Genomic DNA, 119,250 nt, shown 5'->3' with positions numbered 1-119,250 from the left:
TCATGATCTTCCCGGTATCGTGCCTGTTAAACATCTCACATTTCGTCCCTAGTCGAGCAGAGGGAATCTGTTCCTACTGGGCAGCAGTGGTGGCCTCACTGAAAACGAGTCTGATTTCTGGGTCGACAGTGAGACGCTGTTGTCGTCCTCCTCTGGACTTCAGGGACACCTGACATAAGCGCCGGGCTTCCTGTGGATACTCCTTAGCTGCTGGCATGTGTGCTGCATTTGCGGCATCTGGTTGCAGTGCACCTCTACACACCTGACCCCAGGGGTACTGCAGAAGAGGGGCAGACCCAGATGGTTAGGGCCGTGCAGGCTGCGTGGGGATGGAGCGTGTGGTCAGCCCCTCCAGATGGCTGTTCTCTTGCTCTCTGTGCATCCCCTGCTCAGCCAGTCCCTGCTTCACTCCCGTGACCATCCAATCCTATGAATCATAGGGCTTAATCAGTAACTGCCTACATGCTTGCCCCCTGCCCCAGCTGCTGGTTTCCCAGGTAAGTGATGAGCCAACCTGACGTCAATTCCCCCTATAAATGGTAGCCTCCTTCTCCCCCAAGAAGCAGAGGTCGCCGCCATGTCCTGCCTGCCGTCTGCCGGATGCGGTGGACCCTTTGTTTTGGATGTGTAAGACCCCCTATCCCCTACCCAATAAGCCACTGATGCCTCTGTCACTGTCTCCCGGCTCTTTCCTCAGTCTCAAGGCCGGGCAATTACAAGGCTTGCAGGCCTGCAGGGTGCAGCCCAATAGATGTCTTTTTGTGGTTAGAATTGTAAATTATATGCAGAAAACCAGGCCTCCCTTGGGACCAAAGCACTCAGATGGCAGAAGTGTTGGTCTCTGATGGCCTATAGTTGGCTCCCTCTGCAGGAATTGCCCTTGGCTGAAGGAGGTTGTCTCACCCAAGTTTAGAGCCACTCCCCGGGAGCAGCTCATATCCAGTGCTGGTCAATGTGGGAGAAACAAAATCTTCATTCTCTTGCCTCAATTGAGACAACCCATCAGGGGCATTCCAGCTCTATAACTCCTGACTGGCTGAGGCTTCAGCAACTGCATCATAGCTCAAATTCTCCCTCTGCTCAATCCTGCTTCCCTGTCTGCTCACAGGCATTGTTCTGGAGAGCGCTCCTCACTAAACGTCCTGCATGAAAATCTCAGGGTCTCACTATGTGTTTCATGGGCAACACTATCTGTGATAGCAGGGTATAGGAAGGGGTCTGTAAAATGGGATTTTAGGAGTTGGGACACCCATTGGCCAGCTGGCAATGAGCCCCTGGAATGTTGTAGTCATGCCATTGTTACAACTTTTACCAGAGTTGAATTGGGATGTGATACTAGAGGCCAGGAATATACTGGCAGGGGCAATATATCAGATGTTGCTGATACAGCCAGATGGCAGGAAAAGTTAGGACCGGGCCCAGGACTTAACTAAGAAAAGCAGAGCTCCAAGAAAGATTGAGTTTTCAACCCTGACAGGTCTGCCACCCCAAGGTTAGGGTCCTGAGTGATGCATCTGAAATCTTGAATCCTCAGATCTCCCTCAACTCTCTGGACCTGCAGAAGTGACCTAATCCTCCCTGTTAAAAGCTAGCACTGCACTCCTTGCCTGAAGACAAGGCAGAGGCTTCTGCCTGGCAAGGAAACATGTGCCCCCTTGAGATGTATCCCCACCTCCCCTCCTGGCTACCAGACCTATAAATAGGATCAATTCACATCGTACACTACCCAGAGACGTGCTGGGCCTGCTGCAGGAGGAAAGGGACTATAGGCCAAAAGAGTAGCAAAGACTCGACCAATATATACAGGCTCTGGAGGATTATACATGGGACTTGATACTGAGGGTGCTGATGGGACAAAACCTATCAGACTTTCAATCAAGGAAGGAAAGAAGTGGTTTCCATTTGCATGGGATGGATCATTGTATACATTTATGGTTTTGCCCTAGGACGACATTAACTCTCTTACTATTTGTATATGTGACCTGGACCATCTGGACATTCCTCAGAACATCACATTGGTCCATTGTATCCATAAGATCATGTTAATTGGACTGGAAGAGCAAAAGTGACATTTGTTCTCTGGAGAATGGTAGAGAAACCCATCACAGGCCTACCATATTAGTGAAGTTTTTAGGAGTCCAGTGGTCTAGGGCAAATCTGTCCCACAACCTAGTTTTGTAAGTTTTAATTGGAACACAGTCATGCCCATTTCCTTATATATTGTCGTGGTGGCTTTTGTGCTACAATGGCAGAGTTGGGTAGTTATAACAGGCTGTTTGGCCCACAGAGCCTGAAATATTTACTCTGGCCCTATATAGAAAATGTTTTTGATCCCTAGTCTTGGGCATTCCAGGACATCCCTTCCAAAATAAAGGACACATTACTGCATTTCAAATTTTCTAGCACGAAGAAGAAAACACTGTGCCTAGCAGTCTCTCCAGGTTTCAGAGGCGTCATGTTCCACTGGGATATCCCAATGGGAATATTCACTCAACCCATTTACTGAGTGACAAAGAGGGCTTCCAGTTTAGTGTGGGCCCAGAGCAGTAAAAGGCTCTGCAACAGGTCCAGGCTGGGTACGAATAGTCCTGCTACTTGGGCCATATGAATCAGCAGAGCCTATGCTATTAGAGGTGTCTCTGATTGTGGAAGATATGGGATTTATGGTAAGTCCCAGTAGGAAAATTATAAGACAGACTCCTAGGATTCTAGAGAAAGTCTATACTATCTGTAGCAGAGAATTACTGACCATTTGAAAAATAGCTCCCAGTGTGTTATTGGGTTTTGGTAAAGACAAATGTCTGACTAAGGGGAAGCAAGGGATTCTGTGGTGGAGCTGGTTTCTATCAAACCTATCAAGTATTACCGTCTGGCGGCCTAGCAGGAATCCATTGTAAGATGGAGGTGATAGATCCAGGATTAGGCACAAGTAGGGCTACAGGACACAAGAAAGGCATATGGCCCCAATCTCCACGTCATACACCACGGCTTCAGCACCTCTCGTGGCTGTAAGAGCCACACTCTTCTTAGGACAGTGGTGATGGGAAATCCTTCTAACGAATAAAGCTTCAGGAAATGCCCCAAAGGGTCATCTACTTTGGGGGAAAAAAGTGGTTTTAGATAATATATATAAACTCATGGGCAGTGGCAAATGCCCTGATTGGTTGGTAAGGATTCTGAAAAGAGAAAGATTGGAAGGCTGGGGAGAAAAAAAGAGGCTTGTGAATGGATCTGTGTATATTAATCATGTTTTTAATTTTCTGTATTTTATGTTTTGACATCTTGGGGGCCTTAAAGACCCAGGGAGAGATTGCTCCTCCCACAGGTAGCTAGTACCTAAAGAGAGAAAACAACTTACTTGACAGCATGCCTCTCATATGCAAGTCAACCACCTCCTTATTGAACAATCAAACACCAAGCCAATACTTCCCCTGCCCTATGTCAACCCAAGGCCAGGAACCAGAGAGCTAGAGATAGCCCCTATGCCCCAAAAGCCTGCTGGAATTATTCAAACCAGACAACCTTAAACTATTTACTCTGCCCTGCCTGGTCTTTACAGCGGTTACCCCAACAAAACCTAGGCTTTCCCCGAGCTTCTGCTTCTGTCTCCTAACCAAAACCTTATGTTTCCATTGTGGCCCTGCATGGCATGGCTTGCCCCCTTTTCTCAGGAAATGTAGGTAATAAATTTTTTTAAGTTAAAACCTGGGCACAAGTCTCTGTGGGAGTGGTCATTAAATGTGAATATTTTTGTATTGCATAACATCTACCAAAAGGCATCAACCATGGAAGAGGCACTGGCCAATCAAGTAGACAGAATGACTTGGCCAGTTGATGTCAGTCGGCCTCTGTCATTGGCAATCCCAGTGCTGGCACAATGAGTTCATGAATAGAGTAGTCATGGTGGCAGGGACAGAGGCTATGCATGGACCCAAAAGCATGGAATCCTGCTTTCCATTACTGATCATAACTGTTGCTAACAAATCTCCAACTTTCTAGTGGTAGAGACCAATATCAAGTGAGATCTTTATGGCACAAATCCTTGAGAAGACTAATCAGCTACTTGGCAGCAAATTGAATACATAGATTCTTTTTACTCTGAAAGGATCAGTGACTCATCTTAACTAGAATTGATATATATTTTGGATATAAGTTTCCCTTTCCTGCCAGTGGGGACTCAGCCAGCAGCACTGTCCAAGGGCTTACACATTAATCTTGCATAACATTACTCAGACTAAGGGACCAAAATACCTATTTTAAAGGAGATGTGGCAGTTTGTAAATGACCATATGATCCACTTGTCCTAGCACATACTGCACCATCCAGAAGCTGCTGGCCTGATAGTGATGGAGTGGTTTTTTAAAGGCATAACTGGGGCTCCAGGTTCGGGATGATACTATGTGATGATGGGGTATCATTCCCCCAGGATGTAGTACATTCCCTAAACACTTGATTCTTATATGGTGCTATGTCTCCCAAAAGTAGAACACGTGGATCTGGTAAACAAAGTGTAAAACTAGAAATGGCCCCACTTACCATCATCCTAGTGACCCACTTGGGAAGTTTGTGCCTTCCCATCCTCTCAACTCCAGGCTCTGTTTGTGTAGAGGTCCTGTTCATAGAGAGGAGATACTTCCACCATGGGTTTAAAGTGAGAGTAGTTTAAAGCGAAAGCTACGGGGTTGTACAATAAGCAAATTTGACAATTCTCAAGAAAGGCAGCTGTTTCCAGCCCACTACACAGCCAAGAGAGAATCATAATCAGACTGAAACCACGGAACATTTATGAAGGGGAAATGACATTGTAAAATGTGACAATGCTGTGAGTTTTAATCGAATGGTGGAGAGAAGCAGTGACACATATAAATCAAATAATTGGATTCTTAGAAAATCAAAGACGTTGAATGTGAACTAAACTTCTAGTTGAACCTTTTATTTTACATGGGAGGCAGTTGAAGCAAGAGAGGTTAAGAGGCTTGTACAAGGTCTTATATAGATAAGTCGGCAGTGGATCCAGGACTAGAACCCAGGTCTCCTGACCCCTAGGTCCAGTGCTCCCTTCCTCTTCTGTGGATTCAGATCTCCAGTTTTCCCTTTTAACTATGTGTGAATTAGGCCAATGTTAACTTATTCTGCATTCTACATGCACACCATACAGAAGGCTGATGAATAGCCTACAGACATTCTGGTGGCTGGGAGAAGTCACGTTAGCATTAAAAATTCATTATAAAATCAGCCCAAATAGACAATTAGACAAACTGATGTCAACCTAATTGGCTCAAATTAATGCAGATCTACTGAGATTTTTAAAAATTTTATTAAAAAAATTTTTTTTGCTGTTTATTATTGACCCACACGTCTTTATTAAAATCACAAAGGTATCAGAGGTCTCCCTTTCCTTTGTCTCACAAAACCATTTTGAATGTCATTGAATGTTCATTTTGGATTAGGAAGAGGATGTATTTAGAATGCACCAAATGCCTCAAACTAACTTCCCTATGTCTTTGGGGACCAATAAAAGCTTATATACATTTTGCTGAACACATTTTCCTTAACTCAGCATAACAATTTTTCATGGCGCTTAAATTATGCAAGTTTTTTCCTTTTATGTGCCTTTATGAGGATAAAGCATCTAGAACCACCCAATATCCAAGGACCTAAGAAAGTAATTGTTTTATATTTCAGTAATCTTAGGGTGCACCAGATGAACAATACATTGGAGTTTAGCATGTGTTTGTTAATTCTGGGACTGGGCTGGGTTTAAAATGGAGTGAGATCATAGTAATAAAACCACACTTTAAAGCACTTGTCATGTAATACTAATGACTGTACAATGTACTCTCAATCAATCCTCCATCAACCTTATGAGATTGGTACTATGGAAGGATTGCTAGCTTCCCCCCAGTATCCATCCTCCTGTCCTTGTTTAGCTGAATACTTGGCTGCCTGAAAGAAAGACTAGATTTCCCAGCCTTCCTAGCAGCTAGGTATGGCCAAATTGACTAAGTTCTGGTTAAAGAGGTGCAAGTGGAAATGCTGTATGAAACTTCTCATAATAGGTATCTTTCTCTCCTCCACCTCCTTCTTGGCTAGAATACAATTGTGATACTGAAGCTTAAGCAGCCATCATGGACCACATAGGAAGCTATGTGTTGAGGATAGTAGAGCAAAATTCTAGAAGACTGGGACCCAACGATTATGGAGTAGCCATACCAACTCTTATCTGCTTACCTTGAGACCTCATATATACTGTAGAGAAATTCTGTCTTGTCTAAGTCACTGTTATTTGGGTTGTCAACTGAAACGAATCCTAACTGATACACTGAGGCTGTCTGTCCTGAGAGGTACTGTAAGTATAAAATACACAGTGGATTTTGAAGACCTGAAGTCTTCAAATTGCGTATGTGGCTCATGTTTATATTTTTATTGGACAGTGCCAGGCTAGTGCTGCTTTGCTCTCTGTATCTGCACTAGAGAATAGGTGAGGTACCTGAGGCTAAGAGGAGCCGTACAACTTACCCAAGTTCCCATGTCAAGTCAATGATGGGGCTGGATTCATGCTCAGAACTCTCTGGAGCAGCCCTAGTGCTTCCACCATTGTACCACAGTGCTTTTCAACTGGTGTCACTGGGTTCTGGCACAGCAGAGAGGATACTGGCCCGAACATTCTTTTTTTTTTTTAATAAATTTATTTATTTTTGGCTGTGTTGGGTCTTCATTGCTGCGTGCAGGGTTTCTCTAGTTGCCGCGAGTGAGGGCTACTCTTCTTTGCAGTGCGTGGGCTTCTCATTGCGGTGGCTTCTCGTTGCAGAGCATGGGCTCTAGCCACGTGGGCTCAGTAGTTGTGGCTCGCGGGCTCTAGAGCACAGGCTCAGTAGTTGTAGTGCACGGGGCTTAGTCGCTCCGCGGTATGTGGGATCTTCCCAGACCAGGGATCGAACCCGTGTCCCCTGCATTGGCAGGCGGATTCTCAACCACTGCACCACCAAACATTCTGAAGCCCCAAACATTCATTCTTAAAGGCAGGAACTGCTGGTTGTTTGAAGAGTGTTACTGAGTTTTCCTCAAAATACATTTATATTCTGATAAATTTTATAGTCTTATTTTCAAATTGTCTATTTCCCAGTATATAAAAATAGAGTATAATCCACTTTACTTATTCTGTGGAAGAAGGACATATTTTTTATTTGGAGATTGCCTGGCATCCTCAGCTTTTGTGATTTCTCCCTAAAGACAACTGTAAACAGGAACACCCGGTCCAACTAAGGTAAAGAGACATCAACCTAGCTACCTATTGTGGGTAGCCAAAAACTGCTCTTGCTTTACTCACGGGGTCCTCCATTATTCTGCCCCTCTGTTAGACTAGACACTATTTTCTTGAGGTTCACAAAGACACGGCAGCCACAGTCACCAAATAAGCCTGGATGTGATCATTTTAATCTCTTTCTCTCTGTATAGAACTGCCAGTACTGGCCAGAAATGGTACACAAAATACTTAATTGCCTACAGAGCTACAGCATGAAGCTAACAAGCTGCTCATTAATGCACCCATTGCATGTTCTCTCCTTCCTGTAGATTCTGTTCCTGGTTTAGAAGCAGAATTAACAAGTTTTTTTCTAAGAGGCACATCACTCCTATAGCAGTCAGGTATTTGAACATTTAACTTCATCTTGCAAATCATTACAGAAAACACTTAATGGCTCTCTGCCCAGACCTGACCCCTGCAGATCCCATTTGTAATGACCGTCAAAGACAGATGGTTCACCATCAGCAAGTACTTTTTGCATTCGGCTTCTAAATATGGGAGTGGTTGGGCAACTCTAGGTCGTTAGACTTTCAAATTAAATACCTTCAAAGATATATTTCACTAATGCAATAGAAGGACACTGTGTGCCTCTGACAGTGGATGCTAAGCTCAGAGGGACAAATTCCTGCTCACATAGGATATTTGTTGAGGACAAAATGAAGAGACTGCTACCAACTGGTCTCTTTTTCATTGTCATCCTATCCACTAGGTATCAAAAAATGATGCTTAAGCCTGCTGCACATTCCAATGCAATATGCCAGCATGTTTTCTTTTCAGCTAAATCTACATGCAATTTCTACTTCCTGAATTAACTTACTCTAAGGAGGCTCTTTGTGTGTGTTCTTTGTTTTAGATCAGAGTCCAGTTAGTGTAAAAGGGCGCAGCTGCTGGTTGCAAGATATTAGGGAAGTAAAGAGACTGTAATAAATTGGAGCTTTCGGCCTCACTTAGAAGAACACAGATGTAGTTGTAAAAACATACACATACTGCACTGGCCAAAGGAAAACACGTCAGCTTAGATTCTACTGAAAAGCAACCGGTTTGTGACCTTGCCTATAAATCAATTCATTAAATGTCCTTTGTAGAGTCTGGATCTGAGGTTCAAATGTGGGGAGGGGAGGTGGAGTGGCAATTACTTTTTAAAATCCCTCGTGATTCCAATATCCTGTCTGCGCCTCTGGTTGAGAATAATCAAATTCATCATTAAACAGTTCTCACATAAAATATATTGCCTTCAAGGCAAGCTCATTCCCACTTATACTTATGAATTGCTTCCTTATGTAGCATGCGTTTTTGCTGTTTGTTGCAGACCCAGATCACATTAATAGAAATCCAGTGTGATCTGAAAAGAAATCAGACATCTCTGGTTTTACAGCTGTCTGGAGACAAAGGCTGCCTACCTGCTGAATTTCAAGTACTTCCAGCCTCTCTCTATGGCCTATTTTGATCACACTGCTTTTCCCTGGATGGGGTGGGGGAAGGAGGGAGGGAGGAAAGCACCTTCAGATATTGCCAAGGCACTCAGTCCTGCCTGTCATAGGCCTTTATTCTGGGTATAAGAAAGGCAGACTATCTTTAATTTGCTAATTTTGCCTGAAAGCTGTCAACAGAGACTGAGGAATGATTTGATTATTTTTCAGTTTGCTTTTCAATTAAGATATTTTCCTGTCCTTTTTTTTTTTTTTTTTTTCTGACAAGCATTTATAGAGTAGTCCAGGTCTAATGATTAGTTGAGTTAGGTTGGGGGTAGTGAACAAGGCTTCCAACAGCTGTGAAAGGTAACTGTGATAAAAAATATCCAGAGACTGAAGGGAATGTGAGCCCAAGTTCAAATCTAGAGAAAAATACAATACATAGAGAAGATACATAGAGAAAAATACACACTTTCAGTGTCATTTTCCCCAGTGTTCAACAGCCGGCTGACAGTGTTAACAGGAAATTGTCCCCTAATACCCCTTTTCCTTTGTCTACAGAATAATGGGAGTTTTGAATTTTAGTTGGGCCCACCGGCTCTAAGAAACAAGCTTCTCTTGCAGCTTAGGTATGGGAATGTGACTGAATTTTGGATAGCAAAATATAAGAGGAAGTAATACTACTTCTTACTACAATTTCTTGGAAGTGTTCTTAAAGGAAGGAGGTATGTTCCTTTTCTCTTTTCTTCTCCCCACTAGTTGGAATTCAAGTGGTGATGGTGAGAGCTAAAGCAGCCATCTTGGGCTGTGAAATGATTCTGGGAATGAATAGCTGCATGATGGAGCAAAAAGATAGGAGGAACTTACTTCCCTAACATCATGGAGGGCCTTACCGTCCTTAGCCCCTCTATCTGGACATTTACATAAAGAAAAGCAAGCTTCTGTTTTGTTTACATTACCTGGTGGGGTAGTGAGGGAGGCAATTTTTTTTTATCATTCACAGCCAAATCTTTTCCAAACTAATACAGAAGGAATCAGGTAGACACACAGAAGCAGGGCTCGGACATTCCTCATGCTATCCTTTTGAAGTAGAGAGGGCTCAAACATCATCACTATTTCACTTGTGGGAAACTCCTTCAGAGAGGTTAGGTCCTTCCTTCCATCTTCTTTCTGTCTGATCTTCTGTCCCTTCTTTCCAACCCAGGTCTCCAGCAGGTGTAGTCCTCCTGTTTTGCCACTATCACACCTCACAGTACTTTACTATATTCTGCCTTTTGGTCTTATGTGTTTTGTAGACTGTGGAAAGTTGGGGATGGAGAATGTCTCTTTTGTAAATCCTTCTCCCACTTATGCAAAACAAAGCATTACTTAAGTTTCAGGGAATTCCCTGGCAGTCCAGTGGTTAGGATGCCGCACTTTCACTTTCACCGGGATCAATCCCTAGTTGGGGAAAAATGTGAATTAATTTGGAATACATTTCTGAACCCCACTCACTATACCATTTCCTCTGTTTCTTTTCACTCTCATCTTTTTAGACTTTCTTTTCTTGAGAGAAAATATCTCCACAGGGGACTGAATTATAACACTCTCTAAAATAAGGACTATTAACTTGAGGAGGGGAAAGAGGGAACTCTGGGGAGTCCATCAACTCTGCCAAGTTTTGTATGTGGGAATATGAGCTTTCATCTGGAGGGAGGGTCCAAAGCTTTCATCAGAATTTCAAAAAAACCCCACAACACCCCTTCCCCCACTGGCCTACAGCAAAAAAAAAAAAAAAAAAAAAAAAACTGGCTAAAATGACACCTAAACTTGGTTGTTGGATGGGGGTAAGGAATAAGGCCTAATAGACAATTCAGTTCATAACGAAGATAAATCTACATATAGATCTATATGTTTTCAATATCTAACGTTTATTTTTTAAAGAAGGCTTAACTTTCTCTCCATGGTTTCAAGGAGTTACCTTAATCCTTAAGCCCAACCAAAGAGGCAACCAAACTGAAAAGATCAAAAATAAATACACTGGGAATAAACTGAAGCAATGCTTTATTGTGACCACAAAGCACCAATTCAACAAGGCATTGACACACAGAGATTGAACAAATGTCTCTTTGAACAGAGATGTAGCAAGCCCACTTTTTCAAGTTCTTAAAAACAAGTACTCAAATTGGAAATCAAACAAAGCATCCGAGCAATTAAAAAAATATTACACCATCATGAAGGAATATATATATAAAAATATTCTGTACTAGTAACAAGGCTTTTCAATCTGTAACTCTTGGCAAATTTCTTCAGAAACAAATTATTATAAATACAAACCATAAAGTGAAAAAAAAATGCTTTCTTCAGAAACAAAGAACCAATTTTAAAGCAGATCTATGCAGAAAATACCATTACCCCCATGAAAGCTAGCTGAAGATGGATGGATGTCCCCAAAATACAACAGAATTTCTCTTTTCAGAGCTACAGTCTGCTCCTGAAGGGGCCATGATGCATGTCCGTTTCAAACAGCGCAGCATATCCCAGTGAAACCTTAATAAGGTCAAGTGGAGGACCCTCTACAAAAAAGGGTGTCGGCAATTCCATCCAAATAACACAAGCTCTAAGGAGCAGAGGAATTCAAGGGAGGCACAATCCCTTTCTCTTTCTCCCCCTCCCCAAGTTCTTGCTTTTGATCTTCCCACATCTGTAACTGAAAGATGCTCATACCATTCGATTCTTTTTTCAGGAATTTGGGAAAGCAAACTATGAAGAAAATCCTCTTTGTGGGGAGGGCTGTCTAATCTCATCAAAGATCATTCTATTTGACAAACTCCACAAGGTAAACCATCCTGTCCACATGTCCTCGCTCCTCCTGGCTGAGTTCAGGTCAGCCGATGGATTGCCTAGTCTATCCAATAGGATAACGTTTCATTTGATTGAGATTCTTTACATATACACATGTATGTATTCTGTTTACAAAGTTTCATCACATGAAACTAAATTATGTCATTATGTATTTTTTGAGGTCCAAGACCCCAATTTGACTATACTATGAAGAGTTGTTCTTTAAATGCTTTGTCTGCAGAGGTTTTACGTGATACTCATAGATTTTCAGAGCAGGCCCCAATTTTAACTGAAGTCCTGTCAACACATCATTTCTTGTCATCAGTAGCAGGGATTTTCCATCAATTTCCTATAATGGAAGCAGAGGGTAAAGCTCAAGGATAATGAAGAAAGAAAGCAAGGTCAAAGGAAGAAGTCGTATTGCTTGTCTCCACGCTAAAAACATTATTTTTTTAATAGTGCCAAAAATGGAATCTTCTACTTTTATCTTCCACCTTTTACATTTATTTTGGAGTTAAATATAATCTATAGCTGATCTTGTTTTCAAGATCACATCACAAATGTCACATCTTAAGAAACTGACAGCAAGCTTGGAGTATGTACCCTGAACGATCAAAGATGCTGCTTCTGAAAGGAATAATGACACTTTCCACTTGTAAAATCTGTTGAAGTTTACGCAGAATTTTTGTCTAATTCCAAAACAAACCCTATAAATTAGGACAGGCAGGGATTGCTATCTTAATTTTATAGGCAAACCAAGGATCAAGGCAAGAAGTTAGCCTGCCCGAGAAGTTAGGAAAGGGTGGCACAGAATTTGAACTCCCATCTGCCTATGGCCAAAGCCGATGTTCTTTTCATAACTCACTTCTGTTTCTCTTGACACTTAGAAGTAAATATGTGTTGTCTCGATGGACCAATGGGAACCAGAGCCTTGGGTTTTCTGAAACCTTTTCAATCTTAACAATGGACACTGGAAAAATGACTTACTCTCTGTGAACTTCTTTCCTGTCCTTTAAAAGGAGAACCATTCTGCCTCAACCTGAATATCAAGTCTCATGCTACCCCACTTCCTCTCAGTGGAGCCTCAAGATTCCAAAGAAGGTAGCGAGGGGCAGAGCTGTGCCCACCACAGATTCCCTCCCCTATTCTCCTCGCAGTCCACTCCCCACTCCTCTCAAGTCCCCAACCAGGTGGACTTCACTCCAGGTACCCTGGAGACTACAAACCTTTGGAATGAAATAAAAATAGGCTTCTCGTGAAAGGGATAAGGACCCCAAATATAGAAAGTCTACAGTTTGAAAACCTTTGGAAAGGATGCACTGAGAAGAATGCCGAATACCACCTTCTTTTTGTTATTGTTTGTTGTGGGGAGAATCTGAGCTGGTTCTTAGGAAACCTGGGTTCAAGAGATGGACCAGCTGCACATGCTCAGTAAGCCTCGACACAGCTGTTCATGATTTTACCCACCTCCCCACTGATGGACAGACAAGGAGGCACTGTGTGCAACTGCAGCTACATAAAATTGTGACTCCCTCCTACACTGTCCCCAAGAGGGCCATTCCTCCAGAGTCTCTCATGTATTTTGCCAGGCTGTGAGGAAGATGTGCTCTGAATGTCTGAGTATGTGGGAGGTACAGCACCGGGCCAGGGGCTGAAGAAACACCCACTTTGTGACCTTAGGCAAGTCCCTTCCTCCTCTGTCTCCTCGGTTGATAATATGGGATATTGGGTTTTGACGGGATTTCATGAGATACCACCCTTGCAAGTGCTCCCTGAGCTTTGTGTTACACAATCACACGTCAGTATTCCGGGACAGACTGCAGCCCTCATTTTACAATTATTTAAGGACAAAGGAATTGACTTTTCAATCCTAAAGTATCTTGTTCTATTTAGGCAGCTAGTAATCCCAAAGACTGTCCATCAGTAAAACCTGCAAGTATGAGAGTTGGAGAGGAGCCCTGACACCTGGAAACCACTGCAGCAGCTCTGAAGGCATTGTGAGGTCACAGGAATCTGAATCGCAGGTTACATCAAAGCTCATGCTCTATCTTACACACTGAGATGAATAGTGATTCACTCGGGCTGCTTCCAGAAACAGCAAAGCCCTTCCTGCTCTCCATCTTTCCTTTGCTGTTGTTTGCTCATATTTAACTTACCACATATTTTAAACGGGGGCCAGGAGGAGATGCCACTGCTTTCATTTATATACAAGAAAACTTCCTTGACTAACTGCAAATGAATTTTTTTTACATCTTTGTTGGCAAAAAGTCCTTCTACAACTCAGCATTTCTGTCAAAAGCCAAGTACGTCTGTGAAAAATGCTGAAATTTGGATTTTATTTAAGACAAAATGGAAAATCATGTTTCATGCTCCAATTTGATTTTCCTTTGTTTGGTAGCTACACTGCCGTTCACCTCAGATGAGGGTTGGTAAAAGAAAGCTCCATCTGGAATTCCTCATTTAAAAATTTTTGAAGTGAATATAATTCATATATACAACAAAACTCTCCTCTGAAACCATGACTATGGCAGCTCAGATGAATGGGAGTGGAGATGGCATAATGGAAATGGGAGCTTCCAGGTCAAACAAACTGCAGTCTGAACCCTGTCTCCACAACTTATTGTGTGGCTCTGGGTAAGGGACGTAACTTCCCTGAGCCTCAGTTTACAAACTTGTAAAATGGAAATAACCCCCTGAAGAATTTTGGAGGTTAAAAATGATGAGTTCATATCACGCACCTAGCACCGTGTCTGACATATAGGACGTTCTCAATGACTACTAAGTGGAAATGTGTAGGCTTTGAAAGAACTGGGATGTGTTCCAATTCCAAATCCATCTTCTGTTTCTTTTCTGGAAGTATGTCCCCTGCCTGAAAGCTACCCTTTGCCAGAGGGATGCAGGTATATTCTTGTTCAAGTTCAGAAAATTCACTGAGATTAAAAAAGTTCAAAGACTACATAAAAATGTGTCTCATAAAAATCACAAACATAGGAAAGTTCCTTGATTAAGAAAGCTAATCATTTGTTATGTTATTTCTAGAAAAGCTTGCAAGGCAAATGAAATCCAACTTTTGCCAGTCAGCATGGTATACTAGGATGCGCGTGAGACTGGAAATCGGGAGACAGAGGTTCTAACGCAGACTCCATCAGTAACTTTCCACAAGGAACCACTCCTCTAGAGGCTAGTCTGTGTATAAATGAAGGAGTTGGAGTGTGACCGGATCCAGTTAAACAAACAAATGAAAAAATCCCATGATTTTGCATTAACAATCCAAAATTCAAAACAAAAATATAATTCGCATCTTGGGATTTTGTTTACATTTCTGTGTTAAGGGATAATTGTTTGTTAGTTTCAGTGAAACTTTTTACATTGCTTCTGTCTTCTGTCTTCATGTTTGAATAACCAAGTACCTGCTGGGCAATAATACTCAAAATGCTTGCCTACTTAAGTTCCCGCAAGTACTCATGCATGGAAGTAAGGTTTAGAGATGACAGGTGTAAATTTCCAATGAGGCCAAGACCCTAGATCTAAAAATAAATGAGTAGAATCAGTAGATGTTATAGCTCAGGAGATAAGCATGTGTTTCAGAGTAAGACACTATGTTATTGCTTATTAGGCGGGGCCTGGGGCAAGTTACTTAATCTCTCTACACCTCATTTCCTTATCTATATGGGGGTGGGGGGGGAAGTAGCTACTGTATCTCACTGCTGAAAAGATCATTGAGATAACACATGAAGTAGAATTCCTTACTTCTACTGAGCAGTCGATAAATCCTAGCTATTTTTAAAAGTATATTTAAAAATCTTAACCCATTTACTTTTCACTCTTTCTCTGACAACTTTATACAATAGGTGACTCTTTCAATTAAGCTTAACTATGATCTGGTCCATTGCAAATGGGGAAAAAGAAGAGGTGGGGAGAGAAGAAGCAAAGAGAAAGAGGCTAGGAAGAGAAAAAGGGCCATCAAGAAAGAGGCAATGGATAATAACAAGGTAGGGCAGGGGAAAAAAAGGAAGAGGAGTCAGTGGGATTTATAATGGTAGGGCCCTGCAAATGTCTCAGAAGGCCATATCTGTGGTGGTCTCTACTGTCCCAGATAGAGTACAGGAGAAAAGAAGGCTCAATTTAGAATCAGAAGACTTGGGCTGGAAGCCAAACTCTGCTGCTTCCTAGTTCCTATGGAGCATCTGGCCCTTATTCCCTCCCTCTGTGAAATGAGAAATTTGTATTAAGCTGACCCCTGTCCATTCCAGTTCAACACACTCTCAGATTCCAATTCTGTCTTTGATAAGCATCAGCCTCACAGCAAAGTCTCCCCGTGGAAGAACACGGCAGCAACTCCTTACCAGTGACATGGAGGAATCTGATGAAACAGGCGTTCTTTTCCCACTTCAGTCTTCTGCCTCACATATTCTAGAACTTTCTTTATAACAACTTCCTTGCCATTCACTATCTGGCTACAAGTGGTGACCAGTTTGAAGTTTCCCATTCCACTGCTTATAAAAGGTATAAATGTCACAGAGGAAGGGGAATTTGGTCCAGAGCCCAGGGATACAAAAGTGGAAAATCCTGTGTCCAGTATGGGGGTCACATAAAAAAAGGAGGAGTGGAACCTCCTGGTCCTACCCACACAGCCACTGGGAAAACAGTCTCCTGAGAAGGGCTCTTTATCTTCAAAGACATTTTGAAAGCCACAGTGTGGCCTCTCAAACCACAGTTCCTCCTTCAAATCATCCTTGTCCCTGCCATCTCCTGTTTTCCCTTTTGATGCAATTCCTTCTGGACTTGTCATAGTTGTTGTGTTTCTCGGCATCAGACAAGACGGCATAGGCCTCTGCTACTTGATTGAACTTCTCCTTAGCTGCCTCCCGGTTTTCTGGGTTCTTGCCTGCGTGGACCCCAAGAGCTAACTGGTGATAAGCCTTCTTAATATCAGAGGAGGAAGCATTTTGTGGCATCCCCAGTACTTTGTAGTAATTCACCATGTTTCTTTAAAAGATTTTTCCTCACCAAGACACAGAGTTTATTTTCTGAAGAATTTCCAGGTAACTTTGGAAAGGAAGATGGCGGACTACTCAAGTCTACAGCAAGACCTTTTGAATCATATCACATGATTCTTGGGACAAAGGCTCTTCTGGGGGAGAAATTCCTATTTGGGGCTGGTATCCTCTACAATGTCCCCACCCCTTCCCTGACCTCTGCAGCTCATTGTGGGTGGAGTGACTATGAGCTCAACACTATCATCCAATGACTATCAGCTGATGCTGTGCTTGCCTTGCAATCCTATTGGTGGAAAATTTGGGGTGGATAATATACATCTTGGAGGACAGAAACTATCTGTGGGGCTCAAAAAGAAGTCTTTACCTCATTTGTTAAAGTAACAATTGGAAGCAACATGGGTCTTGCATTTATACAGACACAAAATCCATTTCTGCTCATTATGCAGGCTCATGCCTTCAGTAATGTAATGGGTATCTCCCTGTGGATATCTGCTGCGGGCACGAAATGGGTGATAAAGGGGCTCTATTCCAAAAAAATCACGCACACATTTCTGATGAAGGAAAGAAACTGAAACTCATGTCATCAAATGAGGAAACTAGGTTACAGAGAATTCTGCCTAGATAAGAAAGAAATAATAGATTGAAGGAATAGAATTAGAAGTGAAGGCTTCCCATGTATGGTCAGATAAGGCTTCTTCACTTCAATTGATCTCTTAAAGTTAGTCTTTTTAAAATTTATCTCTGGACTTAAAGATAGAACTAAGTAGCAGTGTCACATCAGCCAATGCTTTAAAGAATGGCTTTAAAGCTCAAGTGTAGCAAGGCTGCTCTTTTTCCAGGACACACAACTACACATTTCCCAGACTTCCTTGCAATTCGGTGTGGCCATGTGACCACATAGTGGCCAACGACATGTGAAGGGATGACGTGCACCTCTCTCCAGCCTGGCCCATAAAACCACCATGTGTGCTCCTTCTTGCACTTTATCCTTACACCAACTGGATGTCAGTGCCCAAGTGATCTTGAAAGCATACAGCTGAAGATGACAGATCTCCCATCAGCCTGGGACCTTGAATTACAGTGGAGCAGAACACCTCCACCAACAACCTTGGACTATTTATATTAAGCAACTTCTACTATAGTTAAGCCATTATATCTATTTTCATCTACTTGTGACAGCAGTTGATGTCTACTCTAATACACCAACCATTTCTACAACTTCACCTTCCTTATTAGAACCTAATTTTATAATGTCATCAACCAGAAAAGTCCCACCTCTGCCACGCTGGAAGTCCAATATCCTAGTCTATCTCTCACTCCTCCCTCCCATTATACCCACTTTTTCATTTCAACTCCTCTTTCTCCAGGGTAATAAGTCCCCTGCAGACTCCTCTTTTGTATCAAATCTGCACCCACTGGTTGGCCCTTGGAACCATTCTTTTACATGCGCTCTCGAATCACCCTCTTAGGCTATTAGCCCTCTACTGTGCCCATGCCATAAACACTCCAACCAGGAGCAGTCTAGCAATCAATCCAGCTTCTCTGATTCCTATACCTGGTGAAGTGGGAGAAAAAAATCAAGAAACCAAGAAGATGAACACTAAACATGTGCAGTGTACCAGTCTCGGCTGGGTCAGGAGAATATATCAACAGTTCTTTTATTTACTGTTGCTCAGTTCTCTCTCCCATTCCCCTAGGTGGCCATTCTTAACCTTCACTGCTCTCCTCTAGTTCCTTAGTAAACTTCTACCCATCCTGTCCACTCCAAGCAGAGGAGCTTGCCTCTTGGTTAGCAAAGAATATAGAAACTGTCAGGAACTCCCTGAATGTCCCTTAGGACAAGGGTCATCTCAGCTGTATCTGCACACATCCTTACCTATGCTCCCAGAGCACAGGAAGGACAGAGGAAGAGGTCCCTGTCTTGCTCAGAACTAATTCCCAATATATTTTTTTATATTGACCAAATTGAATCTTCATGTATATTACCTGACGTTACATTTTATTGCAGTAAAATATATATAACATAAAATAGGCCATTTTAACTATTTGTAAGTGTACAATTCAGTGGCATTAGTGATATTCACAATGTTGTACAATTATTGCCACTGTTTTTTAAACTCTTCCATCACCAAACAGAAACCCCATGAAGCAATAACTCCCTCCTCTCCACTAGCCCTTTATAACCTCTAATCTGCTTTGTGTCTCTATGAATTTGCCTATTTTAGATATCTCATATAAATGGGATCATATAATATTTGACTGGCTCATTTCACTGAGCATAATATTTTCAAGGTTCATCTATCTTGTAGCTTGTATCAGAACTTCATTCCTTCTTATGGCTGAATAACATTCCATTGCATATTAGGTACCACATTTTATTTATCCATTCATCTGTTCGTGGATACTTGGATTGTTTCCACCTTTTGGTTATTGTGAATAATGCTACAATGAACATTTGTGTACAAGTATCTGTTTGAGTCCCTCTTTTCAATTCTTTTGTGGGGAATTGCTGGGTCATATGGTAATTTTATGCTTAACCTTTTGAAGAACTGCCAAACAGTTTTCTATAGCGGCCACACTATTTTCTATCCCTACCAGCAATGTATGAGGGTTCAAATTTCTCCATGTCCTTGCCCCTCCACACTCTTTTGATCTCATCCCTTTCCTTGTCCTCAGGGATTTTGCTTCATTGAACTGTTCTCAATTTCATTCAATTTTAACTTGTCCAATTCTTCTGGCTACTTTCCTGCATGTAAATAAGTTTGAGCATCTCCTCTCTTAGAAAAGAGCTCTCACGTCTTCACGACCCTCCTACTGCTGGAGCTCCCTCCACTTGCCTCCCACTCACTCCTCAACTTGGAGGAAAGAGTCCTCCACCTTCCAGTCCACCCCCAGCTCCAGTGAAACTCCACTGTCATTGGCAGACCCCATTGGGCTTCACCTTTTTGAGGTATTTGACCTTGTTGATCATTTCACTTTTTTTGAAACTCTTCCTGTCATTGGTTTCTAGACAACCTTTCACACTGAGTATTTCTCAGATGCTTTTGCCAGTTCCCTTTCTTCTCCTAACAATTGAAACCTGGGTGCTCCCTAGGGTGCTGTCCTTGGCCTTTTTCTTTTCCCCTTTTAAATGCCTGTCTCATCCTCACCCCTTCCTATGACTGCTGATGACTCTCATGTCTCTCTTTCTAGGCCTCGCCCTTCCCATGGGCTGTCTTCTAGATATAGCCACTAGATGCCTACATGCTCTCAAACTGAACGTGCCCCAAACTGTACTCATTCCATCTCTCTTAAAACTGACCTCTCGGGGCTTCCCTGGTGGCACAGTGTTTGAGAATCTGCCTGCTAGTGCAGGGGACACAGGTTCGAGCCCTGGTCTGGGAGGATCCCACATGCCGCGGAGCAACTAGGCCCGTGAGCCACAACTACTGAGCCTGCGCGTCTGGAGCCTGTGCTCCACAACAAGAGGCTGCGACAGTTAGAGGCCCGCGCACCACAATGAAGAGTGGCCCCTGCTTGCCACAATTAGAGAAAGCCCTCGCACAGAAACGAAGACCCAACACAGCCATAAATAAATAAATAAATAAATAAATTTAAAAACAAACCAAAACAAAACTGACCTCTCACTAAAGTCCTGGTTAATGACACTTCTTTGCAACTAACAAATCCAGACATCTAGCAGTCATCACCCAAGCCTCCTCCCTCTCCCACACTGAGCAGTGAGCTCAGTCCTGGGGCTAAGGTAGAGAACTGAGACAGGACAAATCTTCACCCTCCATTGCCAATGATCCACTAAATTCTCTTGACCTTCTTCCCCAGATGGTCTTTCTAATCCATCTCTTCCTTTCCATCCCCAATGGAATGATTATATCAGTTTTCCTGCCTTCTGTCTCCTTGTCTTCCAAGCCACTCTCCACATTGTCACGAGACTGATCGTTCAGAAACACAAATCTCACCCTGGCACTCCTCACTCAATATCCTTCAGTGGTTTCCTAGTCCCTCTCACCCAAACAGACTATCTGTTATCCAGACCCCTGTTTATCTTTCAGTCTTATCCTTAGGCATTCCCTGCTCCACACCTCTTATGCCAAGGTACTGGGAGTTCTCAAGATAAATCATGTTTTTGCATGCCCCCATGCCTTTGTATCTAATCCCCCTTCTGCCCAGAATCTTCCGTGCTTCCTTCAAACAATTCTCATACCTACAATAGTTTCAGGTGGCCTTATTAAAGTAAAATAATACTTGTAATAATGATCATTATTTTACTTTAATAGTTTCGTTTATTTATTTTTGGCTGCATTGGGTCTTTGTTGGTGAGCACGGGCTTTTCTCTAGTTGCGGCGAGCAGGGGCTACTCTTCGTTGCGGTGCGCAGGCTTCTCACTGCAGTGGCTTCTCTTATTGTGCAGCACAGCCTCTAGGTGCATGGGCTCAGTAGTTGCGGCTTGCAGGCTCTAGAGCGCAGAGCTCAGTAGTTGTGGCACACAGGCTTAGTTGCTCCACCGCATGTGGGATCTTCCCGGACCAGGGCTTGAACCCGTGTCCCCTGAACTGGCAGGTGGACTCCTAACCACTGTGCTACCAGGGAAGTTCCAACTTTAATAGTTTTATATTTATTTTCATAAGTGTTAGAAAAAGCTGTAACAGCTATGGAAACAAATGAACAAGTGAATAAGCCAAAGAAGCACCACATACCTGGCTATCTTATAATGTATTATAACTTCTCATTTCACATGAATGATTTAAACAACAATTTGGGGGTTTGGTCTATAGAAATCTATTCTATTTCAATCAAAAAATTCAAAATGTTCTTTCCTTATCAGTTTTGCTTCCATTCTCTTTGCTGTTTTCTTATTGCTAGCATTACCCATTTGTTTTTTAACTCTTTTCTAAATTTTTGTGGGCTAAAAGGACACATCAGCAGAGTCTAAGTTGCCACTTCCCCTGTTCATTATGCCACAAAATCTTTTAAGCATTTCAGACTGTTAAGAAATATCAGGTGTCAAATCACCTCATATATTTCCAGTACTTGGTATTATAATATGCTGAAAAGGTAATAAAATTATGGTCAATTTGTGGGATTTTAACTGGTCTAATTCAGAGCTGGATTTATTTATTTATTTGTGTGTTTGTTTATTTATTTATTTTTGGCTGCATTGGGTCTTCCTTGCTGTGCGCAGGCTTTCTCTAGTTGCGGCGAGCAGGCTTCTCATTGTCAAGGTGGCTTCTCTTGTTGCGGAACATGGGCTCTAGGCGCGCAGGCTTCAGTAGCTGTAGCTGTGGCACGTGAGCTCAGTAGTTGTGGCTCGAGGGCTCTAGAGCACAGGCTCAGTAGTTGTGGCACACGGGCTTAGTTGCTCCATGGCACGTGGGATCTTCCCAGACCAGGGCTTGAACCTGTGTCCCCTGCATTGGCAGGCAGATTCTTAACCACTGCGCCACCAAGGAAGTCCCAGAGCTGGATTTACCATGAAGTTAATGAAGCTTAATTTTTGCCTTAGCAATTTTGTATCATGATTTTGTACTTTTATTCCAAAGGAAGGCTCTTAAAATTGTATGATTTTAATCTCCCTCTCTCCCCCAACCTCTGCAAACCTGGATTTGTCCCGGGTCTAATTAGAACTATCCATCTAGAGTCACTACAGTTGAAGTCCATCCAACTATAACTTAGGACCATGCTCGTGGTTACTCTGACTGGCCTTCCCACTTTACTACTCCATTTGAGGAGGTTAGTGTTACTTGGCAATTTGTAACAATAAAATATTTTATTTATAGTTACTAAGTCAGTGGCCTCAGAAACGTATCAAAAGTTAGCAATAAGCCATCTGAAAAGAAATGTCAGTCTTGGAATTTCAGGCAAACAGCTTAAACAACCAGTTGGACATTTCAGAGTAAAATACTGTTCTTATTCATGTGGTTTAGGGGAAGTGAGGCGATATGGAGTAAAATTAATTTGTCACCATGAGTTGCATATTATTTTGTCATGATACTCTGAGAAAAAAATTCTCAGTGATTCATATTGTTCTAGAAACAGATGCACTGATGTCGCTCACTTGTGAGTTTGAGGATCTGAACAATATGAATTAAGTGACCTTCATTGAATGGCCCCTCTCCATGTCCATCTTCTTCACATACATTCTGAGTGAATGAGTCAGATAGTGAAGAAATGAAGTGACTACCCTACAACGGGCACACTGTCTTTGCGACCTGCAGTTAGGGTCTTTCTCTAGTTGTGGTGAGTGGGGGCTACTCTTCATTGCGGTGCATGGACTTCTCATTGCAGTGGCTTCTCTTGTTGAGAAGCATGGGCTCTGGGTGTGTGGGCTTCAGTACTTGTGGTGCATGGGCTCAGTAGTTGTGGCATGTGGGCTCTAGAGTGCAGGCTCAGTAGCTGTGGCTCACGGGCTTAGTTGTTCTGCAGCATGTGGGATCTTCCTGGACCAGCGCTCAAACCCATGTCCCCTGCATTGGCAGGCAGATTCTTAACCACTACGCCACCAGGGAAGCCCCTGGGTCTTCCCTCCTGATAAGTCTTTTGGTTTGCACCTGTGGCTCACACAGAGGCTCAAAAGAGGTTGGCCAGAAGAAAACCTGATGGAGATAATTGCACTAGTGGGAAACTTAATGGAGATAATTGTTAGGTGTCAGTGTGCCTGCATAGACAAAAGGAGGTTATACAAAGATCCCCCAGTTAATTCAGCTGCCCCTCCATACCACAGGAACATGGGACACTCCTGCACTTTGGACAAACCTCGCTCAATGGCCTGACATCTTCCAAGGGAGCATGTTGCTAGAAATCCATCTCTGAGTCTGGTTGCTACAACAAGAGAATATCCAGTAATGTACTGTGAGATCATACCAAGAAGACAGACACTCTCCTGAAAGTTGGCACATGGGATGGTGGACATGTCCGATGTCAGTGTTAGTGTCTTAGTCAGCTTAGGCTGCTATAACAAGACACCATGGATTAGGTGGCTTAAACAACAGAAATTTATTACTCACAGTCTGGAGGCTGGAAGTCCAAGATCACAGTGCCAACATGTGGCTCTTGGTAGGGCCCTCTTCCTACCATGCAGATGGCTGCCCTTGTGCTATATCCTCACATGGCACAGAGGGAAAGAGAAGCTCTCTGGTCACTTCTTTTCAGGGCACTAATCCCGTCGTGAGGGTTCCAGCCTCATGACCTCATCTATCTCCCAAAGGCCCCAAACACCGTCACACTGGGAGTTAGGGCTTTAACTTTAACGTGAATTTTGGGGGGACACAAATATTACATCCATAACAGCCAAGAAATTAAGCTCTCACATCAACTGAGACATGCTACCCTTGGCAACTCTTTCTGAACCTGCCCTTTTCTAAGGTGGTTTAGGGGATGTTCACATCCCTGCCATGCTTCCATCAGATGGCAAGGCAAAGCCTCCCCTAAGGAGATTTCAGGATGTGACCATTCTTATTGTTTCTCAGCTGCTGTGACCTAGAAGATGTGCCTAAAAGGGTCATGTGTTTGGCCTGGGGGTGGCCTGCAGTCTTCCCATCTGGGATGATTGGTGAGTGACAGCTGACTGTTTGAGGTCCATTGCCGGGAAGATCCTTGGAGGTGAAAGACTGAAGGCCTCTGAATCATGAAATGGAAGAGGTAGGTTAACATAGTAGAGGATCTTGATCCTCAGTCCTCATGAAAATAATAGCAGCTGCTTGTCATATCAGCCTGAGCCTGGCCAGTGGTTCCCTCCTTGCCCTCTACCTCCTTTAATGAGAAGAGGAAAGACAAAGAGAATTTCAAAGCAGGAGGAAGATTTGGATCACTTCCAGAGAATAATTCAAGGCAGACTCTTTTCCCCGCCCAATTGCCTTTCCACAAGAATGAAGAACTTGAGCTTGTAGATGATGCTTGCAAAATTCCAGTCCCCTGGGAATTCATTTCTCAGGCTCCAGAGTTGGAGAAGCAAGATGGTGCTCCTTTCCTCCCTTGAAGGACTTCTGAATGAGATGCCTTGGGAAACTGTGTTCCCTTTTGCCTCCCACTGTCACTGGTGCCAGAGTGATGTCATCCTTGGGAGAAAGTACCTGCTCCTGGGCCGAGCTCAGAGCTGGTCGGTTCCATTCCAGAATCTGGAAGGCCCAAAGAACATCCCCACCCCCAATCTGGGACATCTGCCCCAGAGGAGTCTGAGCAAAAGCTCATTCTGAAAAATGCTTTTGGACAGCAGGGAATCTGGCCAAGAGACCTTTTATCTAAGTCCCTTCTTTTGTTAACCTTTCGCAATATTCTTTAAATTTAATTTTAGAAGTGAGTTAACTCAACTACAATGACACAACTGGACACTATATCATTAAACCAAAATAAAATATGTTCCAGCTGATCAGCCTTCCACTTTCCAACCTGAGCTACTTTCCCCCACAATTTTATTACAAAAATTTTCAAACATAAAGTCGTAAGAATATTATAGGGAACACCCATACTCCCACCACCTAGATTCTACAATGAACATTCTCCATACTTACTTTATCATATGTCTATCCAACTACTCATCCCTCTAGCCAACTATCAATCCATATTTTGATGCATTTCCAAGTAAGTTGCAAAATCAGTATACTTCTCCCCTGAATACTTCAGTTTGCATACCATTAATTGTTTTATTTTTTTACAGTTCTTTTCATTTTGAGGAAAAATTTATTGGCTGTGTAAGACACAAATCTGAATTGTTTGCATATACCTGTGCATATGTGGTCACCAATGCATATACCCATAACACAAACCCTTATCAAGACACAAAACGCTACCATCACTCAGAATGTTCCCTCATGCTCCTTCCCAGTCATTCCCCTCTCCCACCTATCCAGAGGCAACCACTGTCTGATTTTTCTCTACCACTAGTGCATTTTCCTGTTCTCATCGTTTAACTGAATGGAACTGCTGTGGTCTATTTGTGTCCCCCCAAAATTCATATGTTGAAACCTAACCCCCAATGGGTCTTAGGGATATTAGTAATGGTATTAAGAGGTGGGCCCTTTGGGATGTAATCAGATCACGAGGGCAGAGGCCTCGTGAATATTTGTGGCTTTATAAAAGGCAGCCCCAGAGACCTCTCTCATCCCTTCCTCCATGGGAGGACACAGCGAAATGACAGCTGTCTCGGAAGCGGGCCCTCACCAGATACCCAATCTGAGAGTGCCTTGATCTTAGACTCCCTACCTGCAAAATCATGAGAAATAAATGTTTGTTGTTTATAAGCCACACAGTTTATGGTATTTTTGTTATAGCAGCCTGTATGGACTAAGACAGAAGCCATTCAGAATAAGCTCTTTTATGTAAGGCTTCTTTCACTTAGCATAATGTTTTGAGACTCATCCAAACTATTGTATATATCAGTACTTCATTTTTCTTTATTCCACTGTATGAGTAGACCAGAGTTTGTATATTCACTCTCCTATTGATGGACACTTAGGCTTCCAGGTTTGGACTACTATGAATAAAGCTATTTGAACAATGTTGCACCAATCTTTGGTGGACATATGCTTTCATTTCCCTTGGGTAAATACTCAGGAATCAAGTTGTTGATCATGGGGTGGATGTATGAGTGTTTATTTTACACTCCCACCAACAACGTAGGAGAGTGCGGTTGCTCTACATCCTCACGAACATTTGCAATCAGTCTTTCTAATTTTAGCTATCCTGGTGGCTGTGAAGTGATTTAAACTGTTATTTTGGCAAATTTTCCAAATTAACAAAAGACACATATGCATAGGGATCAGGTTGAAGGAAATACTGATGGAAGGAAATCTAGAGATTGGAATCTATGATATTAGAAAAGTGCACTTACCCAAACCCAGCTTGAGAGAGTAAGAAATGGCTAAAGGGATGTGCAAGAAGCAGCCAAACACATTGCTCGCTTTATAATTCTCTCAATTATAGTACAACATTAGAGAAGTAAACGTAATGCTTAGGAGACTGCAGACTTCATTGACAGGGAGATGGGAACTCTGTGTTTTCCTACAGAGCTGGTCTGGTGTGGACCACGTGTACCCCGATTTGCTTCCTCATGGTCAAAGCCCTTTGAGCACCATCTCTACAAAGCTGGCCCAGCCTGGAAAATGGAATCGGGACTCACCCAGACAATTGGGAAGGACCCCCTGCTCCTCCTTCCCTCTCTCCAGTACCAACCCTGGACCTGAGCGAGGGAATTAACTTTTGGGGGCATCAACGTTGGGCCAGCACCTATCCTAGGCACTGTGCCTTCGCTGTCCTTTAATCCTCACGGCACCACCCTACCAAGTTAGGCATTGAGAGCCTCCTCTTACAGATGTGAAACCAAGACTCAGAGAGTCATAGTAACCTGTCTGGGGTCACATAGAGTTACAAGAACCAGGATCGGAGTCTATCTGAGTCTAGTGTCCTCTTTCCACTAGACTCTGCTCAGCACCCAGCAAGCAAACTGGAGGAGACTTGATTAACAGCTCAGGTGGTGCCAAGCCCAGGAGCAGACGAGGCTGCATGTCTCTCAGCCAGATTGGTCCCTCCTTTTTCTCTCTTTTCTGCTTTCTAGTGTGTTTGTGTGGAAGGTAGGGCTGTGCCGTCTTTCAGAAGATGCAGATGTTGAGGAGACTGAGCCCTCCTCTCTGCAGCTGCGACTGTGTCTCCTCTCCTCTCGGGGCTTGGGTTTTTCTCTTGCAGGAAGGAATCGGTAGCTTGTCACTCCTGTCCTGCCCTCCCCCACCCCCTCAGTTTCTCAGGGGCTGGGATGGTCGGGAGCCTCACTCAGCCTTCACCAGAGGGAGGTGATCATGTTCATCATGTGCTTCTCTAGACCGAGTTACCTGTTCCTGAAACGCACTAGCTTGCTCTTCGAATCCTGCGGTTCGGAAGTAATTGACGACATCCATCACGGCCCAGTCTGCAGGATCGGGTGGCCTCCCATTCTCCATGGAACTGCAAAATAACAATCAAGATGGCTGTCAGGGCAGAACACGCAAGCGTGTGCGGCTAGGCTCTCCACTCAGCCTCTCAGGGGCAGGCCTGGCCCAGCTCACTGCAACCAGAGGCCCAGATCCCAGTGTATCTGCCTCAGAACCAGAATCACTCATGCGTTTCTTGGGCTCAGAAGGTCACTGCTCTCACTGGCTCAGTCACTCCTTTCTCTATGAACCTTTAATATAAAGTATTTCCTCATGTATTGTTTTTTAATCCAGAGATATTAAGAGGGGTCCAGGGCTTCCCTGGTGGCGCAGTGGTTGAGAGTCCGCCTGCCAATGCAGGGGACGTGGGTTCGTGCCCCGGTCTGGGAGGATCCCGCACGCTGGGGAGCGGCTGGGCCCGTGAGCCATGGCCGCTGAGCCTGCGCATCTGGGGCCTGTGCTCTGCAACAGGAGAGGCCACAACGGTGAGAGGCTCACGTACTGCAAAAAAAAAAAAAAAAAAAAGAGTGGTCCAGTGATTTCTGGCGGCCCACAATATGGTATTCATACCCCTGAACTAAGAATACCAGACCTTTTACAATGTGGCCCCAACATGTCATCACTTTTCCCATCCCCAACCCCGCGCGTCCAGGGCTAAAGCCATTCCCCAACACACCATGCCCTTCACATGCTGTTCCAGCCACTGAATGCCCCCTCATTTTCCAACAAAATCCTACCCTTCCTACCAGTTCAAATGCCACCATCTCTGTAAGGCATTTTCTGGCTGCACCTGGGTGTTTGTTATAACATCCTCTGAGTTCAAGACCTCCATTCTAACTCCAACTGCAGCACTTTTCCCACTGGATTATACTCTGCTTATTAGACAGTCTCTAGGAGACTGTCTAATCTTTCTACAGAGATGTGGGCTGAAGAGGTACATTTGGACCTGGACCATTTCTCACTTTATTATCCCTTGTGTCAAGTACATAGTTAGGAATTCAATCAATGTTCAGACGACTAGATGTTGATCAAGCATTAGTTTGAGAGGGTCTCTGGGTAACCTCCTCAATGGATTTAGAGAGGAGGGGAGGAAAGGTGGAAGAGAGAAAGAGTGGCAAGGACCTGCAGTTACTGTGACTCTTATTTCTGTGTTTCAAGAGTATTTGTCTAGATTTCTCTATGCCTCATCCGCAGTGATTCTTCCAGAGTGTACATCCCATCACATTGTTCCCCTGCTTCCAATTCTTCAAAGACTTCTTCCCATTGCCCTTTGGATAAATTCCAAATAGTTTCACTTGGCTCAGGAGGTCCTTCAGGACAAAACCCCCTCCTAGCCCTCCAGCTGGGAATATACTGGTGAGTAAAACAGAAGGGTCATTACTCTTGTGAATACACAGCACTTTTGGGGTAGACACTGATCAGTAATCATACGACTAAATGTACAGCCACACAATGTAGCTGAAGGATAGGCACTCTGTTCTATGGCAGTTTGAGGGGCTAGGAGAGGCTTTCTTGCGGAAGTTTCTTTTGAGGTAAGGTCTAGAGAGCAGCCAAAGGTTAACCGTATAAAGAAGTCAGCTGAAGATTATTCCAGGCTCTGTAGCAGGACTATACAGCCCAGGGAGCCACGCTGGTGTTGGAGGCCACATCAAGGATTCTGGGTTTTTGTCTATGAGCAATGGGACTTGTGAAATGGTCTGATGTAATAGGTGTGACCTGATCTGACTCAAATTTCTAAAAAGAGGGTATTGGAGAGGAGCCAGAGGAGAAGAAGGGACCAAGCAAGAGATCATGGTGACTGAGACTATGGTGGAAAAGGAGAGAAGCACGTGGATTTCAAAAATATTTAACCAATAGAATCAGCATGACCTAGTGGTGGACTAGACATGAGAACAAAGGAGATCGAAGTGTCCTGGAACTGGATGGATGGTGGTAACTGCACTTAGACTGCATCCCCAGGTTTGGTTGGACACACTGAATGTGGGGTACCATCTATATCGAAGTTGAGATTTAATGTGGAACATGGGTCTGGAGCTCAAAGCAGATGGGGGGGCTAGAGGTACATAGCGGGGAGCCAGAAGCGTTTAGATGGCGTGTGAAACCTTGGGAGGGAACGAGAGGAGAACTGGGCCTAGAATCAAGCTTGGGAAGGTTCAACATTTAGTGCAAGTTGAAAAGATTCATGTTACTTTTAATGGAAATGAAATTGCCCAGACTTTGGGGATTCCTGAAAGTCTTCAAACATCCAAAAGTCAAGGGTTGACCTGTGCCTCTGCCTTGTTCCCAGGATAATGTTTTGCTCATAGAAGGAACTTAAAATATTTGATTAAAAAAACAAACTTCTCTCCTAGTTAAAGAAAAGGGAGTCACTAATCAATGGCACATGTGATCAACTACTTATCAACATAGCACTTAATTTAAAAACATTTAGAGCCAATGCTTGCTAGTTATAAGTATTTTCCCTTTTGGGCATAGAGATTGTGAATCTATAAATACTGTCCATGTACATACACACTCACGTACATGCTCACTCACACACGGCATGTGCCCCCCCCCGCCACCCTCCTACCATTTAACAGTCAATATACATGGGGAAAAACTATTTTTTACTCTAACATTGTTAAACATTAACATGTACTTTCAAATCAAGGCTAAATGTGTTTTTAAAAAATTATACACATGCTGGGATTTTCCATCCTCTCTTTAACATAAGCAATCATAAACTGACACAGGGGACTCTCTTTTAGGTACCATTTTCCTTCCCTCTCTTGCTTAAGTTGGGCTTGAAAAATGTTTGGAAAGGATTCATTGTTTTAACAAATCTTTCAAGTTTTCTAGTCAGCTCGCTTCTAGCAGTGAGCACAGCGCCCCATCAGATGCACTTTTAAGTGCCCCAGAAAACATCTGAACTCACTCTCCCTGTGGCTGACTTCAATTAGCTGCCTTTCTTCATAAAGAATTGTTATCTAATTATGATAAAAAAAAAAAAAAACTATGCTACATTGTAATTTTAGGATGGGAGGCTTTCCTGATTCTTATTCTGCTGGGATATGACATCATCACTTCCTCAGTTCTGAAATATTCTTGAGTACTAGCATTGCAGCAGAGAACAAAGGCTTTGCAAAACCGCTGGCAGCGTACCATGAAGAGCACCAGTAATGAGGAATGTCTCATACTTAGGGTGAGGGGATACACAGAAGAAGCCAGTGTTAGACCACTCACATCCTGAGAGGAGAAACTATCCGTCTCCATCTCTGCCTTCCTACAGCTCACAGCACAGGTTGGACTGGTGTGTACAGTTGATACATGGCAAAGATCTGTTACATTAACGTAATAACAACCAGAGAGCATTTAGAGTCTACAATGTGCTTTTCACGCATAATCTATTATCAGCCTCCCAGCTCCTTGTGAACTGGCTACTATAACCTGTTTTTAGGAAACTAAGGCTCAGAAAGGTTAAGAACTCATCCCAAATCACATAGTGTATAAAGCCAGGATTGGGTTCCACATATGCTTGCCTCCAAATCTATGCTTTTTTTCACTCCATACTCATTGATACAACAGATATTTACTAAAAGCCTACTGTCTTCTCAGTACTGTGCTAGAGGCAGTGTTACCAGGATAGGAATGCATATCCTTCAAGGAGCTGGCACTCTGGTGAGGGGAAGCAGCATACTCTAAGTATTAGAATTGGGGGGGGTGAACTGGTGCTATTGGGGATGCACGCACTGGAGGGCCCAGATAATTCTGCCTGACCAGGACACTTGAAGATTTTTAATGCAATTCTGAAAGGCATCAATTGCTTCAAACACACACTAAGTTCCTCCCTGAGAGGGGATGGCTTGCAGAAGCAGAAACATGCAGGCACACATTGTCACTTCTAGGTTATGTTAAAGAATGATGGATGATTTTGCTGGACCCGTCCAGTGGTTTCAGCAACAGTTTAAACAAGAAACCTGGAGATTATCCAAGGCCACATGATGGTGGGTGTTGGGGAGGCCAGAGTGCCAAAGCCAGATAAAACTATGAGGACATTTCAGAGGATGGATTTAAGCGTCACCTTTCCCCACTGGTAAAGTCAGTATGTCTCCTCAAGGACTGTTATTTGTGGCCAAACTGAGATGCTTTGTTCCCTTTTAAAGGGACCATTCTCTCCAAATCTTTTCTTATAACTCATACGTGTCAAATTCCAGGAGGAATTTAAATGGTGCTGTTTAAAACACCTCCCAGATGGTGGTTCCCACTGTGGCTGCTAATTTTGCACTGATGAAATGAGATGGCAGATATAAACGTTCCATTATCATTTGATACTTATTATTCATTATTGTCATAGCAAAATATTTCCTAGAATATAAGGTATAAAGATGATAAATTCATGAATATTTTTCCAAGCATGGAGGCTTTAAAAATATATATGTATGTTACCTTATTACAAAAAACTAGCAAGAAATGAAGGGCAGAATTTGTCTCCAATCCCATCACTTAATCAAATCAATGTTTCCATTTAACATAGTCACCTTTCAGTCCCTGTGCATATGGTTGGGTACATCATGTATGGATAAAAATTACATAATGTGTGAATAATTCACACTAGGAACTGATTATCCCTTAATTAAACAATCACCTCACTTTTAAAGAGAGCTAAAGAGACACAATCATGAGGACAGAAATGCAATAAATAACAAATTTGGCAGATACATGCAGATCGAGACCTTATGATAAACGTTTTCACGTTGGCACATGATAATTTTAAGTGCTGGTGGCAAAAGTCTCCATTTCCCCTTTATATATTAGTGGAGGCAGATGAAAAATAGTTGAAACCCTTTCTCAGAATTCAGCGTGTGTATATTTTATGGCATTTATGATATTATAGATTCTGAGGGTTGATCAGACCAAAAGGAAACTCTGGATAAATACAGCCCATATGTGATTTCAAAACCCCATTATACTTATTAATTGCATTTCTGCTTTAAAGTTCAGAGCAAAAGTTACCTCCTATTAGTTAATTATGGTGATATATTTATTTATCATGCTACTCTTATAAAGCTAATTCTCAATGTTACTTGTGTTTCCACTCAGAAATGCACTCTAACTTTGTACTTCCTTGATCTTTATAACTTATTTTCAAAATTAAATTAACCTGCTCTTTGCCCATATCTTAAATCAGCCTTTGGCTAAAAACAATGTAATTCTGATTGTAATAAATTAACATTGATCTCTCGGCCTATGACGTAGCTAAGAATGAAGAGACCAAATGAGCTTTAGTTTTATCTCCATTTTTTTCTCCCTCTCCCGTCATCCTAACAAGCAGGGATCTGGCTGAAAGACAGTTGGAGAAAGAGAAAGGATGATTCAAAGTTTCTTGACAGGACAGTTTTTCATTTTTTAATATCCAGCTAAATAAGAGTTGACTGCATTTAGCTGCAGCATACCCAAGCAACGAAAGTATTGAAAAAGCAAATAATTCTTCTGTATATTTCAAATTCTTTAGCTTGGCATTCAGGGATTTAATTCAAACATAACTTTCCAGGCTTCTTTCCAATTCCAGGTTTGTACTGAAATCCAACCAGTCAATATCCTGGACTTTCCCATATCCACAGCTTTGGTTATGCTACTCAAAGCCCTGTCTGTTCAACTGCCAAGGATTAGAACCCTACTCATTTTTAAAAGATACTGGTTAAATGTCTCCTTCCTAATAACCCCAATCAATCTTCCATTCCAATAATGAATTAATTTTAACATGCCCACAATGAGCCGGGTACTTGATAAGCCTTGGGAACTAATCTAGTGAAAAGGAAAATCTCAAGCCAACTGCATGATGGAGATGGTCATATGTGTTCCCTGCCTTCATTATTTGTAGTGAGGTGGATGGACCTAGAGTCTGTCATACAGAGTGAAGTAAGTCAGAAAGAGAAAAACAAATACCGTATGCTAACACATATATATGGAATTTAAGGAAAGAAAAAAAAAGTTCATGAAGAACCTAGGGGTAAGACGGGAATAAAGACACAGACCTACTAGAGAATGGACTTGAGGATATGGGGAGGGGGAAGGGTAAGCTGTGACAAAGTGAGACAGTGGCATGGACATATATACACTACCAAACGTAAAATAGATAGCTAGTGGGAAGCAGCCGCATAGCACAGGGAGATCAGCTCAGTGCTTTGTGACCACCTAGAGGGGTGGGATAGGGTGGGAGGGAGGGAGACACAAGAGGGAAGAGATATGGGAACATATGTATATGTGTAACTGATTCACTTTGTTATAAAGCAGAAACTAACACACCATTGTAAAGCAATTATACTCCAATAAAATGTTAAAAATAATAAAATAAAATGAAAAAAAAAAAGCAAGTAAAGAACAGAAGGACTAGCTAGATGGAGGAAGGAGGGCAGTATGAGCCAGGCTGTGCTAGGTGTATGGAGCCCTGAAACAGTAGCAACACCATGATCAGGTCCCAAGAACAGATGAGCCATCTTCCTGCATCATTTCTTTCCTCTGTAACAGGCATCTTGCCTCAGGCTCATGGCTTTCCTCTGAAATCACATGGCACTCTGTCCTTGGCATATCTCTGCTGCGAATGTCTTCTGAACACCCCACCCCATCTTTCTGAAAACAAATCTGCCTCTTTCCTCACCTGCTCTCAGCTTTCTAGTATAAAGACCTCTGAACTAGTGTAAATAAGGACACTCCTCTCAAGAGGACTCATGAATTTCTGTTTTTCATTTACTATCAGATGCAATTCATGCCCACATTCATAATAAACAAAAACATATGCACATTTCATATCCTGATCATTAATACTAAAGACAACTGCATACAGATTGCCAGAAGAACTTTCCTTCCCTGCTCTAAGCCATGGCACAATGGTCACCATTCCAAAGAACTTAGTGTGGCTTTAATGCTGAGACAAACTCAGGTTTCCTTCAATAGGGATATCAGTAACACACCAGAATCTATGTAGAAAACAGCAACCCTTCAGAACTTCTAATGTATAGAAGATACGTAATGCATGTTTGTGAATTCTGCTGGCATCAATTGGAACTCCTGTTGTTTTCACACTTAAAATATGATGATATGCTTAGCTGATTCTATAGTTTTACTCATTTTACTCTTTTGAAATGTACACTTCCTTAAGGCAGTTATTTACAATGGACAAAATTGTACAAGTCAAAAAAGTGAACAGACTCAATTCTTAACCCAAGTCATCATTTAATTTAATGGAATAACCAAACGTAACCAAACTTTTAGCATAAGACCAAATGATAAGACTGAAGTGTGTCCCCTCCACCCCCAAAATTCATATGTTGAAGCCCTAACCCTCAGTGTGATTCTATTTGGGACTAGGTCTTTTAGGACATAGAGCAATTAAGGTTAAATGAGGTCATAAGGGTGGGGTCCTAATCCAATAGGATCGGTAGCCTTATAAGATCTGCATGCATGCAGTGAGGCAAGGCCATGTGAAGACATAATGAGAAGGCAACCATCTATAAGCCAGGAAGAGAGCTCTCTCCAGGTAATGAATCAGCCAGCATCTTGATCTTGGGCTTCCCAGCCTCCAGAACTCTGAGAAATATGTTTATGATGTTTAAGCCACCCAGTCTATGGCATTTTGCTAGGGCAGTCGAGTAGACTAATACACCATATATCAGAATGAGCAGACAGCCATAAAATACTAAGGAATTAATTTTGGCTTCACTAAGAAAAATTAAAATGCACCAATTAAAAGCAGCACTATTGGGCTTCCCTGGTGGCGCAGTGGTTGAGAATCCACCTGCTGATGCAGGGGACACGGGTTCGTGGCCTGGTCCAGGAAGATCCCACATGCCGCGGAGCGGCTGGGCCCATGAGCCATGGCCGCTGAGCCTGAGCGTCCGGAGCCTGTGCTCCACAACGGGAGAGGCCACAGCAGTGAGAGGCCTGCGTACCGCAAAAAAAAAAAAAAAAAAAAAAAAAAAAGTATCACTATTCACTACCATATATTCTCTGTATTCAAGAATCCATACATATGGCACTCTGACTTATTCAATCAAACATATCTGCAGAAGGGTTATGACATCAGATCCTGATTAGAAAGGTCATTTTTCAGGTTTGAATTAGGGGCTCAGTTTACTCCCCTCCTTTCTTCTTCTTTTGTCTCCCTCTTTCTTTTCTTCCTCCTCACTTTCTTTTTTCCTCCCTTCCTCCCTCCCTCCCTTCTTTTCTTCCTAACAAACTATCTGTTAAGAAGTATTTGGTATTTAGCCACTTATACTGTCTTGGGAGTTCTATTTTTCCATGCTTTTACTATAGTGGTATCTTACATCATGATCACTCCCTGTTCCAGATTGCTGTTCCCTGGAAAGAACAGCATCCCAGGAACCATCACTCACTGTGTTCAGGTAGAATTGGGCAGTGTGATTGTGGGGTTTGGGAAAGGTGTATGAAACAGAACATTCAGGAACTACCTAGCAAGCTGGTTACAATTTCCTCGTGGCTTTCAAAGAACATACATCTAAGGACTGCTGATCATTTACTTGACAACACAAAAGGACAGAAATATGAGTAAATGAACAAAAGCTGAAGCCAGTGATCAGACACACAATTACTTCTAACAGTTTCCTCTTCCTCCTTCCCTAAGGAGCCTGGCAAGACTTCCAGGCAAATAAATAAATATCCTGTGAAGTTATTTATTTAACCCTAGATGTGACCACTTCCCTTAGAGTTAGACCCCTGGCTGATGTGTGGGTTGCTGTATGTGTAAACACTGTTGGATTCTTTTTTATGAGGTAGTAATAGTAGCCATTGTTATTTTTGTTATATAAGAATTCTCTTTGATAATTCTACAATGAAGTCAGAGTTTTGAAATTCTAGCAATACAAATAATAATTTCTAACTCTACCCTAACATTTTACTTCTATCATTCACCTCCTAATCCTCTAATTCACATGGGCAAAAATGACAACCTCTTTAAATTAATAATTATCTTAATACTTAATAGTTAACAGCCTTCAAGAGGGCTATTCCAAAAGTTAGTGTTAATGCATATATGGCCAATTAATTTATGACAAATGAGCCAAGAATATACAATGGGGAAAGGACAGTCTCTTCAATAAATGGTGCTGGAAAAACAAGAGAGCCACGTGTAAGAGAATGAAACTGGACCACCATCTTACACCATACACAAAAATTAACTCAAAGTGGATCAAAGATTTGAATGTAAGACCGTAAGACCTGAAACTATAAAACTTGTAGAAGAAAACATAAGTGGTAAGCTCTTTGACATCAGCTTGGCAATGATTGTTTTTTGGACCTGACTCCAAAAGCAAAGGCAACAAAAGCAAAATTAAACAAGTGGGACTGCATCAGACTAAAAATCTTCAGCACAGCAAAGGAAATCATCAACAAAATGAAAAGGCAAGATACTGAATAGGAGAAAATATTTGCAAATCCAAAATATATAAAGAATACATATAACTCAACAGCAAAAAATAAACAAATAAACAATCTAATTAAAAAATGGGCAGAGGATTTGAATATACATTTTTTCCAAAGATATGCAGATGGTCAACACATATATGAAAAGATGCTCTACACCATTAATCATCAGGGAAATACAAACCAAAACCACAAGGAGATATCACCTCATGCCCTTTAGAATGGCTATTATCAAAACAAACAAGAAATAACAAGTGTTGGCAACGATGTGGAGAAAAGGGAACACTTGTGCACTGTTGGTAGGAGTGTAAATTGGTGCAGTCAGTATGGAAAACAGTAGGGAGGTTCCTGAAAAAAATTAAAAGTAGAACTACCATACAATCCAGCAACTCCACTTCTGGGTATCTATCTGAAGGAAGAAACCACTAAATCAAAAAGATATATGGACCCCCCCCCCCACATTCATTACAGCATTATTTACAATAACCAAGACATGAAAGCAACCTGAGTGATCATCAATGGATAAATGGATAAAAAAATGTGGTATATATACACAATGGAATAGTATTCAGCCATAAAAAGGAAGGAAGTCTTTCCATTTTTGACAACATGAATGGACCTTGAGGGCATTATGCAGGGGAAATAAGTCAGAGAAAGACAAAAGTATATAATCTCACTTATATGTGGAATCTAAAAACAAAAAATAAAAAAAAACCATTTTAAACCCCAAATCATAAATACAGAGAACAAATTGGGGGTTGCCAGAGGTAGGGGTTGGGGGTACACAAAATGGGTGAAAGTGGTGAAAAGGTACAAACTTCCAGTTATAAAATAAAAGTCATCGGGGTGTGACATACAGCACAGTGACTATAATTAATAATACCGCATTGTATATTTGAAAGTTGTTAAAAATTCTCATCACAAGAAAAAAAATTTGTAACTCTATATGGTGATGGATGTTAACTACACTTATCGAGGTGAACGTTTCACAGTATACAGAAATAATGAATGATTATGTTGTACATCTGAAACTAATATGCTATATGTCAACTGTATCTCAATATTTAAAGTTTGTATTTTAATATTAAAGTGAATTTAAAACTTTCCAACGTTAATTACTAAGAAAAGTATCACTTGACTGATTTTAAAAGAAATGTTATTTCCAAAATTAAAAGAGTCTTTGCTTCATAATAAAATAACAAACTGAACACAAATGCAGAGGAAGATGGTGAGATACATGTGCAAGAAAAGGCATGGTTTTAATACGAAAGAGCTTCTTTTGAAAGTTGCTAAACTTTGTTGCTGTGAACTTTCTCTTGCAGTAGAGCTTCTCCACTGAGGGGTGAGGGGCATGGTGGTGGTGGGGAGATAAACCACTTGTTGTTGAGAAGCTGCTAACTTACTATTAGCATCTATTGTGTGGGAACATTGGTTCCTACTCCATCCTAGGAGAAAAGGGAAGAAGGGAAAAAAGACCAACTGATGAAAAAGGGAGTAAGATTAAGTGAATGGGAAAAAAAAATTCACATTGTATACTTGTAAGTTGTACAGATATGAACATACATGTGAAACACCTAGAATTTTTTTTTAGAATTTATTGAAAATTCTAACATGGATCTAACATGGCTAAACATAGATCAATGGTAAGAGTGTCATGTACCAAGGTTTTGATTAATCCAAAAATCTGTGTATCTGAAATCTACAAAAAGAGAACACTATGATCCCATTTGTTCAGTAAAGGTTTATGTGTACTTTATATACATTTACATATCGATACAGAGAGTATTTGTACAGAAACTGTCTAGAAGGACACATTCCAAACTATTAAGATGGCTCCCTCTTAGATATTTAGTTATTTTTAAACTTAATAAACACTATGAATCCACCAGGCAAAATAAAACCTATAATCTTGACAATAATTATATCTATCCCATGCCTGTGTCCCCCACCTGAGGTAATCATCCTCAACCTTATATTCATTTAACCTTTCTCCCTGTGCACATGTGCAAGAGCTTGTCTTGGCTATATACCTGTGCAGTATGGTAGCCTCTAATCACATGTGGCTGTTGAGCATTAAAAATTTGACTAAGAAACTGGGTTTTTAATTTTCTTTAATTAGTTTAAATTTAAAATTTGAACTGGTATAAAGTATGTTTCTGATAAACACAACTTCATTGTTTTGGTGTAACAACATTTCACTTTAACCACTGAATCACCCAGGATACTACTGTTGAATTGAAGTTCTATCAGATGCAAGTCTCCTCTCTAGTTTTACACATAACACATGGCAATCTAGTTGGTGTCCACACATTGACTCAGGTCAAATGATCTTTTCTATGCACCCATGTAATATTGTAATGTGTTTGATGCAGACAGCGCAAGTTATGAAAATCTTTTCATGTGCTGTACTGGTAATTAATAGCCTTACTATTTTAATTTTAATATAATTAAATATTTTTTAGTTAAAAATAAGTATGTATAAATTTTAAAATTTAAAAAGGAGGCATAGGAGAAGTCATGATGGCAGAATAGGAAGATGTAGAATTTGTCTCTCCTCACAAGTACATCAAGAGTACATCTGCAAATGGAACGATTCTCACAGAGCACCTGCTGATCATTAGCGGAAGACTTTGGACACCTGAAAGGACAAGAAAAATCCCCTCACAACTGGGTAGGACAAAAGAAGGAAAAACAGAAAAGAGGAATTGAAAAAGGGACCTACAACCCTGGGGCATTTGTGGGAAGTGGGAGGGGCACCCATCTGAGCAGGCTTGCCCTCCCCTCAAGCCAAGGTCTCCTTGACCTGCATAGGCTCCAGGGTCTTGAGCACCACCCATTCCAAAGCCTCCTTGGGAAACAGACCTGGGCACCCCTGCCTGAGACAGGAATCCACCAGTGCTGGTGGGGGCTGAGTGCTAAAGAGTGAGGTTAAGAGAGCAGATTCAGGGAGAGGACTGCTGTTGGCTGTGCAGATACAACAGAGGTGATGGGAGTAAGGGGCTCTGCAGCTGGGAATGCCCCTAGTGGAAGCGTGGTCTGCCTAGGAAATGAGGTGCCATCGTTGAGTGGCCCCTGCCTCCGTGTGCACTGGGAAGGACTCCACCAGAGCGAGCGTGCCCCAGTCTGTTGCAACTGCCTGCTGGTCTCTGCCGCCACAGGCACTTGGTGCATACCCCAGTTGTGGCTGCCACACCCCTCCCTGGCCTGAGTAAGTGTGCCCCAATCAGCCACTGCTTTTTCTCCCTCTCACCTGGGTGGGGAACAGACGCCTGAGGGTGGTGCACATGGAGAGGTGGGGCCAAAACAAAAGCTGAGCTCCAGGGGCAGTGTGACTACACAGGCCATGGATTAAACCTCTGTGATTGGCTTGGTAAATCCTGCGTATGGGAATATATGAATAGACAATGAGTGTTCCCACAACTGAGACCAGTCTAACTTTAGCAGCAGTGGACTCTGGGTGCAGGTACATGAAGTAGTTTGGTCAGGTGAGAGTCTGAGTGCCCCCACTGGGCCCACAGCAGGTCCAGAGACCTACCTAGACGTACTGGAGAGCCTCCTGGGGAGGCAGGGGTTGGCTGTGGCTCACTGTGGGAGCAAGGACACTGACAGAGGAGGCACCAGGAAAATATTCTTATTACTATTATTCCTTTTTAGTTTGCTTCATTTTGTTCAGTTGTTGGTGTTCTTGTTTTCATTATTTATTTTTATTTTCAATATTTTTTATTTTTCTATTTTTACTTTTATGTGTTTTTTTCCTGTTTTTGATTTTTTTTGGATCATTTTTATGTGTTGGTTTTATGTTTTCTTTGCCATTTTTAAAAATATTAGTTTGCTTTCAGTTTTTGTTTTGTTTTTCATTTTTTGTTTTCATTAGTGTAGTCCTTATTGATTGTTCTCATTTTTGAGTTATTTTGTTTGTCTGTTCTCTTGTTTTTTGTTTTCTATGTTTTGTTTTTGTTTTTTCTGTCTGCTTCTTTGTTTCTTTCCGGTTGTTTGGTTTTCTTCTTACCATTTGTCTTGGGCTTGGTTTGTCTGTTTTCTTCTTTGTGTGTGTGTGTGGGTTGTTGTTGCTGTTTGTTTGTTTTTGCTACTTGTCTTGGGGTTTTTTTGTCTGTTTTATTTTCCTTTCTTTTTTCTCTGGTTATGCTACGTAGTTTGCAGGCTCTTGGTTCCCCGGCCAGGGGTTGGACCTGGGCTTCCGGGGTTGGAGCACCGAGTCCAGGATGCTGGACCACCAGAGAATTCCAGAGCCCAGGGAATACTAATCACTGTGCACTCTCCTGGAGGTATCCATCTCCACACCAAGACCTGGCTCCACCCAACTGCCTGCAGGCTCCAGTGCTGGAAACCTCATGCCATACAAAAGAAAGGAACACAGCCCCACCCATCAGCAGACAGGATGCCTAAAGTCATACTATGCTCACAGACACCTCAAAACACACCACCTGATGTGGCCCTGCCCATCAGAGGGAAAAGACTCAGCTCCACCCACCAGAGCACAGGCACCAGTCCCTCCCACCAGGAAGCCTACACAAGCCCCTGGACCAAACTCACCCACCAGGGGGAAGACAAGAGAAACAATGGGAACTATGACACTGCCGCCTGCAAAAAGGAGACCATAAACATGGTAAATTCAACAAAACGAGACAACAGAGCAATATGTTGCAGAGGAAGGAGCAAGGTAAAAACCCACAAGACCAAATAAATGAAGAGGAAATAGGCAATCTACCTGAAAAAGAATTCAGAGTAATGATAGTAAAGATGATCCAAGATCTCAGAAATAGAATGGAGGCACGGATTGAGAAGATACAAGAAATGTTTAACAAAGACCTAGAAGAACTAAAGAACAAACAACCAGTGATGAACAACACAATAAGTGAAATGAAAAATACACTAGAAGGAATCAATACCAGAATAACTGAGGCAGAAGAATGGTTAAGTGAGCTGGAAGATAAAATGGTGGAAATAACTGCCAGGGAGCAGAATAAAGAAAAAAGAATGAAAATAATTGAGAACAGTCTCAGAGACCTCTGGGATAACATTAAACACATCAACATTTGAATTATAGGGGACCCAGAAAAAGAAGAGAAAGAGAAAGGGTCTGAGAAAATATTTGAAGAGATTATAGTTGAAAACTTCTCTAACATGGGGAAGAAAATAGTCACCAAAGTCCAGGAAGCACAGAGAGTCCCATACAGGATAAACCCAAGGAGAAACATGCCCAGACACATATTAATCAAACTAACAAAAACTATATACAAAGAAAAAATTTTAAAAGAAGCAGGGAAAACAACAAATAATATAAAAGGGAATCCTTGTAAGGTTATCAGCTGATGTTTCAGCAGAAACTCTGCAGGCCAGAAGGGAGTGTCAGGATACATTTAAATTGATGAAAGCGAAAAACCTACAACCAAGGTTACTCTACCCAGCAAGGATCTCATTGAGATTTGATGGAGAAATCAAAAGTTTTACAGACAAGCAAAAGCTAAGAGAATTCAAAACCACCAAACCAGCTTTAAAGCAAATGCTAAAGGAACTTCTCTAGGTGGGAAACACAAGAGAAGAAAAAGACCTACAAAAACAAACCCAAAACAATTAAGGAAATGCTAATAGGAACATACATATCGATAATTACCTTAAATGTAAATGGATTAAATGCTCCAACCAAAAGACATGGACTGGCTGAATGGATAAGAAAAGACCCATATATATGCTGTCTACAAGAGACCCACGTCAGACCTAGGGACACATACAGACTAAAAGTGAGGGGATGGAAAAAGATATTCCATGAAAATGGAAATCAAAAGAAAGCTGGAGTAGCAATACTCATATCAGACAAAACAGACTTTAAAATAAAGACTATTACAAGAGACAAAGAAGGACACTACATAATGATCAAGGGATCAATCCAAGAGAAGATGTAACAATTGTAAATATTTATGCACCCAACATAGGAGCACCTCAATACGTAAGGCAAATGCTAACAGCCATAAAGGGGGAAATCGACAGTAACACAATAATAGTGGGGTGCTTTAACACACCACTTACACCAATGGACAGATCATCCAGACAGAAAATTAATAAGGAAATGCAAGCCTTAAATGAGACATTAGACCAGATAGACTTAATTGATATGTTTAAGACATTCCATCTGAAAGCAGCAAAACACAATTTCTTCTCAGAATATTCTCCAGGAACATTCTCCAGGATAGATCACATCTTGGGTCACAAATCAAGCCTCAGTAAGGTTAAGAAAATTGAAATTGTATCAAGCATCTTTTCTGACCACAGTGCTATGAGATTAGAAATCAATTAAAGGAAAATAACTGTAAAAAACGCAAACACATGGAGGCTGAACACTATGCTACTAAATAACCAAGAGATCACTGGAGAAATCAAAGAGGAAATCAAAAAATACATACAAACAAATGACAATGAAAACATGACGACTGAAAACCTATGGAAGGCAGCAAAAGCAGTTCTAAGAGTCAAGTTTATAGCAATACAATCCTATCTCAAGAAACAAGAAAAATCTCAAATAAACAGCCTAAACTTACACCTAAAGCAACTAGAGAAAGAAGAACAAAAAAAAAAAAACCCCAAAGTTAGTAGAAGGAAAGAAATCATAAAGATCAGAGCAGAAATAAATGAAATAGAAATGAAGAAAACAATAGCAAAGATCAATGAAATTAAAAGCTGGTTCTGGTTCTGTGAGAAGATAAACAAAATCGATAAATCTTTAGCCAGACTCATCAAGAAGAAGAGGGAGAGGACTCAAATAAATAAAATTAGAAATGAAAAAGGACAGATTATAACTGATACTGCAGAAATACAAAGGATCATGAGAGACTACTACAAGCAACTGTAAGCCAATAAAATGGCAACCTGGAAGAAATGGACAAATTCTTAGAAAAGTACAACCTTCCAAGACAGAACCGGGAAGAAATAGAAAATATGAACAGACCAATCACAAGTAATAAAATTGAACTGTGATTAAAAATCTTCCAACAAACAAAAGTCCAGGACCAGATGGCTTCACAGGTGAATTTTATCAAACATTTAGAGAAGAGCTAACACCTATCCTTCTCAAACTCTTCCAAAATATTTCAGAGGGAGGAACACTCCCAAGCTCATTCTATGAGGTCACCATCACCCTGATACCAAAACCAGACAAAGACATCACAGAAAAAGAAAATTACAGGTCAATTATCATGGATGAACATAGATGCAAAATCCTCAACAAAATATTAGCAAACTGAAACCAACAACACATTAAAAGGATCATACACCATGATCTAGTGGGATTTATCCCAGGGATGCAAGGATTCTTCAATATATGCAATTTAAACAATGTGATACACCATATTAACAAATTGAAGAATAAAAACCATATGGTCATCTGAATAGATGTAGAGAAATCTTTTGACAAATTTAACACCCATTTATGATAAAAACTCTCCAGAAAGTGGGCATAGAAGGAACCTACCTCAACATAATAAAGGCCGTATATGACAAACCCACAGCCAACATCGTTCTCAATGGTGAAAAACTGAAACCATTTCCTCTAAGATCAGGAACAAAGCAAGGTTGCCCATTCTCACCACTATTATTCAACATAGTTTTCTAAGTTTTAGCCAGGACAATCAGAGAAGAAAAAGAAATAAAAGGAGTCCAAATCGGAAAAGAAGTAAATCTATCACTGTTTGCAGATGACATGATAATATACATAGAGAATCCTAAAGACGCTATCAGAAAACTACTAGAGCTGATCAATGAATTTAGTAAAGTTGTAGGATACAAAATAAATGCACATAAATCTCTTGCATTCTTATACATTAACTATGCAAGATCAGAAAGAGAAATGAAGGAAACAATCCCATTTACCATCACATTCAAAAGAACAAAAAACCTAGGAATAAACCTACCTAAGGAGGCAAAAGACCTATATGCTGAAAACTATAAGATATTGATGAAGGAAATCAAGGACGACACAAACAGATGGAGAGATATACCATGTTCTTGGATTGGAAGAATCAATATTGTGCCCTATCAAATTACCAATGACATTTTTCACAGAACTAGAACAAAAAATTTTACAATTTGTATCGAAACACAAAAGACTCCGAATGGCCAAAGCAGCCTTGAGAAAGAAAAATGAAGCTGGAGGAATCAGGCTCCCAGAGTTCAGACTATACTACAAAGCTACAGTAATCAAGATAGTATGGTACTGGCACAAAAACAGAAATATAGATCAAGGGATCAGGATGGAAAGACCAGAGATAAACCCACACACCTATGGTCACCTAATCTATGACAAAGGAGGCAAGAATATACAATGGAGAAAAGAGAGTCTCTTTAATAAGTGGTGATGGGAAAACTGGACAGCTATATGTAGAAGAATGGAATTAGAACACTCTTTAACACCATACACAAAAATAAACTCAGAATGGATTGAAGACCTAAATGTAAGGCCAGACACTATGAAACTCTGAGAGGAAAACATAGGCAGAACACTCTTTGACATAAATTGCAGCAAGACCATTTTTGACCCACCTCCTAGAGTAACGAAAACAAAAATAACAAATGGGTCTTAATGAAACTTAAAAGCTTTTGCACAGCCAAGGAAACCATAAACAAGACGAAAAGACAACCTTCAGATTGGGAGAAAATATTTGCAAATGAAGCAACTGACATAGGATTAATCTCCAAAATATACAAACAGCCCATGCAGCTCAATATCAAAAAAACAAACAACACAATGCAAAAATGGGTGAAGACTTAAATAGACATTTCTCCAAAGAAGACATACAGATGGCCAACAAACACATGAAAAGATGCTCAATATCACTAATTATTAGAGAAATGCAAATCAAAACTACAATGAGATATCATATCACACCAGTCAGAATGGCCATCATTAAAAAATCTACAAACAATAAATGGTGGAGAGGGTGTGGAGAAAAGGCAACAGTCTTACACTGTTGGTGGGAATGTAAATTGACAAAGCCACTATGGAGAACAGTATGGACATTCTTAAAAAACTAAAAATAGAACTACTATATGATCCAACAATCCCACTACTGGGCATATACCCAGAGAAAACCATAATTCAAAAAGACATATGCACCCAAATGTTCATTGCAGCACTATTTACAACAGCCAGGACATGGAAGCAACCTAAATGTCCATCAACAGAGAAACAGCTAAAGAAGATGTGGTACATATATAGAATGGAATATTACTCAGTCATACAAAGGAACGAAATTGTGTTATTTCCAGAGACCTGGGTGGACCTACAGACTGTCATTCAGAGTGAGGTCAGAAAGAGAAAAACAAATATAGTATATTCACACTTATATGTGGAATCTAGAAAAATGGTTTAGATGATCTTATTTGCAAAGCAGAAATAGAGACACAGTTGTAGAGAACGAGTGTATGGATACCAAGAGGGAAGGGGGTGGTGGGATGAATTGGCACACGGGGATTGACATATATACCCCAGTATGTATAAAATAGGTAACTAATGAGAACCTACTGTATAGCACAGGGAACTCTACTAAGTGCCTTGTGGTGACCTAAATGGCAAGGAAATCCAAAAACGAGGGGATATATATATACATATGGCTGATTCACTTTGCTGTACAGCAGAAACTGACACAGCAGTGTAAAGCAACTATAATCCAATAAAAATAAAATGAAATAAAATAATGAAAAGGAGGCATATTACTGATGCAGAATCAAAAGGAGATGCAGAAAGTAGCACTAGAACCAGAATAGTAAAGAAAAAGGAGCCTGGCTAAAAGTATGTCGGAAATTTCATGATGAACAGCAATTGCAATTTGTTGGAGCAGAGCAAAAGGAAAAAAGCTGTTTGTTGTTTAAAAAATGGACAATATTAAGAGACATTTTTAGCAAAGACATAGTGAATTTGGTAACTTGCTTCTCAACAGTCAAAAAGAATTGATGACATTAGTCACCTGTAATCAAAATTAAAGGTACAATGAAACATTTTGAAGTGATTTTAAACAGAATCTGAGCTGATTCTGTATCTGTATGATACTAATGTTCAGTCTTCTAAAGCAGATTCCTGAAAAGTGTCATGTATACCATTGTTAAATCATTCAGTAAATATTTGCAAATGCTATGGATCAATGCCAGACAATGGAATTCTTAAAAGAAATAGAACACAATACATTTAATATCTGTGTTCTTTGCCTGTACTTGTTGGTTAAGTCATGGAAGAAATATACAAAGATTTATTGTATTGTTAAGTCCAATTCAAGGTTTCATTAAAACAAAAAAATGCTTTCCAAATATTCAATAATTAAAGACAAAAAATACTTAAAGACAAAAAAATGGCAGAGTAATTTATATTTTCTCATTGATATCAGACTACATGTAAATGAGCTTAATTTGAAGCTCCTAAAAAAAAAGGAAATGCTGATTTGTAGCCTAGCTAACCTAGCTAAACAGGCACAAAATTTCGTGTTAAAATTGAAACTTTTCAGAGTACAATACAATGAAATTAATTTTACACACTTTCTAACATAAATCAATTTTAAGAAAAAGTTGAAGAATGATTTGCTGACATTGATAAATTTATAGTTGCTTATAAATTTATGCAATACCCTTTTGAATTTAATGTTAAAAATATGACTTAAGTATCAGTAAATTTATTTAACTTGGACAGAGATAGTTTTGAAACTAATGCTATTGCTTCAAAGTCAAATCAAATCTTCTAAAAAAAAGAAGAACCAGTTGTGTTAATGTACATGCATACATTAAGAGAAAATAATTTTTTGGTACGTGGTTAATTTATTGGGACTTTTAGGTATGTTTGGAATTATTAGGGTATGTGATTCTGCTTTTTCGATTGCAAATTTTATGAAATCTAATAGAGATCAAGCATTTCTAATAAAAATTTGGCATCCAAATTGAGACATACTCTAAGTATAAAATACATAGTGGATTTATAAAATTTAGCATGAAAAATGTAAACTATCTCATTCATAATATGCTATATTGATTACAGTTCAAAATGATAACATCTTGGGTATTTTCAGTCAAATATAAAATATACTAAAATTAATTTCATCTGTTTAAATATGACCACTAGAAAATTTTAAATTACATACATGTCTCAAATATCATTTCTACTGAGCAGCACTTGTATATATCCAGAAACAGAATGGCTGAGTTATAAAATATTTTATGGTTCTACACTTGAAAATAATGCCAAATTGTTTTCCAAAGTCTCTGGATTATCAGCATCAACATCACCAGAGAACATGTTAAAATGCAAATTCCCAGGCTGAATCAGAAACTCTGGAGATGTGGCCCAGCAATCTGTATTTCCAAGTGACAAACTCAAGTTTGAGAAATCACTGTCCTAGTACTTAGAACAGACTTTAAAATACTCTGTACTTAGAAGAAATATGCCATTTTGGAAAGGGAAGTCCTGTCTTTGTTATGGTCATATTTTTGAATGTTTGCAACATCTACAAATCTTGGAGACAAAAATAGGCTTCTATAGCCTCCTGGTAGTGAGAGCCATACCTCTGGTGAAAGTGACTGAAAGCCACCTTTAAACAACCTAGTCACCCTAGTGCAGAAGAAAGGACTCAGGCTTCAGAACCCGAATACCAGCACCAGCACTCCTTAGCTCTGAACTCTTAAAAGGTCTTTTACCTCCTGGAGCTTTGGTATTCTCCACTATAAAGTGGGAATTATAGCACATACCTCAAAATATGGTTGTGAGGATTAACAAGGCTCACACGAAATGCTAGACACAGAAAAGGGACACCATAAATAGTAGCCTTATAAAACTAAAGCTCTGATCAGAAGCATGTGGCCAGTGAATAAGAGCCATTACCCTAGGCTTCTTTGGAAATGACCCTTTGTGAAGTACATTCCCTAGTAAACAACTATATTTTCCATATCTGGAAAACAAAATGGAAGCAACTGTGAGCCCCAGTTTGGGTAGATCTCAGAAAGAGCCTTAAAACTCTATGTTTAGGAATTCTGTATTATAATCTAACTCTACCCTGCCCAACATGTTAGCCGATAGCCACTTGGCTATATAAATTAACTGCAACTTCTATTTCTGATCAAGATGGAGTAACGGGGCCCAGATTTACCCTTCTGCCTAAAACAACTAAAAAAATAGACAAGATGTATGAGAATGGCACTCAAGGCATTCACTGGACATAGGCAATAAAGAACAGTGACCCCTGAGGGATGGGAAACAAGCAAGGTAAGCCGTATCCACTTTCTGCCTGAAGAGAGATTTTAGGCTGTGCCCGGGAAAGAGTTCTAGAGAGGAGAGAGCTACACAGAGAGAACTCTGGAGAGGTGTAGAGACTTCCCGTCAAGCGCTCAGCAGAGTACTGATTATCACATACACATGAGGAAACAGGCTGGGGAAAGAACCACGAAAAAGAGAAACAATCCTTAGAGATCACACAGAGATGGGAATGGTGCCTGTTTCCATCTGCCAGAGAGGAAAATCTCATCATTCAGGAGCATTGGTTAGAGTACAAAGATGGGTCTTACTTCAATAAAAGGGGGAAAATACCCTTAAATACAGCTCTAGTCCTGCACAACAATGCTTAAAAGAATCAAATTGTTTGTTTCCAAGTAATTTAGGCACATCCCAGGACAAAGATCAGGAATATTTATAGGAATACAAAAATATCCAACACCTAACAAAGTAAAATTCACAATACCTGACTTATAATAAAAAATTACCAGGCATGCAAAGAAGCAGAAAAATATGACCCATAATGAAGAGAAAAGCCAATCAACTGAAGCTGACTGAGAAATGATAGAATTAGTAGACAAGGATGTTGAAACAATTATTATGAATATATTTCATATGTTCAGAAGCTAGAGGGAAGAACATGTTAAGTGAAGACATGGAAGATATAAAAAAAAGACCAAGTTGAACTTCTAGAGATGAAAACTACATCATCTGAAATGAAAAATGCATTGGGTGGGATTAACAAGAGATTATACATTTCAGAAGAAAAGATTAGTGAACTTGAAGGGGAGGCAATAGAAACTATCCAAAATGAAACACAGAAGAAAGACTGGAAAAAAATTAACAGGGCATCAGTGAATTGTGGGACAATATCAAACGATTAAATAAACCTATAACTGGAGTCCCCAAAGGAGAAGTGGAGGGGGACTAAAAAAAATTTGAAAAATAATGGTTGAAAACTTCTAAACTAAGTCCACAAATCCAAAACACAAAACAAACTTCAAACACAAGAAAGATGGAGAAAACTACACGGAGTCTCATAATCAAATTGCTCAAAAATAAACGATAAAGAGAAAATTTTAAAAGCAGACAGAAAAGAAAGACACATTTATACAGAAGAACAAAGACAAGAAAAAGAGTAAACGTTTTCTCTTAACATCAGGAACAAAATTAGGATGTCTAATCTCACCACTTCTATTCAGCTTTTTAGTGGAGGTCCTATTCAGTTCAATAAGGTAGGAAAAAGAAATGAAAGGCATCCACACTGGGAAGGAAAAAGTAAAACTGTCTTTACTCACAAAACATAACTGTCTATGTGAAATATCTGATAGAATCTATGAAAAAGCCACTAGAAGTAATAAATGAGTTTAGCAAGGTTGTAGGATACAAGGTCAATATAAAAAAAATCAATTGTATTTCTATATACTACAACAAACAACTGGAAATTTAAATTTAAAAAGCACTTCCATTAATAATAGCATAAAAATATGAAACATGTAGGGATATAGACAAAAGATGTGTAAGACCTGCACACTGAAAACTATAAAACATTGCTAAGAGAAATTAAAGAAGACCTAAGTTAACAGAGAAAAATGCTGTTAATGAGTTGGAAAACACGATATTGCTAAGATGTCAATTCTCCTTAAATTGATCTATAATTCAATGCAATGCCAATCAAATCACCAGCAGGCATCTTTCTGGTAGAAATTGACAAGCTGATTCTAAAATTTATATGGAAATTCAAAGGACTAGGAGTGCCAAAACTAGTTCCAAAAAGAACAAGTTGGATGGCTAATACTACCTGATTTCAAGGTATATTATAAAGCTATAGTTATCCAAACAGTGTTGTATTGGCATAAATATATACAAAAATATCATTTGAATAAACTAGAGTCCAGAAATAGATCTACACATATATGATCAATTATTTTTCAACAAAGTTGCACAGACTATTCAACAAATGGCACTGGAACAACTGGATATCCACAGGCAAAAAAAACAACCACTGTGACCACCACCAAAAGAAAGACTTTAATCCTTATCCCATACCATGCACAAAAATTAACTCAAAAATCATAGTCCCAAATCTAAGAAAACATAAGAGAAAATCTTTGTGACCTTGGGTGAGGCAAATATTTCTTAGATGTGACACCAAAAGCACTATCCATAAAATAAAAAATTGATAAACTGGACTTCATCAAAATTTAAAACTTCTGCTCTCTGAAAGGCACTGTAGAGAGAATGAAAAAAAAAAATCACACACCACAAGAAAATATTTTCAAATCATGTACATGATAAAGGATTTGTATCCAGAATATATAAAAACTCTACGCAATAATATATTAAAAAACCAGCCCAATAAGAAATGGACAAAAGATTTGAACAGTACTTAAGAAGTCTATGGATAAAATAAGCACATGAAAAAATGCTCAACATCATCGGTCATTAGGGAAATGAAAATTAAAACCACACCTAATGACATAAAGAGCAGTGATCACACCAAGTTCCTGAGCATATAGAACAACTGGAATGCTCACACTGCTGGCGGGAATGTAAAATGGGACAACTAGTTTGGAAAACAGTTTGGCAATTTCTCACAAAGTTTAACATACACCTACCACACAGCCCAGCCACTTCATTCCCAGAGATTTATCCAAGAGAAATGAGTATGTCCACACATAGACCTGTACACAAGTGACCAAAGTGGCTTTAATTGTAATCCCTAAAAAAAATGGAAACGATCCAAATGTCCATCAACAAGTGGGTGGAAAAACAGTGAACAAAGTATTGTATATCCATACAATAAAATACTACTCAGTAATAAAAAGCAACAAGCTATTGATACACACTATAACATGAATAAATCCCAAATTAATTATTCTGGGTGAAAGAAATCAGATCCATTCCCTCCTCCCAAAAAAGTACATTATGAATAATTCCACTTATATAAAAATCTAGAAATCTATAAACTAATCTACAGTGATAGCTTATCAGTGGTTGCCTGGGGATATGAGGGAAGGGAAGGGCAGGAAGGAGAAATTACAAAGGTTTATGAGGAACCTTTGTGGGTGATAGATATGTTTATCCTAATTTTGGTAATGGTTTCATGGCTGTATACAAATGTCAAAACTTATCAAATTTTATACTTTAAACACATGCAGTTTATTATATGTCAGTTATATTTCAATGAAGCTGTTAACTTTTTTTTTTTTTTTTTTTTTTTTTTTTTTTTGCGGTATACGGGCCTCTCACTGTTGTGGCCTCTCCCGTTGCGGAGCACAGGCTCCGGACGCGCAGGCTCAGCGGCCATGGCTCATGGGCCCAGCCGCTCTGCGGCATGTGGGATCTTCCTGGACCGGGGCACGAACCCGCGTCCCCTGCATCGGCAGGCGGACTCTCAACCACTGCGCCACCAGGGAAGCCCTGTTAACTTTTAAAGTTGATTTAAACTGAGTAAAATTAAAAGTTCAGTTCATCAGTTACACTAGTCACATTTCAAGTTTTTAATTGCCACATGGAGGTCATGGCTATCATTGTGGACAGTACAAGTGTAGGGCATTTTCATCACTGCTCAGAGCAGCTGATCTAACTAACACATTGAAAAAGCATCTGTTTCTTTCATTCCTCCTCCATCTACCTACCCCAAACTTCAAAACTGGAAATAAGCATGGCAGCATGGCACTGATATATAAATTACGGGAGAAGTTTTTTTTTTGTTTTTTTGTGCTTTTTTGTGGTACGCGGGCCTCTCATGTTGTGGCCTCTCCCGTTGCGGAGCACAGGCTCTGGATGCGCAGGCTCAGCGGCCATGGCTCACGGGCCCAGCCGCTCCGCGGCATGTGGGATCTTCCCGGACCGGGTTACGAACCCGTGTCCCCTGCATCAGCAGGCGGACTCTCAACCACTGCACCACCAGGGAAGCCCACGGGAGAAGTTTTAAAAGCAGATTTTATTAAGTTTAATGTAAGTTTAATGTAAAATACACCTTCTATTCATAAACATACATAGCACACTATTTCCTCACTTAGGTATCACAGCTTCTATGGATTACATTTAATTAGTTTCTTCCAAAGCTCAAGTTGAAGGCAATTTTAAACTGACATGGGAAAAATGAAACAGACAGCACTGTCTCGAAACATACTTTTACCTTGTAAGCAAAGTGGTTATAGCTAAAATATAACTCATAAAAGAGAATATACATTTTTTTCATATACTTACAGATATTTTATGAGTTACTCTGAAATACGTAGCGTGTTTCAGAATATGCTACATAATGCAACTAAATTTTCTTATTTAAAAGAATCAAGCATATAACTCACAATAAATATAAACACAAGTTTCAACTGTAAGAACAGATGTAAAAAGAGAAGACTATGGTATATATGGAAATGTTTCACATTCAAGTTCATAAAATTAGGACAGAGAAGTCGTTAAACTTAATATTCTTACTGACGCTTTTATCCTTCTCTCCCTATAGCTTTCAGTTTTGAGAGGGGTGATTTTATTAAAAAAGACTCAAACTCTCTTTTCTGTTTCCTCCTACCACCACCTCACCCCTCCGTGTAGCCTGTGGACTTGGGAGGCAGAGTCTATGTTTGCTCTGTGTTTTTGTTTCAGTATACAGAACTCAGGGCTGGAATCTTCAACCCGCCCTGTTCCAAAGGCTGATACAGTAAACCTTGATGCACAGTTTGATGTCTGAATCATCTCCGTCTTAGAAATGGATACAGAAAAAGGCAATTGGAGCTGGGGGGAGAGGGGAGGTTGGTGGCCAGTGTAGACCAATCAACCAAGACAACCCCCAAACAGTGTATTGTACTCGATAAGCAAGAAGTATAAAAATAGAACCCAAGTCCCTCTGTTGTTTGTAGAAGCAGAACTCACAAGCCAGTTTCACTTACTTTTTTACACCGACAGAGCCATTTTCCTTGTTTTCCATGTCAACAGATAGCATGCGGAAGCTGCAGGTTTCCTTTACTTCAGCAACTAATCAATAAGGGAGAAAAGCTTGTGTTTAATTCTTAGAAAGTGAGAGAAGAATATATATTCTGAATCGGAAACATAATGGCCCCTTTTACAGCCTCACACCAGTTCATGTATGTTTGCTTACATCTCTAGTTCCCTCAGCGACTGGAGAGACATGATTAAACCTAAAGAACTGGAGGAGACTATTGGGGTGTGCTTTCATCTGTACTGGCACTCCCTGCCTTGACAATAAGCATTTGCAAATGAAATTGAATCCTCGTTCAAAACAAGTGCTGTGTGAACTGGCACAGCTTCCTCCAGGTGCCAAGCTCTCACTTAAGACATTGTAACTTATAAATGAGTCAAAGTCGAGAAAAACAATCCCCCTTTTCCTCCCCTTCCCACCACGGGCTATGATTTCTTCTTTTCTTACTGTATTTGTTTTTCTGTCCACTCCCACTGCTCCTCTGTTTTTTCATTGCGATGCAAAAGAGCACTTAAAGCTTTCGTCAGCAAGTATTCCCCTACCTCACATATTCTCAATGAAAACCTCAAAAACCCGTCTGTGAGATGGCCACACTGTGGTAAATCTGGAAGCTCACAAAAATGTCAGATAGCCCTTAGCACAGAAAGGTGGTACTGGTGTGTGTGTGTGTGTGTGTGTGTGTGTAAGACAGGGTAGGCAACTCGTTAGATTTATATAAAAATCATCAAAACATTCAAGGAGATATAGTAGCATCCATCACTTTGTCTTTTTGTTTAGTAGGAAGAGGACTGAAAAAATAAAATCCCTCCACAATTAATATGCAATTAGCAAGATGAAAAATCTATGAACAAAACTGCTGGAAAAAAAAAAACTAGTTCTGAAACGTGCTTGTTCTTCTGCAGCTGAAGCCATAAATTAAATACATTTCCTCTCAAATCACTTTATACTTCGGCACTCCTTCCCCTAGGGATTACTCTGACATGACAAGTGCATCATTCATTTAGTATATTCACAAGATTTTATCACTGTTAGAGAAGTAGATGATTAACAAATAATACTGTTAAGTGTGGGATTATCTTCACTGCTGATACATACACACGCGCACGCACACACACACACACACACACACAAACTTCCAGTCGCTAAACCACTTAGATCATCCATAGAGAAATCCAACATTTAAGATACATATAGATATTAACATACATCCACACACCGTTACAGAGTAGACAGAAGATAGTGCAGCTTACTCCATGCCAAAAGAATGATTTCACTTCAGTTGGAAACTGTTACACATTCACCATTTTCTAAGCATCTCAGAAACAAAACAAAACAAAACACTCACAATGATACTCTGCAACACCACACTACATTGTCTTATTATTATTTTCTCTTTTTGTGGAAGAGTAAAAAGAAAACCTACCTAGAAGCAACTAAAACATGTCATTTTTTATAGGCTTATCAAGAACAGCCAAAGAAACCCCAATGTTTTCTTTCACAAAGTAGGCTGGCAAAGGAATTCAATAAGGAGGTACAATTTGACACAGTGAAATAAAACCAGGCTGGCTCTCAGCCAACATGACGTTAGGAATCACACACAAGCTGCACCAACTGCCTTCTGGTTCATGGCTGACTTTTTAAAGCTACAGTGTGCCTGTTCACTTTTGCTAACTACCTTCAGCACAATTAGTGGAAGTGAATGAATCATGAGTCTCCAAACTGCAGAATTCTCCCTGCACCTGTCTTGTTCAAAGAAAAACAAGCTATATCAAGAGCCTCTTATTTTCTCCCTCCCCTTCATTGTTTCTGCATGTATTTGCTGCTGTTCTGAGCATGAATGCCATGTGTCAAACTATTTCTTTTTCTTTCCTGTAGGAGAAAAGAGAAAATAAGAGAAAGCCTGGTGCTTAGGCGCTATACCCAGTGAACACCCAGAAGCTGCAGTCCTGTTACCCTTTCTTCCTAGTTGAGACTTGCCAACAAAGTTTCCAGGGCTGGCTTTTAAGTAATCTCTTTGTGAGAATAAGGAAAGCACTGCCTAGATGAAAATCCTTTTATTTCATTATGCAGGAAGTAACATATTTCAGAGAGGATGCAAAGTAGATGACCAGATCTCCTGAGAATGCCCACATTCTTTAATTTTGGCATTCATCCTACCAGATGAAGTCAGCAAAAAATTCAAAATAAAACAAACCTTATTCTACAAAACAAAAACAATTAGTCTGGGAGGTTTCATTTTAACTGTTTATCCCAGTTGCGTAAAAAGCATAATTCAACAGATTCAACACTTATTGTCTATGAGCACCTGGTACTATATTAGTTACATATGAAAAAGAAGATCTTGTGCCAGCCCCCAAATTCATAGTATCTTCCACCACCATCCTAGGTCCCAGTTCTGGTAAGTGGGAGATGGAGTAGCGGCTGGGCACGATCTTTTGATTAAGTTACCCCGGTCAACCTCACAGTTCTCTTGCTTGCTTGGCTGGGAACTAGTGCTCAAGGGAAACATTCCCATTCCACAAATGTGCCGTACATACACTAGAAACATAAATGGTTGTCAGTGAAATAAACACCAATCAATATTTGCACACTTTTAGGTCAAGATGTCAACAAAACCTCTCAAGGTAGGGCAGAGAATTACAGGTTCTCAAGAAGGATCCTAGAAAAAGTCATCTGCTGCTGTAATCGTGTGTAGACTTCAGGCAGAATTGAGGAGAAAGCTGCTGGTCTCCCTTTCCTTTAGTACTTTTTAAGGGTACTAGAAGATCAGCAACTATGATCCAAATTTGCAACCTGAATTTCAAAGTCAAGTTTTTCCCCTTACTTATTGCAGAAATTATATTAGAAATTTTCAACTTCTTGAAAGATAGTCGCTGAGAAAAATTTCAAGGGCTGTCTCTGCCCATCTTTGCCATTGCCCCCTTGAAAGAGCAAATAATAATAATTTAGGAAAGAATTCTAAATGTTCTTATATTTTTGAGTAACGTTTTCTAAGCACGGCTCAAACAGGTGGGGTTTTTTTGTTTGTTTTACCACCACTGATCAAAATGATGAACTCTTCTGGAGATAGAGCACTCTTTCACCAACAGATTCCATAATGCTTTTGGGTTTGATCTGAAATTTCTCAACTGTTCTACAACTAAATTCAAATGGAAGGGCGCTGGGCTGTGAGTCCTGAGGGCAAGGGATAGAGAACAGGGTGTCCTGACAGCACTGTCATGCCACTGCTCAGAAAAAAATGAGGTTCAGCACGCCACTCTTGAAAGGAAAGAGGCAAAGAAAATGTAGTTATGCTGACTCTTCCTTAGACACACTCACAGGAGAAAGGATTCTGTGAAGTTTCTCCAGGAATTTCTTCCTACATATAGAAACGGACATCCCTTCCTGTCTTGCCTGCTGTGATCAAAAGTTTGCCTGTTACACAAGGGTATGGGTTTCAGGAGGTGTTGTGAAAAATCAATCCCATTTTATACAAAATGAGCCACAAATTCTGACAACAGGAGGATTCACTCATCAGCTAGTTTCTAACTTTGGAATAAACTGACATTTGTGGGTATAAGTATATATACTAGTACTCAACCCCTTCCTCTTCACTCCCTCCACCAAACTGTTTGATATTAACCCTCTTCTCTGCTAATAAAAATTGTGTTTGTGTGTAGGGTGGTGTCTGGTTGTGTGTGGTGCATAGCATAAAGGCAATGTGTGTGATGAGTGTATGTGTACGCTGTGTAACATGTGAGTGTTTGTGGTGTGTGTAGTGTGTGGTATTTGTGTGTTGGCAGAATGTGTAGTGTGCACGGTGTTTGTGTGTATGTGTGTCTGTAGTGTGTAAGCGTAGAATGAGAGATACACATGCAAACCGACAAGATCTTCTGATCCAGGATATCATGGGATGTGCTAAAATAACTTCGGAGATCCTTGTGCTAGGATTCTGGAGCAGAACTTTCCTGGACACTTGGGAATGGGCTCAGATAGCAGGGGAGATGGGTCAGAAAGGACGGGAAACTGGCGCCTCGATCGGCTGCTTTTATTGATCCGCACTCATCCCCCAGAGACCCAGTGCCCTCCCCCAGGAACCTCCCGCCGGCCTTGTCTCCAGGAGTGGGCCCACAGGCGCATCCAGCCCGCGTCCCAGAGCGCAGACCTGGGTGCACAGGGCTGCAGAAGTAATCTCGAGAAGCCGCCCGAGGGCACGGCCGAGCTCAACGGGTCCCCAAGGGCATCTCAAGGAAAACTAAGGAGGGCCTGGAGAGGGGGCAGTGGGGGCAGAACAGAGGGCAGCAGAGGAAATGCCAGAGAGTCTCTTGGACCAGCCGGTCCCGTCCGATAGCCAAACGACTCGCTTGTGGCACTGGTGACAGAGGGGAAAGTTTCTGGCTAAGACTTTCCAGAAGAAACCGTTCGTCCTTGAGACTGGGGACTCCCCGGGGGAGCTCGTCTTTGGAAAGGCAGTAGGGGGGTGTGGCGCTCGCTGTGCGCCCAGCCGAGCCGTGCCACCTCCCGGTCCCATCCTGCGAGCTCTGCTCCGCAGCCCGCGGTGAGCCGCAGCTCTCCGCGGAGCCGGGCACGCTTCTGCCCCCAGTTCCACTCCAGGGTGACAGATTCCACGCTCGGGGGTGCAACAAGCTGTAGGAGCACCGGACACACAGCAGAGACGAGGGAGGGCAGGGCGGTTTTTATTGTGGCTTTCTTCGTTTCCTTCCATCCTGGAGAGGGGGGAAGACGGGCGCGTTCCCAGCTCGCTCGCAGCACGAGCGGATCACTTACCTCCCCGCATGGCCGGCGCCGGGAGGCTTTACCCCGCACAGAGCTCGCCGGCCGCCACGCGCCCAGCCCCAATGCAGCCGGCCGGGCGCGCTGGGCACGCCGGGACTTGTAGTCTCCGCGGGCGGGGTAGGGGTCCAAGGGCTGGGGCGGCTCGGAAGCCGAGAGGCCCGGAAGGGAAGGGACGAGGCCGGGGCTTTGAGAAGGTAAGGGAGGACATCTGCAAGAACTTAAAACCTCCTGGGAGCTGGAGGTGGGAAACACTCCTAGAGAGACTTTTAAATTGGGGGTCTTCAGGCTGGTACCATTTTTTCTTCCCGTCTGACTCGCACGTGGCAACTCTGATGAAGTTTTTAGCTGGGTTTTGGCAGTTATGACAAGTAGAGATTTCCCGGGCCAAGCCCATATTGTTTAGGGCCTTACTCTGCCTTCACCCCGAACGCACACGTGGCATTCTCTGCTTGGAACACCTATTCTGTGGCTTACTCAGTTGAAGCCCTGGGCATGCAAAGGGAGAGTGAATAATTGCACCTTACGTTTGTAGAGCACGCTGCAGTGTACAGAGCACTTTTTATGTACTTGGTTCATTATATTAGAACCACAGGATTTTAAAACCCAGGGATTTTACCAGAGTGATTTTGCTTGTCCCAGTGATTTCGGATGGGGAACTACCGGAATGTAGTTGGTAGGGCCAAAGACACTAGACATCTTGCAATGCCCAGGGCAGTCCTGCCCAGCAAAGAATTATCCCACATCCTGTGTGACTTGACTGTCCCACTGCTCATTCACGTGGATGAAAAACCTGTTTATATTTACCTGAGCCTAGAATCTGTTTTATATATAAACATAAACTTTTTCACACAGTGAAATGGCAATGCCATTCCTGGAATTTGAGTCACCAATACAGTCCATTTTGTGCTGCCCATTTCATGGTGACTCTACAGATTGGATGCAAGAGCCTGACTACTTCATTGCGTCTTTTAGTTTAGGGGTGCCTGAGCAGTTCCATGTTGAATCATATGTTTACTTTTTCCTTTATATTACAGTGAAGGCATTGCTTTGAATTGTTTAAAAATTACATATGTAGGTACCTTATGACTTTCCCTTCATAAAGGTAAAGAGTTTATTAACTCATAGTTGTTGTTCAAAGGGGCATTAGGTTTGACAAGGCTGTGGACCATTTATTCAGTCAACAAATATCTTTTGAGTGCCTACTACGTACTAGGCACCATTCTAGATACTTGAGATACATCAATAAATAAAACAGAAAAAGTTTACTGCACTTAGGGAACTTGCATTCTAATGTGAGTGTGGGAGAGGCAGGCAATAAATAGTAAATATAAACTAAATAAGTAAATTCTATATATTAGAAAGTGGCAAATGTTATGAAAAAATAAAGCAGATAAAAGAGATTGGGAATGCAGGAGAGTGCTAAATATAGTAAATTTTATTGAAATGGTGACATTCAAGGAAAAGAACGGGAGTTGGTAAGAGAGTGGCCTTGTGGATTTCTGAGGGAAGAACATTCTAGGGAGAGAGAAGAGTAAGGCATAGGCCACAAGGTGAGTATGTGCTTGGAGTTTTCAAGGAACAGCAAGGATGCCAGTGTGGCTGGTTTAGAGAGAGTTGGGGATGAGAAGCAGGATGACTGAGGATGACCGCTGGGTTGGAACAGGGGATGTAGGGCTTGGAGGACATTACAACAACTTTGCCTTTCATGATGAATTAAATGGGAAGCTACTGGAGAGTTTTGAGCAGAGCAATAACATTCTGGCATATTTTTGAAGGATTATTCTGGCTGATCTCTCTGGGATAGATCACAGATAGCAACGGTGGAAACCAAATAGGCCAGAAGCTATTGCAGTAATAGAGGCAAGAAATAATAGTGGGTTGAACCAGAGGGGTAGTGATGAAAAGTGATGTGGGAGAGGACTCATGAATTCCAGAGGGCACTGTGGGAGAGTTTCAGGGATTGGGGAAGCTGGAAGATGGAGACAGATTAGGGGATGTTCGGAGCCTTGTGGTAATGAGACTTCAGGTGGGACCTGGGAGTCTGGAACTTCTTGTGGTGATTGACATAGACAGAGATAAAGGGGATATTGTAATCAGTCCCAGAGGAGTCAAAATATAAAATGGCGGGAAGGCTGTGAGTATAGGGAGTAGGAATGAGTGTTGGGCTCCCTGACTCTGTGGATGGAGGCAAAAAGTTCTGAGAATCAGGTGGATTCTTGATCCATTTTGGTGGAATGTTGAAGGCCTGTGGAGGGGAGGACTCAGCCCTGGTGCAGTGCTCATTCCTGGGTCCTGCCAGGAGAGACACTGACTTATATTCATAGGGCATAGTCTCCTCCCCCTCTGCCCTTGATCTTTTTGATGGAGTTAACCCTTTTGATGGAGTTGAGGATTTGAGGGCAAGTTGGTAATTACTCTAAGCACAAAGCCTCGTAAACAATATTGATTCAGTAGAAATTGAATGTCTAGAAGAGGTGGATTTGTAATTGCAGAAATGGAGGATGCAGTAGAGAATTTTGGCAAAGATGGCCAGGAGGAATCTGGGCTCTTAATGTGAAGGGATGCTCTAGGCTTGGGGATAGGAGACAACTGTTTGTAGGATGAAGTGAAGAAGCCATTAGAGGCAGAAACATGGAAGTTCAGAGCAGAGGGGTTAATTGATGGACTGACATTCCAGAGAAGATGGAACTATGAGACGTTCATCCTTGGAAGGGAGGTGAGACAGTTCTTCCCATAAGAAAGGAAAGAAAGACAATGGAATTATTCAGGAGTATTCTAAAGAGGAGAAGGAACATTTTAAAATTTTATTTATTTATTATGAAAGCAAACTATGTGATAAAAATTAAAACAATCAGAAATTAATAATATAAAGTGAAAATTCCCAATAAATCCATTCCTAGAATAATTCCTATTAAATGTTTGGTATATATTGTGTACATTTTTTCTTCTGTGCATATGCTTTCGCTTTGTAAATGTTACATGGGTATCTAAAATATTTGTATTTTTTCTTTCCTGCTATTGATTGTAATATGTGCTATGTAACAGATGCTCAATAAATACTTATATAAAATATAAATTAAGTATTTACTGAGCATCTGTTATGTAGCATATATTACCATCAATCTTTTTGATCATGTTATTCACATTCTCAATATCCGTACGTACTTTTTTTCTTGATTTTTCAACAGTTTAAAAAAATTCACTGAAATCACCTAGCATTTTATTTTTTCTCTTATTTCTTGAAGTTTTGCTTTATGTTTTTAAGGTTATAGTATTTGGTACATGAAGATTCATACTAGCAGTAACTATTGTGAGCTGTATCCTTTGCCATTTTACAGTGACTCTCTTTGTCCCATTTAATCATTTTTTGGAATAGTTTATTTTATTCTACTTGAAATTATTTTAGTTAGGCATGTTTAATCTTATCTGTTATGTTTGGTTCCATTTTGAATCTTTATTGTTCCTTTGTTTTCTCTTTGCTTTATGAACTGTGTTTTCTTTGTTTTTGTTTTGTTTTGGTTTTATTTTTATCTTCCTCTGTGTATTAGTTATCTACTGCTGTGTAACAAGCTACCCCAAAACTTAGCAGCTTAAGACAACACATATTTTTTAGCTCATACTTTCTGTGGGTCAAGAATCTTGGCATGGCTTTAGCTGAGTCCCCTGCTTCAGGGTTTTCACTGCTCCAGTTTTCACAGATGTTGAACTGGGCTTCATTCTCAGCTGAAGGCTTGACTTGGGCTGGATCTGCTTTCAAGCTCACCCCTGTGGTTGTTGTCAGGATTTAGTTTCTTATGGGCTCCTGAGAGCCTCAGTTTCCTGCCCCTTGGACTTCTCCATAGGGCAATTCACAACATGGTAGCTGGCTTTATGAAAGAAGCATGCGAGAGGAGTCAGAGAAAGATTGTAAGCAAGACAGAAGTCACAGTCTTTAATAGCCTAATTTCAGAAGCACTTCTGAATGAATTCATCATTTTGCCACATTTTCTTTGTTACAGGCATGTCATTATGTTCAGCCTACACATAAGGGCATGGATACCAGGAAGTGGGGACCACTGGGAGCCCCTTCAGAAGGTCACCTACCACACTGGCAATTTGGAAGTTGTAAAGTGTATTAAATAGTATGCTTACATTTGTATTTCTCAATTTACCTTAGAAATGAAATGATGAAAGACAATGAAACTAATCTACTTAGACTGTCTTCTTTTCTCCCCGTTTTCTATTAGTTTGGAGAGCAAATATGATTCTTGTTTCAGTCTATTATCATCGAAATATTATTCTTTACATTATGTAATTTTTCTTTTAGGCATTATAACAATTAGATTTCATTTTTATGACATAGAATACTGGGTTATTTAAATATAATTTATGTATATTTATACATATATTAGATTCAAAGCTCATCACCAAACCTTTTGTACCCCATGACTTTCTCATTCATGAATTCATTATTGTTACTCATCTATTCATTGTCTTGAACTTTTTTCCTGATAAATTTTTCAGAAGTGCATAAATGTTACGTTTCTTGAGTTCTTGTATATTTGAGAATTTCTTTCTCTTACCATTACACATGGAAGGTGGTTAGACCAGGTATAGAACATTTTTTCCACTTCAATATTCATTAACCACTGTTCCATTTTCTTCTAGCATCTAACATTGCTTGGAATATGTCTAATTTCTTTGTTTTTGAAGATGACCTTTCTCCCTCTGCCTAGATGACTGTAGAATTTTTTTTTCAATCCTTGAAGTTCTAGAAAAAAGCTTTTATTAAATTTTCTTGGAAAATGATGAGCCCTTTCAAAGTGTAATTTTAAGATCTGCTTTATTTCAGAAAATTCTTCTATTATGTAAACTTTTACAGTTCCATTTACTCATTCACATCTTCAAAGACAACAGTCATTCATATGTCAGTTCTCCATTGTCTGTTGTTCGTATCTTTCGTCTTCTCTGTGATCACCTGTATTCTATTCACCTATATTCATGTTCTGCTAAATTCTATGTGATTTTTTTTCAATAGCTTGCCCTCCATGTTCAGTTTTCTTCAGTTTAAGTTCTACTCCTTGGTGCTTTTAGTGTGATTTTTCAGTGATTTATTTTCTTTTCCTTGTTTATTTCCTCTGCTTTTTAAAATTTCTTTTACCTTTTACTGTTGCATGGGTCCTGTGCTATTTTTATTTGGGATTTTTTTTTTTTTTTAATCTTTGAAGGAAGTCAGTGAGATCAAATTTATTGCTCAAGAATAAAGTGAGTCATTTTCTTGCCTCCCTCTCCCTGTTTACCTGTGTACTTTTTGAATCATCCACTTAAAATATAAACTGGAATATAGAATGTTCCAGTTATAGATGGCTCATAATCTTCAATCAGTCATTCAGTGATGGATCAGCTGGAACAATAGGAAAATCTGCAGTGAATGACAAGGAGAGAGAAAGAAAGAAAGAGAGAGGCAGAGGGAGAGAAAGGGAGATTTACTTCTTTTTTTTCTACCTATTACGTACATTTTTTAACAAAGTATTCAAGTGACTGGTAATAATATCAATACAAGAAGCAATTTTAAAAAATTATTTAACATCCAAATGAAAATAAAATATCAACACCAAAGGAGAAATAAAAATACACATATGTAGCTGCAGCATCCTCAAAGTTATTAATATCAAGTTATGGCTGAAGTTTTAAGCTTCCTGAAGTTATTAATATTGTTATGGCTGAAGTTTCAAGCTTCCTGGTAACCAAAGCAAGAAAAAATTCCACATAATTAGATATATGATTCCCACTGACTCTAAAAGAAAACCTGCAAGTTAGTCAAAGGGAAAATTTTTATAACACTGAGTTCTGAAAAAAAAAAAAATCAAATGGGGCAGGGTTCTTAATGCATTTGATTAGTAAATACAATTGTGGCACTCTTTTAAGCTATTTCTTATAGCATTGCCTAATGAAAAGTAAAAACCTGGCATCCAAAATAGTCCAGAGAAGGCAAATTCCTGTGGTTCTAAGACAGTGTGATTCAAGCCTCTTTGGAAGGTAAAATGTTTTCTTTGGAGGAATAAATACTGTTATCGGGCTGAATTGTGTCCCTGCAAAAGGTATGTTGAAGTCCTAACCTCCAACACCTTAGAACGTGACATATTTGGAAATAAAGTAATTGCAGGTGTAATTTGTTAAGATGAGGTCCTCCTGGAGTAGGAGGAGGGCCCTAGTCCTATAAGACTGGTGTCCTTGTAAGAAGTAAGACATAGAGAGGGAGAGGCTATGTGAAGACACAGAGACATACAGAGGGAAGAGGCGGGTGAAGATGGGAGTTGTGCTGCCTCAAGCCAAGGAACATCTGAGGCTACAAGAAGCTGGAAGAGGCAAGAAAGGAACCTCCACCAGAGGGTACTTGACTCTGCCAACACTTGATATATGAAAGAATACATTTCTCTTGTTTTAATAAAGTTTGTGGTACTTTATTAAGTCAGCCTTAAGAAACTAATACAGATAAACTGCATTTCTTTCAACAATTTTTAAAATTTATTTAATTTATTTCATTGAAGTATAGTTGATTTACAATGTTGTGTCAATTTCTGCTGTACAGCAAAGTGATTCAGTTATACTTATATATACTCTTTTTCATATTCTTTTCCATTATGGTTTATTATAGGATATTGAATATAGTTCCCTGTGCTATACAGTAGGACCTTGTTGTTTATCCATCCTATATGTAATAGTTTGCATCTGCTAATCCCAACTCCCAATCCATCCCTCCCCACACTCCCACCCTTGGCAACCACAAATCTGTTCTTTATATCTGTGAATCTGTTTCTGTTTCATAGATAAGTTCATTCAACAATGTTTTATAAATATTTGTTCTCTCAATCAAGATTTGATATGTGATGTTGTATGGTCAGGCCACCCGAGATGGCTGTTCTCTTGCTCTGTGTACATCCCCTACTCAACCGGTTCCTGCTTCACCTACACCCTACTGCCAAGACTGACCTTCCCTCTCAATCATAGGGCCTAATCAGTAAACGCCTGTGTACTTGCTCCCGGCCCCAGCTGGCAATTGTTCTAATCTTTAGATCAGAACTATCTCCACTTTGATAGTCTATCAAAGGAGCGGTGAGGGGTGTGTTTCTCTGCTGGTTTCCCTGGTAACCAGTGACCCAACCTGATGTCAGTTCCCCCTATAACTGGTAACTTCCCTCCCCCTGCCACTTTAGACATGTATGATCCCCTATCCATAAAACCACTGATGTCTCTGACTCCAGGCTCTTTCTTTGGTCTTGAGGCTGGGCAAGTACAGGACTTGCAGGCCTGCAGGGTGCAGCGCAACAGTTGGACAGTAGAAGGTTAGATAAGGGACTAATGTAGTTTTTATGTGCTGATACTGAGGATGGATCCATATACTTTACAGGAAAAACCTGTAAATACTAGTAAGCTAAACACTCCTTGTGAACATTGCCATACCTAAGATTCACACCTGTATCGCTGGCCATCACACCGGTAGGAAGTGCCAAGAGTATACTTGAGAACAAGTCCAGGATTTTTGTTTTTGTTTTTAACAGTGTGAGATCTGTTTTTCCGCATGAAATGAATGAACATTGCTGATATTATTTCGTCTAGAAAGTTTACAAAAGAGGTGATACCTGTCTCTGACTGCAAGAATTGGACTGACACATGATAAACCATAAATCAGTTAGAAAATGCAGGTTAATTTTAGTATAGTTGATAAGCCAGGATTTATAACAATGAGTAGATAGCAGTTCTGCTGTCTGTTGAAACTACCCACAATCATGGAAACTCATCATTGGAATACAGGATACCTGCCCTGACATTCTCTATAGTGGGAAGGACATATATACAGATTTTCCAAAAATTGTCTTCCTTCCTTCCTCTCTTTATTTCTTCCCATCCAGAGATGTTTATTCCCAGGCAGATGGTATTAAGCAACAAAAGTTTGTACAATCTCATCTCCTTAACCAAAGATCAAACTTTTGGACTTTCTCCAAAACACAGCAGTTGTCTAGAGATATGAAAAGGAGGAGGTAGGTCTCTGAGAGAAATAGTCATAGATCCCTGAATCTAGGGCTAACTGGAGACAGACTCAGCAACAGGAGAAAGACCTGAACAGCAGACATAGGATGATATTGGTTTACCTACAATAATGGATGTTGTATAGTGAGAGCTGGGCCCATAGTGATAACTGAACCCAGAACCAGACATCTAGGGGCAGGGAAGGATCCAGTGGTAATGTAAGTTTGTTATATCCTAAGGCATAAGCAATTAGAAATAATAAAAATATTAAGTTAAAATATATAGAGGACTTCTCTTACTCTGAAGCACTTAACTTGAGTGATAAAATATATCATCGTTTAAATGCATGGATAAATGTAAAAATAAATGAGTGTGTTTAATATGGAAATGGCATTGCAGATAAGTGTAATTGGCATTGCGACAATTGGTTACCCACGTGGGTGGAAAATATGATACACTTGGATCTTTGCCTTACATCATATCAAAAAACATCTACTTCAGGCAGATGAAAGACATCAAGATGAAAGGAAAAACCTTAAAATTTTTGACCGAAAATATAGGAGACTTTATGCCAACAGGATAAGAAAGAATTTTCTTAAAAAAGACACAAAAATGTAATTTATAAAGAAAAATATTGAAGAAATTTGAGCACAATAAAATTAGAAACTTTGGTACATCAGAACATACCACAAATACTTGTAGCACATTTAACTGACAAAATACTAATATCCAGAAGAAGAAAGACTCTACAAATTTCAAGAAAAAAAAGCTCACAACCAAATGGATAAACAGGCATTTCACAGAAGAGGAAACCCATATGGCCAAAAAAAAATTCAATCTCAATATTAGGAAAATAGAAATTCAAACCCTGAGAAGCAGTTTTACACCCAACAGATTGGCAAAATATTAATAGTTTGAGGAGATGTGTTGTGAGGTGTGGGACAATCAGAACTCTTATTTTTCTGGAGTGTAAATTAGTGTGATTATTTTGGAAGATAATTTGACATTATCATGTAAAGTTGAAGATCCATATACTCTGTTACTCAGCAATTCCACACCTAGGTTTATACTGTGGTAGACAGAATAATACCCTCTACCCCAGGATGTCTGTCCACATCCTAATCCCAAGAACCTGTGAATATGTTAGGTTACATGGCAAAGGAGAATTAAGTTTGCAGATACAATTAAGGTTGCCAAATCAGTTAATCTTAAAATAAGGAGATTATCCAGGTGGGCCCAATTATCACAAGGAACCTTAACAGTGGAAGATGGAGGCAGGAGAGTCAAAACTAGAGAGATGACACCTAAGAAAGACTTGACCAGCCACTCTTGGCTTTGAAGATTGAAGGGGCAACAAGCCAAGGAATGTGGGCAGTCTCTAGAGGCTAGAAAAGTCTAGAGCTTCCAGAAAGGAATGCAGCTCTGCCGACACCTCGATTTTATCCCAGTGAGACCCATTTCAGATTTCTGACATCCAGATCATTAAGGTAATAAATTTCTGTTGTTCTAAGCCACTGAACATCTAAATTTGAGGTAATTTGTTACAACAGCAATAGGAAACTAATACAAGACTAGCTTAGTCGTTCAGGCTGCTATAACAAAATACCATAAATTGGGTAGCTTATAAACAATGTACATTTATTTCTCACAGTTCTGGAGACTGGAAGTCCAGGATCAATATGCTGGCAGAGTTGGTGTTGGTAAGGGCTCATTCCTGGTTCTTTTCATTATGTCCTCACATGGCAGAGGGACAGGCCCTCTCTGAAACCTCCTTATAAGTACCCTAATCCATTTCAAGAGGGTTCCACCCTCATGACCTAATCATCTCCCAAAGGTCCTACCTCCGAAATAGCATTACTTTGGGGGTTAGGACATACGAATTTGGAGGACCATAGCAGGCACATAGGGATTCTCAGTGCAGTGCTCCAGAATAGTGATTTCACTGGGTTTGTCATGATGCTTTGTAACATACATATTACATATATTATTTTGTAAGCACTGAATAGTTCATATATTAAGAAATAGACGGGAGTAGAAAGAAAAAAAAAACAAACCCTAAGTATGACAATGTAGATTTGTCCTGTGGTGCTTGAAATAATTAACTGAGCTGTGTGAAGCATTACAATTTACTTGGTGCTCGAGTGAGTATTAAAAATGCTATTTTTACATAAAATGAGTAACTGGGAGTTACTGTCACGCATGTGGCTTAACCGACAGCTAATCTGTGTCCATAGGGTCAGAGCCAAGAAGTCAATGAAGGTGACTGTCTCATGGAGAGTGACTTGGAGGCCAAAGAGCCTGCCTCGCACCACCTCCACCCCTAACTACTGGTCAACACTAAGTGCAACTAAGTGCAACACAGAGTGCTTGCTCTGTCCAGCACTGTTCTAACCACGTACAATCCTCACAGCTGCTGTTTGAGGCAGGCACTATTATTATTCCTGTTTTACAGATGGGCAAAACGAGATCCACAAATACCTTGCTCAAGATCTCACAGCTAGGAAGTGGCAGAGACTTGTTTCAAACACAGTTTGCGTCCAGAGCCTATACTCTTATCCATCACTCGATACTGCATCTCAATTGTTCCCCAAATTTATTGTCGATAAGATTTACACTGAGGCACTAAATTAAAATGCCAGTTCTTATGACATTGTAGCTCTGAAATAGGTGTCTCTAAATGAGCCCTGGATTTTACATTGTCAGCTGGCACTTAAGCATTTGCCACTAGTTCGACTTCTGTCCAATTTACCCCTTCCACAAATACGATCATACTTCTGTACTAAAAACTCTTCCATGTCTCTCCCCAGCATCAAGACTCTCTTAGCTTCTTAGTTCAACCCTCTTAGCTTAGCACACGGCCCTTGGTGCTTTGGCCCCTGACCGTCCTCTTTGGGTCACAGCCACCCCCTTAATCCTTTCTTTACTTCCATGGACCTTCTTCCAAAACTGTGCATAATGGCATTTCACGCCTCCGTGTCTTAGTACATGCTGCTTTCCCTGCCCAGAAACACTCTGCCTACCTCTTTACCTAGCTAACTCCTACCCATCCATCAAAATTCTGAAACTTCACTTTACAGCTTTGCCCAATATTGATTTAGAAACCTCCCCTCTGCTCTCTGAAATATCATATAAATATATCGTGGTGCAAAATAGCACTACATTGTCAACTTCAGTGTACTCAGATGTCTCCTCCTTTAACAGTCTGTAATAATAGTAATAAATGCCACTTACGGAGCAGTTGTAGGCAATTTACATATTATTTCTAATTCCCCATCCAGCTCTATCTTCAGCTGCATTTTAAGGTTGAGGACACTGAGGCTTAGAGAGTGAGTTCATGGTCAGACCATTGTAGTGGCAGTACCACACTCACATCTGGTCCCACAATGTCTTTGACTCTTTCTCCCCAGTACCTGGCATTGGTGCTGACACCTTCCCGGTTAGATGAATGTAGATAGATGGTTGGCCTGGGTTTCCACAGATCCAGGTTTACAAGAAAGACAAACAAAGCCAAATTTGAAGCAGAGTGTGAAGGCTCTTGCTTGGGTTCTGCCTCTGCCTCTACCTAGCTGCTAAGATAGGAGAGTTCCCGAATGCTGAGCATGTCCAGTATGGCAAGCAAGCGTTCTCTGGCTGGGAGAGAACTCAGCACTAGAGGCTGCAGATCAATGGGGAGGGCAGAAAGAGTCTTAACCCAGAGGCAGAGTGCCCACTGGCACAAGTTTGCTTTGTGGAAGAACTATATTGTCATGCAGTCTTTATCTTAGTTCCTCAGATGGGACAGAGCGATTTGCTATCTCTGTGCACAGCTGTGACCAGAGATTGCTGTGGGCTTGGTCTCAGGGCCGGTGCCTGCATACTGCCTGCCTTTTGGTTTGTGTCCAAGGCTGCTGTTTTCTGAAAATAGAAGCTGATACTGCCTCTGACTCAGTCCCTTTCACCTCGTGCTCTTTCTGGTACATTTGTCCTAAAAGTATTGACCCGTCTCTGATTCCTTGCTACCTGCCAGGTTTGCAAAATTTGCGAGTTAGTACTGAGAGATTTACACTTTCTTTTATTAATTCCTGGAAGCTGGTGTCTTGTGAATCAGAGGAAACATATATCTTTTTTATGTTACCTCTCTAATAATATACAAGGTCATGGGGCCTCCTTTCTGCTGAGTCCTTTGAATAAGGTAACAGGTTTTTTTTAAAGCCACTCTCTTGGGGTCTGCCCCACCTCCGTTAGTGGGGAGTGAGGTTCTGCCTCTGGATTAGCCTTCTTAACTTGCTCTGACTTGCTGACCCCCTCTTAACTCCCTCTCCAAGGCTCCTCTCCACCCTCACTCCTTTAATGTCTTCTCCATGTGACTGGAAGTGGAAATGCTCAAGTTTTCAGCACCTGCACAGGCTCGCTCTGTGATCTAGCCAGTGGGCCCCCCTCTCCATTCTGTACGTCTACAGAGAAGCCCCGGGTAGGTTTCTGCTTCCCTATCCGCCACCCCCACCACCTTCCTCCCCAACAAACTGTGAGACTGAAGCAGAGATGACTGCTTTCAGCTCTTTTTGTATTTTCATCAACTGGTTAGACTCTGCACATTTAATTCCCTATGATGCAAACTCTTTTAGCTGTATGTAACTAAGTCTGTCTATTTCTCCCTGACACTTTCAGTCTTACATCATCCCAGATCTACCATCTACTGGTTGGGTAACCTTGAGCCCATTACTTTGCCTTTCTAAACTGCAGCTCTGTCCTGTACATGGACGCCCTTGGGCTTGCTCTCCTCAGCCTCTCCCTGTGGCCCCCAGACTCATGCCAGGAGTGGAAGATGGAAGTCCAGGAAGCAATGATTCCCACTGCTCTGATGCAGGTCCCTGCAGATGCAGAGGGCGGTACTCCTCCTGGGCGACAAACATGACCACATCCTTGGAGGCCACCTGAAGGCAGCATCTTGGAGTCCATCTTCTTTTACCTGGGCCTGGTCTTAGGGAGCCGATGCTGAGCTTTCATTTAATTGGATGCACTTTTGAGGGTAGGGAAAGAGCTACCCAGACTGTAAATCATTGATCAAGTGTCTCTCTCAACAACGAGCAGCTCAGGAACTCCCCCACCCCATTTCTGGGACTGAGGCTGCTCTTCCTTCCAGAAATTCTCAGAGTTATGCATCATTATTTCAAACTTATGCTTCAGAAACCCTAACACACTGGTGCCCCCAGGTGGGGTTTTCTTAAACATTCCTGGGCCCTACCACTGAGACTGAATCAGTAGATCTGGGGAAAGGCCCAGGAATCTATACATTTTAAAGCAACACACCTGATTTTACAATCAAACAGATTTGGGAAGGACAAACATATAACTCTTCCTGCATAATTTTCGTTGTTTAACTTTACCTTTCCAAAGGATGGCAGCTGGGTGAGTGTCGGCTTCTTTCCTGCAGCATAAATCACCAGCCCTCCCCAGGTATGCTTAACAGACAAGTGTGTCCAAGTCCCTCCCCAACTTTTACCAAAGTCAGTTATTTTTATTCCTAAGAGAGGTCTACGATGGAATGTTCTTCTTAAGTAGGGGGAGATCTAGGTTTTGTTGGTCCCGAAGATTATACAATTTGCAGAATCCTTCTTTAAGGAAAGGAAGATCAAAGTACGAATACAAAATTAAAGACAGAGCCTTGGAAGAGACCTATGCACGTGAAAAGCCCAAAAGCTTAAACTTCATCACCTACATAGCAGTTCTGCCTCTGAACTGCTTTCTCTTTCTGGAGCAAATCAAAAGAACACTGTTGCTCAAATTGTCTACACCTTCCATATGTATTAGATGACCTGTATTTATGGAAATGAAAAGGAGGAAAAAAAAGAACCCCACAGAAATAGATCGTTTTGGCCTAGAAGAGTCTGGAGCTGAGTTTTTAACCACAACATAGCGACCTACGCTTGGTTGGTGAGTTTACTTATTATTCCCTATATTCCCTGAAGTTGGAGAAAGAGCCACATGGTTCCTTACCACCCACCTCCCATTACTTTCTGACCACATCTCCTACTACTTTCCTCCTTGCTTCTCCTCTTCAACTACACTGGTCATCCCGGAGCAGACCGGGCTCAGTCTCGCCTTTGGGCCTCTGCATTGGGGGTCCTCTTTCTGAAATGGTGTCTCCATGTTACAGGGAAAGACACATGGGCTCAGAAAAGCTCAATGCTTTGACCAAGTGATTAAAACCCATGAAAACATGCATAATGTTTTCCCAACAGTCTTATTTTTTTTTAAATTGAAGTATAGTTGATTTACAATATTATATTAGTTTCAGGTATACAACTTAATGATTCAATATTTTTATAGATTATACTCCATTTAAAGTTATTATAAAATATTGGCTATATTCCCTTTGCTGTACAATGTATCCTTATAGCTTATTTATTTTATACATAGTAGTTTGTACCATTTAATCCCTACCCCTGTCTTGCCCCTCCCCACTTCCGTCTCCCCACTGGTAACCACCAGTTTGTTCTCTATATCTGTGAATCTGTTTCTATTTTGTTATATTCATTTGTTTGTTTCTTTTTTTAGATTCCACATATGAGTGATAACACAGAGTATTTGTCTTTCTCTTTCTGACTTATTTCACTAAGCACAATACCCTGTAGGTCTATCCATATTGTTGCAAATGGCAACAAGTTGTTGCAAATGGCAGAATTTCATTCTTTTATATGGCTGAGTAATATTCCATTGTCACATTCTATATATGTCACACATCTTCTTTATCCATTCATCTGTTGATAGCTTGCTTCCATATCTTTGCTGTTGCAATAATGCTGCTATGAACATTGGGGCGCATGTATTATATATTGAAATTATAATATTTTGAATATATTTGATATATAAAATATATTATTAAAAATAATTTCACAAGTTTCTTTTCACTTTTTTCATGTGGCTAAGAGAAAACTTAAAATGACATATGTAGCTCACATTTCTGGCTTGAATTATATTTATAATTTATATCAGACAGCACTAGTCTACATTATCTGGTCCCTCCCTAAAACCTTTCCTCATCTTGTCTTCTGCTCACTCCAGTTCTTGCTCACTGCAATCCAGCTACACTGGCTTCCTTGCTAGTCTTCGAACATAGAAACATACCATGCACCCTCCTGCCTCAGGGCCTTTGTACTTGCTGTTTTTACTCCTAGAAAGCTTTCCCTCCAATTATTTGGAGGATTTGTTCTTTAACTTTCTCTGGACTTTATTCAAACTTCACCTTTCCAATGAAGCTTTCTCTGACCACCCTGCTGAAATTAAATTCCTCATCCACCTCCACTCCTGTATTCACTGAGCCCCTTCCCTAATTTATTTTCTTCTGTAGAATCCATGCGGGTGGGGAATCTTGTTTAAAGCTGTGATCCTAGCATCGAGAACTATGCTTGGAACATAGTAGGTGCTCAACAAATATTTGTTAAATGAAATACTGAATGAATTTTAATCAACCACTTAATTATACAGGTGAAGAAACTGAGAATAAGTGGCTTTTTCAGGGTCTCACGGAGAGTTAAGGGCAGAGTAGAGACACTCTCTGTATATCAAATGCTAATGACCAGAAATGCAGATGCCACCACCCAGATCTCAGCCCTTTACTTAACGTTTGTGTTACTCCATTGGACTCTGCCCACAATTTCATGCCTCTTTTAGGACTCGCACTTAAGAAGAAAAGAATCTACTCCAGAAATATATTCTATCTCAGTCATTACACCCAGGAGATATCCTCTGACATTCTTTTGCTCCAAGGATAAGAGATTTTTGAGATTTTTTTTCTAGACAGGAATTGTATTTCTATCTGGATCTATGAAAACCAGTGACATTTTACCAGGAAAAAAAAAATTGCTTGAAGGAAGTCAATACCTTTGATTATATAGTTGGTCCTCTGTATCTGCAGATGAGGAACCTGTGGATTCAGAGGGCAACTATACTGCACCATTTTATATAAGGGACCTGAGCATCTGAGGATTTTGGTATCTGTGAGGGTCCTGCAACCAATCCCCCACAGATACTGAGGGGCGACTGTATAGTGAAATATTCAAGTTGTAACCTGAAGAGTTTAGACTAGTTCATTTATTTGACTAACCAACACATATTTAGTGATATGTGCCAGGCATTATTTTAGGTCCTGGGGACAGTTAAATGTGACAGGATCTTCAAGGAGTTAACAGTCTACTGTGTATGGGGCAGGGGGGCGGAGGGCAGGATAAATAAAGAAATACAGGATGTGTTAGTTTTCTATAGCTGCTGTAACAAATGACCACAAATTTAGAGGCTTAAAATAATACACATTTGTTCTCTTACTCTTCTGGAGATCAGAAATCCAAAATGGATCTTATTTGGCTAAACTCAGGTGCCAGGAGGCCACATCCTTCTGGAAGCTCTAGAGAAGTATCTGTCTTCTTGCCTTTTTTAGGTTTTAGTGGCTGACGTCTTCCTGGCTTGTGGCCCCTTCCGCCATCTTCAAAGCCCATCAGTGTCTGCTTCCATGGTCACATCATCTTTTCTCCTCACTCTGACCCCTCTTGGGTCCCTCTTATATGGGTCTCTATGATGATCTCCAGGTAACCCAGGAAATCCAGATAGTCCAGGAAAACTCCCCATCTCAAGATCCTTAACTTAATCACATATGCAAAGTCCCTCTTGCCATATAAGGTAACATTTATAGGTGCTGGCGATTAGGACGTTGACATCATGGGGGGACCATTATTCAGTCCACCACAGAGGACAATGTGACAAGGGTCACAGTGGAGTTAAGTACCAGATGCTGTGTAAACACAAATGACAGTACAGACAGGGTGTGGAAGAGGAGCGGGACAGCTTTATAGAGTGAGTGACTTTTTAGCTGAGGCTTGCATGGTGGCAATGGATGGATGGTATATATCATGTATAAAGGAATGTACAAGAGAAAGGAGGTTTAAATGAAGGTGATTTTTGTATTATCTATTGCTGAATAAAAAATTACTCTGAAACTTAGCAGCTTACAATAGTAAGTATCTGAGATCTCACATAGTTTCTGAGAGTCATGAATCTGGGAGAGTCTTAATTGGATGGTCCTGCCTTATGGTGTGTCATGAGGTTGATCTCAAGTGTTGGCTGGGACTGTGGTCATCTGAAGGGGCTGGAGAAGCAGTCTCCAAGCTCACTCACGTGACTGTCAGCAGGAGGTTTCATTTCCTCACCATGGCCTCTCTATAGCATTACTCACATGACATGGCAGCTGGCTTTCCATAGGGCAAGTAATCCAAGAGAAAGACAGTCCAAGATAGAAGCCTTTGTCATTATAACCTAATCTCAGGAGTGATTAGGTTATTATCATTCTGCCATTCTGTTGGTCACCCAGACCAACTCTGGTACAAAGTGGGAGAAGACTACACAAGGTCATGAACACCAGGAGGTGGGGATCATTGGGGACCATCTTGGAGTCTGGACCCTACAATATTCTTGAGATTATAAGAGTTTCTCATTGTTGGAATGTTCGACAATCATGAAAGATTGGCAGGGATGAGGTTGGCGTGGGAAGGGAGGGTTAGAGCGTGGAGGACCTGTACCCTTGGCCAGGAGTTTGCAGATAATCCTTTTATTGGTAGGGAGTTATTGCAGGGGCTTAGTCAGAGAAGTGACACCAATCAAATTGCTTTTTAGAATGATCATGTGTGTGGTAAGGATGTATGGAGGGTGGAGCAGAGAGCAAAGAGATTAGAGAGGAGGAGTGGCTAAGAGGTTATTGCAGTAGTGCAGGAGAGAGGGGATGAGGCTTCGAATAAGGCAGTGATGATATGGAAGGTCTGAGAATGATGGATTCAGGGCATATTCAGGAGGTGAAAGATTAGGGAGGCAGAGGGTTGGGGAAGGTCTCAGGGTGACTCTCAGGCTGCTGGTTTGCAGGATGCATAGGTAACATTAAAATACTACAGAAAGAAGGACATGGTTGACATGACAGTCAAAAAGAGTTAAGATACCTAAATTTAAATACATTGAATCTGAGCTGCCTGTGGGACATACAGGTATAAAGACAACTGATGGGTAGTTAGAGCAGAATAAACTTAATTTAGACTAACTACAGCAAGGCCTTTTAGGCATTTTTCAAGAGAAACTGTATTCTGGCTAGAGGAGAGCTCTTCTCACTCTGTGTTGGTATGTCCTAACCTAAACTGCAGGTCATTTTCTCAATGCCATCCTCTTATTGTCATTATCCTTGTAACTACCGTTTTTTGAATGCCTGCTATATACCACACTCCGTGCTATGCACCTTGTGTTCTTTATTTCATCTTCACACTAACCCAGGGAGAAACATAATGTTATTATTTCCTTTTAATAGATGAGGAAACTGAAGTAAGTACTACTATTATCCCATTTTTCAGATGAGAAATCAGGCTTCGCTAGTGTAAATAACATCACTCGAAGTTATATAATGAGTACGTGATGGACACAGGTCCCAAATGGAGATCTTTTGACTGCAGACCCTGTGCCTTTAATTGAACAGTCACCTACAGTGTGCTTTCTAGAGTCAGAGGCACTTTCCAGCAGGGCTGGGGTTCAGCGGAGTGATGATTTACCACCTGCTGTACAAGAGACAACAAGTAAGAAATGCAGGGGCAAGGTCAGAAATTCACATACGCAGTGGTGTGGAGAAAAGGTCAAACACCCTCTTCCTGTTAAATATGAAGAGACTTTGGCCTATTGGCAATGTTTGCTAGCTCTTTCCTAGGATTCTCTTCCAGTTTTTTGCTATATCTCAAAAAAATGTGAGGAATTACTTTCATTCACTTAAAAAAAAATGTTCATTTTCTTGCCACAGGAAAGTACAGTGTCCTATGTTAGCCAGATGGCCTTTGGAGCCTAAGATTGATGCAGAGGGAGTTTCACCACAGCACATTTTTCATTAGAAAAGAGAAAGGGGAGTGGGTGTATGAAGGATGTTAGACAGATTATGTCTTTTCCTTAAAGAGGGTTCCCATAACAGCAGATAAATTGGTCTGGAAATAGCTTCCAAGCTATTTCTTTATGTAAAACTTAAAAAAAGAAAGAAAGAAAAAAAGGTTCCATATCTAAGGTTGTACTGTGGAATTTAGGAGGCGATAAAGGGACTGGCGGTCATGCCCAGCTTAGTAAATGGCTCCTAGACTAATCCCTGTCGTAGAGAAGAGCCGACCTCTGGACCTGCTTCCTGCAGATCAGAGTGTGAGAGCACAAGGTCCCACCAACTGGCACGAGAAGCTTCATAGCTTCTCTGCAGCTGTCTGGAATTTCCCCGAGAAAGCAAAAGACAAGGCTGAATATAGGCTTTCACCTTGAAATACCATAAAGGTAATAAAACAGGGCATGGTGGGTTATGACAGGTTGCTTTGCAATGCTCCCACTTCACATTTTATGTGAGTTTCCAAGCAACATGCTTATTGAAACTAGGGAAGTGGGGAAGTGAGTGATGAGTTCAGAGAACTCTGCCGTGGAAGTGCCCAGACAACTTTGGACATAAGAGAACTGCTTTTCCCATATCCCTAACCTGACCCCTTCCTCACCCCAGTACCCCCAGAACCTGGTGAAATCCTAGCACACAAGAGCTGTTCAATTAGGACTCATGCCCTTGCCTTTATTGATACCTGACTGTATGTCAGACCTTTCTGTATTTATCTAGCAATCATCAACGTTAGCAGGAAAACAGGTTCCATCCTATTTTCTTTAGATATTTGTTAGTTAGGTAAATAAAGCAGCTCAGTATTTGGCGGAGCCCTAGGTCATTATTCAACTTCTGGGACACAACTCTCCCCGTTGTGTATAACCCATACGCCTTAACAGAATGTCTGGTTCTAGTTTTGGGTTTCAAAATATTAGCACTTAAGTAAAATTAATTTAATTAAAACTTAACTGAGTTTTCTTTCTAACTAATTTAACACATAATGCTTTTTCCTTCTAACTTTTATTTTTCTGTACAATGAAATGTATATTAAATAAAATAAATAAAATTATGTAACTTCTGCGGTCTGGGTTAACAATTAATATGGCGCTTAGGTGCCTATCCATATACTTCTTTGTACGAACATAGTAAAAAGGCACAGCTTCGCACAAATGGGCTAAGGAAAGCAAAAACTATGTAAAGGCTGCCTAACAGGAAATGAATCCACACCCCAGGAGGTCCACAATAATAAAGTCAGGGCTGAATATATGAAGATTTATATGACATGTTAACACATTATTACCACAAATTATATTACTAAGTCAGTCATGGGAAATCGGTTCAGGGCCAGGAGGAAGTCAGTCCATGGTCAAATTCAGCCTTTAGTTTGAAACTCTTCCATCTGCCATGATCACAGAAACCTGACCATCCAGTGCCTACTGGACATAAGATCAGGACATTAGCAAATGCTGACTGTGTAAGCCCTTAGAAACAATTTTCTGTTTGCACAACTGTCAAGAGTTTTCTATAATTGTCTTTCTAATTCTACTCTTATAAACTGTGCCTGTTGAAGAAGTCATTTTATGATATTACTGAAATGGACATTGTCTGAGAGGTTTCCAGAGAACTGAAATTCCATAAATGTATTTCTGGTGTCATCCGTTGTGTTTGGTATTCTCCCCCTTCTCAGGGACACATGTAGCTGTCTCTAGGGAGAGGAAGTACCCCATACCCATATGTGACAGGAGTACTCAGACTGGGGCTCTGTGCTTCTGAGGTACAAATGGAACCAGCCATAGAAGCCCCGGCACCTCACTCTGACTCTAATTTAACTCTTATCTTTCCCCCCCAATTTGTCATCTTGTTAGTTCTTCCAATTTGGTGATTCTATTCCAACTGATGGGCTTCCTTCTTCTTCCTTCTTGTATATCCTCTGTTTTCTCAGATCTATTCTTTGATCTGGTGCTTGTTTCAAACACCATCTTGGTACCGCTCCTACTCAGTCCAGGGTCACTCCCAAAATATGGCCCCGGCGGGCGCTGCTGCATTGGGCTGCTGGGCCCGCCCTGTGAGGCCCACCTCAGTGTATCAGGGAGACCTCAGCCAGCTCCTGGGTTTCTTTAAAGACTTTATTTTTTTAGAGTAGTTTTGAGTTCATAGCAAAATTGAGAGGGAGGTAAAGAGATTTTCCATATATCTTCCTTCCCCCACACATGCATAGCCTCCCTGCATCATCAACATCTCCCACCAGAGGGCTACATTTGTTGAAATTGGTAAATCTGCACTGACATCATAATCACTCAAAGTCCATAGTTTCCATTGGTGTTGTACGGTGTACAGGTTCAGACAAATGTATAATGGCATGTATCATACAGTGTTTTCACTCCCCTAAAGATCGTCTGTGATCCACCTATTAATCCCTCTCTTTTCACTAACCCCTGGCAAATACCATATCCATAGTTTTTCTATTCCAGAATGTCATATAGTTGGAATCATATAGTATGTATCCTTCTCAGATTGGCATCTTTTAGTTAGTGATATACGTTTAAGTTTCCTCTGTGTCTTTTCATGGCTTGATAGCTCATTTCTTTTCAGTGTTGAATAATATTCCATTGTCTGGATGTACTTCAGTTTATTTATCCATTCACCTACTGAAACAACATCTTGGTTGTTTCCAAGTTTGGGCAATTATGAGAAAAGCTGCCGTAAACATCCATATGAAGGTTTTTGTGTGGACATAAGTTTTCAGTTTCTTTGGGTAAATACCAAGGAGCACAATTGCTGGATCATGTGGTAAGAGTATGTTTAGTTTTGTAAGGAACTGCCAAAGTGTGTTCCAAAGTGGCTGTGCATTTTACATTCCCACCAACAATGTATGAGAGTTCCTGTTGCTCAGCATCCTCCCAGCATTTGCCAGCGTTGTGGATTTTGGCCATTTTACTGGGTGTGTAGTGGAATCTCACTGTGTTTTTTTTTTTTTTGTTCGTTTTGTTTTTTGCAGTACGCGAGCCTCTCACTGTTGTGGCCTCTCCCGTTGCGGAGCACAGGCTCCAGATACTCAGGCTCAGCGGCCATGGCTCACGGTACCAGCCGCTCCGCGGTATGTGGGATCCTCCCGGACCGGGGCACGAACCCGTGTTCCCTGCATCGGCAGGCGACTCTCAACCACTGCACCACCAGGGAAGACCTCTCACTGTGGTTTTAATTTGCATTTCCCTGATGACATGTGATGTGGAATATCTTTTCTTTTCAATACAGGGCTTTTACTGTATCTTTAAAGTATCACAAATATGTCTTGGGAATCATTCAGCATCTTGTTTCAGTAGCTGGACATCTTAAAACTTTTTCAGCAGGCTGCTGAACTGTTCCTTTTTCAGAGACGTAGATACTACCCAGAAATTTTCTGATATCCTTGTTTTTAACTGTTGTGGCCTGCTGAAAAAAAGCAGCTAAATTTGATTTAAGTCCACTGCTGTTTCCTTCAAGAATTAACGCATCTTTCTGGGCTTGAGATACGGAGCAAGCAACTCCTGGCCTCATCCAACCTTTGTGGATCTATTTTTCACCCAAGAAATTTTGGATTTCAAAAAGAGGCACATTCTTCTGAATAATGGCATTGATGGGGAAGTGAGCATACACAGCCTCATCTTGTGATGGAAGCCCAGGGTGACACTCTTGGTCATGCACTGTACGTGACTACAGATAGTGCTAGAGGTACCAGTCCCTTTCTATTTCCCCAACATTTGTCAGCCTGGAGCCTCTTCTTTTCTTTCCAAGGAAACTGAGTTCTACTTTGATGTGACTGAAATCCTTCTTCAGGATTCCTCAGGGGCCCTTCATAATAACTGTGTGTTCTTTCAGAGTAATGTCAATATTTTCGAGAATGTGGACAGCCTGATTGCTGAGAATGGTCTTCATTCTTGCAGTAGACGTGACAAAGACTTCATATGTTTATTTGCCATCTGTATATCTTATTTGGTGAGTCTCATTAGGTCTTTGGCCCATTTTTTATTGGTTTGTTCATTTCCTTATTGTTGGGTTTTAAGAGTTCTTTGTATATTTTGGATAACATCCTTTATCAGATGTGTCTTTTGCAAGACATTCTCCCAGTCTCTGGGTTGTCTTCTCATTCTCTTGACATTGTCTTTTTTTTTTAAAACATCTTTATTGGAATATAATTGCTTTACAGTGTTGACTTATTTTCTGCTGTATAACAAAGTGAATCAGCTATAAGCATACGTATATCCCCATATCCCCTCTCTCTTGCATCTCCCTCCCACCCTCCCTATCCCACCCATCTAGGTAGTCACAAAGCACCGAGCTGATCTCCCTGTGCTATGTAGCTGCTTCCCACTAGCTATCTATTTTACATTTGATAGTGTACATATGTCAATGCTATGCTTTCACCTCGTCCCAGCTTACCATTCCACCTCCCCATGTACTCAAGTCCATTCTCTTGGTCTATGTCTTTATTCCTGTCCTGCCCCTAGGTTCATCAGAACCATTTTTTTTTTTTTTAGATTCCATATATATGTGTTCACATACAGTATTTGTTTTTCTTGTTCTGACTTACTTCACTCTGTATGAAAGACTCTAGGTCCATCTACCTCACTACAAATAATTCAATTTCGTTTCTTTTTATGGCTGAGTAATATTCCATTGTATATATGTGCCACATCTTTATCCATTCAACTGTTGGTGGACACTTAGGTTGCTTCCATGTACTGGCTATTGTAAATAGAGCTGCAGTGAACATTGTGGTGCTTGAATTTTTCTCAATTATGGTTTTCTCAGAGTATATGCCGAGTAGTGGATTTGCTGGGCCTTATGGTAGTTCTATTTTTAGTTTTTCAAGGAACCTCCATACTGTTCTCCATAGTGGCTATACCAATTTACATTCCTACCAACAGTGAAAGAGGGTTCCTTTTTCTCCACACCCTCTCCAGCATTTATTGTTTGTAGATTTTTTGATGATGGCCATTCTGACTGGTGTGAGGTGATACCTCATTGTGGTTTTGATCTGCATATCTCTAATGATTAGTGATGTTGAGCATCCTTTCATGTGTTTGTTGACAATCTGTATATCTTCTTTGGAGAAATGTCTATTTAGGTCTTCTGACCATTTTTGGATTGGGTTGCTGGTTTTTTTGATATTGAGCTGCATGAGCTGCTTGTATATTTTGAAGATTAATCCTTTCTCAATTGCTTCGTTTGCAAATATTTTCTCCCATTCTGAGAGTTGTCTGTCTTTTTTATGGTTTCCTTTGCTGTGCAAAAGCTTTGAAGTTGCATTAGGTCCCATTTGTTTATTTTTGTTTTTATTTCCATTTCTCTAGGAGGTGGGTCAAAAAGATTCTTGCTGTGATTTATGTCAAAGGGTGTTCTGCCTATGTTTTCCTCTAAGAGTTTGATAGTGTCTGGTCTTACATTTAGGCCTTTAATCCATTTTGAGTTTATTTTTGTGTATGGTTTTAGGGAGTGTTCTATTTCATTTTTTACATGTAGCTGTCCAGTTTTCCTAGTACCACTTATTGATGAGGCTGTCTTTTCTCCATTATATACTCTTGCCTCCTTTATCAAAGATAAGGTGACCATAGGTGCGTGGGTTTATGTCTGAGCTTTCTATCCTGTTCCATTGATCTATATTTCTGTTTTTGTTCCAGTACCATACTGCCTTGATTACTGTAGCTTTGTAGTATAGTCTGAAGTCAGGGAGCCTGATTCCTCCAGCTCCGTTTTTCTTCCTGAAGGTTGCTTTGGCTCTTCAGGGTCTTTTGTGTTTCAATACAAATTGTGAAATTTTTTGTTCTAGTTCTGTGAAAAATGCCAATGGTGGTTTGATAGGGATTGCATTGAATCAGTAGATTGCTTTGGGTAGTATAGTCATTTTCACAATGTTGATTCTTCCAATCCAAGAACATAGTATATCTCTCCATCTGTTTGTATCATCTTTAATTTCTTTCATCAGTGTCTTATAGTTTTCTGCATACAGGTCTTTTGTCTCCTTAGGTAGGTTTATTCCTAGGTATTTTATTCTTTTTTGTTGCAGTGGTAGTGGGAGTGTTTCCTTAATTTCTCTTTCAGATTTTTCATCATTAGTGTATAGGAATGCAAAAGATTTCTGTGCATTAATTTTGTTTTTTTTGTTGTTGTTGTTGTTGTTTTTTTAATTTTAACATCTTTATTGGAGTATAATTGCTTTACAATGGTATGTTAGTTTCAGCTTCACAACAAAATGAATCAGTTATATATATACATATGTTCCCATATCTCTTCCCGCTTGCGTCTCCCTCCCTCCCACCCTCCCTATCCCACCCCTCCAGGCGGTCACAAAGCACCAAGCTGATCTCCCTGTGCTATGTGGCTGCTTCCCACTGGTTATCTACCTTACGTTTGGTAATGTATATATGTCCATGCCTCTCTCTTGCTTTGTCACCGTTTACCCTTCCCCCTCCCCATAGCCTCAAGTCCATTCTCTAGTAAGTCTGTGTCTTTATTCCTGTTTCACCCCTAGGTTTTTCATGACATTTTTTTTTCTTAAATTCCATATATATGTGTTAGCATATGGTATTTGTCTCTCTCTTTCTGACTTACTTCACTCTGTATGACAGACTCTAGGTCTATCCACCTCATTACAAATAGCTCAATTTCGTTTCTTTTTATGGCTGAGTAATATTCCATTGTATATATGTGCCACATCTTCTTTATCCATTCATCCGATGATGGACACTTAGGTTGTTTCCATCTCTGGGCTATTGTAAATAGAGCTGCAATGAACATTTTGGTACATGACTCTTTTTGAATTATGGTTTTCTCAGGGTATATGCCCAGTAGTGGGATTGCTGGGTCATATGGTAGTTCTATTTGTAGTTTTTTAAGGAACCTCCATACTGTTCTCCACAGTGGCTGTATCAATTTACATTCCCACCAACAGTGTAAGAGGGTTCCCTTTTCTCCACACTCTCTCCAGCATTTATTGTTTGTAGATTTTTTGATGATGGCCATTCTGACTGGTGTGAGATGATATCTCATTGTAGTTTTGATTTGCATTTCTCTAATGATTAGTGATGTTGAGCATTCTTTCATGTGTTTGTTGGCAATCTGTATATCTTCTTTGGAGAAATGTCTATTTAGGTCTTCTGCCCATTTTTGGATTGGGTTGTTTGTTTATTCGATATTGAGCTGCATGAGCTGCTTGTATATTTTAGAGATTAATCCTTTGTCAGTTGCTTCATTTGCAAATATTTTCTCCCATTCTGAGGGTTGTCTTTTGGTCTTCTTTATGGTTTCCTTTGCTGCACAAAAGCTTTTAAGTTTCATTAGGTCCCATTTGTTTACTTTTGTTTTTATTTCCATTTCTCTAGGAGGTGGGTCAAAAAGGACCTTGCTGTGATTTATGTCATAGAGTGTCCTGCCTATGTTTTCCTCTAAGAGTTTGATAGTTTCTGGCCTTACATTTAGGTCTTTAATCCATTTTGAGCTTATTTTTGTGTATGGTGTTAGGGAGTGATCTACTCTCATACTTTTACATGTAGCTGTCCAGTTTTCCCAGCACCACTTATTGAAGAGGCTGTCCTTTCTCCACTGTACATTCCTGCCTCCTTTGTCAAAGGTAAGGTGACCATATGTGCGTGGGTTTATCTCTGGGCTTTCTATCCTGTTCCATTGATCTATATTTCTGTTTTTGTGCCAGTACCATACTGTCTTGATTACTGTAGCTTTGTAGTATAGTCTGAAGTCAGGAAGCCTGATTCCTCCAGCTCCGTTTTTTGTTCTCAAGGTTGCTTTGGCTATTCAGGGTCTTTTGTGTTTCCATACAAATTGTGAAATTTTTTGTTCTAGTTCTGTGAAAAATGCCAGTGGTAGTTTGATAGGGATTTCATTGAATCTGTAGATTGCTTTGGGTAGTAGATGTGCATTAATTTTGTATACTCCTACTCTACCAAATTTATTGGTTAGCTCTAGTAGTTTTCTGGTAGCATCTTTAGGATTCTCTATGTACAGTATCATGTCTTCTGCAAGCACTGACAGTTTTACTTCTTCTTTTCTGATTTGGATTCCTTTTATTTCTTTTTCTTCTCTGATGGCCATGGCTAAAACTTCCAAAACAATGTTGAATAGTAGTGGTGAGAGTGGGCAACCTTGTCTTGTTCCTGATCTTAGAGGAAATGATTTCACTTTTTCACCACTGAGAGTGATGTTGGCTGTGAGTTTTTCATGTATGGCCTTTATTATGTTGATGTTGGTTCCCTCTAGGCCCACTTTCTGGAGAATTTTTTATCATAAATCGGTGTTGAATTTTGTCAAAAGCATTTTCTGCATCTATTCAGATGATCATATGGATTTAACCCTTAAATTTGTTAATATGGTGGATCACATTGATTGATTTGCATATGTTGAAGAATCCTTGAATTCCTGGGATAAACCCCACTTGATCATGGTGTATGATCTTTTTAATGTGCTGTTGGATTCTGTTTGCTGGTACTTTATTGAGGATTTTTACATCTATGTTCATCAGTGATATTGGCCTGTAGTTTTCTTTTTTGTGACATCTTTGTCTGGTTTTGGTATCAGGGTGATGGTGGCCTCGTAGAATGAGTTTGGAAGTGTTCCTCCCTCTGCTATATTTTGGAAGAGTTTGAGAAGGATAGGTGTTAGCTCTTCTGTAAATGTTTGATAGAATTCGCCTGTGAAGCCATCTGGTCCTGGGCGTTTGTTTGTTGGAAGATTTTTAATCACAGTTTCAATTTTAGTACTTGTGATTGGTCTGTTTATATTTTCCATTTCTTCCTGGTTCAGTCTTGGAAGGTTGTGCTTTTCTAAGAATTTGTCTATTTCTTCCAGGTTGTCCATTTTAGTGGCATATAGTTGCTTGTAGTAATCTCTTATGATCCTTTATGTGTCTGCTGTGTCAGTTGTTACTTCTTTTTCATTTCTAATTCTGTTGATTTGAGTCTTCTCCCTTTTTTTCTTTATGAGTCTGGCTAGTGGTTTATTAATTTTGTTTATCTTCTCAAAGAACCAGCTTTTAGTTTTATTGATATTTGCTATTATTTCTTTCATTTGTTTTTCATTTATTTCTGATCTGATCTTTATGATTTCTTTCCTTCTGCTAACTTTGGTGTGTTTTTGTTCTTCTTTCTCTAGTTGCTTTAAGTGTAAGGTTAGGTTGTTTATTTCAGATATTTCTTGTTTCTTGAGGTAGGATTATATTGCTATAAACATCCCTCTTCAAACTGCTTTTGCTGCATCCCATAGGATTTGGATCATCATGATTTCATTGTCATTTGTTTCTAGGTATTTTGGGATTTCCTCTTTGATTTCTTCAGTGATCTTTTGGTTATTTAGTCGCATATTGCTTAGCCTCCATGTGTTTGTATTTTTTTTTTCTTGTAATTGATATCTAGTCTCATAGCACTGTGGTCAGAAAAGATACTTGATATAATTTCCATTTTCTTAAATTTACCAAGGCTTGATTTGTGACCCAAGATATGATCTATCCTGGAGAATGTTCCATGAGCACTTGAGAAGAAAATGTATTCTGTTGTTTTTGGATGGACTGTCCTATAAATATTAATTAAGTCCATCTTGTTTAATGTGTCGTTTAAAGCTTGTGTTTCCTTTTTTATTTTCATTTTGGATGATCTGTCCATTGGTGAAAGTGGGCTCTTAATGTCCCCTACTATTATTGTGTTACTGTCGTTTTCCCCTTTTATGGCTGTTAGCATTTGCCTTATGTATTGAGGTGCTCCTATGTTGGATGCATAAATATTTACAATTGTTAAATCTTCTCTTGGATTGATCCCTTAATCATTATGTAGTGTCCTTCTTTGTCTCTTGTAATAGTCTTTATTTTAAACTCTATTTCGTCTGATATGAGAATTGCTACTCCAGCTTTATTTTGATTTCTATTTGCATGGAGTATCTTTTTCCATCCCCTCACTTTCAGTCTGTATGTGTACCTACGTCTGAAGTGAGTCTCTTATGGACAGCATATGTACAGGTCTTGTTTTTGTATCCATTCCACCAGTTTATGTCTTTTTGTAGGAGCATTTAATCCATTTACATTTGAGGTAATTGTCGATTTGTATGTTCCTATTACCATTTTCTTGTTTCTTTTGGGTTTGTTTTTATAGGTCTTTTCCTTTTCTTGTGTTTCCTGCCTAAAGAAGTTCCTTTAGCATTTGTTGTAGAGCTATTTCGGTGGTGCTGAATTCTCTTAACTTTTGCTTGTTTGTAAAGGTTTTGATTTCTCCGTCGAATCTGAATGAGATCCTTGCTGGGTAGAGTAGTGTTGGTTGTAAGTTTTTCCCTTTCATCACTTTAAATATGTCCTGCCACTCCCTTCTGGCTTGCAGAGTTTCTGCTGAAAGATCAGCTGTTAACCTTATGGGGATTCCCTTGTATATTAAGTGTTGCTCTTCCTTTGCTGCTTTTAATAATTTTTCTTTGTATTTAATTTTTGATAGTTTGACTAATATGTGTCTCGGCATGTTTCTCTTTGGGTGTATCCTGTGTGGTACTCTCTGTGCTTCCTGGTCTTGATTGACTATTTCCTTTCCCATATTAAGGAAGTTTTTGACTATAATCTCTTCAAATATTTTTTCAGACCCTTTCTCTTTTTCTTCTTTTTCTGGGACCCCTATAATTCGAATGTTGGTGCATTTAATGTTGTCCCAGAGGTCTCGGAGACTGTCCTCAATTCTTTTCATTCTTTGTTGTTTATTCTGCTCTCTGGCAGTTATTTCCACCATTTTATCCTCCAGCTCACTGATCCGTTCTTCTGCCTCAGTTATTGTGTTATTGATTCCTTCTAGAATTTTTTTAAATTTCAGTAATTGTGTTATTCATCAGTGTTTGTTTGCTCTTTAGTTCTTTTAGATCCTTGTTAAAGTTTCTCATGTTTTCTCCATTCTGTTCCTGAGATTTTGGATCATCTTCAGTATCATTATTCTGAATTCTCTTTAAGTTAGGTTGCTTATTTCATCTTCATTTATTTGGTCTTGTAGGTTTTTACCTTGCTCCTTTGTCCATAACAATTTTTTTTTGTCATTTCTTATTTATTTATTTTTTTTTATTTTTGCTGGGTGGTGCTGTATTCCTGTCTTACTGGTTATTTGGCCTGAGACGTCCATCACTGGAGTTGCAGGCAGTTGGATAGAGATGGGTCTTGGTGCTGAGATGAGGACCTCCAGGAGGCCTCACTCCAATTGATATTTCCTGGGGTCTGAGGTTCTCTGCTAGTCCAGCAGTTTGGACTCAGAGCTCCCACCACAGGAGCTCAGGCCTGACCTCTAGCCTGGGAACCAAGATCCCACAAGCTGGTTGCTGGGGGTTCCTCCTGTCCCCTTAGGTGCCCATGCCCCCCCACTGGTGTCTGGTAGGTACCCTAGTTGTGAGGAGACACAAATTCCATGTCCTCCTAGTACGCCATGTTGACTCCGCCGCCTCTTGACATTGTCTTCTGCAGAACAAAGTTTTTAATTTGAATGAAGTCCAGCTTATTAATTATTTCTTTCATGGATGATGCTTTTGATTTGTATCTAAAAGTCATCACTTTACCCAAGGTCATCTAGATTTCTTTCTGTGATATCTTATAGGAGTTTTATAGTTTTGCATTTTACATTTAGGTCTATGATGTATTTTTAGTTAATTCTCACAAATGGTGTAAAGTCTGGGTCTGTATTAATTCCTGGGTTGTGCAAGTACCTTATAATAACAAAATAATCCTGATTTCTCCCTCCCTTTTCTTGTGTCATTTCTGTCGTTCATTTTACTTATATATAAACATACATAAGCATATATATACACACACACATATTAAAGATATATAGATAAGCATACCTAATCACATACATTGTTGCTTTTGTTATTTTGAACAAACATTTGTCAAAAGAATAAAGATAAAGAAAAACAAAAACAAATTTTACCTTCACTATTCCTTCTTTGATGCACTTCCTTTCTTTTTGTAGATCCGAGTTCCTGACCCATATCATTTTTCTTCTCTCTAAAGAACTTTTTTTTAAACATTTCTTGCAGGGCAGGTCTACTAGCAACATATTCCTTCAATTTTTGTTTGCCTGAGAAAATCTTTATTCCTGCTTCAGTTTTGAAGGACAATTTTGCAGGGTACAGCATTCTAATGTGGTAGGTTTTTTCTTTCAACATCTTCAATATTTCATCCCACTCTTCTTTCTTGCATGATTTCTGAGAAGTTGAATATAATTCTTATCTTTGTTTCTCTATAAGTAAGTGTTTCCCCCCACCCCTCCCCCACCTCCAGCTTCTTTCAGGAATTTTTCTTTGATTTTGTGTTGTTTGAAAATGATATGCCTAGGTGGAGAGGTTTTTTTTTGTTTTTATTTTAGTTTTTGTTTTTGTTTTCATTTATCCTGCTTGGTGTTCTCTGGGTTTCCTGGATATGTGGTTTGGTGTCTGACATTAACTTGGGAAATTCTTAGTCATTATTGTTTCAATTAGTTCTTCTGTTTCTTTCTTCTTCTGGTATTCCTATTGCACATATGTTACACCTTCTGTAGTTGTCCCACAGTCCTCGGATATTCACTTCTGTTTTTTTTATTTGTTCTTTTTAACTTTTGGAAGTTTCTACTGCTGTATCCTCAAGCACAGAGATTCTTTATTCAGCTGTATCCAATCTACTAACAAGCCCATCACAGGCATTCTCCATTTCTGTTTTACTGGTTTTGACCTCAAGCTTTTCTTTTTGTTTTTTTTCTAAGGATTTTCATCTCTGTTTACATTGCCCATTTGTTCTTTCATTCTGTCTACTTTATCCACTAGATCCCTTAGCATATTAATCATAGTTGTTTTAAATTCTTGGTGTGATAATTCCAACACCAGCAATGTTAGCAGGCAAACAGGTTGCATCCTAATTTCTTTTGATATTTGTTAGGTAAATAAAGCAGCTCAGTATTTCGGGGAGCCCTAAGACATTATTCAGCTTCTGGGACACATGTCTGGTTCTGATGTGTGATCTGTCTCTTAAAAAAAGTGAGGTTTGTTTTTTTTTCTATGTAGTATACCTTGTAATTTTTTCTTGATAACTGGACATGATGTACCTGGTAAAAGAAACTTCTGTATATAGGCCTTTAGTAATGTGGCAGTGATGTGTGGGAAGAGATGGACAGTTCTATAGTCCTATTTTTAGGACTCAGTCTCTTGCCTCTGGACTTTGAACTTCACAAGTATTTTTCTCCCGCTTAGGTGGGACAGGATGGGATGGAGTTGGGTATTTCCCTTCCGGGCCAGTTAGGCTCTGATAATACCTCAGCAGATTACCTCTGGTTAACTAGTTTCCCCTGGGGGCAGGCCTTATTAAGAACAGCTGTGTTTTGATGCTCTGACCTATTTCAAAATGGCTCCTTTTCCCCCTCCCCTGCTGGAAGCCTGAGGGGATTTTTCTTAGATATTTGCTGTGAGAAACTGGTCAAGTTCTTGGAGGTAAAACTCACAAAATTTGGGGCACTCCCTAAGACTGGGTCCCTTGTAGTTTTTAACTCTTAGAATTGTCCACATTGAGCCTTCTTTAATTGATTAATTACAGTTCAGGTTTTCCTACCCTGGCACTTGTTCCCACAGTAGTTTCTGCTCAAGAATCTCTGCTCAGGTAAGCTGTGACTCCCTGCATTTGCCTGTCTGTCTCTCCAATATTAGGGGCAGTGGTTTGCCCTGTGTTCTCCCTCTCTTATGAATCCAAGAAGCAATGCTTGTTTTTCAGTCTGTTCAGCTTTTTACTTGTTAGCACTGAGTGGTGATTTCCAAGATTCTTACATGTGGAACTGAAAACAGTGTTCCTGGGTTTTTTGCCCTGGCTGGAGAGATTTATGAATCTCCAAGCTTCCTGGGTCCCAGCTGAGATATACTGTGTGCTATAAGTGGTCTTCCACCTGACCAACCAGGCCCAGGAAAAACATTCACATGCAGAAGAGTCTTCCCTGCTTAGAAAATATGATGGGGTCCTGCCTGAGATGAGACCTATATATATACAGTGGTCCCTGGTATCTGTGAGGGATTGGTTCTAAGACCCCCTGCAGATTCCAAAATCTGAGGATACTCATCCCTTATATGAAATGGCATAGTATTTGCATATAGCCTACACAATCCTCTTGTATACTTTAAAGCAACTCTAAATTACTTATAATACCTAATACAATGCAAATGCAATGTAAGTAGTTGTAAATACAATATAAATGCTATGGAAGGCAGTTACACTAACCACGATACCATCAACGCCTCTGTTAATGCTATGTAAGTAGTTGCTAGAGTGTTGCAAATTCATTCTACTTTCTACCTCTGTGAATTCACTGCTATAGATAACTCATATGGGTGGAGTCATAACATATTTGTCATTTTGTGAATGGCTTATTTCTCTTAGTATAATGTCTTCAAGTTTCTTCCATGTTGTAGCATGTGTCAGAATTTCCTTCCTTTTAAAGGCTGAATACTATCATAGCATAAATATACCATGTTTTGTTAAACCATTCATCCCTCTTCGGACATTTGGGTTGCTTCTGCCTTTTAACTATTGTAAATAAAGCTCTATGAACATGGGTGTACAAATATCTGTTCAAGTCTTTGTTTTCAGTTATCTTCGGTATATACCCAGAATTGGAATTGCTGGATTGTATGGTAATTTTATTTTAATTTATTTTGAGGAATTGCTATGTTATTTTCCTCAATGTCTATCCCATTTTACATTCCCCCCAGCAATGCACAAGGGTTCAGTTTCTCCACATCCTACAAATACTTGTTATCTTCCTTCCTCCCTCCCTACCTCCCTCTCTCCCTTCCTTCCTTCCTTCTTTTTTTCTTTCTTAATGGTAATAGCCATCCTAATGGGTATAAAGTGGTATCTCACTGTGGTTTTGATTTTCATTTCCCTCATGATTAGTTATATTGTTCATTTTTTCATGTGCTTGTTGACCCTTTGTATATCTTTGGAGAAATGTCTGTTCAAGTCTTTTGTCCATTTTCTTATCAGCTTGTTGGTTTTTGTGTTGGGTCAGAAATCTGATTTTTTTTAATGGTCTTCACCAAATGTTAAATAGTAGTTACCAGATAAACATTTTTTAAAATACTGTGAAAAAACCGTGGAGGTCAAATCCCATCAGCCAGGTGGCTCTGGCCCGAGTACTGCCAGTTCACTGTCTCTGCTTTAGACAGGTATGGATGGTTCTGAGGGGCGTAGTCCAGAAAACAAAGCATAGTGAGAAGGACCAAATGAAGGGCATTCACTGTTTGTTTAACACATAGTGCTTTCCAAAGTCCCATTTCTTCCTTTTTATTACCAAAGCCAAAATCCATATGCCTTACCTGTGCTCACCATGGCAATGAAAGCAAATGGCATATTTGACTTTATTTAAGGGAGGGCCTTACTTGGTGGGTAGTCAGAGAAAACTTCTCTTCAACTGAGTGTGAAGTATTAAAGACCTTTGTCCCATTTTGCAACTTTCCACCAAAGAATATTCCTTTGTCAAACATCTGTTGATTCACTGACTGTTTACAGGAAGAGAAAATGGCACATTGATATGAAACTATATTAACTAGATAACTCGAGACAGCAACTGACCTCCATACTGATCTCTTCTGGCACTGGCGGGAAAGGTGCTTCAAGGGGGCTCAGTGGAACCGACCTGGACTGGAAGGCCCTGAGACTGATTTCTGCCCCACTACTATCTTGCTGTGTGACCTGCCCTACTGACTTCTGTTTCTTCCCCTATAAGATGGGCTTAATAGCACCTCCTTGGAGGGGCTTTTGGAAGGAGTAAAAGATTTTTTTAAGTGGAAGTGCTTTTTAGATGTAATGTTCTGTGCAGGGCTAATCTTCGAACTGTCCTTTTTCCAAGTCCCCGTAGTCCTGGGAACAAGAGTGGGAGTGGGTGACACTTGCCCTGAAGTACAGTCTGGGCCTCCTTGAGTGTTAAAACTTAGCACCTTGCCCCCTGAAGGTCAGTCAAGTTTTTTTCTGCTGTAAGCATTATTGTCCTTGACATTTTCCATTTGGCAGCCTGCATGCCTCCACCTGACTTGCTGGGAAGCCACAACCATCCTCTCTAACACATCCCTGGCAAAGATACTGCTGTGGTCAGCCAGGGTGGCCCCGGTGTTTTGCGACCCACACCAGGACACGCTTAGTACTTGCCCCTCAAGCTCCTGCCCAACCCGCTCAGGACTCAGAAGTACCTCCCCACAAGCGAGCACAGTTCTCCAGGCCAAAGTCTCTGAAACGCAAGCAAAGTACAGGGTCTTTAAAGACAGAAAACATTCTCACAGATCCTGAGAATACATTCGACGACCTCTAGGAATCTTTGGGTCCCAGTGGAGGGAGCAGTGTTCTTGGATACCCAGTGATGGAAAACAGGAAGGCACATGACTGAGACAGACATGGCCTTCCACACCCCAGACCCTCTCCCGGCTGTGCTAGGAGAGAGCTGCCAGCTGTGTCACCTTGGGCAAGTTTATCAGCATCTTGAGCTTCAATATACTCTTCTGTAAAATTAGAGTGATAATATCCATCTTATCAGTATGATGAGAGGGCTAAATGGGATATCAAACTAAAAGTGCCTGGTATTCGGAGGGAGCTTAAAAAGTTAATTCTTCAACAGCTTAGAGGTGGAGAAGAGTACCAAGGGTGGGGCTGGGAAGTGTTTGCCAGGTACCAGCCAGAGGAGCAGCCTGCACATTCTTCATCTCCAAGGAGCCAGGGTCTAAGTACTGGGTATTCTCAGGCCACCTAGTGAGTTTCCTGTCCTTGGTGGCTGGTTTCCTGAGGTGTGGGAAGGTTGTAGCACCAAGAGTCAGTGTCCTACAGGCCCATTCTCTGTCCATCTTCACCCCTTCTCCCGGGGGGCTTAGGAGCCCTGGTATGAATACAGCTCCTGGGTGTCTGCCTGATGGCCAAATTGTCCCAGAATGGGTAGGAAGATTGGGCTCTTCGCTGTGCATTTCTTCACAGATGACCATGGCTATCATTATTCAGGGCTGAGCCCGTGGAGAAAATCGTGTAACTGTGCAGATTAGGGCCATGACAAATTCATGGTTTTCAAAATCTGCTAACCATTAGCGATCCTTTTGTCACGGGCCAGCTCCTTCTCCTGTTTCCCTCAGCTGCTCTTCCAAACCTTAACCCTTGCCCACAAGTCTCCTAACTTACCTCTACCCCCACCCTCTCTGAACATGGACTGGCCTTCACTTTTCCAGGAAAACCAGTGTGCTAGGTACCGACCTTCCCATTCTCACCCTGCATCTTCAAAGTTGTCCACCTGGCAGCAATCCTTCCCTCTTCCCCTCCAGCCTGAAGAGATGGGAGGCCTGTTCTTCTGTTCAAGGGCACTCCTTCTGTAGTGAACTCTTGTTCTTTTTGCCTCAACCACGTCCCTTCTTCTAAGAAGCCCAATTGCCTTTTTGGAATGATCCTTTTCCTTTCTTAATCCATGTGGTTGAGTTGGCATTGACCCTACCCCAACTCCTGCTCCAGAGAGGACATGTGACCAGTTTGGAGCCAATCAAAACACACCAACTTTCTGGCCACAGAAATAGGTCAGAATGAGCACATAACTGAAACCTGAGCCCCTCAGAGTCAGTCCAGAGACTCTTGGCAGAGCCATTGAGATGTAGTTTATTTTACTGAAACCATTGACCTCATGAGCCATGTAATGATGGAGATGAGGGCACCATATTTGCTACTACATGGGTCCAGACTGCTTGAGAAAAGTGGGACTGGGAGGGAGAGAGAGGGAGAGGGAGAGAGATGCCCGACAACATTTTGTTGAGTCTTTGGAGGCAGCCATGCCTGGATATTTTTCAGTTACATGAATTAGTCAGTTCTCTTTTTCTCTTAAGCAGGTTGGGTTACTGGAACTTCCAACTAAAGAGGCCTGAAAGAAAACACCCTCTCTTCTAAACCCTAATGTCACTAGGAAAGGACTATATCTGTGTCTGTGTTGTTCATTCCAGCACTTACGACAGTGCCTGGCACATAGTAAGTGCTCAATAAATATCTATTAACTAACACTACCTGTAACTAGTGTTGATGGTCCCATCTCTTTACCTCACATCCATCTTTGTTCCTTTATCATTTTCCTTCCTGTGTTTTAAGCCCCTCCTTTCCTCAGACATTGTATATGTTCAAGTCCCCTTAATCCTATAAATAGAGCCAAGCACATAACAACAGAACAAAAATCTTCCTTCCTTATGGCATTTCTTTCTAGCACCCTGACCTACTTTTCCATCTCATCTGAGCTTTTCAAAAACATATTCTTAGCTCACTGCAACCTGGCTTCTGTCCCAACTCTTTCAACGATGTCACACTCATCAGTGACATGAAAGCACGTAGTCAGACTCTCCACCAGCAACTCATTACTGTCTGCACAGTCGACTGATCCCCCTTCTTCCTAGGAGGCAGGATGTCCCTCAGAATCCCAGACCCCACCCACTGAATCTCAGCTCACAGCTCTTCCCTTTGCCTGAAAGTTATGCTTGAAGTCTAGTCTTCCTTTAGCAGAGCATCTGGAATTCTGTTCCTGCATTGGAACTGCTGCAGCACAAGCTCTTTTTCCTTGGCCTTTGTATATTGCCCCAGATGTCAAAGTAGGTCAGGTCTCTGTCATCCAGGGCGTCGGGGGCCTACACTGATGTCACATTTTGACCTTTGGACTTACACCAAGTGGAGGCTGGTCATTGTGGCTCAACCATCCCCCATGGCTGGCACTCTCGGCCCGATCATTTTCAGAGGCCAGTCTTCTAGGTCAGCCCTTCAGGAGTTGAACTGGGAATATTTGTGCCACCTCTAGGATTAGGTTAGGGATAAATTTCTTTGTATTTGGGTTATTGTACTATTACCAAAGGCCATTTCAGGAAAGGGATTATGAAAGAAAGTGCCTTGTCACATTGATCCAGGAACCCCTCTGAAGGTTAATCCTGGCTTGTTCTGATGACCTAACAATAGTGGAGGATTCTAGGCATCTAAGTCGAAAATTATGACTTCATCCATATAACAAGTGAACGTGCACAAATGAATAATTTATAGAGGCTTTAGAGGTAAATGCTCTCTGTTCATCCTGCTAGCTTTGGAAGACAACAGAGTCCTCCAGTGGCTCCATCTCTTTCATTTATCCATTCAGCAATCATTTGGCAAGCATCTACCACCTGCATGGAGTTTATTAACCACATAGGGACAAAAATCATGTAGATAAATAGCTTTAATAAAATGTACCATTAAATTTCAAACAGGTTTCCTTCTGTTAAAGGCCACATGGAGCCTTAAGAGTAAGAGTTAAGTCAACAACAATGAAATACTCATTTAATCTGGTAAAACACCAGCTCATCTCATTCCGTGATGACTAAACTTGGCCTCGCATCAGAGTCTAGACCAGTGGCCTGGGGTGGACCCTAGGAACTAGGATTTCTAACAATGCCCCTGAGTGATTCTGATGTGCCCCTGAGTTTGGACATCATGGGTCTATTTTACCCTTTGCCTTCAGAACTGGACTTGACATCTCGGTGTCATTTGATGGTATCTCCTTCTTGAAAATGGGTCATTTCTTGATTCCCTAACTGCACCCCCTCTGGTTCTCTCCTATCCCTTTTTCTCAGACTCTTTGCCTGCTACTTCTTTTCTATCAGCCACTTCTTAGTTTTCTATGGCTGTCGAAACCTGAAACTTAGTGTCTTGAAGTAACACAAATTTATTATTTTACCGTTCTGTAGGTTAGAAGTCCAATGTGGGTCTCAGCAGGGCTGCGTTTCTTTCTGGAGACTCTAGGGAAGGATCCATTTCCTTGCCTTTTCCAGCTTCTAGCGGCTCATGGCCCTTCTCCGTCTTCAAAGCCAGTAATGGCTGGTGGAGTCTTTCTCACATTTCATTGCTCTGACCATGCGTCTGTAGTCACATCTCCTTCTCTGACCCTCCTCCTTCCTTCCTCTTCCACTTTTAGGGGCTCTTCCCTTCCTGCATCTTCACAGCCAGCGGCATGAGGCTGGGTCCTTCTCACACTGCATCACTCTGACCTCTTCTGTCTGCTGCTTCCACTTTTAAAGATTTTTGTGATTATATTGGGCCCACTTGAGTAGTCAGTAATATTCTCCCTATTTTAAGGTCTGCTGGTATGCAACCTTCTGGGGATTTGGATGTGGATGTCTTTGGGGGAAGGCATCATTCTGCTGCTGCAGGGCCCTTTGTTATTGTTGTCTAGCCCTCCCTTTGCAAACTCAGGCTTTCTTGGGGCCCAACAGGCCATATAAGTAAGTGAATCAGGACAGAGAGACAGTGGTGAACTGGATGCCCCTTTTAAATGGGCAGCGGCTGATCTACTATGGCCATTTTCTGCTATGTGAGAATGTGGTCCCAGTGTTGCCGGATCTTCTGATTTTTAAAAAAAGCCAGAATTTTAGATTTCCTTTCTTTGTTATATCTCCCAATGTTTAAATGTTGCCAATAAATTTATCTATTTAAAAGTATTACACAAGCCAAACCAAAAACATCTACTGGTATACTTGGCCTTGAGCTATCCATCTGTAACTTCTGCCCTGCACATTACCCCTGAAACAATCACATTATGCCTAAGGATTCAACCACCCCCAAGCTATGCTGGATGACTCCCAAACCTATGAGTCCATCTAGACCTCTCTGATGAGCTGAGAACATCTCTGATTACATTCCCCATGGCCACACCCACTTGTGATCTCCCTGCACAAATCTGCTTCTCAAGCCTGAAACATGGGGGTCCTTTACTTTCTGATCCAATGGTCACCAAGTGCCATAATTCATCCCCTTCTTTGCATTTTATGGGGGACCTTGATTGCCCCCCTTACTGGATTATTGTAACACTCTTTATACTCATCCCTTAGGATCTATTCTTCATCCTTACCTGATTCCAGCCTAAGCTCTAAAATGCATCATAGGGCACATCATCTTTCTCTTCTACTTAACATCCTTCAGTCGTTTTCAGGAACCCACAAGATAAGGTCCAAAGTTCTCAATATGGCCTTCCATGCCTCTCATGATGGCAGCCTGCATTACCTCTCCAACCTCACTTTTAAAATAAATTTATTTATTTTATTGGCTGCATTGGGTCTTCATTGCCGCGTGCGGGCTTTCTCTAGTTGTGGTGAGTGGGGGCTGCTCTTCGTTGCGGTGCATGGGCTTCTTATTGTGGTGGCTTCTCTTGTTGCGGAGCACGGGCTCTAGGTGCTTGGGATTCAGTAGTTGTGGTACACAGGCTCAAGTAGTTGTGGCACGCAGGCTCCGTAGTTGTGGCGCACGAGCTTAGTTGCTCTGTAGCATGTGGGATCCTCCTGGACCAGGGATCAGACCCATGTCCCCTGCATTGGCAGGTGGATTCTTAACCACTGTGCCACCAGGGAAGTCCCATCACTTTCCCATTGCTGTCTGGGATGCCAGTATTACAGAACAGTAATTGCAGTGCCCTGTGTACATGATGTGGTTTAACACCTGCTCTTCCCTTTGCCTGGAATGCCCTTCCCCAATGATATCCCAGGAGACCTACTCATCCTTAAAGCAAAGCTCAGGTCTTATCTGTGAGACGTTCCCTGACTCCTTCCCCCTTTCCACAGTGCTTCCTCCCAGGTCTCACTGCTTTACTTATGCATTTTTTATTGAACCTGTCTCACGTGATTTTAAGTATTTGTTCACATATATGTCTCCCATCTTTGTGTCTTATAGTTTTTGTGTCATGAGTACTTAACACAGGGCCTCACAACAGACACGCCTAATAATATTTCTGAATGAACAAATAAATGAATGAAGGAACCATGCTAGACAGATAGCATCTATCCTATTTATAATCAAAATTACCGCAAGGAGTTGTAATTCTTTGATGAGTTTCTCATTCCTCCCTTCAAATAAGTTTCTATGTTCCACCAGCTGCAGAAGCTCTTTGAATGATTTAAAATGCAGAATTCAAAATTGGCTGCCAAGAAACGCCACTTCCTTTCCTTTCTAGAATAACGCGATTTTCCCCGTGACCCAGACAAAACAACAACCTTTGGCTAATGTTTCATATAACGAGGAATTTTCAGGGAAAAGGAGGGTTAGCCAGAGTGGATTTTAGCTTTTCTCATTTTCCCAGTATTCCCTAGGTGTTCCTTCCAGGTGTGAAGACCCTCTTCTGTCTAGATGCACAGGAGAAAGCCACTCCAGGTCAGGAGTTTAATCCCATGGTGATGCCACCTCAGGAAGTGCCAGGACCCTGTGAACCTTGCAGGCTCCTGCAACACAGTCATAGATCTGGGGAAGGATGACAATTTACAAGGAGTTTCTCTCTCAGACAGAGAGCAGATTAGTCATCTTTCTAAAAATGGGAGGAACAGGCACAAAGCGGCGCTTGTCTTCTCGGGGAGCCTGGCCAGCAAAGCTTGTAGACCGACTGGAAGAGCTGGGCTAAGATCAGCCTCAAGGCTGATCTCAGCCTCACAGTCACTTACAATTGGCCCAAGTGTAGTAGAGCAGATGTCAGGGGCAAAAAAGAAAATCCAGTTCCTGGACCCCCATTGCTCTTCAGCTAGTTACCAGACAGCAATCACCTTTTTGATGTCCGAGGTTTTTCTCTTCTCCTATGTTCCTGGTATATCAGCTCCCACTGCTCCTTGAGGGAAAGGGACAAGGGGGAAGAGAATGAACATCCAACTGTACACCTAATGTGAACCAGGAAATGCATTAGATGCTTTAAAGGCTTTCCTTTTTTAATATTTTAATTTTATTTGCATTCTTAAATCTCCATTTTATAAGTGAGGAGACAGGACCAGTGAGGCCAAGTAACTTGCTCGATTCTACACAACCAGGAAATGGTAGGGCTGAGATATTATTCCAGGTAGGTGTTATTTTAAAGCCCATGCTTGTTCCACTTACGATGCTGCTGATATAGGAAAATAGTTGTAAAATCTAATTTTTGTGCTTGTGTACCAAAATTGACAGCATATGTTAGCTCATCCAGTTTATAGTCTTATTGGGCTAATGTGCCCAGAGTGTTCTCAGGCCAACATTCAGGCAATCAGTCAACATACATTCAGTGAAGGGGCTACCAGATTGATCCAAAGAGACACAAGACTTGGCCCTGACCTGCCAGGACTTACAGGCTGTCTGGCAAGATGAAGAAAGTAAGGAGTAATGCAAGAGTACTGTGATAGCATAGGAGCTGTAACAAGTAAGCATGTCGGCAACTCTGGACATTTCTACCGTGACACCCATGATGGTGATGACCTCATATGTGACACACTCCCCTGGGTGTTTGTGGGGTCAGAGCTGTCACATCTCCTCTTTTGCCCACTTAAAGTGTGTTAGACTGCAAGTAATTGAGAGGATGTTGTCAAAGAGATTACTTGAATCAAAAAGGATCTTTGGTAGTTTAATTATTAATAACTAAATATCAGTTGTCATCTTACAATAGATGACAGTACATCCATGTGATTCTAATGTGCCTGAGAATCACTGCAGGGGGGCAGCTGAATATCTCCTGTGGACAAAACATGCTGTGAGCTGAGAGGAGGGGGACCTTGATGGGGCCAGAGCAGACTGGGGTGTCTTCCAGGAATGAGCAGATGATGTAGACTCAAGTCTAGCATTGTGCCTGGCATGTGGAGGAGATTCACGAATGAACTGAACTGAAAAACGCAGGGCACACAATGCCAAAGACCTACAGATGCTGGCCGGTCACCAGGTCCAGCACGAGGCAGGACTGCCTTCCTCTAATGCAATGAAGACACAAAGGTAAGCCCTCCCGCTCCCTCCCTGCAGCTACAGTATCTCAGATGGAGAATCAGGCAGACTGAATTTCCTGAAGGAACTGCATGATTTATCAGACTGGATTATGTTTTAAATTGAATAACATGAAAACTGTTTCTTGCCTTAGCCAGAGAGTAGGGACTAGAAGCGGGGTAGGGTGGTGGGAGATCAGATTAAGAAGGGATAAAATAAAGGGGCGACCCTAAGTGGAGTGTGAAATAAATTTTGTGACTCTATAACCTTTATATTGCTACTTGCTGGTTTTTCAACTTTAGATATTCTCTTATGCTACTCCATTGTGTTTTCTCCCTTTTCATCTTAATTTTTGATAGTCAACAACACTGTCTTTAGCTCTTCTACTGGTACCTTTGTGTAACTTCAAATTATATACTTAAATCTCCTTTTCTTGTCCCATGAACTTTCAGGGATGTCCCCAAATTCCCATCATGTAAGATAAGGGCACTTTTCTATCCATTACACGTTTCGCCTTCTAATTTCTGTCATTTGGATAATTAATGTTTATCTTCTGTAACTATACTCGAGTCTTTTTTTTTTTTTTTTTTTTTTTTTTGCGTTACGCGGGCCTCTCACTGTTGTGGCCTCTCCCGTCGCGGAGCACAGGCCCTGGACGCGCAGGCTCAGTGGCCATGGTTCGCGGGCCTAGCCTCTCCGCGGCATGTGGGATCTTCCTGGACTGGGGCACGAACCCGTGTCCCCTGCATTGGCAGGCGGACTCTCAACCACACCACCAGGGAAGCCCTCGAGTCTTATTTTACATTATATGTAGGTTGATTCGAAATGGTTGAGAATCAAAAATAAAGTTGTTCCTTTGAGCATGAAATACTTTCCCCTGCAGGGCCACATGTCAATACCATGATGCCAGCACCTCCAGGAGCAGAGCTGCTGTTGTAACAAATTTCTCTAAGCTGAGCACAACACAACACAGTTGCTTAATAGCTTACTAAAACAACACACATCTATAGTTTTGGGAGTCAGAAGTCCTCCAGGAGTCTCACTGGATTAAAATCAAGGTATCAGCAAGGCTGGTTTCTTCTGGAGGCTCCAGGGGAGAAAATTTGTTTCCCTGCCTTTTCCAGCTACTAAAGGTCACCTACATTCCCTGGCTCGTGGCGCCTTCCTCCATTTTCAAAGCAGGTAACATTGCATTTCTCTGGTCCTTCTTCCCTCATCACATTTCTTTCTGACCATAGCCCATAAAAGTTGTCTGTTATTAAGGACTCATATGATCTGATTGGGCCTACCTGGATAATCCAGGATAATCTGCCCATCTCAGATTCCATAATCTTAATCACATTGTAAAGTCCCTTTTGCTATGTAAGGTAACATGTGCACAGGTTCCAAGGATTAGGGCATGGACATTGTTGAGGAGTCATTCTGCCTACCACACAAAAATGAAATGTTCCTGGTGTTGAGAAAAAATGGATTCTACTTCTCATGCTCCATCAGTTGCTCAAAATCCACACCATACATTAATGTGCTTCATTTTTAGACTACAATTTTCTTATTTAGGTTTTTTATTGTTTTTAGTAGAGCCTTTTATTTTTCTGTCTGTCTTAAAAGAAGTGTATTTTCTCTTTACCAAATCCTTAATACCTACCTGCTTTTCTCTTCCATCCTATGCATTATTAATATCACCTAATTATTCTTCTCTTTTTTTTTTTCCTTTGAATTGAGGTAAAGTTGAGTCTTCTTTTTTTTTAAACCAGTTTTTTTGGAACTCACCCAATTCTTGTTCTAGTTGGGAGCAGTTGTTCTCTAAGTCCATTGTTCTGTCTTCACTTTGGGTTTCTTGTCCTTGAACTCTTGGTATGAGCCCACCATTTCATATATTCTACATCTTCATATTTGTTGTTTTTCACTCCAGTCCCCAAGCAGCTTCTCATGAAACAATACATGGAAGATAACCTCTCTGAGTTCTTACATGTGAAAAATGACCTCTCTCAGTCTTTTGCATTGCTTTGTTGTCTTGTATTCATTTCTATTACTTTGATTCTGATTCTGAATATGATTTGGTTTTCTAAAAAAAATTGTCATTTATATTTTTTCTGTGAATTATTCATTTTCTTTTTTCAAAATTTTAGTTGGCTTATCTTCTGCTAGAGCTATATTTATATATAGTGAAGATTAATCCTTTGTAATACATATTACAAAATTTTCTTCCAGAATAATGTTTATTAAAAATTTTTGGAGCTTTTTGTTTCATATATTTTAAATTTATGGTTTAAATTTACAGTGTTCAATCTTTTCCTTCATGGCTTCAGGGTTTTGGGTTTTGTTTAGGAAGACTTACATATTCCAAGTTATACAAATGTTATTCTGATTTTTTCTAATGTGTACTTCTATTGTTTACATTTTATTTTTAATCCATCTGGAATTTGATTCTATGTTTGTTTTAATTTGTTAAAATTTTCAAACAACTCAACACCATTTAGATATTTATTCTATCTTTTCCCCCACTGTTTGAAATACAATCTGCATTGGATTATAAACTTTTATATTCTTGGGACTAATTCTGAACTACTGTTTTGTATTGATCTATTTGTCTGGCCCCTCAGCAGTACTTTGTTGTTTTAATTACAAAAGCTTTACAAAGTCTTAAGATACCCAGGACAACTTACCTCTCCTTGTTATCTTACTGAATCATCTTATAGAATTTTATATGTGTATGTGAAATCTTGAGAATAAGGTTGATAAACTCCATAAAAATTCTCTAGGATTTTGATTGGATAGCATTGAATTTATAGATTAACTTGAAGAGACTTTACAATATTGACTCTTGTTAAAGAATAAATTATTTTGACACTTGTTAAAATGGTGATGAAGACTTTATTCAGGACTATTGCAATAGGTGTCAAGACTATCACAATGCAGGAGAGAGATCAGGTTCAACTCCGAATACAACAAAGACAAGTGGAGATTTCTAGCCAATGAGCAGAGTGAGGGATGTCAGTGGATGAAAAATTATTAAGAAGAGACATAAAGAGGAGGGGGGTTCTTGTAAACCAACTTAACAGGATTCTTGCTGAAGGAAGGCAATAGTGATAAGATATCAAATATGGGGGGATTCTCACCAAACTGACTTTGCAAGATTCTTCTAAAACTGGGCTAAGCAGGCTGAAGACAGGTCCCAAGGATGAGGCTGGGTGAAAAAGAGGTCTCAGAGGAGCCTGTCTACAGTTTGGTCAAAAAGGGAGTTTTTGTCACTCTTTCCATCCAGAAACATAATCGTTCTCTATATTATTCAAATTATATACTATGTACTTCTACAAAGATTCACAGTTTTCTTTAATCAGAACTTACTCCTTTTATTTACATTTATTCTTTAGTATTATATAGTTTTTGTTGATATTGTGAGTGAAGCTTTAAAAATTACATTTTCAATTTTTTAATTGGAGTCATATGGGAAAACTTGATTTTTGTAGGTTGATTCTGTGTTTAGCCATCTTACTCTTTTCTCTTATTAAGTTCAGTCATTTTTTAATTCATTGTCTTAGATTTTAAATTTAGACATGTTTTGCCCCTTTAGTGCCAATATTTAAACCTCTGTTTATTTTTCTGATATTATTGTGTTAAGGTCTCAAGAAAAGTTTGAATAATAATGGTGTCTTATTCTTCACTTAAATGTGAGTGCTTCTACTATTTCACTGTGAACTAAATGTTTCGTGATAGGTTTCTTGTAGTTACCACTGTCACGTTACTAAAGCTTCCTTCTGTTCATAATTTACTAAGATATTTTTTAATTTTAAAATTAGGAGTGGATGCTAATGTAGTAAATTATAATAGAATAATTGATCTACTAAGGTTGAACCTCCTTTGAATTATTGGAGAAAAACCTATTTGAGTGTTTTTCAAAGTGTAGTTAGAAATGGCTTGTGGCTTCAAAGGGAAGATCTATGAACTAATCTCATTCATATTTGTTTCACAAATTTTCCTTTTGTCTATTTATGCTTATTAAGGTATTTGCTAATTTTTTTTCTCGTTATTGCTTCTTGTATCCACTCCTTCTCCTGGGCTTACTTTCTTTCTTTCCAAAGTACATTTAAAAAATATTTCTGTTAGGGAGGGCCTAAGTGGTTAATTCTGACTTTGAAAATGTCTTCCCTGCCCTCTTTCTCTTGAAGGACAGCTTAGTTAGAAATAGGAGTCTAGGTTGACAGATACTTATTCTCAGCTCTTGAAGATATTACTCTGTGATCTTCCAGCATGTATACTTGCTAATTAAAAAAAAAAAAGAAGTCTGTCTAATTGTCATCCTTGTAGGTAATTTTCTTCTTTCTGTTTTCTCTGAAGATTTTCTCCTATTCTTTGATGCTCTACAGTTTTCTCTGCTGTATAGTGTGGATTTGCTTTTATTCACCTTTCTCGATGTACTTATCAATCTAGAACCTCATGTTTCTTCCATTATAGAAAATTCTCACTCATTGTTGCTATGAAAATTGAATATCTGCTACTCTCCTTTTGATGTATTTTGGATCTTCTCATTTTATCCTACAATTCTTTTAAACTTTTACACATTTTTAACTCTCTGTGCCATATTCTGAGTTATTCATTCAGTTTCCCTTTCCAGTTTTCAAATTCTTTCTTCAGAAGTGTATAGATTACTATGCCATGATCTTCTGTTTCTCTCCTCAATGGCTATATACACATATTTTAATGACACTTTTCCTTTATTGAGGTATAGTTGATGTACAATATTATATAAATTAGAGGTGTCCAACATAGTGGTTCACAATTTCTAAAAGTTATACTCCATTTATCGTTATTATAAAATATTCCATGTGTTGTAAAATATATCCTTGAGGCTTATTTATTTTATACATAATAGTTTGTACCTCTTAATACCCTACCCTTTCCCCTTCCTTCTCCCCACTGGTAACTACTAGTTTGTTCTCTATAACTGTGAGTCTGTTTATTTTTTGTTATATTCACTACTTTGTTTTAATTTTTAGATTCCACAGATAAGTGATATCATACAGTATTTGTCTTTCTCTGACTGATTTCATTTAGCATAGTACCCTCCAAGTCTATCCATGTTGTTACAAATGGCAAATTTTCATTCTTTATGGCTGAGTAGTATTCCATTGTGTATACATAGCACGTCTTCTTTGTCCATTCATCTGTTGATGGACACTTAGGTTGCTTCCATATCTTGGCTGTTGTAAATAGTGCTTCTGTGAACATTGGGATGCATGTATCTTTTTGAATTAGAGTTTTCCTTTTTTTCTGGATATATACCCAGGAGTAGGATTGCTGGATTATATGGCAGCTTTACCTTTAGTTTTTTAAAGGGATGTCCATACTCTTTCCCATAGTGGCTGCACCAATTTACACTCCCAGCAACAGTATACAAGGGTTCCCTTTTCTCCACACTCTCTCCAGCATTTATTATTTGTAGACTTTTTGAGGATAGCCATTCTGACTGGTTTGAGGTGATACTTCATTGTGGTTCTGATTTGCATTTCTCTAGTAATTAGTGACATTGAGCATCTTTTCATGTGCCTGTTGCCCATCTGTATGCCTTCTTTGGAAAAAGGCATTCTGCTGAATTTTTGATTGGATTGTTTGTTTTTTCGAAATTGAGTTGTATAAGCTGTTTGTATATTTTGGATATTAACCTCTTATTAATCGCATCATTTGCAAATATTTTCTTCCATTCTGTATGTTGTCTTGTTTTGTTGATGGTTTCCTCTGCTGTGCAAAAGCTTTTAAGTTTCATTAGGTTCCATTTGGTTATTTTTGCTTTTATTTCTTTTGCCTTGGAAAACAGATCTAAGAAAATATTGCTACGATTTACACAAGAGAATGTTTTGCCTATGTTCTCTTCTAGGAGTTTTATGGTATCATGTCTTATGTTGAGGTCTTTAAACCATCTTGATTTTATTTTTCTATGTGGTGTGGAGAAGTGTACACCACTTGTTGAAGAGACTGTCTTTTCTCCATTGTACATTCTTGCCTCCTTCATCGTAGATTAATTGACTGTAGGTGCATGGGTTTATTTCTGGATTCTCTAATCTGTTTCATTGATCTATATGTCTGTTTTTGTGCCAATACCATATTGTTTTGATTACTGTAGCTTTGTAGTATAGTCTGAAGCCTGACAGGGTTATACCTCCAGCTTTGCTTTTTCCTCGGGATTTCTTTGGCAATTCTGTTTTTTGTGGTTCCACATAAATTTTAAGATTATTTTTTCTAGTTCTGTGAAAAATATGGGTATTTTGCTAGGTATTGCATTAAATCTATAGATTGCTTTGGGTATTATGACCATTTTAACAATATTGATTCTTCCAATTCAAGAGCCTGGGATAACTTTTCATTTCTTTGAATCATCTTCAGTTTCCTCTATCAGTATTTAATAGTTTTCAGAGTTTAGGTCTTTCACTTCCTTGGTTAAGTTTATTCCTAGGTATTTAATTTTTTTGATATGATTTTAAATGGGATTTCTTTTTTAGTTTCTCTTTCTGACACTTCATTATCAGTGTAAAGTAATGCAACAGATTTCTGTATATTAATCTTACATCCTGCTACTAATTCACTTATTAGTTCTAATAGTATTCATGTGGAGACTTTAGAGTTCTCTGTATAGAATATCATGACATCTGCAAATAGTAACAGTTTTACTTTTTCCCTTCCAATTTGGATACCTTTATTTATTTTTCTTGTCTGATTGCTGTGGCTAGGACTTCCAATACTATGTTGAATAGAAGTGGTGAGAGTGAGCATCCTTGTCTTGTTCCTGAATTTAGCAAGAAGGCTTTCAGCTTTTCACCATTGAGTACTATATTGGCTGGGGTTTGTCAAAAAAGCCTTTTATTATATTGAGGTATGTTCCCTCTGTACCCATTTCAGTGAGAGTTTTTATAATAAATGTATGTTAAATTTTCTCAAATGCTTTTTCTGCGTCTATTAAGGTGATCATGTGGTTTTTGTCTTTCCTTTTGTTAATGTGGTGTATCACATTGATTGATTTGCATATATTGAACCATTCTTGCAATACTGGAATGAACCCAACTTGATCATGGTGTATGATCCTTTTTATGTATCGTTGGATTTGGTTTGCTAATATATTGTCGAAGAATTTTACATCTATATTCATCAAAGTTGTTGCCTGTAATTTTCTTTTTTTTGTGGTGTCTTTGTCTGGTTTTGGTATCAGGGTGCTGGTGGCCTCATAGAATGAATTTTGGAGAGTTCTCTGCTCTTCAATTTTTTGGAATAGTTTGAGGATAGGTATAAGTTCTTCTTTGTACATTTGGTAGAATCCTGCAGTAAAGCCATTGATCCTGAACTTAAGTTTGCAGGTAGTTTTTGTTTTGTTTTGTTTTTTCTTGTTTTTATTACAGATTCTATTTCACTTCTAGTGATCAGTCTGTTCAAATTATCTGTTTCTTCTTCACTCAGTTTTGGCATGCTGTATGTTTATAGAAACTTGTCCATTTCTTCTAGGTTGTCCAATTTGTTGGCATATAGCTGTTCATAGTATTTTCTTGTGATTTTTTTGTATTTTTGTGGTATCAGTTGTTATTTCTCCTCTTTCATTTCTTATTTTGTTTATTTGGGTCCTCTCTCATTTCTTCTTGGTGAGTTTAGCTAGAGGTTTCTCTACTTTGTTTATTTAAAAAAAACAGCTCTTGGTTTTATTGATCTTTTCTGTTGTTTCTTTGATCTCTATTTCATTTATTTTCTCTCTGATCTTTATTATTTCCTTCCTTCTGCTGACTTTGGGTTTTGTTTCTTCTTGTTTTTCTAATTCTTTTAGGTGTAGGTTAAGTTGTTTATTTGAGATTTTTCTTGTTTCTTGAGAAAGGCCTGTATCACTATGAACTTCCCTCTTAGATCTACTTTTGCTACATCCCACAGATTTTGTAAGGTTGTGTCTGCATTTTCATTTGTCTTGGTATTTTCTGATTTCTTCTTTGATTTCATTGTTCACCTGCTGATTATTTTAGTAGCATGTTGTTTAGCCTTCATGCATTGGTTGTTTTCCCATTTTTCTTTCTGTGGTTGATTCCTTGTTTCATACCCTCTTAAATTTGGTCAGAAAATATACTTGAAATAATTTCTACGCTCTTAAATTTGTTGAGGTTTGTTTTGAGACCTACTATATGGTCTATCCCAGAGAATGTCCCATGTGCTCTTGAAAAGAACGTGTATTCTGGTTTTGTTTTTTGTTAGTTTTAGTTGTAGTGTCCTGTAGATATCAATTAAGTCCAACTGGTCTGTTGTCATTTAGGATTGAAGTTGCCTTATTGATTTTTTGCCTGGGTGAGCTGTCTATTGATGTCAGAGGGGTGTTAAATTCTCCTACTATTATTATATTATTGTCAATTGCTCCCTTTATATCTTTTAGTATTTGTTTTATACATTTAGATGCTCTTATATTGGGTGCATATATATTAATGAGTATAAGATCCTCTTCTTGTAATGATCACTTTAATGCTCTCCTTTGTTTTCTTAATAGCCTTTTACAAAAGTCTATTTTGTCTGATATGAGTATTGCTACCCCCTCTTTCTTGTTGTTTCCATTTGCATGAAATATCTTTTTCCATTCCCTCACTTTCAGTCTGCATGTGTCTTTAGATCTGAACTGAGTCTCTTGTAGGCAGCATATATATGAGTTTTGTTTTTGTTCCTATTCAGTCACTCTATGTCTTTGATTGGAGCATTTAGTCCATTTACATTTAAAGTAATTTTTGGATAGTGGTATAGTCTTTTTGCCATTTTAAAAATTGTTTTGAGTTTGTTTTTGTGGGGTTTTATTGTTCCTTTTTTCTTCTTTTGTTCTCTTCTTTTGTGAGTTGATGACTATATTTAGTGTTATGTTTGGATTCCTTTTTCTTTTTGTGTGTGTGTATCTATTACAGATTTTTGGTTTGTGATTAACATGAGCAATCTATGTATATATACATGGCTGTTTTGAGTTGCTGATCTCTTAATTCCAAATGAATTTAACAACCTTGCATTTGTACTCTCCTCCCCTCACAATTACTGTCTTTTTCTTTAATTGAATTATAGTTGATTTACAATGTTGTGTTAGTTTCAGGTGTACAGCAAAATAAGTGATATATATATATATATATATATATTTCAGATTTTTTCCTTATGCATTATTACAAAATATTCAGTAACAATTATTGTTTTTGATATCATATTTTACATCTGATTGTTTTGTGTACCCCTTAACTGCTTATTGTCGATATAGATGATTTTACTACTTTGTTTTTTTAACATTCCTACTAGCTTCGTGCATGGATGATTTCCTACTTTTACTGTATGTTTGCCTTTACCAAGGAGTTTTTTTATTTCATAATTTTTGTGTTTCTAGTTGTGGCCTTTTCCTTTTCACTTAGAGAAGTTCCTTTAACATTTCTTTCAAAGCTGGTTTGGTGGTGTTGAACTCTTTTAGCTTTTACTTGTCTGGAAATCTTTTGATCTCTCTATCAAATCTGAATGAGACCCTTGCTGTGTAGTGCATTCTTAGTTTAGTTTTTCCAGTCTTCACTTTAAAATATATCATGCTCCTCCATTTTGGCCTGCAGAGTTTCTGCTGAAAAGTCAGCTGATAATCTTATGGGAGTTCCCTTGTATGTTATTTGTTGTTTTCTTTATCTTTAATAGTTCCATTTATTTATTTGGCTGCGCCAGGTCTTAGTTGTGGCAGTCGGGGTCCTTAGATTTGGCTCACAGGCTCCTTAGTTGCTGCAGGTGGGATCCTTAGTTGTGGCATGCGAACTCTTAGTTGCAGTATGCATGTGGGATCTAGTTCCCTGACCAGGGATCGAACCCAGACCCCCTGTACTGGGAGTGTGAAGTCTTATCCACTGTGCCACCAGGGAAGTCCCTTTAATATTTCCATTTTAATTACAATGTGTCTTGATGTGTTCTTCTTTGGGTAAATCCTGTATGGGACTCTCTGTGCTTCCTGGACTTGGATGTCTGTTTCCTTTCCCCTGTTAGGGAAGTTTTCAGCTATTATGTCTTTAGATATGTTCTCAGCCCCTTTCTCTCTCTCTTCTCCTTCTGAGACCCCTATAATGTAAATATTAGTATGCTTGATGTTGTTCCAGAGGTCACTTAAACTGTCCTCATTTCTTTTCATTCTTTTTTCTGTTCAGCATCAGTGATTTCCACTGCTCTGTCTTCCAGCTTATGATTCATTTCTTTGTTTCATTTAATCTACTGCTGATCCCTTCTTGTGTATTTTTCATTTCAGTTATTATATTCTTCCTCTCTGTTCATTTCTTTATATTTTCTAACTCTTTGTTTAAAACGTCTAACTTCTGTTCATCTATTATTCTCCCAAGTTCTTTGATCATCTTTACTGTCACTACCCTGAACTCTTTCCTGGGTAGATTGCCTATCTCCACTTCACTTAGTTCTTCCTCTGGGGTTTTATCTTGTTCCTTTGTCTGGAACATATTCCTCTGTTTTCTCATTTTTGCCTAAGTTGCTGTTTTTATTTTTATGTATCTGGTAGGTTGGTTACATTTCTCAACCTTGGAGAAGTGGCCTTTTGTAGGAGACATCCTCTGCATCCCAGCAGTGCACTCCCCTCTTGTCACCAAGCTATACGTTCTAGGGGTTCCCTCTATGAGGGCTGCGTAGGTCCTTCTGTTGTGACAGGCTGACTATGTGGGCAGCCTGGTAGGCTTTGTTGGCTCCCAGTCCAGTTATTTGCCAGGTCCTGCCTTGTGTGGAGGCTGGCTGCTGGCCACTGGCTGGGGGGACTAGGTCATGAGGCAGCTGACTGTGGAAGCCTAGGGGGCCCCAGGGCTAGTGCTGGCTCACTGGTGTACAGAGTCAGGGTCCAGAAGACTCCTGAGCTGTTTCCCGCCCACTGGTGCCAGACTACTGGTGGGCAGAGCCAGGTCCTGGAGTCTGGTTGCAGGTCCCAGGAGTCCCAGAGCTGGTTTTGGATCACTGGTGGCAGGGGTTGGTTCCTGACACAGTTGGGTATGGGGTCTGGGGTGTCCTGTTGCTTATGTTGTCCTGGTAGTCGGCAAGGCTGGGACCCAGTTGGTCCCATGGCAGCGTTTGGCCTGCTAGTGTGGAGGCTGGGTCCACAGGCTGTGTGATTGTGGTTTTCTTCCTTCCTTCCTTCCTTCCTTCCTTCCGTCTTTGTTGCTGCATGTGGGCTTTCTCTAATTGTGGCGAGCAGGGGCTACTCTTCGCTGCAGTGTGCCAGCTTCTCATTGCAGTGTCTTCTCTTGTTGTGGAGCACAGGCTCTAGGCATGCAGGCTTCAGTAGTTGTGGCATGCCGGCTCAGTAGTTGTGGCTCGCGGGCTCTAGAGCACAGGCTCAGTAGTTGTGACACACGGGCTTAGTTGCTCTGTGTCATGTGGAATCTTCCTGTACCAGGGATCAAACCCATGTCCCCTGCATCAGCAGGCGGATTCTTAACCACTGTGCCACCAGGGAAGTCCGGGGTTTGTGGTTTTCTTGCATCTGGTGTTTGCCCCCAGTAGGTGAGGCTGATCCAGAGGCTAGAGAAGACTCCCTGGAGGGCATGGCTAGTACCCAGGGGATTCTGGGGCTAGTGCATGCCCACTGGTGAGTGGAGCTGGTCCTGGGCTCTATGGTGGTCAGGGCCATGTCCAGAGGCAGCTGTGGGCTCAGGGGGTCTTAAGGCAGCCTGTCTGCTGATGCATGGGGCTGCGTCCCTGCCCAGTTAGTTGCTTGGCCTGAGGCATCCCAGCACTGGCACCTAGAGGCTTTTGAGCCAGGGTGGGGCTGGATCCTGGGGCTATTAGGCTAGATGGAGGATTCCCCAATGGCACTTGCCAACACCAGTGTCCACCTGGTGGAAGGAGCTCCCCAAACTGGCTGCTGCCAGTGTCTTTGTCCCCAGGGTAAGTGGCAGTTGCCTCCTGCCTCTCTGGGAGACTCTCCAAGGTCAGGAGATAGGTCTGACCCAGACTCCTATGAAATTATAGGACTCTATTTCCCCCAGTCCTCTGGGACTCCCAAAAGTAAGTCCTGCTGGCCTTCAAAGCCAAATGTTCTGGGAGCTCATCTTCCCAGTGCAGGACCCCTGGGCTGTGGAGATTAAATTGGGCTCAGACTTCTCTCTCCTCTGGGAAAACCTCTGCAATTGTAATTATCCTCTGGTTTGTGGATCACTCACCCCAGGGTATGGAACTTGACTATATCATGAGTCCACCTCTCGTACCCATCTCACTGTGGTTCCTTCTTTATATCTTTAGTTGTAGAAGATCTGTTTGGGTTGGTTCCAGTCTTTTTTTAAACAATGTTTTTTCTGAAGATAGTTGTGATTTTGATGTGCCTGTGAGAGGAGCTGAGCTCAGGGTCTACTCTGCCATCTTGGCCGATCTCCAATGGCTATATATTTTGTTTCTAGACTTTCCATTTGATTCTTCTCTCAATCTTATGATCTTAAAATTAATTTTTGAGAGCAGATTATTTTTTGTTTTAGTGCCTCCAACTATTAGAGCACTACTTTCCCGTTTTGTTGTATTTGCCACTCCTCCTCATAGCAGTTGACTTCCTTATGTGGTTTCTGATTTTTTTTACAACATTTTTAGATTTTTCCCAGGGAGAATGTTGGGTTGTGGAAGTTTCACTGTCATATGGTTTTGCATTTGTGTTTGACAAAGGAGTTTAACTAATCCTGAACAAGTTTCTCTGTTAATTCCTCTGCTTGATATCCCACACCAATACATTGTGACCTCACATTTGTGTGAGTTTCAGACTTGGAGATTGATAGCTCAAGGTATTTTTTTTTCTACATGTCCCCCAAAATGATAACCTTTGTTCCTCCCATTGGCCAGGGATGAAGGTTGGATTAATTCTAGTACCCATTTCATAGATGTTCAGTCTTTAAGTTCTATATTTAATGCAGAAGTACCTGCTACTCTCCTTGTATGTGCCTAAGACCACATCTTCTCTCCTGACCCTAGTGGGCAATAAAACTACATCAGCCAGTCCCTAAGGCCTCAAGCTAGTCCAGTATTCCCATGAGCCACCCTGACATCAGCTCCTGCTCACACCAGGCTTTGAGCTCCCTCTTTATTTCTAGTACTTTGCTGTTTCCTTTATTTTCTTTTGAAATTGTTAGTAGTTTTATACTTCTGAGGTTCAACCATGTTGATATTTGTAGCTCTAATTCATTCATTTTATCTCCTGTATAGAATTCAACCATGTGAATTTACCTCTATTTATTTATTCATTCTCATTTTGATGGATACTTAGATCACTTCCAAATTTTTGCTATTACAAGTAATTTTTCAATGAATATTTTTTATACATATCTCCTACTGGACAAATGAGTTTCTCTAGGCTGTATTGTATGAGTGAAGCTGATGTTCACAGACCACATGCATGAGCAATTTTACTAGATTTTGCCTGGTTTGCTTTCCGAAATGGTTGACCAGTTCACATTTCCAATGGCAGTGTATGAGAGTTTTGATTACTCCACATCTTTACCACAATTATATTTTAAGATTTCTAGTTTTTGCCCAGCTGATATGCATGTGATAGTCTTACAGTGGTTTTAGCCATTACGTTCTTAACACTTTATGAAGGTATGCCTGCTCCAGTTATTTCTTGGTGAATAACAAATTACCCCAAAATTTAGCCTCTTAAAACAACCAGTTTATTAAGTTCAGATGTTTCATGGATCACAAATTCAAACAAGTAGAAGCAGAAATGACTTGTCTCGCCACAAAGCTGTCTGGGGACTCAGCTGGGAAAACTACACAGCTGGGAGTGACTCCACGGAGGGGGCTGGTACCATCTGAAAGCATCTTAACTGGGAAGGGACATAGACCTCACCTCCCAATGGGAAGAATGTCGAAGAATTTGTGACCATGTTTAGAACAGCCGTCATGCCCCACAAGTGCTGTTTGGTCTTTTTCTCTAAAATGACATTCAGTTAACAGGGTGTAGTTTGTTTTGAGTAACACTTTACGTGTTATTGTTAAATTTCATGTTTTTTTCTAGAAAGGTATTAATGTCTCCAAAGAGTTTATTGAAGGATAAAAGTAGCAATGAAAATAACAAAACAATACTTTACCTCATAATAATTTTAATATCTTAAATAGGTTCCAGTGAGAATATTAATTGTGAATCCATGTATCAGAACAAATAAATCTTTGAGTTTGATGATTTCCCACAAGCAAAAGAAAAATAAAAATGGGAAGAGGGAAGAACCAGATATCTTTGAAAATAGAATTTTGTAGGATTGGCCAGTCATTTGCCCATAGCCCATGATGTTGTTTATTAGGATAATTTCTTAATAAGTGGTATGGTACCAGTGAAGTTTTTACACCTGTCATTCTGGTAAACCTATAAAGTTTTTCCACAACACACAAAATAATTCTTTTCCATACAAAATTTTTGGGTTTTGTTGGTGAAGATGTAGAAGAGATCTTAGTGAACATCAGCTTTTTTTCCTTTCTGACCCACACATCTTTCTTTGGAGAAGTACACCTCCCCCAATCCATGTAATTCTGGTGAGAATGTCATCATGTATATCCCTTTACCTGGGCACAGACGTAGGTTCTGACCCGGCCTGGACCATCAGAGTCCCTTTCAGGGACATAGTGCACGAGAGACCATCTTCTTCATGGAGGACAATGCACTCTTCGGAAAGTGCAAGCCTAGAGTGGCTGCTCATTTTATTTTCTGCCCCATGGAGAGCACCTACTGAGGCTGAAGTCACTTCTGAGGAAAGCAGGGTTAAGAGGTGGAATGAGAGGCAGAGTTCTGCTGATATAGTTTGATCCTTTAGACCTTATTGTGACAAAAGTCCACCCTTGGACTTCCGGGTTATGTGAGTTCACTGCTTCCCTTTTTTTGCTAAAGCTACTTTGCATTGTGTTGTCTGACAAAGCCTTGACTAATATCAATTCCAAAAGCATGAAATCAAGATTCAAAGTCTTCCTCCTTATAGCAAAAACCATGCTAAGCATACTAAATTAAGAATTGTGCAAAACCAGCCCCAAATAAATGACAAGTGTGTATGGTGGGAAAGCAAAATGAGAGAAAAAAAATGGTGGCATACTATCTAGAACAATGTAGGTAAGACCACTGATGAGTAGATTCTATTACATTGGGTTTTAAGTGTTGAATTATATGTGAAGGAGAAGGGCTCAGCACCTTTTTTGTTTGTTTACCACAGAGAAGAAAACTTTTGTTTGGTTAGTGATTATTTTCTGAGCCACAGTATAGATAGGAATGAGGTTATCTTCAGATCAGTAAGTGACAAAGAAGGACATTGGTACTTGAATGAAAGAAGCTTTTTTCTGGACGCCAGTAACCATAATATGTATTCATAGAGAACAGTCTGCACTTAACTCAGCTATGTGCTTCCTGACTTTGACTTAGTATTACAGAAAATAGTGAAAAATTTAATAACAATTTGGCTTTTCTCCACATGACAATGGTGTTGGCTGTTAAAAGGAAGGGTGCTCATGAGCTTGGGAAATGAGGAATGAGATGAAAACATTTCTTCAGGGCAATGCTACTGTTAGTGAGCCATTTCAGTGACATCACGTGGCTTGCTCAAAAAGTATTATCGTTTTTAATCTTGAAAGGAAGGAATCAGGATTTTTTAAAACTGGACTCTGATGAAAATGGCTTAATTGCTAAGAGTAAGTCTCATAATATTTGATGATTTTTTAAATGGATAAAGATATTAATGTTCTGTTATGGAGCATATTTATTTTTGATTAATTACTCTATCATTATAAAGAATGCAAGCAATTCAGCGAAGTACAAAGGAGAAGTTATAAAATCACCCCAAATGATCCCATTCCATCAGTACCATGCTAGGCTTTCTTCTATGCCAAACAGAAAGAGAAGACGAGAAACACAGAGAGGTACTAACTAGATAGCACTCACTTGATAAAAGTTATATCCTACATTTTAATAGAAAGTCTCCAATTTAATTTTACTTATATTATAAAATCCAATTTAGTAGAAGAAACTGTAATGAAAATAAATGTAATTAGATTCAACACAAGAAAAAGAAGTTGAAGTGAAAATGAAAACTGCTGATAAATGTTCCTTCCCCACAAAATAATTACAAAATTATAAAAAAATCATTGAGAAGTTAGAGTCATTATCTTATTTAACCTCATGTACTAATTTTAGATTCTACTAGTTGACTTCCTACCGTAAAAGATAAGGAAATGACGTCTTACTTCCTTTTCCTACCTTCCAATTTTTTTAGTTACTCTAATTTTGCCAAGGTCTAAAACACTTACATTTGGTTCTGTAATTGCAATTGCCATCATTGTTTGCGGTTAGTATGACATTTAGACAGATTCAGTGTTCACCATGGGTTTTGTTATCTCTGCTTCCTCATTACTGAGTTCTTTATTTTCATAGATCCAGTTGGATGTGAAGAGGCCATAGGTTTTCTTTCTTTTGATTATTCAGAGACTTGTGCCTTTAAATTAAATGCAACTTGGCTGGGTATAATACTCTTGGCTTACATTGTCTTTCCCTTGGAACTTTATACCATTGCTCAATTGTCTTTTGGCACCAAGTAATATTGTGGAGACATCTGAGGCCAGCCAGATTCTGCCATCACCTTAAGGGTGACTTAATTTTATGCATGAAATTTTAATCCTTGAAGTTCAAAACCTTCACTAGAATATGGTTTGGTGTTGAAAGCTGTGTGTCAATTTTTCCTGAAAAATAATGTGTTCTTTAAACATATAAATTCATTTTTTTCCTTCATTTTAGTGAAAAGTCTGTATATTTGATTACTTTTTCTATTTCATCCATAGTTTCTTAATTCAGGGATGTCAATAGTGGATTATCTTTGTTCTCAGTATCCATTACAACCTCTGAATTTTCTTTAACATCTTTTTCTTTTGCATTTGCTGTACTCTCATTGTAATAAAAATCTTTTCTGTCGATTAGTAAGTCTGTGGCTTCAGCCCCCACTTACCACTGTGTATTTTCATCCTTTCTAGTCTGTGGAGATGTTTATCTTGTTTTGAGTGAAATCTATGTCATTAAAGATATTTGAAAATATATTCTATCATTTATATGTGTTTGGGGAGAGAGGATGGGAGGAGTAATGGCGGGTTTGTGTGTCTTTTAAGTTCCAGCCTGATGAAAATTCTAATTTTAAAAGCTCTTCTGTGTCCATCTCATTTCTTATTCCTAATGATGTTTATTTTTTTCCTCCTATTTTTCTTTCCTTTAAACTTCCCAGAAGCTATTTCTTCTTTCTGGGACCATTTTCCTTCTTCTTAAAATATAGTTTTAGAATTTCCTTCCTTAGGGAGTATCTGTTGGTAGAAAATTTTCATAATTTATTTTATTTGGGATGATCTTTATTTTGCCAATGTTGTTTCTTCTCTTAGAGTGATGGCTAGGATCACCTTTATTCTTTTTTCTCTTATGTGATGGCTAGGATCCTTCAGTACAATGTATAACAAAAGTGGTGATAATGGGAACATCAGTCAGGAGAAAAGGATCCATTCTAGGTATTTCAACAGAGGAGATTTAATAGAAGAAATTGGTTACACATGTGATGGAAGAATAGAGAGTCAAACAGTTGTACTTCATATAACAACAAAAAAGTACCAGTCATATTATTACTAAAAAGTTTATAAAAAAACAAAAATAAAGACAAATATTAGGATGGTGAAGTTAACCAAAGATAAGCAACAACAGGTAGCTCTATCAGCCCTGGAATAGAAGAAAAAAAGGAGTCAGGGCTCACAGAGCTCAGAAGCTTGGGCTGCC

The 119,250-nt window shown here is 40.2% G+C and overlaps 1 protein-coding gene and 2 pseudogenes across 1 annotated transcript; all 3 read right to left on the bottom strand.

Moving 5' to 3' along the window:
* Positions 1-9,230: 9,230 nt before the first annotated feature.
* On the bottom strand, positions 9,231-58,848 carry SAMD13 (sterile alpha motif domain containing 13). Its single transcript, XM_060024369.1, has 4 exons — positions 58,831-58,848; positions 54,014-54,098; positions 27,359-27,470; positions 9,231-11,890 (listed from the first exon to the last, which is right to left on the bottom strand). Exons 1-4 carry the CDS (start codon positions 58,838-58,840, stop codon positions 11,747-11,749), a joined length of 351 nt encoding a protein of 116 aa, XP_059880352.1. The 5' UTR covers positions 58,841-58,848; the 3' UTR covers positions 9,231-11,746.
* LOC132421085 (dnaJ homolog subfamily B member 6-like) lies at positions 15,284-17,853 on the bottom strand (annotated as a pseudogene).
* Positions 58,849-81,052: 22,204 nt separating the features above from the next.
* On the bottom strand, positions 81,053-81,664 carry LOC132420925 (large ribosomal subunit protein uL6 pseudogene; annotated as a pseudogene).
* Positions 81,665-119,250: the final 37,586 nt, after the last annotated feature.

Source organism: Delphinus delphis, chromosome 1 (genome assembly GCF_949987515.2).
Source record: "Delphinus delphis chromosome 1, mDelDel1.2, whole genome shotgun sequence".
NCBI classification, from domain to species: Eukaryota; Metazoa; Chordata; class Mammalia; order Artiodactyla; family Delphinidae; genus Delphinus; species Delphinus delphis.
This window is presented reverse-complemented; position numbering and strand designations above follow the sequence as displayed.

Coding starts and splice junctions, on each gene's coding strand:
- SAMD13 (XM_060024369.1), bottom strand. Junction 27,471..54,013: donor GGCTCTGTCGGTGTAAAAAA/GTAAGTGAAACT, acceptor GTTATTTTGCAG/TTCCATGGAGAATGGGAGGC. Junction 11,891..27,358: donor CTAGTGCGTTTCAGGAACAG/GTAACTCGGTCT, acceptor CTTCCATTATAG/GAAATTGATGGAAAATCCCT.